The 144,179-nt window shown below is 39.5% G+C and overlaps 2 protein-coding genes across 3 annotated transcripts; both read right to left on the bottom strand.

Annotated features, from left to right (window-relative positions):
- Positions 1-22,436: 22,436 nt before the first annotated feature.
- Positions 22,437-80,641, bottom strand: GFPT1 (glutamine--fructose-6-phosphate transaminase 1). Its single transcript, XM_049856414.1, has 19 exons — positions 80,377-80,641; positions 73,469-73,576; positions 69,483-69,590; positions 60,760-60,885; positions 56,656-56,714; positions 55,598-55,732; positions 54,618-54,679; positions 53,469-53,548; positions 49,713-49,818; positions 45,646-45,809; positions 44,612-44,707; positions 42,495-42,592; positions 39,014-39,134; positions 38,457-38,614; positions 30,337-30,451; positions 29,804-29,931; positions 29,068-29,235; positions 27,933-28,094; positions 22,437-27,270 (listed from the first exon to the last, which is right to left on the bottom strand). Exons 1-19 carry the CDS (start codon positions 80,381-80,383, stop codon positions 27,226-27,228), a joined length of 2,046 nt encoding a protein of 681 aa, XP_049712371.1. The 5' UTR covers positions 80,384-80,641; the 3' UTR covers positions 22,437-27,225.
- Positions 80,642-91,734: 11,093 nt separating this feature from the next.
- On the bottom strand, positions 91,735-136,806 carry NFU1 (NFU1 iron-sulfur cluster scaffold). Of its 2 annotated transcripts, none has more exons than XM_049856423.1 (8): positions 136,726-136,806; positions 134,364-134,467; positions 130,572-130,707; positions 113,386-113,452; positions 108,051-108,165; positions 102,522-102,582; positions 94,214-94,388; positions 91,735-91,990 (listed from the first exon to the last, which is right to left on the bottom strand). In XM_049856423.1, the coding sequence occupies exons 1-8, from the start codon at positions 136,794-136,796 to the stop codon at positions 91,946-91,948; spliced, it is 774 nt and encodes a 257-aa protein (XP_049712380.1). In that variant the 5' UTR covers positions 136,797-136,806; the 3' UTR covers positions 91,735-91,945. The 2 variants fall into 2 exon arrangements, with proteins under 2 accessions (XP_049712380.1, XP_049712381.1); XM_049856424.1 differs by lacking the exon at positions 136,726-136,806 and adding an exon at positions 136,322-136,703.
- Between the last annotated feature and the right edge of the window lie 7,373 nt (positions 136,807-144,179).

The raw sequence follows: 144,179 nt of genomic DNA, 5'->3' as shown, positions 1-144,179 counted from the left end.
CCCCTGGGAATGCCTGAAAGCTCAGAAATGCAGTCTGGGCTCTTCGAGGACATTTGCAGTTGTCTATTGCTCAGGTGACCTCCCATCTGCTCAGTGCTCTGCCCCTCTGGTCTCTCAGTTCTAAGCTCCAACATGGCCCCAGTCAGAAGCCCTCACTCATGAAGCAGAGGACAAAGCCCTGCCACTCTGTGCTCCTTGTGCTCTACAATACTCAAAGTGGCACTTTCCCTCTGACTTCAAGCAAATGTCTCCAGATCAAGTTGGTGCTATTCACAGACTCTCTTCCCTCAGGATAAGTTCCTTCCCAAGAGATTCCTCAGACCCTCGGGCAAATAGTCCCTGTCAGTAGCATTCCACCATCCTCCCCAAGGTTCTCAATTTAACTCTCAAAACTAAAGCATCTGCTGTATTTGCAAGGTGGTTGGTTGGTTGGTTGGTTGGCTGGGTGGGTGGGTGGGTGGGTTGGTTGGTTGGTTGGTTCGTTGGCTGGTTCGTTGGTTGGTTCGTTGGTTGTTTGATTCTTCAGCTACGACAACAGAAGAGTTGATTTAGTGTGCACATGTTACACTCAGCCGCAGCTGAGAACAGAACTAGTCCAGAATGCCATAGATCCAAGGCAAAGGATCAAAGGGACTGGTTTGGTGTGAGCAGAAGTGCTCACAGAGATCAGATGGCAATGGAAGTTCTAGACCCATTCAGAGAGAAGTTCTAGACAGTAGCATGCAGTCAACAGCTTGTACCAGCATCCCTAGACTCCAGCATTCCACGTCCCTGCTCCCGTGGCTTCCGTGGGTACCCACGTAGCAGTTTACTTGGACCCCTGACTCATCCCTCTTCTTTGGTGCTTCAGCCTGCGCGTTCGCTTCTCTCGTGGTTCAGAGGTTTCTAACAGCATGGCGCTAAGGCTGAGAGAGCTGCAAGGTGGTTTGTGTGTGTGTGTGGTTTTTTGTTTAAACACTTTTAGCCAACTAGTTTCTCAGATATTATTATTGACGGGGAAAGCATTGATTGGGTGTAAAGGAAAAAAAAGTGAGGGTATGTGGGTCCCAGCCCTGGTGGTCACCCAGCAGCTCTGTGACCCCGGGGGTCTCTATGCCTCTGTGGTCACCTGTTAAAATAGCAAGTTGTGCAGAAAGAAACCTGGAAGGATAGGAATGTGATGTTCACAGAGGAGGGACCAGGAGGAAGGTCTTTTGGTAAGAAGGAACTTGAGAAGGAAACAGTAGAACAAAGGATGAGAGAGTGGAAATTGTGGCATGTGGCCCCACCCCACCCAGCTCCATGAATTGAGCCCTGCAGTATCGCCCTGTGACTTTGGGGTACACCAGTGATGAGCTCGTGGAGTCAGGTAGCATGAGCCTCAAGGAGAGGGCACAGCAGGTGTGGCAGATGTCCAGCCCAGAATGGCAGAAGACCTGAAAGGACCTGTTCCCAAACATATGGGCAAATTCTGGGGACTTTCAGAAATGTCTGTGCCATTTGGGGTGGTGGAAGAGAAAGACACTTAGTCCTGAAGTTATGATGGTCCCTACAGCTGGGGTAATGAAGTTACCATGACATCATATGGACCCACAAATTGGTGGCTCCTGGAGATAAAAATTGGAAGGAGACATGCGGCCTTCTGGCTACAGCCTGCAGTCACAGAAGGGGCTCTGTCTGGTGCCATGTACATGGACTTCATGCACTATGATATCTTTGGATTAAAAAAAAAAAGTTGCCATCGAGTCAATTCTTGTGTCTTCAGAGTAGAACTGCACTCATAGGATTTTCTTCTGAGGCACCTCTGGGTGGATCCAAATCACCAGCCTTTCAGTTAGTAGCCCAGCACTTAGCCATTTGCACCACCCAAGGATCCTATACTTGGAATAGAACCTGTTTATTCATTTGGGAAGCCCTGGAAGTGGCATCAGTAGAAAAGGCTGGTGCTTTCAGTTGGATTATGCGCTCCCTGCTGGTTTTAGAGACCCCAGGGGGCGGTGATGAGGCAACAACTAAAGAGACTCTCCTGGGGTGCTCTGAGCCTCTGGGCAGTCTAGGGATGATGGCCAAGAGGTTCAGGAGGAAGAAAAATGCAAACAGCTTTAGCCAAATTTGCCGAGATTCCTGATCATTTTGTGTTCCTAGGGAAGGAATGCCTGGAAAGCACTCTTTTTAAGTTCCTTACCTCAGATCCTGAATTTTTAAAAAGATTGGGTCTTCATAGAGACTACGGGGCAGACAGTGTCAGATGTGCCAGAATCTGGGACCCTCTGGAGACATGGACATGCATGCTGGATCCAGCCATTCTTGAGGCCTGATCCACCCCTGCCTTCCTAGTCACATGATCCAGTCAATCCACTTTTGTGCTTCTGTTCAGCAGAATAGTGCTTTTGTTAACTATAACCTAATAAATCCTCTTACAATACAGGAGCTTGTTAAGATTGAACACATGACTGGATGTAGGCTAACAAGAGGGTGATATCTCAGGCAACAGCAGTATGAAACATGGTTGAATGGAAGGACTGCAAAGCTATGAAGAGAGACAGGAAAGTTAGGTAGATGGAGCTCAGGTTTTGTCTGGAATGTGAACTGAATTAAAGTAGAAGTCTGAACTACGGCCCAACACCATCTGAATCAGGGAAAAGCTTGTTGTACCTTTTCACATTGCAGGTTACTCGCTCGTACAATCACTGAAGCAACCATCACCCCTCCACTTCAAGCTGTCAGTACTTACCACTTCATGTTTATGTGTTTTGGGCGCCTGGACTGAAAACAACCACAGACAATCATAAAATTCTACCCAACTCCAAATGGCATGAACCAGCTACACACAAAGAGAAAAAACAGGCCCCTGTGGATTGAGGATTATTAAATATGGAGTATGTTTGTCAGGAAAAAACCTTTATTTATATAAACAGTCGACGCGCCACCATGGTAACCCTGCTTGATTTGCTCTGCAGCTCATAAAGGCCTCACAGCCAAGTCACTGCCTCTTTTTCATTGCTAGCCTACATTCTTTACAACATCTCCAGCCAAAATTCCATGATCTGCTTGCTCGGTTTCCAGGGTCAGAAAATATCATTTAAAAAGTGCTGGAGAGCGGGTGGAAGTCACTGCCAAAGCTTCTAAATGAAAGCTCCTTGCTCACACACATACTCTCACACACAAAGACATATTTTGTTTGCCAAACTACAGTATGCTTTTCCTTTTCTCTGTGACCCAAGTTTCCCTGGGCCCCACAAGCCTGCATGTGACCAGCAGTAACCCAGGTTCCATGCAGCTGGGTTTTTCTCCCACCTGCTCACAAGGCCTTGAAGCTGTTGCCAGTGAGCCAACTGTCACTCGTGTCGATCCCATGTGTATCAGGGTAGAACTAGGCTCCACCGGGTTTTCAAGCCTGTGACCTTTCAGTAGTAGGTTGCCAGGGCCTTTCTTCCAAGGTGCCTCTGTGTGAATTCGAACACTAACCTTTTAGTTAGTAGCTCAGAATTTAACCATTTGAACCACTTGGAGACTCCATCACAAGGCCTTTATTGTTGTTGTTAGATGCTGTCAAGTAATATTTACAGGAGCAGATCTCCAGGGCTTTCTAACATGGAACCACTGGGAGGGTTTGAACCGCCAACCTTTCGGTTAGCAGCCGAGCTCTTAACCATTGTGCCGCCAGGGCTTTTGTCAAGGCCTTTATCCTGCAATAAAGTGATCCTGAGTATTTTGGGGGTGTGCTTAGAGGTGCCCCTGTGTAAATCCATGTCCAGCAGCAGGGCTGCCTATCTCCACAGCATGTCTGCTGGGTCCTGCCACCACCTCTATGCTCTCTGCAGGAGTCGGGGCACTTGGTGGCATGTGGTGTTACACTCAGCCAAACCAGGCTGCTTGTGCCCCACACTCTTGTGGACACGTGTAGTGGAAGATGTTTGAGTTCACTCATATTACCTTATCTCCAAATAAGCCAGCCATGCATCCTGGAGACTGGTCCAGAAGATGACTCCAAGTGGTAATGATGGCTGCTCAGGCTTGCCCTCCGCCAGCAGCTGAAGTCAACGTCATTGAGTCTGGCTCTTCTCATCTTCCGGAGGCTGCACTGACCCTCACTCAAGCAGGCTGAGGGTGAGAGGGCAGCCCACCAGTTCAGATGTGTACAGACATATCTCATCCCACTTTACACCCAAGCAGGGATCCCTGATCTATATCCAAAAAGAGAGACCATTTGGGAATGTAGCAGTGATAGCCACCCTCTCTGTCTGCCCACCTAAGGCAGCCCACAGAGCGATTTGGAGTCTGGTCGGTACAGTTACAGGCAGTGGGGCTGAGGGCTGGGGGAAAGACTTACTCCACTCCAAGAGTAAAGCAAATTGACATCAGATTATTTTCCTACAGTTTTTCCCACTGCTTAATATTTGCCACATTGCCTTCCACATTCCAATTTTCAAAAAGGCGGGAGCATTAATAATAGAAAAGAAAGAAGTGAAATTAACTGGAATAGAGAACTTCATTATTTTCAAGTGTATAAAGCCTGAGATTGTTGCCTGAGGATCAAGTATGGTTTTTTCCTGAAATGTTCTCTTGGTGATATCAGAAGGAAAAAAAAAAAAAGTTGGACATTTAACAGAGCTGCAGAGATACAACAATGTTGTCATCAATCAAGTTTAAGTTATTTATTGTTTGGTCAAATCCTGCCCCCCCCCCCCACCACCCATCGTGTGCGTGTGCATGCACGTGCATGGTAAATATATATGTAACGAAACATTTGCCGTTTGACCAATCTTGATGTAAGCAATTCAGTGACATTAAGTGTGTTCATCATGGTGTTCAGCCATCACTCTCAACCATTCCAAGTTTTTCCATCATGTTTGGTCAGATTTTGAATTCTTCTTTTTCTTCTTACTTGGCTTGCTATAGTTTTGCTTACTTTTTAAAGTGTTTAAAGATCTTAAATTAATAGAGACTAAGTAATAATACCTCTGTCTCAGTGATCTGTTCCCAACCTACCTACCATTCACATTTCTGACAAGTGTTACCTTCCGTACAGGTACTGCATCACGGCATCCAGGACCTCTTATAGACGTTCTCCCAGGTAGCAGTTGTAAGAGCTCCACGGGCCCAATTCATTATCTTTTTTCCAACCTCAACTCAGGCTTCAATTCACACACCTCCAAGGTATGTGGCCACCAAAATGACTTTTAGAGAAGGACAAATTGGTTTGTACTGACATTTTAATCCAAGCATCAGTCCAAGAAAATGGTGCCTCTCTGTGGCTCTAGCACCAGCTGAGGATCAGAGCTGCAGGGAGAGAGACGCTAACCAATTTTTTGCATAATCCAGGGCTTTTACATTCTTTCTTTCTTCAAAGTCTGTAAATATTTGAGCAATTGTACGTTAGATAATTGTGCTCTTATTATTGCCCTCAGATTCGGGTCTGCAGGAACGCACAATGCACTCTTATAGTTTCAAACAATAGACATAAGTAGATCGGTCCATATATATAAAAAAGTACATAGCTGTTAGTGACTGTTTTAATGCATATTTTCTCCTCTAGGAAGACAGAGCTGAGGCTACCACATCTTCTCACTTGAGCTTCTACAATGGACCCGATGAAGCTTTGAGATCTAAAAACAGGGTTTCTCAAAGTGTAACCCTCTGTCCACATGTATCATCTTTGGTCATTGTTAAAACTGCAAATTCCGGAGCCCCGGCTCTACCCACTGACTCATAATCTCCGCTGTTGACTGCAGAATCTGTACTTTTTAATAGGCTCCTGGGGCACATAAAAATTTACTACCCTGAAGCCTAAAACCACCACCCAACTTTTGGTTTCTCGTACTGTCGCTATGATGCTGTTGCTATGATTCTGGAAGCTCTGCCACTGGTATTTCACTTACCAGTAGGGTCATCCATGATGGACAGGTTTTAGTACAGCTGCCAGACTAAGATAGAGTAGGAAGAAAGGCCTACAAATCTACTTCCAAAAATTAGCCAATGAAAACCCTACGGATCACAACAGATTATAGTGCTAGAAGATGAGTCCCTTAGCCTGGAAAGCACTCAAAGTACATAGTGGCCCCGACAACGGACTCAAGCATACCAATGATCGTGGAGGAAGGTGGTGCAGGACCAGACAATGTCTCATTATGACATACACAAGGTTGTCACGAGTTGGAGCTAACTCAAAGGCAAATGACAACAACAACAGGGCCTAAAAGGAAGCTAAGGGAGTCACAGTAGTCTTTGTAAGGATGTCCTCTGCTGGGAAACAAGGATGACCACGATACCAATCAGGTACTTCATGCATTAAAGTGTTCAAGGGGCATCTCAAGCAGTTCACTCCCTCTCTCACTCCTAGCATCCAAGCATCTTGCTAAAGTGTGAATGCCAACTGAAACTCAAGCCCAAATATGGTTCATAGCAAGAACGAGTCTCAAGCAGTGACAGACATTTTCCGCCAGGCTCAGCTCTAAGAAGGCGCATGGATAAAGGGGCTCCCTGCAGAGCTGGTGGCTGCCAGTGCTCCGGAAGGGGACCCAAGGGGTAACCAGGAGGATATCTTCTATTGTCTCTTCTGGCCTCGCTTCGTCTGTACCCAATCCTGTGAGCATATGAAGCTTTCTCATCAGGCCTGTCCTGACCCTCCCTCTTGGATCAAAGCCCACAGCAGGGATGGAAACCAGAGGGAGTGAGGTAGCAAAAGGGAAGACTCCATGCCTTTCTTCAAAGTCCTCCATATTTCCACTTCCTGATCTCAAGACCTGGCTCTCGGTTGCTTCTAAGGATACCTGAGTTTCCTTTTAGTTTTGTTTTCAGGCTTTTGATTTGGGTTTCTCTTTCACACACACTAAAATATTTTGCAGAACTTTATCAAGAGAGAAAAAAAAAAAACAAGCTTTTCATTGCTGTCTCTGGCTAACATCTTTGCTGATGGTGTCACTGCTGTGCACTTCAGCAAAGTGTCTTTCATTTTCCTTCTGTGCCAAGTGTCAGGACTCCATGGCCATCATCCTGGGGGCAGTGGCAGAAAAGAGCTTTATAGGAGAGCCACCATGAGATAGTCGAAGGAGGGGATTCCATAATCATACCTGTTCCTGACTTCTCAACCTAAGGGTCCAGCCCACCTGGACTCATTCAGAGTCTGGCCACCACTCACCACCACCATCTGATGCAAGCCACCTCATCTCTCACCTGCGCAATTGTTCTAGTCGCCTGGCAACTCTCACTGCTTCCACCTTTGCTCCCCTACAGTCTGCTCTCAATATGGTAGAGTGGTTCATTAAAATGCAAATGAGTTGCTGCCACTCCACTGCTCAGACCCTCTGGCGGTTTCCCAAGTCCTTGTGGTGGCCTCCATGACCACTCATCTGCACCTCCTCTCCCCGCGACCACTCTCCCTGTCTTACTCCCACCCTGCCCTCCTTGTTTTTCCTCATTCCAGCACTGTCCCATCCCAGGACCTTTACACTTAACTGTTCCCACTGCCTGAAACGCTCGTCCCCAGAGCCCCACCAGGATCACGGCTCCTTTTCCTCCTTCAGGTTTCTGCTGAAGCCTCATCTCAGTGAGGCCGTCCCTGACCACTATATTTAAAATCACACCACCTCCTATCCCATCCTCCCCATCTCCCTTCCCTGCTTTATTTTCCTTCATAGCTCTCATCACCAGCTGGCACACCATGTACTTTTCTTATTGATCTGACTACTACTATCTGTGTCTTCCCACTAAAATGCAAGTTGCATGTGAGCAAGTATTTTCTTCTCTTCATTCACTGCTGACTCCCCAGTACCTGCAGTTAATAGGTCCTCAATGAATATTGGTTCAGTAAAGGAGTAAATAAATGTGGGGAAGCCTCCCCTCTTATATTTCCCTCATGGTGGTTGTCAAGTCATAATGTTCAAGTGGTCTTCCCATGTCTAACATCACTGGCTTCCCACCAAAGGTTACCGTGCATATTTGTTTGCAGAGCACACAGGCAAGCCTGGGGAAGTCCTGGCTCGAACAGCTGAAGGTTGACCCTGCTGAGGCATGGGGTCTAGCGTTGAGCTTGCTCTCCGTAGGCCTGGTTCTTGGCGGTCTCATAGCCAGGGCCCTCCAGCCCTGAAATATTTTGCAGAAGATTTCTGCCTTCTTGGCACTCTGGGAGCATCTAAATCTTGGCCCTGGAGAGGAATAATGCCCTTCATGGAAATGCCTCCATGAGTCCCAGAGTCCCCATCTCAGTGATTAGCTTTACTGTACTACTGACCGAAGCTGGGTTCTCTCTGTCCTCCCTCCTCACATTCCACATCATCAGCACCTGAGGATCAACTGTGACAAGTGTATAGGAGCATGGTTTGTTACAGGGCCTAGTGCGTATGAAGTGCTCAAAAATGGTAGGTCTCTTCCTATGGGGCAAATGACAGAGCCCTCTGGTAGCAGGTCAGGTGTGGACACTAGGGGCCTACCAAGGAAGGAGACTGTTCCATGGTAATATAGTCACCTAGAACTATAGCTAGATTCTGGATAGCTCGGCATAAAGTGCACCAACTGGGAAGACTTTCCAGAGAGCAGTCTCTCAGAAAAGACTGCTTAAGCAGGTGAATAACAGAGTAAATTCTAAGACTTCTCCTGCGAGGAGGTTGAACCAGCCAGCTTGTGAGGGCTGTAGATAGCAGATGAGACACTCAAAAGAGCTGACTTTACTCAGAAAGGTAGGGTCAGGAAAGTGGGTAGTTCCTGCCTGAGCAAGCCTTCCTAAGTGTCTCTGATTAAGCTTCATGAGGGCAGGAGCCATGGTTTTCTTGTTCACTATTACAATCACTGAATAGGTATCAATAATATTTATTGGACAATTAAATGTAAAGAGGATAGCGTTGCACTTTTCCATAAAGGGATGTGGCCTACTAAAAGGCTTAGGCTGAAATAACATAGCCCATTCAACTTTCCTTAAGCAACCTATGCTTTTCCGTTTCCAGAAGGATTTGAATTTTTCCTGACACAGGACTTAATGTGGATACTAGATGAGTAGAGCACATGACGGAACAGAGGTGCTGAGCCCAGCTTCACACCACCCTCTCTCAGGGACTTATACCAGACAAACATGGCTCTACCAGCACATGGCACTTGGCCATATGCTACTTTCATTGGCACCAAAGATGGGCTGATCCTTCCTCAGCGAAGCCACAAAATAAATAAATAAGATCAGTGGTTCAAGCTTGCCCAACAGATCTGCAGGAAAAAGACCTGGTGATCTACTCCTGTAAAGATTACAGACTAGGAGACCCAATGGGGGCAGTTATACTCTGTCACATGGGGCTTCCATGAGTCAAAACCAACTCAATGGAACCTAATAATAATAGCAAGTCTAGAAAACCCTATCGGGCAGTTCTAGTCCATCGCATGCGGTTGCCATGAGTCAAAATTGACTTGACACCACCTAACAAGAAGTACTTGTCAGATCATGAGGGCCTTAGATGGCCTTAAATGTCAGATCATGAGAGCGTTAATGCTTTCCCATTGCCCATAGGATGGCATTTCACTGTTACCATCTGTCATGGATTGAATTGTGTCCCCCAAAAATATCTGTCAACTTGGCTAGGTCATGATTCCCAGTATTGTATGATTGTCTACCATTTCATCATCTGATATGATTTCCCTATGTGTTGTAAATCCTATCACTATGATGTAATGAGATGGATTAGTGGCAGTTATATTGATGAGATCTACAAGATTAGATAGTGTCTTAAGCCAATCTCTTTTGACATATAAAAGAAAGAAGTGAGCAGAGAGACATACCACCAAGAAAGCAGTGCAGGGAGCAGAGCATGTCTTTTGGACCTGAGGTTCCTGTGCTGAGATGCACAGACCAAGGGAAGACTGATGACAAGGACATTCCTCCAGAGCTGACAGAGACAGAAAGTATTCCCCTGGAGCCAATGCCCTGAATTTGGACTTCTAGCTTACTGGACTGTAAGAGAATAAACTCTTTGTTAAAGCCATCCACTTACAGTATTTCTGTTAAAGCAGCACTAGATGACTAAGACACCAACCTATGGACAATGGGAAGGCATTAAAGATTTTTAAGCCATACAATGACATAATTTGATTTACTTTTTACAGAGACCACTATGGATCCAACGTGCAGGCTGGATGGGGCAGGGTGGGTGTGTGAGAAATTAGAAGAACACTGAGCTTAGAAGTTAGAGACATGGAAATGTGGTGCATACATACAAGGGAATGTTACAGAGAAATGGGAGTTCTGATACATGCTACAACATAGATGAACCTTGAAAACATCACGTTGAGTGAAATAGGTCAGTCACTAAAGGACAAATACTGTATGATCCCACTTATGTGAAATATCTAGAATAGGCAAGTATGTACAGACCTAAGGTTTTTAGTGGTTACCAGGGGTTGGGCAGGATGGAGGGGGAAAGGAAGATTCATTGCTTAGGGGACACTTAGTTTCTGTTATGTGTGACGGAAAACTTTGGAAACAGATAATGGTGATAGTTATACAACATGATAAATATGTCACTGAATTATATGTGTGAAGAATGTTGAAATGACAAGTGCTTTGTTACTTGCATATTTACCACAATAAAAATATAGGGGGGAAATAAGTTAGAGACATTGAGACTTGGGTTCAAATCCCAGCTCTACTATTTACCAGCTCATCTTGGGCTAGTCATTTGGTCATGCTCAGCTATTGTTTCCCCATTAGTAGAATGGGGAGGTATTAGTTTCCTATTGCTACAGTAACCAATTTCCACAAACTTGTTGAGTGTTGGCAAGGGTGCATTCTTGCTGGAGGCTCTAGGGGGGGAATCAATTTCCTTGTCTTTTCCCACTTCTAGAGGCTGACCTCAATCCTTGACTGAGATATTACCAGTCCAGGGGCCTCCTTCCGTCTTCAAAGAAAGTAATGGCCAAATGAGTCTTTCTCATGATGTCATCTCTCTGGTCTGACTCTTCTGCCTCCCTTTTCCTCAGTTAAGAATGCTTGTGATTACACTGACTCCACCCATATAATCCAGAAAAGTCTCCTTATTTTAAGGTCAGATGATTAGCAACCTGACTCTCTCCTGACATGTAACATAACATATTCAAAGGTTCCAGAGATTAAGTTGCAGACATCTTTGGGAGGCCATCATTCTGCCTGTCCCACGGGATAATAATGTTTATCTCCTAATACTGTAAGCGGATTAAATGAACTAGTGCATATGAAGCAGCTAACAATACTTTGCAGAGTAGCTACCTAATGGCTCTTAATTTCCTTCCTTTTCTTCTACCCCTTTTCCAATAGGTCAGGTGAGAGATTAGGGCTGGAAAAAAACCTCCTCAGTGTGGGGGGCGGGGCAGGGGCAGGGGTGTCAGAGGACAAGACAATGCCTGCGGAAGATAGGGAGTATCACTGGAGATGCTCCATATGGACTTACAGTAAGGATTAACCAGAAGTAACCCCCCTCCCCGCCCAACCCATCCACACCCAAAAGATCAAAGGACAGCTAGCTGCATTGGTGCTTAGCACAATAGGGGAAGGGGACCCTAAGGAGTTAAACCATGAACTGGACTTTGTGCAGATTTAAACTCAAAATTTAGATAACCTTTATAAAACCTCAAGCAATGAATTTTATTTAAAGCAATTCTGGATAAAAGCAAGTGCAAATCACCTCTGAAGGAAGGCACATTCAACCCAGCCCTCAAATAATTCCCAAAAATATTTTTGAAAAATGAGCCACTCACAGTCAAAACTAACAAAGCACACAAAGAAACAAAACACCAAGAGAGGGAACATCAGCAGAAACAACAGACAGCCCAGACACTGAAAATGTCGGATACAGATCTGAAAACAACTCTGCATGTTATGTTTGAAGAAGTAAGAAGACAAGCAAAAATGGTTGAAATGACATTTTATTATACGTATTTTACCACAGTAAATTTTAGACAGAAAGAACGTATGAGTAAGGAGGAGATAAATGAAGTTAAACTTCTCTAAGGTCCTCCTATGACTTGGAAGAAGGACAACAACATGGATATACTTCAGACTTTGATATAGTATGTATGAATGTTGTACAGTAAAACCTGTGTAAGATGGAAACCTGTCAAAGGAGGGAAATTCAAATATTTTCCACTAAAAAGAGCAACAGAAAAGTGGTAAGACTGCACTCTGTCAAAGGTGGAAAACTTGCGAGACCAGAAAAGCAATGCAGTCCCATTGAGTCTTGGCTCTCACAGGTTTCACTGTAGTTTCAACCAAAACAAACAAACAAACCTGCTGCCATCAAGTCGATTCTGACTCATAGTGACCATATAGGACAGAGCAGAACTGCCCCCTAGATTTTCCAAGAAGCAGCTGGTGGGTTCAAACTGCCAACGTTTTGGTTAGCAACTGGGTTCTTAACCACTATGCCACCAAGTCTCCATAGTTTCAACAGTAACCGCTAAAAGAAAGGAAATAGGAAAATAGAAGGAAAAGTGGAATGATTAGAAATATTTAATTCAAAAAAAGACAAGAGAAAAGAAACATAGGACTGGCAGTCAAAGAAAAAACACACAATAAAATGATAGACCAAAAGCAAGCATCCAAAATATTTAAAAGACTACAATAATGCAGAGCAAGTTCCTTGACCACTTTAGATATCAGTAACAAAAAAGATAACTAAAACCATATGCCTGGAAATTAAGAAACACTTCTAAGTAACCCATGAGTCAAAGAAGAACTCATAATGGAAATTAGAAAATATTTTGGACTGAATAACCAAAATATTACATATCACAAGCTAAAGCAACTCTTGGAAGGAAATTTACAGTCTAAAAATGGCCAAGTTGAGTTTATCCCAGGAAGGCAAGGTAATCCATTCCATTAACAGATTAAAGGAGGAAAATAATACAATCATCTCAATAGGTGCAGAAAAAGTGTTTGATAAAACTCAACAGCCATGTGTAATTTTAAAAAAAAAAAAAAACTTTTAACAAACCAGGAAGAGAAAAATAACTTCCTTAGCCTGATAAATTGTATCTAAAAAAAACCTATAGCAAATTTCATACTTAATGGTGAAATAATGAAAGTTTCCCTTTGAGATCAGGAACAAAACAAGGAAGTTTACCATTACCATTTCTAGTCAAATTGCATTGATGTACTAGACAGAAAGTAAGGCAATTTTTTAAAAAATGCATGAGGATTAGAATGGAAGGAACAAGCCTCTTATTATTCACAAGTATTATGATCATGTACAGAGAAAAATTCACTAGAATTAAGTGTGATTAGCAAAGCTACAGCAAAAAGAAATCAAAGTACAAAATATAGTTATATTTTCTGTAAAAGCAACAAAGACCTAGAAAATAGTTTTTTTAAAAAAATACTATTTATAAAAAAAAAAACAACATTGCTTTAGAGTTGATTCCAACTCCTATAGACGCTATAGGAGTAGAACAGCCCCATAAGGTTTTCAAGGAGCAGCTGGTGGATTCAAACTGCCAGCCTTTTGGTTAATAGCCAAAGGCTTAACCACTGTATCACCAGTGGTTAACAATAAAAAATACATAGGACTAAATCTAACAAAAGATGTGCAAGGCCTTTGTATTAGTTTCCTGTGGCTGCTGAACCAAATTACCCGAAACCCAGTGGCTTAAAACAAAAGAAATCCCTCCCATTGTTCTGGAGGCCAGAAGTCTGATATCACTGAGCCAAAATCGAGATATCAGCAGTGTCACACTCTGTAGGCTGTAGGGGAGAAGCCATTCCTTGCCTCTTCCAGCTTCTGGTGACTGCCAGCTTTCTTTGGCTTCTGGCCACATCATTCCAATCTCTGCCTTCATGGTCGCAGTTGCTATCACCTCTTCTCCTGTCTCAAATCTGTCTTTCTTTCCCTCTTTTAAGGATACATGTAATTGCATTTAGGGCCCACCCAGATAAGCCAGGATAATCTCATCTTAAAACCCTTAACCACATCTGCAAAGACCCTTTCTCCATATAAGGTAACATTTGCAAACTTCAATGATGAAGACAAGACATCTTTGGGGGCCATTATTCAGCTTACTACAGCCTCTACAGATTAAAATTATAGAAATTTAGAGTCAGTGATGGAGACTTAATTTAAATAAACAGAGAAGTATTTTCTTATACCATGGACATAGACTGGAAGACTCAATATTGTAAAATTGTCAATTCTCCCCATATTTATCTATAAAATCAATTCGATCTCCGTAAGAATCTCAGCAGTTTTGTGTATTGTGTAACTTGACAGGTTGTTTCTAAAATTTCAAAAGAAAAGGAATGTCCAAGACATTCTTGAAGAACAATAAGGAGATTCCAGATAACAAGATTTTTCTATAAAGCTACAAAATACAGACAGTGTTGTACTGGTGCAGAAACAAATAGCCCAAGGAAACAAACACTTGATATATGACAGAGGTGGCATTCCAGAGAAATTAATAAAGGATGAGTTTTTTGACAAATAGTGTTTAGAAATAGGGTATCCATATTAGAAAAAAGAAAGAAAGAAAATTAATCCCTTACCTCACACCAAATTCAAAACTCTATTTCTAGTGGATTAAAAACCCAAGTGTGAAAGGCAAAGCTGTAAGAGTTTTAAAAGATAATATAGGAGAACATGTTTATGACCTAGGAAGAACGATGCTTAAACAATTTACATAAAAACACTGAACCATAAAGGGGAAAAAATGATAAATTTGATGTTAAAATGAAAAACTTCTAAACAGCACCATGGAGACCATAAATGACAAGCCGTAGAGGGACGAAGATATTTGCAATACAGACGAAGAATTGGGATCCAGGATATATACAGAACTTTTACCAAAAAAAAAAAAAAAAAGTTAACAACAGATTATCTAATTCTTAAAAACTGATTTTAAAATACTTAACAGGTTAAAATGGGAGGAAAAAAAGACTCGAACACACACTTCACAAAAAAACAAATAGTCAATAAGCATATGTTAAGATGCTCAATTTTTTCATAATCAAGGAAATACAAGTTAAAATTATAATAAGATACAAATGCATATCCACCATTTGGTAAAAGTTTAAAAGGTTTACAATACCAAGCAGTGGTGAGAATATGGCAACAGCAGCTCTTCTACACTGCTGAGGAAAGTGTAAAATTAGTACAACCGCTTTGGAAAAGAGATTGGTGGCATTTTAAAAAAAAAGAATTTTTTTTTTTTTTTAGTAAAGTTCAAAATGTGCTAACATATGGCCCATCAATTCCACTCTTAAATATATATCCTAGGGTTACTCGCACACATTTTTACCCAGAGATCCAGACAAAAATTTATTAACAGCAGCATTATTATGCTGGTCAGATAATAGACATAACCCAGTGAACACCAAGAGTAGAATGGAAAGGAGTCCTGTTTCTAGTATGGCTGAGAAAGCCCCTAACATACCAATTCTACATTTAACACCTATAAACCTTGAACAAAACACAAGAAATTACCTGAAAGATCTGAAGGGTGAACAAAAGCAGACAGATTCTGGAGGGGAGTTAAAAATTGAAAGAAGGGACTTGCACAGGATGAGTTTCTGGGTTTTACTGCTTTTAGCTTCAGAGTGGGTCATAGTCAGACAGTACAGGGTGACTAAAACTCCAGTAGAAAGCCTTTCTGACCTGAAGATTCAGAGTACAAAGCCTACCACAGCTACAGAAATTAGGGGAAAAACTGCAGAAAAAGAGCCAGAGGGGGAACCTCAAACTCTTATGTTAAACTGTCCCCAAGTCTCTGGCTGACTCTGAATCTCAATGGGCGATGCAAACTGCAAGCATCCCAAAGTAAAGATAAAAGAACCAAATGTAGACTTGAGCTGCTACCCAAGAGAGTTAACAGTTTGAGTTCCATAAAGTTAATTGCCTGCAAAACAAAAATATCAACACTCTTTGGAAAGGTATAATAAAATGCAGAGTCTTCAACATAACATTCATAATTTTCAAGATATGATCCAAAATTACTCAATTGCTCAACATATGAAGAATGAGGACTATGTGGCCTAATCTCAAGATAAAAAACAATCATACGTGACTAACTCTGAGATGACCCAGATATTGCAATTAGCGTGGATGGATTTTGAAGCAGCTGTTGTAACTATGCTCAATGAAGTAAAGAAATATATATGCTCACAATGAAATAAAAGATTTTTTAAAACCTCAGGTGAAAAATAGAAACTATAAAAAATAATTAAATGAAAATTCTAGAGCTGAAATATATAATATCTGAAATTTAAAATTCACTGGGTGTCCTTAACTGAGGGATGGATATGAAAGAAAGAGTCAGTAAACTGAAGATTAATCAATAAAATATCTCTAACATGGAAAACAGAGAAAAAGATTTAAATATAAACAGAAGACATATCAGTGAAAGAGAATTGAGAGTCCATAAAGAATTCCTCACATTTATGTTCAGTCGACGTTTAACAAGGGTGCCAACACCATTCATTTGGGAAAGAATAGTCTTTTCTTTTGGTTTATCATGGGATTTTTAGCTCCTCAGATAAGAAATTATTATTATTGTTTTTAGACAGTTAATTCTTTAGATTTACCCTCCTTTACGATTTTCTTTGCTCATCATTCTTTCTTTTTTCTTTTTTTTTTTTTTTGCTTCTCCAGCCTTCTTTCTGGGATCATCTTCCATTATTTTAGAGTTTATCTTTGGAAGATCCTTTACTAGTCCCAGTTTTTGTTCATCAGATAGTCCATTTTTTCCATCATTCTTGAGTGAGAGTTTCACAATTTATTTTCTCAGCACTTTGAAATTCTTCCATTGTCTTCTGGTTTCCATTGCTGCAACTGGGAAACCAGCAGTCAGTATGATTGTTGATTCTTGGAGGGTAGTCTCCTCTCTCTGGCTGCTTTTAAGATTTTTTTTTTTTCTTTTGTGTTCTGCAGTTTCAAAATAATATGAATAGAATTTCTTTTAATCTGTTTGAAATTTATCAGGCATCCTAAATTCTAATCTGGTATGGAAAATTATCTGAAAAGAAGCGTTGACTTTTACCTTTTCATTAACTTATATCATTATAGCAATCCTACTTCTGGGTTATTTCTTCAGACATATATTTCAGTTCACTAATTCTCTCTCCAGCAGGATCTAATTTGTTTAAATTTCAGTTGTTATATTTCTAGTTATTTCTGCAATCCAACTTTGTTTTTGTTTTGCTTATCTTATTCCTTGGCCATACATTTGATTTCTATTATTGCCTCTGATACTCCCAATTCCTGTTGTCTTTGCAAATTTGATTCTGTAACTTTTTTCTTCTTTCACTCATGGTAGCAATTTTGTGATTTTAGATTTTGAGCTTATGTACTTTGGAATACTGTGGAAACTCTTTGAGGCTTGTGCCTAAAGTACATTGGGCTTGCTTCTGCCAGGTGCCTGAGGGCACCATCAACTCAGGATCATTGTAAAATACTCAGCTTGAGGCTTTTCAGGGCATACAGATAAGCGCAAGCTCCTATACAAAACTTTCATCGGGGCTAACTGTGGTAAGGAAATTTCATGGACTTTTCCCTGAGCCAAAGCTGAGACATGCATTGTTACTTATCATAACCCTCTATGAAATGTCTTATTTCCTATTCTTTTGCCAAGAATGTTACTTCCCACCCTGCTCAGACTTCCCACCATTCTCTGTACATGACTGTCTTCTGTCCCCCGTACACATCCCACTAAAACTGAAAGTTGTAGCCCATAAGAGATTAGCAGATGACCCCCTCTCAGTATAGATATCAGCATCAGTACTTCTTTTCTAACTAGTGCTTTCTTTTGCTTCTGAGAATTACTTTCGTCTTTTTGACAACTCACTTATGCAATAAAGAGGTTTTTGGTTTTGTTTAATTTGCATTGTAAGTTTTCTGTCCTAGGAAGTTCCTTAAGTTATTCTTATCTGTCATATTCCAGAAATCCCTGCTGCAACTTTTTCCACAAATGTGAGCCCCCAGTTTATGTACAGAAGTCAAGGAGGTGGGAGAGGTGTCTCAACCTTGTTAAAAGAGAAAAAAAAGTAGCCTTAACCCAAGACCCCATCATGTGACTAGCACAAGATGAGAGGAAATAAAGGAAAAAGCAGCCAGAAACCCAGTCTACTAAAAAGAAAGAAATGTTTGCCTATGTGTTTTTGTAGGTGGGGGGTCGGCTGGTAAGAAATTCAGGGTGGATCTTCCTGGGTAGAAAGCTGGAACTTCTTAGGGTAATAGTAGTGCCAGACTAGGGTGGTGGGGGTGGGGGGCACTATATAACTATTCTTATTATACCCCTTCCCACCTCCTAAAAAGCAAGCATTTAGGCTAATGAATGGAATGGGCTTCTCCTTGACATATCAGAACAGTAGCTGTTAATGATAGGTAAGCCTACTGTGTGATAAGAAACGATGTTACTAACAAAGCACAAAAACTGTCCGTTTACTTTTTTATAATTTTTTATTGGTTTAAAAAAGCCTCTCAAAATGTAAACATTGAAATACACATAAAAAGAGTAAGGAATGATTTCACCAAAGGAAACAATGGTTCTCCAGAGCTGGAATCTAAGACTACCACATGACTGTTTTGAGCTCCTCAGGCTACTGAATCAATAGGCAAAGAAGAGGTCACTGAACTTTGAGAAGCCCAGCTCCTGGCCAAAAACTTACATGGAATTTTTCAGGCCTGACTACAGGCAATTACAAAGGCTTTATCTGGCAGGCCTCAGGGGGAAAGCTGCCCTCCCCAACCAGACTTGGTGCACAGCCAATACATTGCGGTCTCTGAAGGGAGCCGGCCAAGGACTCAGCCTTCGCTCTCCTCACAGCCAGCCACCTCTTTCACGTGTGTGCATGCGGAGGCCTGTCAGGGGTCTTAGGCTGAAGCCTTCCTCAGGAGCCTCTGCTGAAGCCTCTTTGTAAGGGGGAAAGGAGAGGAAAACTTGAAGATGCCTTTCCCCACGCTGATACACAACCCAGTAATTTTCCACTATCACCCCTTCCCTTTCACCCTCCCCTGGCCTCTGGGTCGATAAAACTGCACTCCTCCAGCAGTGAGGTGGTCCCTACATTTGTGCTGATGGGCCTGGCCTTCACCTGGACATGCAGTTCCTGGGAAAATGTGCAACATGGAGGACCTCGCACACCTTCTCTGAGTATCTCTTGCATATACAATCGACAGTAGTGCCTAAAGTCTTGACAGCTGCTTTCATTTTGACTCATTGTCTTAACTGGCTTCTCAGGTATGTAGCAACTCAGCTCAGCTCCTTGACATACTGAATGGGGTGAATGAATCTGTTACCAAGGGAAAAATATGGCTGCTGCTACATAATGAGGGCAAGAAGTATGTCTGGAGCCTGGAATTCCCATGTATAGTGGTAAACTTAATGTTGGAGTTACATGAATTTCAAAAACACCAAAATTAATCTATGGTGTTAGAAGTCAGGATGGTGGTTAGCTTTGGGGAAGAGGGCTCTCTGGGATTCTGGTAGTTTTCTGTTGAACCCAAGTGCTGATAACATGGATGGGTTCCCTTTGTGAAAATCCAATTTTTAGATTTATGATCTGTGCAACTTTCTGTATGTTTATTATAATTCAATAAAGCCTTTAAAAATCAGAGGCATTAGAGGAAAGCAAGAAAGAAAAAAAAAAGGGATGCAGGGGTTTCCCTTTGCCTACCAAAAACTAAAACTAAGACAGTGACTGTATTACATCAATCCAAACTAGGCAGGATCATTACCACTCAGACCCTTCAGGAACAAAAGTTTGGGTCACTTCACCTGTAAAGAACCTTAACTACCTGGATGCTGGCTGACGGCAAAGGGATCACAAAATGGGTAACAGAAGAGGGAATGTATATATTTGAATGTGTATGTGCACATATACATATACAGACACAAGAGCACACGTGTGTGCCTATTAACTTTGAACTCATGACTAGTTGTACAAGGGCCTTAGTAACAATGCATGCTCTCTTCCTTGCTTTGATATTAATCAACATTTTCCCTTCCCTGTCCAATGACTCCATCTAAGACTATATGTTAGTGGTTAACCTTAAATTCAGTCCAAGTGTATATAAGAGCAGATTGTGATTAAGCAAAAAAAAACACTGAACATCACACAAAAACGGATACAGTAATTTATGAAGTTTCTTGTCTCCTCGTCTTGTCTTCCACAGGGATAGTTGAAGCATATCAGGTAGAACCATGATATTCTTGTCTTTGGAAATTTAAATACAGGTACAAGGCTAAGTATGGACGCTGTGTATTCAAATGGGTGAACCCTGCTGTGCAATGTCTGTTAAATATTCTGGACTATCCCATCCTTTTAAGCACTCCCTTCTACTGGATACTTCTCCATAGAGGTCCAATTAGGTATCATCATTGACAGCTATTTGTATGCACGATTTGGGCAGGGAAGAGCTCTAGCAACCACAAACAGCTAATGGGCATCAGATAGTAATTGTGGGATTCGCCAACAACTTCTGGGCATGTTTCTGAGAATCACGGAGCTGAAATCACCAGTGGCTTCCCTGCAACTTCTACACTTGCAGATTTCACAGTGGCCTCCGATCTGCAGTCCCCTGGGCCTTCTAATGGCTGTGTAAACCCAATTCCTCAGATTAAATCCTTTCCTACTGGAAATGCCAATAGTGACTTCTGATTTCTTGACCAAACCCTGACACAGCAAGTAAAGCCCTGAAAGAAAAAATAGGAGTAAAAAAAAATGCTATTCATAACTATGTTACAACTTATGTTGGCAAGCATTTCATTAAGCAACTATTATGGAGGCATTTTGCTTAGGCACTGAGAAATACCTAGGTTGTTTAAAGCAGAGTCTGTCTGTCTGCAGGTACTTCTCACCTGATCTGTATGCCTAGCGTACCCATTACACTAAAAAAAAAAAATGTAAGAGAGCGGAAAACCAAGAGTTGTTAAATTTTGTGAATGGATTATTCACTTAAATAATGATCTAAGTTTTGAGGCATCCCATTTAGGCCCAAGCCAAGCCATGATTAAAAACCAAAGAACCAAACCCATTGCTGTCAAGTCGATTCCAACTCAAAGCGACCCTATAGAACAGAGTAGAACTGCCCCATAGGGTTTCCCAGGGGCGCCTGGTGGATTCAGACAGCTGACCTTTTGGTTAGCAGCCATAGCTCTTAACCACTACACCACCAGGGTTTCCAAGCCATGGTTGTTGTTGTTGTTGTTGTTAGGTGCTGTCAAGTCAGTTCCGACTCATAGCAACCCCATGCACAACAGAACGAAACACTGCCTGGTTCTGCGCTATCTTTACAATCGGTGTTATGCTTGAGCTCACTGTTACAGCCACTGTGTCAATCCACCTCGTTGAGGGTCGTGCTCTTTTCCGCTGCCCCTGTACTCTGCCAAGCATGATGTCCTTCTCCAGGGACTGATCCCTCCTGACAACCTGTCCAAAGTATGTAAGACGCAGTCTCGCCATCCTTGCCTGTAAGGAGCATTCTGGTCACACTTCTTCCAAGACAGATTTATTCGTTCTTTTGGCAGTCCATAGTATATTCAATATTCTTCAAGCTATGGTTAGGTTCTTTAATTTAAAAATAATATTAAAAATTACCCCATCTTCTCATCTGGTGATTGTCAACATTTTCAAAGCTGCCCTTACTTAGTTTCACCATATTAAACCCAAAGGAGTTGAGAGTCATTAGCTCATGAATCAATCTGTTGGAAAGGTCAACTTGTGAAGACCAATGTGTCTGCAAGTCAACTAGCTGTTCTCTGTCCTAGGGAACCCCAGTATCTCAGTTATCTACTGCTGCTATAACAGAAATACCGTAAGTGGATAGCTTTAACAAATTTATTTTTTCACAGTTTTTGAGCCTGTAAGTCCGAATTCAGGATACCAGCTGTAGGGGAAGGCTTTCTCTCTAGGCTGGCTCTGTAGAAAGGTCTTTGTCTCTTTTGAGCCTCTGCTGCTGGGTGATTTTCATGCAGTTCCGCATCTCTCCCCCATTTCTGTTTACTAGCTTGCTCTTAAACAACAAAAGAGATTGACTCAAAATTTCGCCCTACACTAATTCTGACTCATTAACATAACAAAGACAATCCATTCCCAAATGGGATTATAACCACAGGCATAGAGGTTAAGATTTACAAGACATATTTTTGGGGGACACAATTCAATCCATAACACCCAGTGACTCTCTCCTTCATTTTTGTGTCCTCTGACACAGGAAGAGCCAAAAGTGTACAAATTTGTATAAATCCACTACAGAGACAAAAACTCAAAGCACCTAATTTACTAACGGTGTGTCAATAAAGTCAATTCTGTATTCAGAGGACAGCATACTTTCCTATTTCATTTAAAGCTCCAAAAAGACTGTGTATGAAAAAGTTCCCAAACTAATTTTTTCTTTCAAAAAAAAAATGTTTTAAACTTTAGTAACAACACATTGATCCAAGTTAATAACCAAGAACATAAGATAGAAAATCCTACAAAGACTTCCATAGTTGCTAGGTCTCTACATAGGAATGGTGAAAGTAAATAATAAAGTCAATATTAGGTTTTTATTTTATTCAAAGGAATCACATAAAATTAAAAAAGCAAGGGATAAAGTTCAAAGCAAATATGCTTGAAATTTCAAAACAACTCTACATACAAAGTACAATAGAGAAAAAAACAAAAGCCCCCCCTAAATCAAACTGGCTGGGCACATTCAAGTCTAACACAGAGATACTAGAATTTAATGTAGTTATTTCTTTTGCCTAGAAACTAAGCCCTTTTTTCTCAGATAGTTTCCATTCCATTAAGTACATTATTTCAAGATGATGGATCCAGCTTTCTAATGAGCCCATCTCACACTCAACTTGCCACAGTAAAACATCAATGACTGACGACTGACTTTTCCTAATGAGGACAACGATGTCACCTAAAGGGGGATGTTCACAGAAGCAAACTAGTGATCCTGATACATCTAGGCCTTGGCGGCCTGGATGTTGTATGACAATCTAAATTAGTGAACATCAACCTTTGAGTCTCATACATTAAGAATGTCTTTAGTTAAGTACCAAGGAGTTATACCTGGCTCCCAATACTGTTTCCATCATCTCCCCTTTATGTTAAAAAAAAAAAAAAATAGCTACAATTCTCAATGAGTATTTACTTATATGCTTTGAGAATTCCAGCAATTTTCCTTCCAAGACCTCAGTATATTTATCTCCATTTCAAAACTTACAAGTTGAGTAAGAGGCAGAAATTAACTCCTAAAGATCCCAGGTACACAGGAACCACTAAATTTTTATATATATGTATCTGTGAGTTTTGTGATGTGCCGTTATTTGGTGGCTTAGGTTTTTGGATTGTTGCAGACTTCTAAATCATTCAGTATGCTGCAAAAAATTGAAAGCATATAAAAATATGCTAATTGCTTTCATCCTAACGAACACAAACACTTTTTAATTTTACACACAGAGGAGACTGATATATAAATGGGGAGGAATTGGCTACAATTCTATTCAAAGAACATTTCTCAAATTCTACAAGCTTGATTTTTTACTCTCTATTTTCAACTACACACCTATATTTCATACTCAAAATCTCCTGAAATATAAAAAGGCAAGTGTGGCTGCACAATAGCATTTTTATGAGAAAATACATAAATGAACCTCGGAATCTGAGTCAATGAGTCATGCTAATATAAAGTCCACAAATGTCCCTTTCCAACCTTGGAAATAATTCTGTATACACACTAACCAAAAAGGGAATTGTATCTATATAAACACACACATCTATACTTCCTGGGCAGGGGTCAGCTATACCTGGTAAATTTCCTGTGCATTATTACAAGATTAGTTTATTCCTCCAGATGCCTAATAAGCTAATAAGGCTCCTACATCATCTAAAGAACGAGAGAAAACTTTTCACCTTCAGATTCATCAGGAAAAACTGAATGCTTACTTCTTTCCTTTACCCAAAAAGTTAAAATTTTTCCCAAATCTCACTCCAATGAAAAGTGGCCTCTTAACTTTTAGAGAAATTATTTCTTGGCCATTAGTAAGCACTCAGTAAATACGAAAAGCTGATTTGAGAGAAAACTGTTCGTTAGGAGTAAAGCTGAATTTTATGCCAAAAATGGGGCCTGTGGAAAAAATGACCAGTGCTGGTGTGGCAGCCCTGGGCCTTGCTGCAGAGCAACCAGGAGAGCGGAGACCAGCCTCTGGGGTCCACTCTCCTGGAGAGGCAAACAGCCCATCTATTCATTCACACCACCCTGGCTTAACTGTCTCCTGCAAAATACTGCAAGTGCCATAAGCACTAGGGATAGAGATTCCAGCTTGCTGTTTCTGAAAAGAATCTTTGTTCCATAATTAATATACTGCCAGATGCAGAGAGACTTTAGATTTGAGATGCATGCTGTCTCGCTATTCATCTACCTGGAGTATCCCCCTTTTGCTACAAACATTATTGCAAAAATTTAAACAGACGTGAAAGAGTATCTATGGAGTGTGATACCAAAAAGACTACAGCATTTGTTTTATCTGAGTCTTTCTCAAACACCTGGGAGGTTGGGCTGGAGACATGCAGCTTTTGACAATATTTATACAATCGTTCTTTTTTTAAGCAGAATTAAAGAATAAACTTTTGGCATCAGAAATGTTTACTAACTACTGAACCAAACATGGGCTACATTCTTAACACAATACAATCTTTAACACAGCTGCAAGAGCATATACACCTCAAATGTTGGCAAACTACGCCAAAATGCAACTCTCAGCAAGTTTTTGGTAATTTATTCACAGTTCAGGCTTAAGAGTCACTGCACTTACAAGACATGAGGAAGAAATAACCAACTGGCTCAGTAAATAAACTAAACACTCAAAGAACAGAAAACTGAAACAAAGCAAGGACGATTCTAAAATTTCCAGTTCATAAGAAGTTATTATTTAAACAAATACCAAAAGTTTTATTTAAGCAAAAACACATTCAACCAGAGAACATTTAAAAAGCTAACAGGGTCATTTATATATTCATTCTGAAAACGATATACATAAGAAAGGTAATTCAAAAATTTCCTAAGATGTTCTCAATAGCCATTATTTATGGTATATTCCATAAAATCTTTGATATCAAGCTACTACAGACAAATTAATATGGCATAACTTTACAGTCCCGCTAGTTAAGTGTGATTTTTATTTTAACCCTGGATACTATTGGTATTTGAAGCTAGTGTTATCAGTCTTGCTGGTTGCGACTGTCATAGATGTAAAGATATGATTAAGTTAAGCTAGGGAGATATGGTGGAAAAAAATGATTTGTGCTAAAACGTCTAGAGATTCTAACAGAACCAAGTAAAGTACCCTGAAATCTGTTTCCATGGGTAAAACACTGTGTCTGGTATTCTTGTACACAAAATCTACAAAATACACTGACATCAGAAGACTAAAAGATCTTTCTTTACCATTCCCTTCAATTTCTTTGGCCTTCACAAATTCAGTGTGAGTTATTAATTTTTTAATAAATACTTTTAAATGACGTGTGCTTCTTAGAAAATCACGTAAGTTGCAGCAGACAATAGTTATAATTAACATTAGTCTTTTACTGCTATTAAAAAAAAAAAGAAGACCCTCTAAAAAGTCCTCTTGGATGCACTTCTGCCAGTCAGATCCTCACTGTCTTGAGCCTGGACCATGGCAACAGCCTCCTCCATCTACACCCCACAAATCTAAGCTCCACTTCCAATAGTGCCATACCCACTGCTCCAAGATAAACTGCAGACTCTCTGGGATCTAGGCCCTACCTTTCTCCTCAAGCCTTTCCAAATATAATTGCAGATGAAAACCATAAGGTTAAAGAGACAGATTTGATTACAAAAAAATTAGAAATAATTCCTGCAAAAACCCACCATTAACAAAAGGTAAATGACAAAATAGAAAAAAAAAAAATGTATCTGCAATGTATACGACAAAGGATTAATATGTCAAACACGTAAAGAACTTCTAGTAATCGTTAAGGAAGATGACTGCCCCAATAGCAAAATGGGCAAAGGAACATTCAGAAAAAATTCACTGTAGAAGAAAATAAAAGACTTGAAAGAAAGGGAAGGAGGGAAAGAGGTAAGGACAGAGGAAGGGAAGGGGCAGGATGCAGAAAATACAAAGAGAAAAATATTTAGGAAATACTACTAAATTTGATGCACTCTTTCACCAATATCAACATAAAGCATCTAGTTTTTCTGAGCCTATATTACCATACATTTTTAGAGTCAAATGACTGTTCCAAAGACTTGCAGCTCTTCCAAGCTGACACTAAGGTACTAGTTTTATGCAACAAAACAGTGAAACAAAACAGTGAAGGGAAGGAAAAAGTCACTGCAAGAAATTCTTCCTTGGGACAAAGTTGAAGAGGTATGACATCAATATTATCACTATTGATTTAATGTACACCTTCATAGCAGCTCTCTGTTAGGATTTGAAAGAACAAGTCATTCAGCAGTTACTTAAAAAATAAAAGACTGCAGGTACAAGAAAATAAAAATAACCACTTTTGGGAGATGAAAAAACAAGGAGTAGGATGCCCAACACGGACACATCCCGTCTTCAAATTCAAAATCATATTGTCGGATGTCCTAAGTGGCTCACATTTAAAGTTTGTGCTATAAATTTGTGCAAATACATTTTGTTAAGGTTTGGGGAAAACCAAGGCATTACTGTAATATTTTGCTTCCTAAATTGTCTCAACCTACAGATTCTTACAGGCAACAAGTTTGAGAAATTAAGGTCAACCTAACCTAGATATAAAGTCCCATCAAGAAAAAGTTTCAGTTTTTCAGCTTTATAGGTTGATTTCAAAACCAAGCAGAAACAAGTTTCAAAATCAGTCACAACATCTCTTTATGTATAACTGAAAAAAGCCTTAATTAGATATCCAAGTATTAGGATACATTGCTGCTGGCTTTAGATTTTTCAATTTTACCCATTACTCTTTCAATAGTCCGAATACCATGGTAAACAAATGCCAACGATTTTAAAAACATACGATCCTCTCAGATTGAAGTGGAGGTTCCAGAAATTCAATACCCAACGTTCTTTAAAGAAAATGACAGTTAAAATCTCTTTCTGACATAGATTCCATTATTCAAACTCCCCCACAAATTATTGTAAAAATAGAAGAGGTAATTTTCACAAAAACCACTAACTGAGTGGAATAATTATAACCGATATATAAATAAAGATTTACTAAAAAAGGCTTAAAAGGGTGATATTTCAAATCAAGGTTTTAAATACAAAAGGTGTCTTGTGTTGCTCAATTGCCCAGAGTTTAGGTGCTCTTTATTCCACAGTCACAGATTTGGCAAGATTCCGTGGGAAATCAACCTGCAAAAAAAAACAAGATCTGAGAGATTATATAGGTTGGGGAGGGGGGTTTCCTAAAGCAAAATATTTTTGTTAAAAAGGAATAATATGCTCATTAACCATCTTCATTATAAACCACAAGAAATTAGATCAGAAAATATAATGGTAAAGTATCTTGAGAAAAGCTGAATTCAGTTAGGAATAAGAATTCTAAAGGAGTCAATTCAGCATGCGAAAAGCTACCACAGTCCTCTGTAGAGGTGGGGGCCTCTTGGGGAACACTGGAAATGGGTAAGTGAAGAATGTTGTCACAATGACAGATGAGAACAGGAATAAAAAAAGTCCAGCAATGTGCAGGACAGTCCCAAACAACAAAGCATTGTCCTGCCTCAAAATGCCAATAGCTTCCCTGTTAAGAAATACGTTTTTTTGGGTTATAACAAGAAAATAGGCAAAGACTCCCCAAAGAAAGTCACAATCTTGGAGATGGCCTCCAAGGTTCCTCCAAGTTCTATGGGCAAGAAATGTTATGATGTAACCTAAAAATCAGGCCATGCAAATATATCAGGTGACAGATATTTATCTGATGGATCCCCCACATGCTATTGTTAAAACCTGGGAAAGAAAAGTTGTATCCAGTGTGAAGAGCCATCAGAAGATTCTGGCAATGGTGGACCACTTACATCGTAGCCTCTCAGCACAGCAAGGTGGAAGGCCAGCAACTGTAAGGGGATCACGCTGAGAATGCCCTGCAAGCAGTCCACTGAGTGGGGCACCTTGATTGTTCGTTTTGTGTTCTTAATGGTCTCAGTATCTTCCTTATCACAAATCACCACGGGGCGCCCCTGAGAAAGAAAATCCAAACACACACACGCACACATCAGTGGCAACCAAAGGCAGGGCTGTAGCAAATTTTGCCCTGCACAACCCACATGTGGCCTCACCGACACGGACTTATTTAAACTCGCAGTCCTGTGAAGTCAGTCGGATGATCTCAGAGTTAGGAAATGAAGGCTTAGTGGGGTTCAGAAATTTGTTTAAACTCACAGAACTAAGAAATACCAGGCTCAGTACTTGAATCCAGGCCTGTCTGTCTGCCTTCAAAACTCACGTCTGTAATCACTAGCTTGTGCCTTCCTAATAAAGTCTTGTCCCCAGGGAGTAATATCTTTGGGAATTTATATATAAAGCCAACTGATCTGAAGAAATCTCAGTTAAGCAAAGTATCTGTAATATTAATATAAAGTCTAAATATTAAGTTTCTCCTGAAATATGCATTTAAATTATCAGGAGGGACCAGTCCCTGGAGAAGGACACCAGGCTTAGTAGAGGCCCCAGCAAAAAAAAAAAAAAAGAGGAAGACCTGCAACGAGATGGACTGACACAGTGGCTACAACAATGGGCTCAAAAACAGCAATGACTTTGAGGATGGCACAGTACCAAGCAATATTTCATTCTGTAGTACACAGGTTCACTATGAGTTAGAACAGACTCATCATCAGCCATCTAATAACAATAACAACTTAAAGGCAGCAGCAATCGAGAAAGGACAGGACCTGCAGACCAAGGCCTAAGTTTTGGTCTTGGTTCTGCCTATTATGAGAATTATGAGCTGGGGCACGTCAAAACTGAGTCTTCCCGTAGATTGCTCACATGTAAACCTCAAAGGTTGTATTCGTAAGCAAATGACCTGAGTGTGAATATGTTTTGTAGCCACTTAATGGCGCTGGTCTATCACTTCAAATTTCATAAAATTCCAATAAGCTTTAGGAACCCGCCCCGTAGGTCCCCATGGTGTCCTCAAGCAACCTGGCTCACCTGCCGCGCAACCACCTGCTGAAGAGCATTCTGACACTTGGTATAAGTGTTGTCTCTCATGATGATCATGATGACAGGCATCAGCTTATCCACCAAGGCCAGAGGGCCGTGTTTCAGCTCACCAGCGAGGATGCCTTCTGAATGCATGTAGGTGATTTCTTTGATTTTCTAACAGGAAAGAGTCAGGTTAGTCTTCAGTCTGTTTTTCAAAAACCCATCCTTAAGTACATTTTATACAAAGTTTCTGACGTCTTCAGTCACTGTCTATTTATCCAAAGTATTAAAGGACCACTAAATATTGCTAACAGGTTAAGGGGTCATTATTTCTATAATAAGTTAAATAATTAGAAGTTTTAAAACACCACAAGAACTTTCTGAAGATTTTAGATTATCGTGAACTTACTCATATTTCTTTTTAACTGTTCTCCTACTTACCTCATGCTTGACCTCAATTCAATTTCACATCTTAGAGAGCTTAAACTATCTTTATTCCACATTTGGGCAACAAATTAACCTAAGTTACTTACAAGTTATCATGCTAAAAAATACTCTCCTTGTTTTCACTTTGGAATGGAGTACTCTTTTACAGCACTACCTCAAGGTAAACAAACCAGAGGCATGCACATAAAGGCACTTTTAAAAGTTTTGCTCATTTCCTTCATTCAGTCTAAAAGTATTACTGTGTTTCAGGCCCATAAGTCAACAGATTGCATTAATTGTAAGCGAGAAAACTTACTAGTGCCCCTTCAAGACAAGTAGCATAATGATAGCCACGTCCCATTATCAGGACTGACTTCTGATGATAAAGCTCTGTTGCAAGTTTCTGAATTTCGTCATCCATGCTCAGCACTTCCTTAATCAAATCTGTTAAGAAGTAATATTAGCAAAAGCTATGAAAAAAAGGACAATAAACTGAACAGACCTAATAATAATAATATACTGACTGCTGTTGTCGTTGCTTCGTATGCCGTCAAGTAGATTCCGACTCACAGTGACCCTACAGGACAGAGCAGAGCTGCCCCCCTAGGGTTTCCAAGGAGTGGCTGGTGGATTCAAACTGCCGACCTTTTGGTTAGCAGCCTGAGCTCTTAACCACTGCGCCATCAACAAAATTTCTATTTTTCCATGATATAAGTATGGGATTTTTTTAAGCACGGGAACAAACGTAGGAAGCTCTTACTGACTAAATAGCTTCAAAGGACAGGCAGGTAATTTCATCCGTTACCCGCTCCCTTACACCACAAGAGTAACGTGGGACCATCTTCGTACCAGGCAGCCGTTTCAACCCGAGCATGATCTCTTTGCGTCTTTCTTGCATGGAGATCCTGTCATCACACATCATGAGGGCGAACATCACAAGGGACACGAACTGGCTAGTGTAAGCCTAAGCACCACAAAAAAAGCAGGAGAATGAGTGGCAGCTGCATTTTAAGAACTTGGAATGTTTAATCTGAAGAAAGATGAAAATGAAAAAAACTCCCACTGGTTTTATAGTATACATGACTCATCTTTTAAAAGCAGCATTAGTAACATGAATGGAACCAATCCACCAACAGTCTCCATTTCTGAATCTTGAACAATCGTCTTAATCTTTATTTTACCATTTATAACATAAAAACACCTTATGATACACTGGATGCTTACGAAATGTCTAACACCTCCTGAGAAAGGAAGATAAGCCAAAAGAAGAAGAGTAGAAGAGTATATCTGAACGTGCCTAAGCAAATTAAGTTTCCCACATACGTCAAAAACCAAGGAGCTGAAGGACTCCCTTGGGAGTACTTAAACTAGTTTTGTTGGATTCTTTTAAAATGGTTCTTTGGTGTTTTTCACCTTTGCCCTATTGCCCATTTCTCACTCCTTTGTTTTTTAAAAAAAACTTTGTTTTAAATATAAAAGTTTACCTTAGAAAAGTAAACAGAAATAAGAATAATCCCCAATTAATTAGCAATGTTAAGTGCTCAACTGCTAACTGAAAAGTCAGTGGTTCAAACCCACCAGTCGCTGGGTGGGGGTGGGAGGGCTGGCAATCTGCTCCCGTGAAGATGACAGCCTAGGAAACCCTACAGGGCTATTCTACTCTGTCACATGGGTCGCTATGAGTCGGAAATCAACTTGAAGGCACACAACAACAATAGGATTAATTATATTAACATGCTATCAAGAACATTTGTGAATACTCTCTTCTAGTCTTTATTATGCTTTTCTTTTTTCTGTCTTTATATCGTTAAGAAAATTATTAGCAGGTTCCATTTTATAACTTGCTTTTACCCCTAATTAACATTATAAGTATTTTCCCAAGACAGAGTTCTTTCTCTCTTGCTTACTGGTTTGTCATAACCTTGTGCAATTTTCTTTATCTCTTTAGGCCTTAGATGCTCATCTGTTAAAGGCACATGATATGGACAAGATCGTCTTGAGAATTAAATGAGACAAATGTAAAGCACTCACACTCCCACTCCTAGGAATATATCCTAGAGAATTAAGAGCCGTCACATGAATAGATATATGCACACCCATGTTCACTGCAGCATTATTCACAATAGCAAAAAGAGGGAAACAACCTAAGTGCCCATCGACAGACGAATGGATAAACAAACTGTGGTACATACACACAATGAAGTATTATGCAACAATAAAGAACAAGGATGAATCTGTGAAGCGTCTCGTAACGTGGATGAATCTGGAGGGCATTATGCTAAATGAAATAAATCAATCACAAAAGGACAAATACTGTAGGAGGCCACTACTGTAAAAACTCATTAGAAAAGGTTTATACACAGAAAGAAACAATCCTCGATGGTTACTAGGGAGAGAAGTACAGCCAGAATGCTCCTTTGAAGCAAGGATGGCGAGGCTATGTCTCACATACTTTGGACATGTTATCAGGAGGGATCAGTCTCTTGAGGACATCATGCTTGGTAAAGTAGAGGGTCATCAAAAATGGGGAAGACCCTCAACAAGATGGACTAACAAAGGGGCTGCAACAAAGGGTTCAAGCGTAACAACAATAACGAGAATGGCACAGGACCAGGCAGTGTTTCGCTCTATTGTACACAGGGTAGCTATGAGTTGGAACTGACTTGAAGGCCCCTAACAAACAACGGGGGAGGGGGCAGGGGGAGAGTAGGGGGTTAGCGGGAAAAACACAAACTAGACAACAGATAAGTGGTAACTCTGGTGAAGGTTAAGACAGTACACAATACTGGGGAAGTCAGCACAACTTGACCAGGGCAATATCACGGAAGCTTCAGAGGCACATCCAAACTCCCTGAGGGACTCAATTACTGGGCTGAGGGTTGGAGACCATGGTCTCCAGGAACATCTAGCTCAAATGGCATAACACAGTTTATAAAGAAAATGTTCTACATCCTACTTTGGTGAGTACCATCTGGGGTCTTAAAAGCTTGTCAGCAGCCATCTAAGATACTCCACTGGTCCCACAGTCTGAAGCAAGGGAGAATGAAGACACAAGGGAAAGATTAGTCCAAAAGACTAATGGACCACAACTACCACAGCCTCTACCAGACTAAGTCCAGTACAACTAGATGGTGCCGGGCTACCACCACCAACTGCTCTGGCAGGAATCACAACAGAGGGTCCCAGACAGAGCTGGAGAAAAAAGTAGAACAAAATTCTAACTCACAAAAAAAGACTAGACTTACTGGTCTGACAGAGTCTGGAGAAACTCTGAGAGTATGGTTCCTGGACACCCTTTTAATTCAATACTAAAGTAACTCCTGAGGTTCACCCTTCAGCCAAAGATTAGATAGACCTATAACACAAAACGAGACTAAATGGGCACACAACCTCAGGGTCAAGGACAAGAAGGCAGAAGGGGACAGAAAAGCTGGTAACCGGGAACTCAAGGTCAAGAAGAGGACAGCGTTGACATGTCATGGGGTTGACAACCAATGTCACAAAACAATATGCATATTAATTGTTTTAATGTGTATATTGTTTAACGAGGAACTAATTTGTTCTGTAAACCTTCATCTAAGGTACCAAAAAAAAAAAAAGTAAGGCACTCAGCACAATGCCTGACATGCAGGTTCAATACAGAGTAACTTTTTACTGTTGAAAGCTTCAACCAAAAGCAGCTTACTTCCCTAGGCTATTAAATCATACTGCCAATTGTTTTTCTAAAAGAGTATTTCCATTCCCAATCTGTGCAATATTAAGAATTACTTTTTCAATAAATTTTTACCATTCTGACTGCTGGAAAATGGACCCTTGCTACTACTTTAATATGCATATTCAATAAAATTTTTTTTTTCATGTTTATTGGTCATTTATATTTTCTTTTTTGAGAATTTAACTTCATTGTTCTTCACCTGTTTTTCAACTTGAGTTTTTTTTTTAACTTTGGTTTTAAGAAGGCCTTTACATTTCAAATACTTTCTCCCAGTTTAGATTTACCTTCTATATTAGTATTTATCGGCACAGAAGTCTTATTTTTTAATTTCTATGCAGTACCTTTGAACTTACACAATCCTTCTACATCCTAACATCAGTTATTCTTAAATTTCTTAGTTCTGTTATCGTTATTACTTTTTAATCTGACTTTTTTTCACCTATTTGAAACTAATTTTAGTGCAAGGTGAGAACTTTTTATATGTTTTATACACACACACACACAGAGCCAATTCCCACCATTTTCTCCCCTCCCTTTCTCTGCTGGTCTATAACATCTGCTGTAGTCTAAGTTCTTTGATGCGCTTGAGTTCTGTTGCAGGACTAGGGAAATTATGTTCTACTCCATCTGTCTTTTCTTTACAAAACAAATCCCCCATCCTGAAATATGGCATGTCCATCAATTTGTGCTAGGAATTTAAAAGTCAGCAATGATGTATAGTTTCCATCTTTTCAATCTTTACAGAACATCTTATACATAGCTTGGTAAAGTTACTTTTAGGTATTTTTTATAGTTATTGGAAATAGAATTCACTACCCGCCCCCCCATAGCCACATCTTTTCTACATAGATACTATTGGTTTATAGAGAAGATTTTTGCACATGTTTTGCATAAAGCACCTTACTTAATTCTTACTCATTCTAGGAAGTCTTCTGGTTGATATTCTTAAGCTTTACAGGTAGTCAATCATATCAACTGCAAATAAGGGGAATTTTGCTTCTTCTTTTTCTATTGTTGTAGCTTATTGTTTCTTACTAAACTGGACAGAATTTCTAGGACAGAGATAGCAAATACGTTTCCTATAGTCAGTCCTAACCCACTGGTAGTCACAGCCACACATCATGTTAACAAAGATCCTAAGGCCATCTTTCCTGCCTCTGCATCACAGTCGCACAGATTAAACCCCAGTAAGGTTCCAGAAGAGCAGCTAGGGCCCCCAGAGACAAAGGTCCTGGGACTTTCTGTTTTACAGCTCATTCGCTTGTTTTTCTCTACTGTTTCCCTCCTCCTGCTTTATTGGGTTTTCTAACTTTTTGAGTTAAATAACTAACTCGCTTTATTTTTAAAGGCAAAACATTTAAAGCAATAAATTTGCCTCTATCACTGTGGTCACACACTCTAAATTTTTACCCATATTGTTCATTGTAATTATTTTTTTCTAAATAGCATTTTTAATGGCAGTTTTGCTATTTTTTAACCCAATGGTTATTTAGAGGAACATCTTTATGCTTTGGGCATATGAGGCTTTTATTTACATTTTTATTATTAAATCACTAAGATTATTATAGTATCATCAGTTGCAGTGTTATACACAATTTAAATACATATATATTTTATTGTGTCTTCAGTGAAGGTTTACACAGCAGTTTAGGTTCCCATTCAACAATCTACACCAATCATTCCGTGACACTGGTTACATTCTTCACAATTCTCAATGTTTCTGTTCTAGTTGGTCCGTTTCCATTAATCTAATTCCCCTGCCCCTTATATTCTCATCTTTGTTTTAAAGTAATTGTTGACTGGTCTCATATAGATGATTTTTCAAAGTGGCATGTTATGTACAATTTTAACTTTAAGAAAATTATTTCATGTGTGTGTGAGAGAGAGAGAGTGTGTGTGTGTACGTGTGTCCTACTATACGGTGAATTTCTTTTACTCTTCTCTGGATAAGGGATCACTTCATTTGTGAATATTTCCCTGTTATGATGTGGATAATGAGATTCCTATAAAATAAAATCACCCTGATAATGATTCTTATCTCCTCGATAGGTAAATGAGAGTCCTATTTCCTCTTGCTGGACTCTCTCACCCCCCACTACCAGCTGCTCATACAGTCCCCTACCAACTACCTGTCCCCATAGTCCTATTATGTTTCCACCTGTCTACCGGAATTTTTCCCACGGCAGTGAAGTGGATCTGGAGTCCCTGCCTCCAGCTTACTGAGCACAACTGCATTCTAAATGGCCGTCTCTCCCAGCCTACCTCTCCCTAGTTCAGTTTACCTTTTAATAAGCTGATTCATTGCAAAATATACTATCAGGGCAGAGACCCAACATCTTGGACTTCTGGGATACCTAAATTGTTTCCAACTCAAAGGTTATGAGTATTCTAGCTCCTCCAGCTTATAACTAAAAATATTATTCTACAGATTAGTGTTTCTTTGTTTGGACTTAAAACATCTCATAACTGGTTTTTAAGTACAAATGTTAAACAGAGTAAGTTTAATGTATGCATTTTTTCATTCCATTTTGATTACAACTTAATTTCCAATTTCATATTTTCATTTCATTGATACATACTAGAAAATCAATTATGAGAAAAATCAGCTACACCCCACATTTACAATCTACTGAGGTTTAAAAGAATTTACCATGAAAATGTTGACTCTGAACTTTTAAACTTAGTTTTCTCTTTTTATTCAGCCAAAAATAAAGTTACACTGGTTTATTTTTTAAAAAATCAACAAAAGTCAGCACTGTGGTGAAATTTGAAACACCTGCAATAACATACAAAAATTTCTGAACCTGCATGTTTATATCCAGCAATTCCTGCAGAAATATCAAGTTGTCTATGGTCTGACATTACGAGAAAGTGAGGGATATTCCTCTAACCCTGACAGTTTCTCAGGCCAAGTTGGGAATTTGTAACCAAGGTTACAGAATTCTTCCGTTAGCTCCACCACTGGGCTCAAGGATCAGGATTAATAATCAACTTCCTTCACCCATTAACTTATAAACTACACTTACCATTCAGAAATAGTCTGTGACCAAATGTCCCAAAAGTTTTAAATAACCCCAAGCCCTGAATGTCTAAGGCAGCTGAAGAAAACAAAATTACTTTAAAATGCAAGAAAAATGGAAGTAGCCACACTTTAAAAAATTTTTTAAGAGAGTCATTTGCTTTTTAAGAAATTAAAAGTATGTGCTGTAAAAAGATGCCTATTTTCTTATATAGGAACCGTAAGAATATCTGAAATTGAGATGGTAAGCCACTAGTGAAAATCAACAGCATACAGCATTTTGCATAGTGATAACCTATACTCATTAAATATTTACTGCACAGTTACTACGAGCTAGAGAGTGTGTAACACGCTGGGTACACAAAGACATGGTACTGTCCTCAAGGATATGCAGGGAGTTCAAATACTGTATCAGGAGCATGAAAAAGTGGTGTGAGAACACAAAAACGGAAACAATTTAACTTCAAGCTTGAAAGAATGTTTTGCAGAGCAGGAGACTTGTGAGGTATGTTCCAAAATTATAAAGAATTATGCTTTTGGATAGCAAATTTTAAAAAAATGCAGCATATATTCCCGCATTTTCAAAATACACTTATTTGTCAATAATGCCAGGGGAAATGAAAATTCTTCCTTTATATATTGGTTTCTTCTCTTTCAAATAGTGCTAAACTCTAAATCGGAACTTATATTCAAAGCAGACAATGTATCATTACACCATATTATGAATAAGATGCTCTTCAGGAACGGAAACAAGTCGTGTGTGAGCGGTCAGGTGGGTGTGATTCATCATAGATAACACTCCAGTTTTATCTATCAGACTGCCTCAATAAAGCTATTTCAAAAAGTTAATGGCAGAATACAGGTAATAAGTATATCAGTGTTAACGTAAAATTCTTTTAACTTTCTATACATTTGAAAATCATCATGATAAAATGTTGGGAAAAATTAAAGTTCTCATAAGCAAAAGAATTGGAAATTGGCAGCTCACGGTTCAAGAAGGGCTTTATAAAAAGGTGAGGCAATAGCATGCATTCAGTGGTATGATCCCATATACCACATACACTATGTTGAAGCTCTTGTTTCATGACAAGTTATGAATAAAAGGGGCCCTGGGATTCCAATCCCCCAGTGAAAGCTGTCTGCCTGCACACTGTTCCAAAAATCTGAAAGCTGCTGCTGAGGGCAGCCGGTTATTTACTCAGCCACAGGATGGAAAACCAAGGACAAACATCTTTCATGTTTTAACTACCACGTTCAGGAAATTCAGGTCTTAGCTCTCTGTAAATTACAGTGTTAGCAATATCAAATAGCCAAGAATCAAAACCTCACTCAGACTTTTCACATAAGAATCAATCACAAACTTTCCACACACAAAAACTCTCCATGAGACTTTTCTCAAAAAGAAAAAAAATTCAAATGTGGTTATACACACACGTCAACAACATCTTTCACACGCCTTTAATTAAACTCAAATCCACTGACACTCAGACCTGTTGTCAGACAACTAGCAAGAAATATTTGACTTAAGCAGAAAAACAGAAAATGAGAAACTTAAAATTTGGAAATAGCATATTCTACAATTACACAAATTTCCTATTTTTACGACTAGTACTAAATCCATGTATATTCCAGCTGAGAGTGCAAAGTAGTCTTTTTTACAAAGAGCAAAGTAAGTCTTAAAAAAAAAAAATGAAGATACTGTCAAACCTCCACAGATGTTGTATCTACAGAGAAACATATTATCATACAATACTTACTTTTACTTTTTTTTAAATCACCAAATTTTATACCAAAGGTGATAACACTCCTCCTTACAAACTTTCAAAGGTAGTGTATACCTTCTGACATAATTTTTAAAAACCATGAATATGTAAATAAAAATACATCAACATCATTATTAAACTAGATGTTTCTAATTTGTTACTTGTCTAATTCTCGACTATACGTAATAAAAGAAGGGGACATTACACTCACCATGTATCCCACCACACCTGGCAGAAGGAGTGGAAGTGATGAATGGGGACAGCCAGCAGAAACCTTTTCTTTTAAATGCTAAGATCCAGGGGCTGGGGGACAAATCTTTTATCTATTACTGACTCTCAAGTCTTAAAACGATTAGTAATGAGTTCCGTAACTCAACAACCAATGAGGCAAATGAAGCCTAAGGCACAGATCTGTCTGTTTCATCAACGCTAGGATTTAATAATCACATGAGAAAAAAAGTCAAGAACTTACCTTTGTACTGGCCACACCGATCTCGGGACCAGCGTTAATGTGAACCCCACAATCTGTCTCCCTTGATATGGAGCTGCCAACTGTATTTGTGATCCCCACAGTTAAAGCTCCTCTCTCCTTACAGTACCTAAGAGCCATCAGGGTATCTGCCGTCTCGCCTGTGTAAAAATTAAGATAACCCACTCTAAGACACAGGGAACGGTTTCAACATATGCTGTCTCTTAGATGCAAAAAACAAAAACCAGAAACTGATTACATGTTCAACAGAATCATTTGTTTTAAATATAAAACATGCACGTAAAATAATTAATTAATAAAACTTTTAACAAAAGCTTTTTAACATCTCTTTTCCTTCTCTATCCTGGGAAATTCAGCTCTTTGAAAGTAAGGTGTTAACTTTACTAACTCATGAAGAATTATGTAATACTAAAACAAATCTGTATTTTTCAAGTCATCTGTAATACCAGTGTATCTTTAAATAACTGTTTTTACCATGATATGCCAGAATTAATAGAAAGAATGACTTTTCTTCTCTTTATGTCTTTAAATTAGCATACCAGACTGACTAATGAAAAAGCAAACATCATCTCGGAAAACTGGTGTATTTCGATCCAGGAAGTCACTGGCTAGTTCCACCATCACAGGCAACTCAGTCAGCTCCTCAAGAACTTGCCGTGTCTGTAGAGAAAAGATGGCTGAGTCACGTAACCTTATTTCAAACAGTCCTCTCTTTCACTGTCCTTTGGACTCCATGTATTGTTTGCACTTTTTCTGATTATAAAAATGATACATGTACATTTGTAAGAAGTACACACAGATTAAAGCATAAAAAATAATTAAAAGCCCACCACCACTTTTAACATTCTAGTACAAGTCTCTTTAGACAACTATCCAGGCATATATTCCCATAAGCAAATACACCCACACATGTGAAATGTCTAGAGAAGTTACGTGGGAAAAACACCGTGTGAGTCAGCTTCATGGCATCTCTAACTTTTCAATTCCTGATCTTTGAAATGGAAATCCATGAAACACCTAAATCATTGAGCGCTTGAAAATGAGATAACAAAGATGTACAAACACTCAGTGAAAAACACTTTAAGTAGACAATGTATTCATAAATAGTACTGTTCCTCCCCCTTACCCCTCAAATGTCAATATATTTTGGAACTCTCATTTAAGAAGGCTCACATTTTCAAACTCCATGGTATGGGGCTGGGGTGGGGGCAGTATGCATCTCTTTGAAGACACCTTAACGCTCCATTTTACTAAATTTCCACTCAAACTAAATTCCTTTTACTCTAAACATCAGAAAATTGAAATAATACAAAAACAAACTTTTAAGTGGCAAATAATATATATTTATACAGATGTCTGTATTTAGCACTGTTTTAGTAACTACGGAGATCACCTTGACCCATCTCTCATTCCTCCTTCACGGTAGTGAAGCCTGTAAATGTTCCCCTACTTCACAGCCCTTTAAGGTTTACGTGCCCATGAATTTATACAGAACTGCTTTGTTCTATTTTGCTTCCCAAAGAATATTAAAAAACTTTGGGTCAACACTTTTTAACGATGTTATAACATCATGTACAGAAAAACGTTCCTTTTTTTTTTTATTATACTTTAGATGAAGTTTTACAGAACTAGCTTCTCATTAAACAGTACACATATTGTTTTAGGACATTGGTTAACAACCCCATGACATGTCAACACTCTTCCTTCTTGACCTTGGGTTCCCCATTACCAGCCTTCCTGTCCCCTTCTGCCTCCTAGTCCTTGCCCCTGGGCTGTGGTGCCCATTCGGTCTCATTTTTGTTTTGCGGGCCCGTCTAATCTTTGGCTGAAGGGCAGACCTCAGGAACGACTTCATTACTGAGCTAAAAGGGTGTCCAGGGCCATACTTTCAGGGTTTCTCCAGTCTCTGTCAGGCCAGTAAGTCTGGTCTTTTTTTCTGAGTTAGAATTTTGTTCTACATTTTTCTCCAGCTCTGTCTGGGACGCTCTATTGTGATCCCTGTCAGAGCAGTCAATGGTGGTAGCTGGGCACCGTCTAGTTGTACTGGACTCAGTCTGGTGGAGGCTATGGTAGCTGTGGTCCTTTAGTCCTTTGGACTAATCTTTTCCTTGTATCTTTAGTTTTCTTCATTCTCCCTTGCTCCTGAAGGGAAATGTTCCTATTTTTAACCTTTTACACTGACATATTATACTTACTAGTTATATGTAAATAACTTACTGACATTAAAACGCTCAGTGCTTTCCCTCAAACAAATGTAAATCAAACTTTTCCCCCCAGTTGAGGGTATAAATGTTACACTGGAATTACAGTCTTCAAAATAAAAAAGGATACAAACCTGGCAAAACTTACTAGATATTTAAAATATACCCCCCAAAAAGTAATCTCAAGATATATCTGTGCTAATGGTTTGTTTTTTCAGCAAAAGCAACTCTTTACAAATATGCAGAATGACATATTTTCATTAGAGACTAATGTTATACATGCCTTTGCATGCTGCTGGGAAAACTCAGAGACAATTAACACCTTAGAAAGCGTGCTATACTTAGAATGGTTTGGGTGTTGTCGGCTGTCAATATTGAGGATACAGAGAGAATAGTCTAAAAAAGCAGTTCTGCAAATGTGTCATTCACATGTGATGCCATCAAAACACCAAAAACAAAACCCAGACTAGAATTAATGGAACGAATGGCACTATTGTGTATGATAAACCACGAGGGAATTTATTAACTATAGTATTTGCAAAAAAAATATATGTCCTTACACCTTATAAAGTCTCAGAAATGGAGAATTCTAGCACAGCATACATATAATTCCCACCCAGAAATTCAGGCTTTGCATTAGATGAAGCATTTAATCAAAAAGCACCATCAACTACTTTTTGTTTCTGCATCAGGGGTTCATTCTGAACTAGACTGAAGCCACCACTGAATTAGCGAGTCCCTTCTGTAATTTACTCTAATGTCTTTAACTCATTCTTCTTTTTCATGCTCAGAACCATCACCTAGACCTCTTCCCTATAATACTGCACAGACTTTCTCTTCAAAACCTTTTTCACCAAAGTTAAAAAAAAGGCTTCAGGGAAGAATAAAGCTTTGTTGAGATGCAAGGGCTGGGTGACCAGCTAGTTTCACTTACTGGTTAAATGACTGCCTCCTGCAAGTGTTAAGAGAATAAATATTTATGCCCCCGCAAAAGAAAAATTACTATGTCATGAATTTTGGGAATCCATTCCGTGAGAAAAAGATGTGGCAGTCTCCTTCATAAAGATTACAGCCTTGGAAACTCTGTGGGGCATTTCTACTCTGTCCTACAGGGCTGCTATGAGTCAGAATCAACCTGATGGCTGTGGGTTATTTTTAGTTTATCCTAAGTAGTATAAACTCTGTGAGGGTCTTCTGTACCTATGAGAGTTGACATCACAGCACATAAACTGTCTCTTCATAAGGAAATGACGTGTGGATCTGATTTATTGGACTAAAAGACCCTTGTGTTTCTATACTTCTGTACTGACAATCAATAAATGTCCTTGATTCAGAATTTCAGCTTCCAAACTAACAGTGGAAAGAGTCTGACAAACAGCAGGCTTCATCTCTTTGCAGATAGGCACCTACCAAGTAAACTCCTGTGGAGGTTCACGTAAGTCATTGCCATCTGTCTGGGGCAAGTGAACAATGGTACAGAAAACCCAATGACTACAGAAGCAGGAACTCTCCCTAGACCAAGGTCTAGGATCCTCCAAAAACTCTACCACACTTTACTTTTCATGAAGTCAGCTTCAGGTGTTCTATCTGATAATCTAAGGACCTTTCTAAAGCAGATCTTCCACACTGGTAAATAATCCCAAGCAGCCCTTAAAATTTCTCCCTCCACTCTCTTGATTTTTATTACCACAAAAATGAAAGAGCAGGATATTTTAATAGAAAACACTTTTATATGGTATACACTAGAAGGACTATTTGTTTGCAGATATCTCCTAATACCCAACGTACCACTTAATTAAAATTTTAGGAAGCCACTTACTGCTACACCAGCATGATAACTTGTTCCACATGCAATAAGAATCAAACGCCGACACCTCTGGATCTCCTTAATGTGATCCTTCAAACCACCCAAATTCACTGAAATAAAATTTTGTGTATAAAATTAGAAAAGAATCATATGAAACAGGAATCACTTTTCATGAGCGCTCATTGCCAACCTGGGAAACACTACCACTAGTATAAAGAATGTACATTCTTCCTAAGACTAGTTCTCCACAATAGGAACTCTAAAGCACAGATGAGACATTTAGGGAGCAGAGAGTCAAAGTTAATGGGGGTGAAATAATTTGAATTGAGACAGAGAAAATGCTGACACAGCCTGAAAAATGTATGAACTGTACAAGCTGTTGAATGGTGTATGTTTTGCTGTGTATATATTTTCACCACACACACACAAAAAGGAATAATCCTCTATAGTTTTGAGAAATAAACAAGTCACAAATAACTGTCCCCCATACCTGTAATTAACCTTACTCACCCCTCTACATGCCTCCACAATATTTATCGCATTCTACCTTGTTTAGTGTTTTTACATAGTTTGTTTCGTCATTTTACATGGCTGAGGTTGGGAGACAGTTGACTACAAAGGGGCACAAGGAAATTTTTGGAATGATGGAACTGTTCTACGTCTTAACTGTTATGGAAGTTAGGATTATGATTACGTTGTGGAGGTTTGACTTTGAACTATACACTAAGGATGTATTTTATTATACCTCAATAAATTATATATATACATAATAATATATTATTATATATATCTAAATTATATCTCAATAAACCTGCCTGGGAAAAAAACTATCTCAGTTATCTTCATTTCCTGTATGATGTCAAGAACAGTGCTCTGTACACAATACAGACTCACTCCCCTGTCCTTCTCTTTATGGTAAATGCCATCACCATTTACCCAGCTGCTCTAGTTAAACACCTAAGAGTCATTCTCAATTGCTCTATCACTCCTCCGTACCCACTCCACGAGCGAGCCATTCAATTATTCCACTGACATTCACTGTGCACCCACACCCCAAGTGAATATATTGTTCAAGGCACTGAGTGGTTCCCACAGTTCTATACTCAGAAAGTCCCAAATCTGGCTGGAGAGAACGACCTGTGTAGGATTTGAGAATTTAACTTTAACCACAGTAATCTGGTCTTTGTCCTCAGTTCCTAAGAGATGATGCCTATAACCTTGGACTTTTGATAAGGACTCCAGACCTCACAGGTTAAGCATGTTCAGGATGGTGCTCTGCACAGAGCAGTTGTTCAATTCATAATTCAGCCTTCAACAAATCTCTCCTACTGAGCATCTGATGCTCCTCAAAAAAAAAAAAAAAGATATAAAGCCTTCATTTATTCAGAGAAATAACTGTTTATCAATTAGCAGGATGTGATACAAAGGAGAAGATGCTTAATAGTGGACATATGACAACAGATTTAGGAACTAAGGATTTTTGCACACCAGTATTGTTTCTCAAAAATTAATTCCTAACTGAGAAGCTTAGTCCAAAGCTTGTTTCTTAAACTGTTCACTAAACTGGTCATGATGAAAGAGCTGCTCACCAAAAAAAAAAAAAAAAAAAAGCAATAAATAGTTTATAGATATATTAAACTCATCTCAACAAGGTGTGCAGACTACCATGACACAAGGTCTAGACAGAATTTCCAGAAACAAGAGTAGTACTGCACCCTCACCTCTGCCTTTAAAATGTAGGTGGGGACAGAGGTTATCCACAAGGCATCAGGCAAATACCTAAAGATCTCTGGGGAAGTTCACACCTTTACTCATTTCTAAACTGAGAGAGCCTAGGCTGAACAGATATGTGTAAGCTTCCCAACTGGGGACAAAATCTCATTCTTGTTAGAATTCATAGTACCCAACATGGTCCCTGGTACACAGATGCCAAATAAATGGCTGCTGAACTGCAAAGACATTAATGCTTTTAACGATACACTGAAGGACTTTTAAAAAATGACTGGGCTCCACTGATGGTAGACAGCCATACTTGTTCCACAAGGCTATAAAAGATAAGAAACTTTCAGGTTCTCAATGGTAACCCCACAGGAGACTCTGTAATGATAAAATAATTCACATGTAATTACCAGTATAGTCATCAAAGTTGACTCTTCCTCTCATTGTGTTCACAACTGATTCTGGCTGCTCAAAAATTTCCTTCTGCATAAATGAACTGAAGTTGCCTAAAATAACATAAATTATATCATTAAAAGAAAAATGAACCAAAGAATAAGAAATTTGTACATAACTAAAACTCCACCTCTTTTAATTAATTTTAGTAATTTAATTAATCTTAGTAAATAAAGTGGGAAAAAGAGGATCATGTGACAAAGAATGGCATTTATACATGACCACTTAAAGGATTTGATAAATACATTTTACCCAACGTGAAGAGAAAATACGCAGTTACAGCAAAATGGGAGAGTAGGAAAAGCTTACGTTTTGTAGTCAATCTAGGCTCAAATCATGGTTCTATCCTTTACTAGCTAAGTGGTTGCGGGGAAACTACTTAATCTGTAAAACAAGAATAGCAGCTAGTTCACAGGACTGTAGTGTGGATTAAGATAGTAAAGAACTTGACATATAATAGGTATGCAATACATGTTAGCTTTTATTCCTACTACAACTCCATCAGAAAGGAGGAAAATAATAATCACAATAGTTAACAGCAACAAACACTGTGTAGGGCTCACTAAGTGTGTCAGACACTGCTCTAAGTGCTTTACATATATTAGCTCCTCATCCCCAAAACAGCCTTAATGAGGTAGGTCCTATTATCCCTGTTTTACACATGAGAAAACTGAAGCCCAGAAAGGTTAAGAGAGGAATAAGGAACAGAATGAAAATTATATTTTTATTTGTAAAGTATCTTAAAACTGTCAAGGACTACTTAATCAGTCTCTTTTTAAAAAATGTTAAAAACAATAAACCATGAATTAGTTTGAAGGAGTCCTACTGATGTAAAACCATCAGATACGTTCTGTGAAGGCTCACAGCTCCTCCTGAGGTTATTCCTTCACCAAACACATGGAAGATTTCGCTCAGCACGTGTTATCAGATTCATACGGTATGACGGGAGGTGGACACCAAGGACACCAAGCTACAAGACAAAAATGCTCACCCTTCATGATCTGCTGCAGTTCCATCTGGAGGGTTTGCACAGCTCGTCCGGGGTGATCCCCTGCAGTTCGTTTAATTCGATGGATAGAAAGACGGCCATCCACCACCGCTGCGACGTCATCGTCTTCGAGAAAGATGACACGATTGGTGTGCTCTATGACAGCACTGTAGATCGTTTAAGAAAATATTGTAATCAATAGTCAAAGACAATTATTACGGATCAACCTTTAACTAGGACACAAGGACCAAAGCGAAATGCAAACTCTATAGCGAAATGCAAACTCTATCATCCTGTACTCTCTCTGAAGGTATAGATTCATTCATTCGTTCGTCTCCCAAATATAATGTATTAAACATTGTAATCAACTGACAGCATCTTTTCAGAGTCTAATGCTACATTTATTTTCGATTAAATTTCACTTAATTTTTTAAAGAAGTTTTTCTGCCAAACTTGTTGGGACACAATCATGAAGTGTCTGTGCCACATGGAGAGAGAACACTGCAGGGAGCATACAGGACAGAAACATCAATACCTACCATATGTGGGGAAATAAGAGATGAAATGATTGTGCAGGCTCAGAAAAGGAAAAAGTCATGTTGTGGAATAAAGACAGGCTTCCTGACAGACAGGATGCTTCAAACAACCCCGAGGGGAAAGTGGCTGCAGTTTAGAAGAATAAGGAGATTATCTTGGTCAGAAGCAGCTGTACTTTTGTAATTGGGAGGACGAGCTCTTAGTGAAATATTACACGTTTAACTTACATGAGCTGAGTTTTAGGTGTCTACAGGAAATCCAGATGTGGCTCCCAAGGAAATGACAACATAGGAAGAGAGCTCACGATAAAGGGATAAATCTGGGAATCAACATAGAGGGCTTAAGAAAAAAAGTAGAAAAGAAGAAGAGAGGAGGGAGAGAGAAAAGAGAGTCAAGCTACATATATATGGATGAGAGAAATAAATAGAAACTCAATAAAAAGCAAAAAGAAAAAATCAGAGATAGGAGACCATTCGAAAAAGTAGAGAAATCTGCTAAAAATCAGGGAAAATGATGGATAGCCAAGAGTGACAACAATTGTCAAGGTTTCAAGAAAAATGGGGTCACTGATTTAAAGGTCACTTACAGAGTCACTGGAAACCCTGGTGGCATAGTGGTTAAGTGCTACTGCTGCTATCCAAAAGGTCGGCAGTTCAAATCCACCAGGCGCTCCTTGGAAACTCTATGGGGCAGTTCTACCTCTGTCCTATAGGGTCGCTACGAGTCGGAATCAACTCAACAACAACGGGGTTGGTTTGGGTTTTTTTGGTGACCTCTGAGGAGCCTGGGTGGTGCAAGCAGTTTGTGACCGATCAGCTGCTAACCTAAAGGTTGTGGTTCACACCCACCCAGCAGCTCTGTGGAAGAAAGACCTGCTGATCCGCTTCCTTAAAGATTACAACCAAAAAACCCTATGGAGAAGTTCTACTCTGCAACACATGGGGTCACTATGAATCAGAATCGACTCAATAGCAATGGGTTTGGTTTGGTTGGCTTGGTGATCTCAACGAGGTGAGAAATTGGGAGGTAAATATAAGAAACACAGGAAAAGAATCTATTCTTCAAAAAAATTAATAAAAGGAAAAAATGAGAAGTGTCTAGAACAGGTAATATAGAGAAGACTTTGGGTTTTGGTTCTTAAAATAGAGGAGAAATGAGTTTGCTTAGAAACAAAAAGATAAAAAGAGAGAGCTAGGACGACTGACCAAGCACAGAGGAAGGATTAGCTTCAACTGTGAGAAGAAATATCTCTTTCTCTGAAAGAACAGTAAAGACAGAAAGGGTGCACGTACAGGAGGATTTCTGAGGTGGGAAGCAGAGCTAAATGTCACCTGCTGTATGAGATAGTCTTGATGAAAGAGCAGTTTTCTAAAAACTGGTTTAGCCATAAATAGCTTATAGACATTTATGACCACAGATCGTGATTCTCAAAATCATCTTGGCAAAGCGCACAAATTTCCATGACACAGGGCTTGACAGAACTTCCAGAAACAAGACTAGTACTGCACCTATCTTTTATCCCACAAGGTATCAGGCAAAACCTGAAAGACCTCTAGGGAAGGTCACACCTTCCCTCATTTATAAACTGAGAGAGAAAACCTATATAAAAAGCAGATATATATAGCTTCCCAACATGAGGACCATGTCTCATTCTTCTTAGAACTGACAGTACCCAGCATGGTCACTGGTACATACCAGATGCCCAATAAAGTTCTACTGAACTAAAAAGAAGTTAATGTTTTTGGTGGTAGAGTCAAGGACTTTAAAAGATGACTGGGCTCCACTCATGGCTGACAGCCACATTTGTTCTACAAGGCTATAAAGGACAATAAATTTCCAGGTTATCAATAGGAACCCCCACAGGAGGATTTGGGAGGTAGAGAGAGCGAGGGCAGTCACTGTGAACAATGAATAAAAGAACCTCTGCACAGTTACCGCAACCTAATTAAATTAGATCATATCAAAAACGTTGCTATTTCCACCTAATACAATTACTAAGTCTTTCAATTTTAACTTCTAAATATGTCTCAAAGCTTCCCTCTATGTCCACCACCACTAACCAGTTCAAGGTACCATTGGCTTTCGGCTGAACTACTGCAGCAACCTCCTAACTTGTCCAGTCTCCTAACTTGTTCCCTCAAACTCCCTCCATCCATTCTCCATTACTGTCAAATGGATCTTATCAGAAAAGCAACTCCAGCCAACATTTCTTCCTCATGCAATAAACTATTTGATAGCTTCCTTTTGGCTCTCAGGAAAACAACAAAATGTCTTAATGTGACCCTTATCCCTTCTCCAGCCTCATCTCCTACCAAAATCTCTCTTGCTCTCTCTATTCCAGCCACGCTCACACCCATCCCAAGATCTCAGAAACTAATGAACTAATCCATCTTAATAGAATGAATGCTGTCCCTCCTCTTCTTCACTTAATTAGCTCCTAATATCTCTTCATGTAGGTATCATTCCCTTAAAGAAGTTTACCCACAGGAGGATAAATCATCCAGCTATAGGCATTCTGTAGCTTGTCACAGTCGGAGGTCTACACAAGTTTGTGTGATTACTTATTAAAATTTACCTCCCCCATTAGACTCTGAGCTCCTTAAAGGCAAATAATATTTGTGTTTTTACTCACCATTGTCTCCTGGGCCTAGCACGTGGTTTGGCTTATAGTGTTGAAAACAAATGTATGAGTGACTGACAGAAGACTGATATACTTATGTTTCTGCAATTTCTAGTTTATTTAAACCCATAACTGTCAATTCAGTAACAAACCTACATAATGACACCAATGACACGTCTTAGCACTGACTACAACATAGCTTTACACACCTGCAAAAATTAGAAAATGGTGAAGCTTGTTTCGTCACCAAGACAATACATTTCCCAAAGCCCTGAAGTGCATCATTTTTTCATTTTTAATTCCCCATATTTTCAGACACAATGAATAACTCAAATACTTGTTGGCAATTTGAATGATTCCATCTTAACCCCATTTTTATTGTTATTTCATTTACAGAGGAATCTAAACATCCTACCACGTTTTCCCTCAAAATGTCTCAGCCCAGTACTATTCCCTCTATAATGACGGTGCTTCAAATTGCTTCTGAATTAAAAATGAGTCTCCACATTAAATTAAAACCTCAGTGGTTTAGCAACTATGCTATAACTGGTGGAATGCTAAGCCAGAAGACTTTTGTACCCTCCAAGATAAAATCTCTCCTGCCCACAAAATTTGGGTAAGCCCTTAAAAGAAGGGAACAGCAACAACAAAAGCCAAGAGCTCTCAGGTACATACACAGGAGCAAGTCTCAATGACCACATCTGTACCTGGTAAACAGCCCTATGTGCTTTAACCAATACAAAAGGTGTTCTTAGAATTCTACCTCCAAAATGGCCACCTACAACTCTTTAATTGAAAAAAAATTCCATTTTCCTATACAACAGAACTAAATTCATACAAAATAACTTCTTGGTTTCCTGTAGCATGAGAAGTTGGACAAAACATTCTCTTTGAATCAACGAAGGAAGCTCACCTTGCATCAGAAGCAAAGTAATACTCAACTGCTTTTTCTTCAACAGGGAAAAGGCAAGTAGTGCTGTCCACACGTGAGAGATTACAACTTCCTTTCTTGTCTTTGCCTAAAGCATAAAATTTACATGAGTCAGCAAACATGTAGAAAATCATGGTCAATATAAAAATATACATAATTAGCTACCAAATCAACAACAACCAAAAAAAAAAAAAGTAGCAAAACAAAATAATTTCAGCAATTTTAAAATGCTAGGTAGGTAACTTACTTTCCATGCAATGAGCCAATAAGAACAACAGACAAAATGTGTACAGTGACAGAGCAACTATCAGAGTGCATGGCCAATAACAGTGTTACATTAAAATTTTTAATAAAATATTTCTTTTCCAGGTTAAAGTTAAATAATTCATTATTATCACTAAATTTTCTTAATCAAAAGCATGTATCTTTTCTTAATGTAGCTTTATATTAAAACTTGATCGCATTAATTCATATGTTTGTGTAGCTACACTTATAATAAAAATAACATTAAAAATATCAAAACTATGCAACGAAAAATAAAATGAAAACTCATGGCACATTTTTTTTTTAATCTCATAGCACAAACTGGGTTTCAACAGCACATCGCCATAAGAAGTCAAATTGTAGACTGTATTAATTCTGATTTAAAAACAAAACAAAAACACATTATCATTCTCTAACCATGATATATGGCAACTATTGCTAGACACCAGAAACATTGTTACAAACCCAGAGGTGATCCTTTCTAAACTGGATTTTCTTATGCTTCTTTTAAGTCAGGATAAAGCATGGTCCTTTTGCAATGAAGGGGCCCTGGTGATGCAGGGGTGACGTGCTTGGCTGCTAACCCAAAGGTCAGCAGTCCAAACCCACCAGCTACTCTGCTGGAGAAAGATGTGGCAGTCTGCTTCCATAAAGATTTACAGCTTTGGGAACCCTATGGGGCAGTTCTACTCTGTTTTATAGGGTCACTATGAGTCAGAATCAACTCGAATGCGGTGGGTTTGGTTTTGTGGGTTTTTGCATGACAATATCCTTTTAATTCTGGCACTTTAGAATTCAAGCATCTCTACTTAGTTTGTCACATCACTGATCAAGAGTATTTCTTTCCTTTCTGCTCACTCACGATGAAAGTCAAAGCAGAGGAAAAAGTGAAGGGCATACTGAAGTTTGACAAATTAGCCAAGTACAGAAAAAACTCAGAAGGTGATGACTATATAAATGTCTTAGAAACAAAGAGGCACCTTCATTCAAAGTAAGAATACTGTCAACCTTATAATCCATGGGTACAGTGGCCAGAAAACTACCAGAAATATACTTGTAAAAACCCATACTGTACTTATCCTCTAAAACACACGTTTATAAAGGCTTCGTAATAATTAGTCTTAGATGTATACTCAAAGTTAACCATCTGCAATTATTTGATGTGCTCTGGGCATAAAAACAAAATAACTCTTCCCATCGAAACTCAACCGCAAAGAAGACACCACGCTTTCAATATGATGACATCCTAGAAAAGGCAACACTGAAGAAAGAAAAAACAGATCAGTGTTTGCCAGGGGCTGGGAATGGGGGCAAGAGTTGACTACAAAGGGGTGGCTTGAGGGAGTTTTTTAAGGAGATGGAATCATTCTGTATCTTGACTGTGATGGCAGTTATATAACTGCCTGCTTTTGACAAAACTTGTAAAAATTGTACATCAAAAAGGGTGAATTTTACTGTAGGTGGAAAAAAAGTGAGTTAAAAAATAGGTAAAAGGATAGGCCAGTGCTTAGAAAAACAACTAGCTTTTTGTTATAAAATGCCCTCATGGGGCTGAGTTTCATTATGCTCTTTCTCCAAATATCGGACACGTCATTCTTCAAGCAACATTTAATTATAAAGGATATTAAAATAATTTGAGGTATCATTGCCATTTAAATAAAACAAACATTACAATTTGACATCAATGGCTCTTATGATCTACAAAATGTCTTCCTGTATTGATAATCTCATCTGAGCTAATTTCAATGGAACACTACTATTATCACCCCTGTCTTACAGAAAGATGGCTAAACTTGGTCAATGGTCACTCCTGGAGAAAACAGCAAAAGCCTGAACCCCAGACCAGCGCTCTCCCCTTTACACACCCTCTTCAATAAGTATGTTAATCTATTTGTTTTTGACTAACCTTTACCAAGCTACATATTATCTACCTACTAACCCAGTTCACCCAGTGCCATCGAGTCGATTCCGACTCATAGCCACCCTATAGGACAGAGCAGAACTGCCCCATAGAGTTTCCAAATCTACCTACTAGGAGATAAGAAATAAAGAGTAACGAAAACGTAATCCCTCATCTCAAACAGTTCTCTTGCGACAAATTTTTCTTCTAAAGATCTTAGCCATGTTTTTTTTTCTTCCATTATTTCTAAAAGCAGCCCAAGAAAATGTAGAAGGTGACATATACATAATATATACACGAGCAGAATTATTAACAGATTCTGGTAGTCTGAATTCAAATTCGGTACTCTCACTGGTGAACTAGTTTTCCTGCTGAAAAAAGAGGGAAAAAGGTAAGAAATTCTAGTATCTCAGGATTGAAGATTCTTTAAGTAAATAACTCTGCTCTAAATGTAATCATGAAAGCAGCCACCATCTAAAGACAAATAGGTTGAAAGTACCTTGCTAAATTTTTGTCAAGAAAATCAGAATTATACATTTAATAATATGGATTTCAATTTCTCTTATTTACCACTCCCCGTCTTTTCCACGGAAAGTTTTTAGTAATAAGTGAACATAACCAGCATGCTGGTTTTGTTTTGTTTTGCTTTTATCTAATTATGCCAATAAAGTGATCCAAAGTTTATACGGATAAAATTCCTACAGAAAAATAAACTTTGAACATAAACACTGAAAAAAAGGAAGAATGACTTCAAATTCAAACAAAGCCAATCAAGATACTGGATGTAAATCTAAAAGAAGAATGTCATGCAGAAAGTAAAGACCACTCTAATTTGCTCTATAAACTTTCACTTAAAGCACAACAAAAAAAAGAAAATAAAGAGCACTTCAATATATTTCAGTTAAAAGCTAGGCTACAATCTAAAAAAAGCTAGGCTACATTTTTTTAAATAAATACCACTTAGTTCAATCTATAATAATCTAGCACACGATGCTCTTTTTTAAATCTAAGCCATTGCTTTTTAATAATTTATCTACATGGTTTTAACACAAAGGAAAAAGCCTTTATAATTTCAACCACTGTCTCAAATCTCAGAGATTTTAAAGAAACACATTGTTCAAAGCAGTGTTCTAAATGCCAAAAGCAGACAGACAAAATATACTCTGCGAATTAGCAAAATAACATCAAACTACGTTTCCCCATAAAATAAGCACGTTTTTAGAGGCCCAGCACATTCATCCACTCCAAGAACAAGGAATTAGTAAAGACTGAACAAAAGAGGATAAGATTCCTCCCCATCCATGCAGAGTGCATTTCCCACCTCTTTCTCCCTGTGATCCCCACCGTGTGAATTTTGATCCAATCTGAGTCCTAGCTAAGGATATACAACAGAAAAAAAGTCTACTGGTCAGAGAAGTCACAGAAGCACATCCTTTTCACGTCTAGACACAGAACGACATAAATGTGGCTCCGACCCGGGGGCATTTATTCCAGCTTAGGGAGCACAGTTCTCTCTAGCCGCTGCACTTAATTTATAAACCCTCCCCACGGCAGGACGGAGGAAGGGTTCTTACCTGTTCTGTAAAGTATTGGAATGTGATCAGTAGACAGTTTGTGTTCACTCCGAACGCCAATCAACAGAGGGCTACCCCGCCTATAAGAAAAAATTAGTCAGAATTAAACCATTTTCATAAAGAAAGCACTAATGATATAAAATTTAAACTTAATGAGCCAATACTTTTCAAATAATGTTAAAAACCTCCCTCCAGCTGGACTCCAGAAATAATAAAGGAAGCATATAAACAGAATTAAAAAAAAAAAAAATCTGTAACAGAGGTCTGCAAACTATGGCCCAAGGGCTAGTTCTGCCTGTTTTTGTAAATAAAGTTTTACTGGCATACAGCCACGCCCATTCATTGACATACTGCCTGTGGCTGTTTTCACAGGACAAAGGCAAAATCAAGTCATTGCTACATGGACCTATGGCCCACAAAGCCTAAAATATTTACTACCTGACCCTTTTCAGAAAAAGTTTGCCAGTTGCTGTTTTACAACAATGTATTTGAAATTTTTCTCCTTTTTAATGTTAAATGGAACCTTTGATTGTACAAAGAACCCCACTGCTTAGCTCCTTCTTCTTAGTCACCCTGCTAGTAAACTAAAGATACCTTTCTCTCACTGAATCTTAGGCTTTGTCACCATTCTAAAAAGGACTTCATGATCAGGCTTAAGTATTCTAGTAAACGTAGTGATGGTACAATTATCTAGGAACCTAACGGCTGATCAGTTCAATTGACTACTCCCCCTCCTGTGGAAAAACTAGATCTGTCTCCCATTTACAATTCAGCTCAACATTATTTTACTCCACATAAATTTGGGCCTTTCCATAGAGCGGATTATAACATCTGCCCAGTTCTTTCGTAAGAGTATTAGACAAGGACCAAATACGTTTCTAAAAAATCTGGAGAAAGATAATGTTTTGGGTCAAAAATTACAAAGAATATACACATTCACACAGTAACCACGATATCCCACTATGGACAAAAGACCAATTATGAATACCAAAATATATTTGTTTTATTAAGAGGTTCTGTTAAATGGTAAAACAGGGAAGAAAAAGTATATAAAATATCTATGGTCATCTATAATGAATAAAGAATAAACTTGAAACCAAATGTTTCAAAATACACAGAATTATTAGTGACTATTAAATTTATATGTACCTTGTGCCCACTGCTTGCCCAGGAAAATGAACACTTTTAAATACAAGTGCAAAAGCACCTTCCTACAGAGGAAAAAAAGATGCATTAGCAGTATTTATTATAATCAATTATCAAATGTGAAAGGTCTCAAACATGCTGACTTCGGCACAGAAATTTTGTATTGACACAACTGCTATTTTGTATTAGTTTATTAACAAATCTAAATTTTAGGTTTGGTTCGTTCATTCTTTTAACCAAATCCACTCTGTCTTGGAAGTACGGCCAGAATGCTCCTTAGAAGCAAGGACAGCAAGACTTTGTCTCACATACCTTGGACATGTTATCAGGAGGGACCAGTCCCTGGAGAAAGACATCATGCTTGGTAAAGTACAGGGTCAGCGAAAAAGAGGAAGACCCTCAACGAGATGGACTGACACAGTGGCTACAACAATGGGCTTAAACATGGCAATGATTGTGAGGACAGCACAGGACCAGACAAGTGTTTCATTCTGTTGTACACAGGGTTGCTATGAGTCAGAACCAACTTGACTTAACAATCTAACCACCACCACCCTTGTGCCTTGGAAAGGACAGTTGGGTAAGCAGGAAGCAAGACAGTGATAAATCCCTGACTTGTGTATTGTGTACATGTTTGTGTGTATTGTGTACATGCTTGTGTGGATGCACAGTTTTTAGACAAACTTTGATTGAATTACTTTTAAATCTCATGACAATAAACTACAGGGAAATAAGTAGAATGGGGGGGAAGCGCAGTAAGTCAAATAGTCTCTCAGGCCAAACTAAATTTTATATATGTATGTCTGTGTATATACATATATATACACATACAGACATACATATTTTTTTAACTTCATATATATATGAAATAAAAGTCAAAAATACTCAAGAAATTAGCATAGTTCTTGCTTATCAAATTTAATTTAAGAAAGTTTATCGTAATTAATATTGGCAATAATTTCCTTAAAAATGTTGTTTAATACCAATTGTTGGATGACTCTTTCCACCAATGTAGTAAAACTGGTATCCTGACTTTCCCGATTGTCATACATATACTTAACGAGCTTGGCAATTGTCTCTGTGTCTGTTTCAGATTCAAAGTCATAGCCTTTGCTTTCCTGTAATTAGAAAAGAAAAAAAATTCACACATTTAAGGAAATAATCACAACATCCAAACTTTTCTCCAGAATTTTTTCCTCAAAAATCTCCAATTTCTGACATTTTTCTCAGCACCATACCCTATTACTCATTGTTCAAAACTAACGTCACTATCCTAGTACAGGAAACCCAAAATAGTGAAGGATTCTATGTAATTTAATACGCACTTATATAAAAATTTATATATGTCACATATGAACTAAATATACTTTAGACAATTCAAATGTAACAAAATATAGAACATTCACAAAACACTGGTTCCATAAAGAATATAATGTATTCTTTCTTTGAGGATGATGATACTTGCTGTCTGGTACAATAGTCACTAGTGACATGTTTCTGTTTAAATTTTACTTAAGTAAAATTTAGAATTCAATTCCTCAGTCACACTAACTGAATATCATGCAGATAATGGCTACTATATTGGACAGCACAGATAGAGAACACTTCCATTGCTACAAAAATTCCTCTTGACAGCCCTGAGAAGACACTCATGAGGGTCACTATTATGGCTATTATTATACAGTATATAGCCATATAGGGCATTTAATCTGTCCTGATTCTTGTGACATAACCTAAAAACTCTTTTTGAAACGACAAAAAAAGGTCTTTAACAATGCAAAAGACATCCCCCAAAATTTCCAGTTTCATTTGAGTTTTTAATTATAATAAAGTCAAATGATTATTTCCTTCACATACAAGAAACACAGAATTGCTCCACAGTCAACAAAGAAAAGCCCGGTAAACCACCAGAGCCATGTTAACTGTCTTAGGAACTGCCCGATCATACCTAAATGCTGTTGTACATCCCAACAAACAACCTCCCTGCTCTCTTCAGAAGTATTCTCAAAAGACTGGAGCCTTTTTAGGTCACTTTGCTTACCAAAAACTTTTTCAAATCTTTGTAGTTGGTGATGATTCCATTGTGAATAACAACAAATTCTGAAAGATAAAAGTATTAGTGACAAGAAATTTTAAGTTTGATAAGCATTCTAAATAGCTATTACTGTGAGCAGATATTCCTCAAGTCAAAAACTGTCATCTTGCACCATGTTTTCAGATACAGACAAGTGCCACCTGCTTTTCACTATCCCATTATTCTAATTATTCTCACATCAGCAAGGCTGTTTACATGGCTTAGCCGAAGCACAGGGAATTACAGTAACATCACTTTCAACCGTGGCTACACTACTAACCCAATGTTCCCATGAGAAAGTAGTGCATTGGGCCTGTTTCCTCATTTGCAAAATGAGAGGACTGAACGATTATTCTCACTTCTCTGTTCATTCATTCCTATGCACAAAACACTGCTGAGTATAACTTTAAAGAGGAGGCTTTTCAAATGAAAATAATTATCTGATTTACATTAAATGAGTTTAGGAAAGAACGTTAAGTAACTTAATGAGAAAAAATAGGCAGTTATTCAGTTCTATAGTTCAATTTACTTGTCGAAGGTCCACACAATTTCTAGAATGTCAGGTAAGTGAACATTAAATATCATTCCAATATCAAATACACATGATCTTGGAATAATTTTTGTCATTTTTGATTGATAATTTTGTAAAATGTAAAAATGGATAATCAAGCATTGACAATATTATTATTTGCAGCCATTGACAATGTACACAAAAAATACCAAAGTAGATTTTTCATTTAGAGTTCTTATTAACAGGTGAGAAATTACTAAATCAATTTTTTATTAAATTATGGAAATACTCCTAATATACTATTTGGCATCTTGAGTTGATATCAAATGAGATTAAACTGAACTGCATTACAAATCAAATAACAAATATTTTAAGTAGGTTTTTAAGTGAGAGAAGACACTAACTATGAACATAAATCTAAGAAAAAAATGCTAATTTGAGAACACAGAGAATGATAAATAGCTGATATAAAGCCTTAAACTGAAGCCAAATCCTCAAAACACAAGCTAGATATATTTTCAGGAGTCTTTTATGAAGGCCTTGTCCGAGTTAAAAGTTTGACAGATTGCTAGCATTCTAATCCAATTCAATATTATGTGAAGCACAAGAAACCAAAAAGGCAGCATCTGAATTAAAGCATAAAATCTTGCCTCAAAAGGGCGATTTATGCGTATATATGTATATACACACACACATATTTATCCAGGCACCTAAGCATATATGTATTTGCTTATTTTAAAAAATGAAAAGATACCCTAAAAATCTGTTAAATGGTTTTCTATAGGGAGAGATGGAATAAGGTAGAGAAACAGGATAGAAACTAGGCTTCTTTTAATATATCTTGTTTTACATTTATAGGGTGACTTCAGAACTACACGAATATTTGAAATAATTATAAGAAAAATTAGTTTTTAACAAAAAGAAATATGTAAAAACCAAATAAAATGAAAACATATTAATATAATGCTGTATCCAGCTGGTAGCACAACCATATAGAGAAGTACTATTCCAAGAAACTCTAAAATGTAGTAATTTAAGTATATACACCTACCCTAAGGTCAAAACAAAAAATATGTAAATAAAATTAAAAAATCTTAGATTGTTTTCAGTAAATATACCCTAAGTATTTGTATAACTATTCTATGTACACCACAGGATAAAGCAAATGAGTCACTGATGTTAAGAACTGAGTTTTGGGTGTGGTTGAGAGGAGATACAGATTTAATTAAGATCAATGAACACTAAATATGAATCAGAAGTATTAGTATAAAATCATGTGCTTGATCTTTAAATTTAAAACAGAGAGAATGAACAAATCTGTCTTGGCAGCAGTACAGCCAGAATGCTTCTTAGAAGCGAGGATGGCAAGACTTGTCTCACATACTTTGGACATATTATCAGGAGGGATCAGTCCCTGGAGAAGGACATCATTCTTGGTAAAATGGACGGTCAATGAAAAAGAGGAAGACCCTCAACCAGATGGATTGACACAGTGGCTACAACAATGGGCTCAAGCATAACAACAATTGTAAAGATGGTGCAGGATCAGGCAGTGTTTTGTTCTGTTGTATGTAGGGTCACTATGACTCGGAACCAACTCGGCAGCAGCTAACGACAACACACACAGAGACATGTCTATTTCCTAGCTCAGCCCACTGAAAAGGCCTAGGTGCAACAAGCATGTCCAGCATTCAGTTTGTGGTCATTAAATGCCATTTCCACTAAAAAGAACTAGGGTTCCTTAGAGAAATGGCTGAATCCAGGTTTGAGGCAGGATTAGATGAACCTGGAAAATCTTGGTTGACAAGAAAATAACAAAGGCTACTGAGCCTATTGGGGTCATATCAAAAGGACTCAGAAGCCAACGTGAATAAGCACCCAATGCCAGAGATGGGAAAATTTGTGCATCAGTACAATTACGTCAATATTTTGAAACAAACCAAATATATTTAATTTCGTGAGTTTATAATACTACTCAAAAACAAAAAACTCACTGCTCACCTCAGAGAACGTTAGAGAACAAGTTTATTTTTGAAAAATGGTGAATAAAGGGAAAGAATCAAACACTTACCCTGCCCTTTCTATATACACTCTGTACTCAGGGTAACCCAACAATTGATATGGAAAAGTTTCTCTTTATGGAAGTATTCCAGATAATAAACAAAAAGGAATAATAGTTTGTGGTATTACTGATTACTTTTGTGTGTGGCCTTTCTAGCCATGGTCTTATAACTCCCACCCAAGTGACTGTGTGATAGGGTAACTGTGGCCTACCGAGAGAACTGGTCAGTTTTGCCTTAAAAGAGAATCAATTCCAGAGCAGAGAGGGAAGCCCACCACCAAGGAAGGAGAAACCAGCAGGAGAGACCCAGCAGCAGAGACCAGGCAGCAGGAGACAGTGCAGTGAACTTCCCTGACCATAGAGAGAGAAAAGTGAGTGCCTTTGGACAGAGAATGATGGCCAGGGAGAGGTATGCCTGTGACCACAGCTGGGGAGAGGCTACCCTGATGGAAGAACTGTATCCTGAGTATTCTTGAGCCTGAATTGTAACTGTTACTTCCCTAATAAGCCTCATTAATTGTGAGTACAGTCTGTGCGTTCTATGTGGCCACTGCAATGAATTATTGAACCCAGGAGATAGTGCTGTGGGAGGGACAGTTGGTGTAAGAATTAGTAAAGATGGCAGAGAGAAGCGGCTTGTCTGGTCTCCACTTCATGGGAATCAACCTTGTGCTGTTGATCTTGGTTCTCCTTCCCCCATGTGGGGTTGCAGAAGGTCAGACACCTCCCCCGTCCCGTTTTTACAATAGTATTAGACTATCACTAAAGAATTAAGAAAAACATTTAGACATTCTGTACTTCCTGATGTAGATAAAAATAAACATCATACCATTTATAAGATACAAGGGACAGTGGAACATGTTAAATGGCACCACACAGACGTAGGAAACTCTACAGGACAAACAACTCAGTAAACTGCAAGGAAAAAAAGAGAGGAAGAGGGAGAACCTATAGATTAAGAGACATACCAGTCTACTAAGTCCTTGTCTTTTAAAGATACACACTCAAATATTTATAACTGAAATATTTAGGTATCTGTGATATCTTTCTATATGACATCTATTGGCTTCCCAAATAACCTGGGCAGGAGTGGTATAAACAAAACGAAACACTGTCGTCGAGTTGATTCTGACTCACAGCAACCCTACAGGACAAAGCAGAAGTGGCCTATAGGGTTTCCAAGGCTATAATCTTTATGGAAACAGACTGCCACATCTTCTTTCCGCAGAGCAGCTGGTGGATTTGAACTGCCGACCTTTTGGTTAGCAGCCAAGTGCTTAACCACTGTGCCATGAGGGCTCCTAGGAGGGGTATAGATAAACTTAACTGATCACGTATTGATAAATGCCAAAGCTGAGTGATGCATACTCTCTACCTCTGAAAATGTTTAAAGTTTGCAGATTAAAAAAATTAAAAGAACAAAAACATAAGAGACTTCATGCTTCTGCCATTATTAGGCCTTTACAATCATCCTAAAGCACGTAGCATCTGTCCATACCATTATTTTTATCAGAGCGCTGGGGATGGCTATTGACTGGACTGGGTTCTCCATGTGTTGCCCAGCGGGTATGAGCTATTCCCAGGTGGACATCAAATTCTATGTCCAAGTCCATATCCTGTTGTTCTGAGGAAGATAAGATGCAAAATTCCCATGTTAAATCATGCTGTAGAGATAACGATACAAGCTATATTTAAAAATAATTATTACAATACTATACACCTGGAATATACAATTACTGGAACTGAAAATCTGGCTTATTCAAAATAGTAATTAGAAGAATTAAAAGTTAACACAGCTGAAATATTCAGGGAAAAATAGTTCTAATAACAACAACAAAAAAAGTACAGAGAGAGAAAGCAAATGTGATAAAATGTTAACAATTAGTAAAGCCAAGTGAAGTGCAAATGGGTGATTAATGTACTTATTGTTTCAATTCTCCTGGAGGTTTGAAAATTTTCAGAGTTAAGAATAAAGTGTCAATGTAATAATAAAAAAAAACACTATATTTAATCCTTGCCTTAAAAAAATGACTATCATTTTAACTAGGTATGTAAAAAATTCACCTTCTCAGTGGCATGCAACCTTCTGACTGCCATTTCTTTGGTCCCCAATCAATATAAAGAAATCTCACAACATAAACTAGAATTATGGAGCAGTTCCAAAACCAAAGAATGAGCTTGAGACCAGAGCAATGCTCTGAAGTATGGAGTTACTGTGGGCTCATCAAGGCTGGTGCTCATTTATCTTGAAAAGAAGAATAATTGAAAGCAGCTATTCTAATCTTTTTTTTTTCCCTATAAGTTAACTCTTCTTGATTCTTCCAAAAAACAAAAAAATGGACAGCTCTAGTTATTAACTGGCAATGCTGCCTCCCAATTTCCTAAATACAGAATTCATTTGGCTAGGAAACCAGATCACAAAGCTTACCAGAATTGTGGACATACATCAAGAGCAAACTGCTCAGGAGTCTGAATAGGAAAGTCCATTAACTTTAGCCCACAGTCTTTGTAGTTTGTATACTGGCTAATCAGAGGGCATTCTAAAACACAAATCCAACCCAGGATTTAAAATCCTTGAACAGATTTTCCATTGCTTCCAAAAGTGATTTGCAACCCTCCCTGCATATTTGAAAGATCCTAAGCCTGAACACAGGGATCTGTAAAGGGATTCTCACAATTTTAATGTAAAGCCAGAGAGCCATTTTCTAACCCAGTATTTTTCATGCCATACAAGGCCCTTCATTATCTGGCCCCACCTAGCTTTCAATCCTTATCTCCCATGCCTCTTCCAATTACTCCTCAAAGCTCTCAATGCATCTTTTACAAGTAGCAGCTAACATGTCCTAAGAACTTACTTGGTGCCAGGTACTAAGGACTTCTCACCACTCTGTCCCTATTGCTGCAGCCCAAGTTACCATCATCTCTCCCCGGACTACTTCGACGGCATCCTAACTGGTCTCCCTGTGTCCAATCTTTCTTCCCAACAACGTAGTCTTGGCATACCAGCCAGCGTGAGCCTTTCAAAACAGAGGTTAGATCACATCGCTCCCCTACTTAAAATCTCCCAATGGCTTCCCATCACACAAGGTAAAACCCATTGTCCTTAAGACCCTCCATGATCTAGCCCCCAGCCACCTTCTCTAGCCTCATCTCCTGCCACTCTCCCCCTCACTTACTGTGCTCCAGCCCCACTGACTTTCAGCCATAGGCATGCCCAGGGCACTCAGGGTCTCTGCACTTGGTGTTCCCTCTCCATAGAATCCTCTCCTGGAGACAATCACATGGTCTCTGCTAAACTGTCACCACTACCACACTATTTCTTCACAGCACTATGGTTACCTAAGATTATGTATTTGTTTGTTAATTGTCTGCCACCTCACCACTACACAGTAAACTCCATCAGGGCAAGGAATCTATCTTGCTCTCTGTTGTGTTCCCAAGGCCCAGAACAGTACCTAGTATAAAATAAGTACTCAACGAATATTCATTTTATTATTGAATCCTCACAATACTCTGTCTGCTACATGGGTACTACTGTCCCCATTGTACAAATAAAGAAGAAACTGAGACTAAAAGAGGTCACAGAACCTGCCCAAGGTCACAGCTAGCAAGAAGTAGAGACAGGACTTGAATGTAAGTCTAGTTGACCCCAAAGCCTGAGATTAAAACTACAATGGTATATATTTTGCCACACTATTATAGCACTTACGACAGAGGTTGTTATCAATCTGGCTTCCACCAGAACGAGTTCCATGAAAGCAAAAGCTTGTCTTATTATCTTTGAATTCTAAGCACTAATAGCTATACAGGGCAGATACTCAAGCTTTTGTTGGAGGGCTTGATCAATCAATAGATAAAATCATGTTATGTATTCTTTCCTAGCTTACCTGTGTTCTAAATAACTAAAGTCATCTGATAACTGGCCTCCAGCTCCAGAAAAGTACAAAATTACGGTTTACCACCACTTAACAGGCTAATACAAGCAATGAAAACATTTCTTTGACGAGTTTTTTAAGCTAAGTATAATTAAAGTGCTGTACTCCCCCACAAGCTGTCAAGCAACTTAGAGAATGTCACAAAACTCTAAACTGAGTCCACTGCCAAGTTCATGATAAGTACTATACCCATTTCACTGCTGCCAAAGGAACACTACCTAATAAGAGCCATTGCTATGATAATAAACACATTCCTCACAACAAATATTTCATGTGTTATGTAAGTATATCATGATTTCCAATCCTTAACTCTTTCTTATTCACTCTGTTACCCAGTTCTATTGCCCTTTTCTGAGCCCTAAATATAGATAACCCCCACATTTCTCTTCTTATAAACTGTCAAGCAACACTGGAGACAATCACAGAATTCTATAAATTGAGTCCATTTCAAATTCATACTAGGGTCGCTGAGTCAGAATCAACTCCACGGCAATGGGTTTGATTTTTGGTTTTATTTCTCTGTTGCCAAAGGAACACTTATCCATGTTCCTTATTCATTAAGCTGATAGCTTATCTAATTCCCCAACAGTTTACCTCTTTTCTATTCTCCTTGAGTGCCAATCCTACCTATATATTCCTTCAATTATTACCTTACTCAGCCTTTCTCCCCATCACCTCATGCTGAAGTCCTAACTCCTATACCTGTCAATGGGATCCAGTTTGGAAATAGGGGTTTCTTTTGTTATGTTAATGAGAACATAACCAGAGTAGGGTGGTTCCTAAACCTAAGTCCTTCCAGTGGTATCTTATAAAAACAGCAGAACACAGAGACACATATGGAAGAAGACAGACAGACAGATGCCAGGTGAAGATTTATCTACAAGCAGTCAAAAATGCCAAAAAACACCCAGAGCTACAGAAGCTAAAAGAGACAAGGATCTTCCTCTAAGCCCACAGAGAAAGTCCTAGCTCTGCAGACACCAGGAATTTAGACTCCTAACCTCCAAAACTGTGAGACAATACATTCTTTAAAACCATCTGTCTGTAGTGCTTTTTTGTTACAGCAGCATTAAGTAACTAAGACACCTCATATTCCTGTTTCACTTTTCGTCTTTTACCTTTCACTCCCAGAGTATATTCTTCTACGTAAAGATCAATACTCTCTTCTGCCTTGACCTGAGCTATACGCCTTTACTAATTACTTCATCTGCATCTTTTATCTCCACATTTGCCCAGGGCATTCCCCACCTGTGGTTCCTTGCCCCTCTGCATGCAAATATGGTAAGGTTAGGCCTTTTCTCAGAAGTCATCTTTTTTTTTTTTTTAACAGTTCAAACATATTGAAATTTTCTGGAAATATAAACTAAGCACCTGAATACCTATACTCAAAGTTAACAAATGTTACCATTTAGCCACTTGTGCTTTACATCTTTTTTTAAAGGTATAAAATATTTAAAAGCTTAAGTTTTTTTTTTTTTTGTACTTTAGATGAAGGTTTACAACAAAATTTTTAATTTTTGTCACTCGCTAAAACAGCAGCCCTTTTCCCATCTTTCCTTTTCTTTACCCCCAAACTTTACTGCCTCTCCTGTTGACACCATTTGTGACAATTTCTATGCCTCTGTGTCTCAATTTCCTCATTTGCAAAATGGAACTATAATTTCATGGGCTTTAATGAGGAATAAACGAGTTTAGACATGCAAAGCAGTCGGAACAGGGTCTGGAACACAGAAAGCAATCAATAAGTATTACCTTATTATTATTATAATTATACCCAAATCAGAAATTAATAATAACCTCTAATCCACCAATTCAATGGCCTTTTCCCAAATGTCATGCTTCCTTTTTTTTTTTTTTAATAGGTCAAACATATCAAAACATGTTAGGACCAACAAAACAAACACCACAAGCATCCAGACACCCACACCCAGAATTAACAAACATTAGCATTTAGCGACTTGTGCTTTAAGATCTTTAAGATCAAAAACATAAAAACGCAGTCCATGCTTCCTTTATACCTTGCCCCATCCCATTTCCTTCTCTTCTTTCCCAGAGGAGTGACAAGTTGATGTAGAGCCTTCCTACCCATACCTTTAAACTCCTATTAAGCTAATGTGTGCCCACATTGATAGAATTGTTTTGTTTTTTAGTATTTTACATAAACAGTTCTATACAGTTTTTAACACTTTAAAGAGGTCTTCTGCAGCAGATTTGCTCAATGCAATACACTGTTTGATTTCTTGAAAGCTGCTTTCATGGGTGTTGATTGTGGATCCAAGTAAAATGAAATCCTTGACAACTTCAATCTTTTCTCCGTTTATCATGATGTTGTTTACCGGTCCAGTTGGGAGGATTTTTGTTCTCTTCATGTTGAAGTATACTCCACACTGAAGGAAGCAGTCTTTGATCTTTGTCAGTTAATGCTTCAAGTCCTCAGATTTCAGCAAGCAAGCATATCGCAAGCTTTAATGAGTCTTCCTCCAAACCTGATGCCACATTCTTCTTCATATAGCCAGCTTCTCAGATTACCTGCTCAGCACAGACTGCATAAGATCTCTTTGAAGTGTCGAGAAGCAAAGATGTGACTTTGAGAACTAAGGTACGTCTGACTCAAGCCATGACATTTTCAATCGCCTCATATGCATGTGAAAGCTAGATAACAAATAAGGAAGGCCAAAGAAGAACTGATACCTTTGAATTATGCTGTCGGTGAAAAATACTGAATATACCACGAACTGCCAAAAGGGTGAACAAGTCTGTCTTGGATGAAATACAGTCCGAGTGCACCTTGGAAGTGAGATGGTAAGACTTCGCCTCACTTTGGACGTGTTATCAGGAGGACCCAGTCCCTGGAGAAGGACATCATGCTTGGTAAGGTAGAGGGTCAGCGAAAAAGAAGAAGACCCTCGGTGATTTGGACCGACACACTGGCTGCAACAATGGGATCAAACAGCAACAACTGTGAGGATGGAGCACGTCTTACTTATCTTGTGCTGCTATAACAGAAATATCACAAATTGGTGGCTTTAACAAAGAGAAGTATATTCTCTCACAGTCTAGAGTCTAGAAGTTCAAGTTCAAGGTGCCAGCTCCAAGGGAAGGATTCTCTCTCTGTCTCTCTGTTGGCTCTGGCAGAAGGTCTTGGCATCAATCTTGCCCTGAGTCTAACAGCTTCTCAGCACAGGGACCCCAAGTCCAAAGGATACACTCCAATCCAGGCTCTTCTTGCTTGGTGGTATTGAGGTCCCTCTCCTCTCTACTCCATTCTCTCTTTTATATCTCAAAAGAGATTGACTCATCATACAACCTAATCCTATAGACTGAGTCCTACCTCATTAACATAACTATCTCTAATCCTGCCTCATTAACATCACAGAGGTTAGGATTTACAATCCCTTAGGATAATTACATCAGATCACAAAATGGAGGACAACCACACAATACAGGGAATCATGGCCTAGCCAAGTTGACACACATTTTGGGGGGACACAATTCAACCCATAGCAGCGCAGGACAAGAAAGTGTTTCATTCTGTTGTACACTGGGTTGTTATGAGTCATATCTGACTCAACGGTACCTAACCATAACAGTAGTTTACATATCCTCCTGCAGCTTGCTTTTTTCACTCAACATTAAAACAAACAAACAAAAAAAAGCCATTGCCATCGAGTTGATTCCAACTCATAGCGACCCTATGGGACAGAGTAGAACTGCCTCATAGTTTCCAAGGAGCACTTGGTGGATTTGAACCTCTGACCCTCTTGGTTAGCAGCCGTAGCACTTAACCACTACACCACCAGAGTTTCCCACTCAACACATTAGGTTTACAGAAATTATCTGTGTTCCTACATGTGGAATCAGATCCAGTGTGCTCCTTTCAAGGGCTATATATTGTCACTTACTATCATATAAAAGGAGCCCCGGTGGTGTGGTGGTTAAGCGCTCGACTGCTAACTGAAAGGTCAGCAATTTGACCTCACCAGCCATTCCACCTGAGAAAGATGTGACAGTCTGCTTCCATAAAGATTACAGCCTTGGAAACTCTATGGGCCAGTTCTACTTTATCCTGTAGGGTCGCTATGAGTTGGAATCTGCTTGACGGGAACAGGTGTTTGGTTTCACTATCACATACAACTTATTCTCCCGTTCCCTTACAGGTAGACATTTAGGTTGTTTCTAAGTTTTGCTACAATGAACCTTTTTGTCATGTCTTCTTGTCCACAGTGTTTCTTTGAAGTATGTGCCCAAGAGGGAAGTGCTTGGTCAGAGTATAGGCATCTCCCACTTTGACACTGTCAGGTTGCTCTTCAAAGTGACTTACCACCTACAATTTCACAGCAATGTCTGCAAGTTGCCATTTCTCCACTCCTCCCTGACTTTCCTGCAGCAGGAGGCATGTTTCAATACGGTGACATTCACAGATTGTGTCTCTAGTTACAACCTACCTTTCTAGCTTCCCGCTAGTCTCCTTCCGGTAATGGAGATAAACAGATCTCCCATTCCATCAACAAATTTGCCTTCCCTATTTTATCTTTGGAGCCCTGGTAGCACAGTGTCTAAGAACTCAGTTGTTAACCAAAAAGTCAGCAGTTCAAACCCACCAGCCACTCGTGGAAACTGTATGGGACAGTTCTACTGTCTTATAAGGTCACTATGAGTCAGAATCAACTAGACAACAATGGGTTTGGTTTTTGGTTTTTATTCTTATCTTTATCCTAGCTCTTCTGCTCATAAAGCCCTGCCTTCTCACCTTCTCCACCCAAATATTATCGGCCACCATTCTCTATGTATCCTCAGCCTCTCCAACCTGTGGGAACTCTTCTTGACTCACAGCGATTAGTTTATTGTCTCCTACAGAACTTGCTATATTTGTTCTGCTATAAAGAACGCAGTATCTGCTGTATACTGAATATTTATACTATAGTTTTAAAGTATAGTTATTTGGGTGTCTGCTTTATCCCTCGCTAATCTTACCCACAATACATGAAATATAAGCATTAATTTTATTTATTATACAAGTACTACACAGCTAAATATGTGGCTTATGTGAAAACAAATTACTAAACCCATCTTTTCCCTCTTATACCTATCCTCCTTTATAATGATTACGATAGCACTCATTTTGAGTAGGTACATAAGACACCTGCCATTTCCTGGTTTTCAAAAAGGATTTTTTAATTCTTTTTTTTTTTTCGATCAACCTACTTCCATCCAAGTTTTTGTTTTGTGTTCAAATTTCCTATGAAAAAATAAAATGTATAAGCATAACGTTATGAACTAAATACTGAGAAGTATATCCTCTTTTATGGTGTGTGTACCTCTTGGCAACTACCATGTGCCAGGGAATTAAGAAAATAGTCAAGTAGGAATGGGATACTTACCTGACTTCATCAGACCTGCTAAAAGGTACAACATCTAGATTGACTACACATTCAAACTAGGCATTTAGTCCAAACTGAAGACAACCACCAATGAAGAAACATGAATAAGGGTACTACTAAAAATATCCTTTGTCCTATAAGAGATCTTCCTCAGGGGTTCAACCTTCAGTCAAAGATTGAACAGGCCCAAGGAACAAAACAAGACTAAAGGGGCACACCAGCCCTGGGGCAGAGACTGGATAGCAGGACAGAACAGGAAAGCTGGTAATAGGGAACCCAGGGTTGAAAAGGGAGAGTGTTCACATGTCGTGGGGTTGTTAACCAACGTCATAGAACAATGTGTGTAATAACTGATGAGAAATTAGTTTGTTTTGTAAACTTTCATGTAAAGTACAAAAAAAAAAAAAAAAGATCCTACCTCAAGAACAGTGGTTCTGAAGCTACTTCAATTTAGAATAACTGAGCTTACTCTAACCACAAAGTACCTAATTTCTTTCTCTAGTTATTACGATCATTTTTGAAGCCACAGATAAGTTTTAAACTAGTCCAGACAGTAACAAAACACCCTTTTCTTCCCTCTCCTCAACTTTAAGAATCATTATTCTCAAAATAGGAACCTTGGCGGCACAGTGGTTAAGTGCTCAACTGCTGAGAGGTCAGCAGTTCAAACCCACCAGCCACTCTGCAGGAGAGAGAGGTGGCAATCTCCTTCCGTAAAGATTTACAGCCTTGGAAACCCTATACAACAGTTCTACTCTGTCATATAGGGTCACTATGAGTTGGAATAGACTTGATGCCAATGGGTATTCTAAAAATAGGCCACAAAATTTGGGGGGAAAGTTAATTTGCTGGGGAGAGAAGGAAAAGAAGGGGAGGGGTGACAAAGATCAAACTAAGTACATTACTGTGAACTTCTTCATCCAGAGCCTTAACTTTCCCTTTCTTCTTAATGAGCTGGATTTTGCAGGCATTGGCTTCCCAATCTTTGTCATTGCCTCCATCAACTCCCACACCTAAATCATCAAGAGGTGAAAAAAGCAAGACAGAAACTGGTTATTACTTAGACTATCATTGTGAGGCAAAATCTTTAATTAAAAAAAATTACATTTTCATCTAATTCATTCATTTAGTACTGCAACATTTACCGTAACCCCTATTTCCTGCCAAGAACCATGATAGCTGCAAGAAATAAAAGTGAAAATAACTCAGTTCCTATCCTCAAATTTCTAACAGTCTCTTGGGAAGACACACAAGGAAAAAGTCACTACCAGACAGTGTGACTATTGTTGTTGTTGTTAGGTGCCATCGAGTCGGTTCCAACTCATAGCGACCCTATGCACAACAAAACGAAACACTGCCCAGTCCTGAGCCATCCTTACAATAATTGTTATGCTTGAGCTCCTTGTTACAGCCACTGTGTCAATCCACCTCGTTGAGGGTCTTCCTCTTTTCCGCTGACCCTGTACTCTGCCAAGCATGATGTCCTTCTTCAGGGACTGATCCCTCCTGACAACATGTCCAAAGTATGTAAGATGTAGTCTTGCCATTCTTGCTTCTAAGGAGCATTCTGGTTGTACTTCTTCCAAGACAGATTTGTTTGTTCTTTTGGCAGTCCATGGTATATTCAATATTCTTCTCCAACACCACAATTCAAAGGCGTCAATTCTTCTTCGGTCTCCATTATTCATCGTCCAGCTTCCATATGATGCAATTGAAAATACCATGGCTTGGGTCAGGCGCGCCTCAGTCTCCAAGGTGACATCTTTGCTCTTCAACACTCTAAAGAGGTCCTTTGCAGCAGATTTGCCCAACGCAATGCTTCTTTTGATTTCTTGACTGTTGCTTCCATGGTTGTTGATTGTGGATCCAAGTAAAATGAAATCCTTGACAACTTCAATCTTTTCTCCGTTTATCATGATGTTGCTCATTGGTCCAGTTGTGAGGATTTTTGTTTTCTTTATGTTGAGGTGTAATCCATACTGAAGGCTGTGGTCTTTGATCTTCATTAGTAAGGGCTTCAAGTCCTCTTCACTTTCAGCAAGCAAGGTGGTACCATCTGTATAACCCAGGTTGTTAATGAGTCTTCCTCCGATCTTGATGCCCCGTTCTTGTTCATATAGTCCAGCTTCTTGGATTATTTGCTCAGCATACAGATTGAATGGGTATGGTGAAAGAATACAACCCTGACACACACCTTTCCTGACTTTCAACCAATCAGTATCCCCTTGTTCTGTCCAAACAACTGCCTCTTGATCTATGTAAAGGTTTCTCATGGGCACAATTAAGTGTTCTGGAATTCCCATTCTTTGCAGTGTTATCCATAGTTTGTTATGATCTACACAGTCAAATGCCTTTGCGTAGTCAATAAAACACAGGTAAACATCCTTCTGGTATTCTCTGCTTTCAGCCAGGATCCATCTGACATCAGCCATGATATATATCCCTGGTTCCACATCCTCTTCAGAAACCGGGCTGAATTTCTGGCAGTTCCCTGTCGATATATTGCTGCAGCTGTTTTTGAATGATCTTCAGCAAAATTTTGCTTGCATGTGATATTAATGATATTGTTCTATAATTTCCACATTCGGTTGGATCACCTTTCTTGGGAATAGGCATAAATATGGCTCTCTTGTAGTCAGTTGGCCAGGAAGCTGTCTTCCATATTTCTTGGCATAGACGAGTGAGCACCTCCAGTGCTGCATCTGTTTGTTGAAACATCTCATTTGATATTCCATCAATTCCTAGAGCCTTGTTTTTCACTAATGCCTTCAGAGCAGCTTGGACTTCTTTCTTCAGTACCATCGGTTCCTGATCATATGCCACCTCTTGAAATGGTTGAACATCAACTAATCCTAGTCTGTTTTAGTGTGGAAGCTCAGCTGAAACCTGTCCTCCATGGGTGACCCTACTGGTATCTGAATACTGGTGGCACGGCTTCCAGCATCACAGCAACACGTAAGCCCCCACAGTACGACAAACTGACAGACACGTGGGGTTTTTTTTTTTTTTTTTGAGTGTGACTTTAGGTATAATAAAAGTACTACAGGTTACAACTAGAGTACGATAGAGAAACAAAGAAGATGGGCATCCACCTCAGAAGGAAGACAAGAAGGAAATGCCAAGAAACACATATCTGGAAAGTGTATTTAAGTTCCTAAGGAATTTGAAAAAGTTGCCCTGAAGGTACTGGAAAAGCACTGAAGAGCTCCAAGCAGAGAAGTGATATGACGAAATATTTTCTCAGAAAACTCTCTTTGGAAACAATGGAGAAAATGGACTGGAGGGGGAGACACAGGAGGAAAGCAGCTGTCAGAGGTTACAGCCATAGGAAAGCAAAAAAGGAAGAGGGCTTGAACTAAACTGTGGTAATGAGGATTCAGAAGGTGGGTCAAGTCTGGGATATCGCCTTGGGAGTGGGGTGAGAACTCAAGTATATTCAGTTCAATCCTGAGCAAAAAGTTGAAGATATCATGGTCTATGTATAAAGGAATTTCTAGGAGGCAGATGGAAATACAGATCTACCTACAGCTTGGGAAATACATTTGGTTTAGAGGTAGAGGTTGCAAGTTACCAACATATAGGAAGCTAATGAAGTCAGAGCTCACCCACGAAAATACAAAAAAAAAAAGAAATTCTAAAAGAAAATTCAGGGCTAGGAAAGAATTTCGAAGAACATTAATGTTTAAGCAATATGAGGAAGAACAGGAGCTCCCAAAGCAGAGACAAAAGAATTAATCAGCATCTTAGAAGAGGATATGTGTTGTCAGAGAAATTAAGTAAGAGAGAATTTTAATAACAAAGGGACGGTTAACAGCACCCATTACCGAGGAAAGTCAAAAAAGATAGATGCCCTTTACATCTGGCAATGTTAAGGGTGCAGAGAAGAGTGTACATAGCACGCCTGTGACAGCGACCCTTAGTACGGCCTGCTTGCAAGGTTAGCCTGCTTGCAAGGTTAGCCCCCGGCTGGTGTCCGGGACTTGGATTTCAGCTAGGGGTTTACTGCACCCGAACTGTTTGTGCAAACACTGCGATTTATGCTGCGCATCTGCTTTCCTGCTGGAACTTGGGAATTCTGGTACATGCTAGACAGAGGTGTCTATGTGACTAGGCCCAATAAAAACCTTGGATACTGAATCAATAACGAGCTTCCATGTAGACGATACTTCACGTAAGTTATTACAACTCGTTGCTCAGTGAATTAAGCACATTCTGTGTGACTCCACTGGGAGAAGATTCTTGGAAGCTTGTTTGTGGTTTCTTCCAGCCTTTGTCCCACAAGCCTTTTCCCTTAGCTGATTCTGCTCTGCATTCTTCTGCTGTAAAAACTCAAAGTTGGGAGCACAACTATATACAGAGTCTTGTGAGTCCTCCTACCAAATTACCAAACCTGGGAGCAGTCTTGGGAACCCCCAACACAGTTAAGGCAAGGAGCTAGAGTAGAACACAAAGTTGGCAAAAACTTATTTCTTATTTGTTTGTCATTTATTTAAGACAGAAGAGTTTTAGTTAAGTTTATATGCCAAAATCATGGAATCTGTGAAGAAAAAGTAAAGATACAGGAAAGAAAAAAGATAATTCATAGAGTAAAGACCTTGAGAGCTTTCTTTTGCCATGAAAATGCCCAGATGATTTATGTTTTTATAGTAATATTTTTAATAAAGGAAGAATAAAATCTCCATAAGAAGCAACACTCTATGTGAACAATAACACTGTTGAAATTATGTAAACAAACCCTTTTAACATGCTAAAACACAACAACTCTTCAGATTTTACAATTATCAGAAACAAAACAGGAATTACTCAAGAATCTAAACTGTCTCCTAAAAAAATAAATAAATTTACATTTAAAAACCATGCAAAACTCCTAATATTTTTTGAAAGGAAATACCAGCAGAATCATATCCTCTGTACTCCAGTCTCTGCAGGCCTTTGATCAGGGTCTCCAGGATTTCTCGTCTTGTCCGGGGAACATGGTAGTTTAAGTAAGCAAATATACCTGCAAATAAACAAATACTTAATGGGAAATTCTGATTCAACTATGAAAATACAAATCCTCACCGACAGAACTGTGTCCAGGGTACAAAAAAATGTGAGGCGGAGTTACGTCCTTAAGAAAGACAGAAATCCTCACTTCAAACCGTTTAAAGGCAGGGAGCTTTCTTTCAAAGCAACAGAAGGCTGACCACTAATCTTCCTTCACTGCCATTTACACAAGTCAAATTCAATACAGAGTTAACCAATCAACAAACTTCTGGATTGTATCCTAGCAACTCAGCAGTATGTTTTAAAGGAAAGTGTTTTCCGAAATAAAGAAGCCTAGGTGGCACAAGTGGTTTGTGGCTGGCTGCTAACTGAAAGGTTGGCTCCATGAAAAGAAAGGCCTGGTGAACTGTTTCCATAAAGATCACAGCCAAGAAAACCTGATGGAGCAGTTCTACTCTGTAACACAGGGGGTCATCAGGAGTCAGGGGTTGGTTCGAAGGCAACTAACAACAACATTTTCTGAAATAGATATTTTAAGTAACATAAGGGCCCTATAAAATTATATAAATGGAATAAAAAATGACCATACTATCAATAATCTTTAGGAATAAATAACTTCTAAATATCAGTGATGTGAAGAATACTCAAAAGCTAAAGACTTTAAAAAAATAAATGACTAAAAAGATCTATCATCATCCTAAAAGAAAATGCCTTGAACCATCTGTTCATCAGATACTAGCAAAAGAGTCAGATTATTTCCTCCCTCTGACGTTTGAGGACGTCTACAGTTACCTCCAGCTTCATGTTCTACGATGTCTGGGGATTCTTCTCTGATCGCTTTAGAACCACTGCTGATGAATCTGATACCGTTACTTTTTAATACCACTGTTACTGACTGTACCTCCCTTTTGGGCCTCGTTTCTTTGTTACAATGTTCTGCCACGATTTTGTTATACATGCAATTTTATCTAAAACCCCAAACCAAACCTACTGCCATGGAGTCCATTCCCACCGGCTCATTTGCATCCACCAAATTAAAACTGCAAACCTAGTGAATGGGTCCTATTATTTTCAGAGTATATTTTTAAGAATCAATAAAGGCATTGATCAGGGCCACATTAGATAGATCCTTACAGAATGGGAGAAAATGTGGATCAGAACTCAAACTCTTAAGAAAGTCTAGATGTACTGGACCAATTGAGACTAGACAACCCCCTGAGATACACTTTAAACCTTCCAAAAAACCCTTTGCCATCAAGTCAGAACTGCCCCTTAAGGTTTCCAAGGCTATAATCTTTACAGAAGTAGACTGCCACATCTTTCTCCCGTGGTGCAGCTAGTGGATTTGAACCGCCGCCTTTTGGTTAGCAGTGGAGTGCAGGGCTCCTTACTTTAAACCTTTAACCAAAATTATCCCTTGAAGTCATCTTTTAGCTAAATAATAGACTGGATCATAAAATAAGGAATATCACCCACGAGTGATAAGCTTCTTACAAAAAATCAACTAGAAGACCAAATGGTCAAAAATTACTCTACAGCAAAGAAGAGGGCAGGTAAACTAGAGTACTGGAAATGGTACGACCAAAACAGAATGAATGAGAATAATGAAAAATGTAACTGATATCAGTGAAAAAACTGTGCAGAAATTGTTAAATGGGAACTTAATTTGTTGTGTAAACTCTTAAACAAAATAAAATCTTTTTTAAAAAAATCAATAGAAGCAAAATAATATATAAAATATAAGGACACTTGTCTATAAAATCGGTAATAGTATTAGGCACATGTATACAGACCAAAGTTTATTAACCTTATTAGGGCCGGTAGGGAAGGAAAAGGGGGGAGGGGGAGTTACTGCTTATGGAGTACTGAGTTTTGGTTTACAGTAACAGAAAAACCACATTAATTAAGGGTAGGGTTGCACAGCCAATTAATGTAATTGCTGTCAATAAGTTGTACACCTATAAAAAAAACTTAATTGGCAAAAGTTATGTGATAGATTTATTTACCACAATGACAAAAAAAAAAAAAAAGAGGGAGAGAGAGAAACTAACTCCTGAGGCTGCTTATAGACAACCAAACATCTCATGGAATTTGGTTCCCTGGTTTGGTAAAAGGTCACGGTTTCATGGGACAATCTCAGTTAATTGGCCTAACATCCTGTTTAGTGCTTTTGTTCGACCTCCTAGTTTGATTGCGTAGTGCCTGATGTCTCAAAAGCTTGCGAGTGACCATTCAAGGTACAAAAATTAGTCTCTCTTCCCCTGGAGCAAGAGAGGAAGAAGGCGATCAGTAACAGGAGGAAGAAATGTAATGTGTAGGTAACCCCTCCGTGAACAACTGCCCTCTTTGGAATGAGACCAGAAGAACTGGATTCCATTACTGAATGTTTTGATCAAAGATCCTATATAAGAATCCTGATCAAAAGGGGTAAGTTGCAGAACAGAATTTCAAATTCTCATAGATTCCAGACTTTCTGGAGCCATGGACACTAGATGAACCCCTCAAACTACTGCCCTGAGAAAATATTTAAACCTTAAACCAAAAATATCCCCTGAAGTCTTCTTTGGAGCCCTGGTGGCACAGTGGCTAAGAGCTTGGCTACTAACCAAAAGGTCAGCAATTCAAATCCACCAGCCGCTCCTTGGAAACCCCATGGGGCAGCTCTACTCTGTTCTATAGGGTCACTATGTGTCAGGCAACAGGTTTAGTTTTGGTTTTGAAGTCTTCTTTAAACCAAATAGTTTAGTTTAACGAGTAAGAAATGTCTGCTTCGAGCGTTGAGCTCTTTTAAGATCTACCTATATGGGATCAAACTGACAAAAGCAACTTGAAAGACTTGATGAGAAACTTCGGCAGCAGTGAGTTTATGTTAATGGTGGAAGGACAACTCAAAAAATGTGGGTGAGAATGGTTGCACAACTCAAAGCACTTATGATCACCTTGCTTAACAAAATATAAGAAAAGACCAGAATGATAGACTTGACTCAGTTACAATCAACCTAGTTTCAAGTAAGTGGCTGTAAATTGGGCTCAAGCATAACAACCATTATGAGGATGGCACAGGACCGACCAGACAGTATTTTGTTTTACTGTACACAGGGCCGCTAGGAGTTGGAACCAATCTGACAGCACCTAACAACAACAGTTTCCAGTAAAGACTGTTAAACCTTATTGAAATCAAAACTGAATATAACTCAACTCAGTAATTACATTATTGAAGTTCCTATGCTTGGTTGAATTTATGGCCTTATGAATAAATAACTTCTTACATATTTTTTCATGTACATGTAAAAATTGTTGAATTGGTGTATTTCTCCTGTGCATGTTCTCAATAACAAAAAATAATTTTTTAAATCACAATAGTATTTTTGCACCTAAAAAGATAATAATGTCCTAATATCATCTAGTACAATATTCACATTCAAATTTTCCCTATCATCCCTCCAAAATGCCTTCTACAGCTAGTTTGTTCATTTATGATCTAATCAAGATCACTGCCATACCTTGAAGTCTCTTTGAATTCAGAACGGTCTCCCTCACTGCCCCTTCTCCAAGATTCTTACCTTCTGGCTAAGTCTTAATTGCTTCCACTTGGTGTGGTTTAGTCAGTTCCCCTACTCCTTGTATCTCCCATAAACTGGAAGACAGATCTAAAGGCTTGATTAAGTTAAGGTTAAAATTTTGGGGCAAGACACCCTTTCACAAGCATGTATTTTATGTATACATGTATTTCATTTTATGTATACATGTATTTCATATTGTCCGGTAATTTCCTATTAGTGATTCATTACCAGTTTAAGGTACAAACAGATCACTGAGCCTATGATATTCTGAAGACATCTTCAGAATACTTTCTAAAGCTTTGGAAATTGATGGCATTGATTCTAAGATATTCATGTTTTCTTTTTTTGTGGCCCAAATAAAAAATGTGCATTTCCCAATCATGGCACCTTAGATTCAATGAAATACCATTATATCTAATTCCAATTCAAAACTTACCTTTTCTTTGGAAAAAAAAGCAGTCTATTATACACATCAGTAATTATTAGTGTCACTTTTTGGTTCTCTACTGGAACAAAGAAAAGAAGCAGAGGAATTGAGGAAGCATAAGAAGTAGTGACACTTCTCCTGAAACAACCAGGCAGGAAATGACAAGGATGAAGGACACACGTAGAACAAGTTCCTAAGATGAACAAAATAGAGCTAGTAGAAGGAAGAAACAGGATCAGCCTAAGTCATCCCTGGCTGGGAAAAGAAAAAACCCGTTGCCATCAAGTCGATTCCAACTCACAGCGACCCTATAGGACAGAGTAGAACTGCCCCATAGAGTTTCTAAGGAGCACCTGGTGGATTCTAACTGCCAACCTTTTGGTTAGCAGCCATAGCACTTAACCACTATGCCAACAGGGAAGATAAAAAGAGAATCAATTTGTAAATTTTACAGACCAACCCCGACAGCACTATTGGCCCAAGACAGTGCACCGGCTGGGACAGAACTGGGACTAGAGGGTTACCCATAACCTTGGGGTGGCTGGGAACATACAACTGCAGCAAATAACCAGGCAATCAGCCAGGCAGGGCATGTTCCCAAGTTAGGCATTCAAAACTCAAAATGGTACTGATCAGAGATGAAATCACTACTACCAACCCCTATTTTCAGGTCTTCAACTTGACTTATCATCTTATTGTGCCTCCATTCATCAATCTGTAACATATGCTATCATAAGATCTCTCTCAAGCTGCAGTAATTCTCTACCGGTGGGCATTACTTCCTCAGCATAAAAGTCCTGCCCCATCATCTGGAGCACTGCTGGTCTAACTCAGATACTAGAGCTCAGAGCTCTCTAGTGTCTGAATCCTGCCTCATTCCACCTGTGGTGTATAACATGGCAATGCACAAAGACTGTGCTATCAGCTACTCCGTGTACACTTATCTTGTTCCCTCCAATCAGACAGCAAATTCCTGGTAGGCAATTCCCTTGTTTTAGCCATCTCTCCAAAGGGCAGAGTGCCAAGTACAGCGAAACCTGTAAGAACCAGAACTCGACGGGACTGCCTTCCTTTTCCGGGTCTCACAGTTTTCTGCCTTTGACAGGCTCCAGTCTTACCACTTCTCTGTTGCTCTGTATTAGTGGAAAATATTTGAGTTTTCCTTCTCTGTCAGGTTTCCGCCTTACACAGTTTCCAGGTTTCCCATGTTTTACTGTACTAGTTCCTTATTTATTCTTTACAGCCTGTTTCTTCAGCAGTAAAACTGGGTCTAGCACAATTCACACACTGTGGAATGGGGATGTTGGCTGTGTGAAAACTCTCACTTAGTCTCCACCCTAAAAGTCTCACTCTTATCTGAACCTTTTCTAAACTAGAGCTGATCTTTTCTTTTCTAATACTTTTGATCCTCTTTTTTTCTGGAACAAGATGATGAAATAACCTGTGACCAGAATGCCAGGTGCTTGGCTCGGCACACACACCTTATCATTCAGTACAAGTTAAACACAAAATGAAGCATCCTGGGGATTAACCAGCTTGAAAATTCACTACTTCGTAGGAGCAAACTAAATAATGTGTTTTGTGAAACAACTCTAGCAACTAGACAAAACCAAAGTATAACTGCTTTAAAAGTCAGCTCTATGACAATAATTTCATCAGGTTATTTACAGGTGTTTCTGCTTTTGTGCAGGGTTTTCTTTTAATCTAAATTTAAACATGCTGCTCGTTTTCAGAAGCTTGAATTAGCATAAATTTAAATACAAGAAAAATATACACTAATGACTATACCTCTGCTCAGTTCCGCATTGCAAAAGGCTACAAAGATTGTTCCCCAGATAACTTTAATTCTATCACAATCATACTACCTTTAAAAAAAAGTTCCTTCTTCCAGAGGGTAAGGTCAGTCGTAAATTTCAATTACAACCTAAGAATGCAATTCTTTTACCGACAATGGCAAATTAATACCACTTTCAGAGCATATCAGTTATGTAAGATATTATTCTGACAGTCCCTTTCCTTAACACTTTCAGGAAATAATAAAACGACTAAGTCCCAAAACATGGAGTAAAAGGGCCTAACTTTATTTTTTAACTATTCTAAAAAAGGAATTGATTAAATGGAGGCCAATATTTTTCATACCTATTACTTCAAATGGGTGCACATGCAAGTAATAAACGATGTATAATCTATGTCACGGTCATTTCCGGGCCTCCTCCAACGGGAAAATCAGGTCTTAGAACCAAGCCCATTCACCAAGTTATTGATTAGCACTGGTTTCTGTAGAGACGGGATGGCAGGAAGTAAGACAACGTATAATGCCATTGTCTTAGCTCTAGCTATGACTCTATTTGCTATTGAACCAGTGGGAAAGAAATTAAAAATAAATTTTCAAGTTGTAAGGTAAATTCTAAAAGAACATAACGTAAATTCCAGAGACCTCGCCCGCTGTTCCACAGGCGCCTCACTTACCTGGTGGTCCCTCTTAAGGCTCCCCGCTTCACACCCCAGTTACCTCAGCCCTCTCCGCTTTTCCAATACAGATGTCGTCTCCCTTCTTGGTTCCCTTCGCGCAAAGCCGTCCCCGTCGAGCCCCCAGATCTCCTCTAGGGCCCCCTCTCAAGTGTCCTCCTCGGGGCCCCCACCGCCTTCCTCCCGCACGCAGAGGCCGACCACCACCCCGATACCTGCAGCCACCGGGGGATGCCCCGGCCCATCACCCGGACTTGGTCCCTCAACACCCCCGCTACCGCCCTCTCCTCGGGCCTCGGCGGCACCCACACCGATTCCCGCACCGCTCCGCAACACGCCCCCCGGTCCCCTTACCGCACATGATGCAGGAGGCACGGTCCGCAGAGCGAGAGGCGGGCGGCTGCAGAGGCCGGAAGCGCACACAGGAAGCTCTGCGGCGATCTGTGGGATTGGAAGCCCGGGTGGCGCCGACAAGACTCCCTCCGGGGATGCGACGGCGCAGGCAGCGACAGACCCCTCGGGCTCCCGGGTTTGACCAGCAACCGCCGCCGTGCCCCGCCCCTCGGCTCGCACCGCGCCGCCGCAGCCGCTGCCGCCGGCACGGCCCATTGGGCCACGTTCACGCCGCTCACCTGCAGGCCCCGCCTCCCCGCGACGCCCCTCCCCGCCCCGCCCCCGAGACCCACGCTGCTGCTGGCTTGCTGGCGGCGGCGACGTGGCACCGGCTAGTGGCTGCCTCCGCCTGAGGTTCCTGGAGCCGCCCGATCCCGGGGCGAATAGCGGGAGGGAACCGAGCAGTCCGGAAGGAAGAAGCCAGGCCCCGCAGGGAGTGACGAAAAGCCAAGGAAGGAGGAGGTTGTAATAGTTTACAAAGCAAACAGCCTCGGGGCGCGCACCTCGCACTAAGGCCCCGAGCTCCTGGCACCCCACGAAGCGGGGGAAAGAGGAAGAAGAAAGCAAGATGCCTGAAAAAGGGTCTTGGGAGGCAGACAGATCAGAATTGAAAAGGGACATACGGCCGCTTAAGGAAAATTGTAAGGAAGTGGATGAGGTGCGGGGAGAGAGGTATCAAAATTCTCGGCTGCAAAGCACCTTTCAGGTTCCGCAGTCTTTCTGTTGACAGACAATTCAAGTCCTAACTAAAGCTTTATGTAATAATCTCGGCCCCTAAAAGCCCTCAGCACCCATATCCACCCTCATCCATTGCCCTCCTAACCCCAAGTTTGTTGTTAGAAAAGGAAGATACAAGGCTCAACCATACAACAGTATGCCCCTGGGCTTAAGAAACTCTGCTGGCCCAGACCTGATGGCCACCTGAGAGAACTGTAGCAACTTCTTTGAGTTGACAGCCTCGCCTTTGACTCCTGATGGGTTAATTATATGAATTAATGCATCATTCCTGCCAAGAGACACTGAATCAGAGAGGGATGACATTTCTGAGAATCTATTACCCAGGCATCTGCTTTAATAAGATTTAAATGGTATCTTCTATCAAATGGTTATTATAAATCCATTTTGACAGTAGACTAAGATGAAAACTTTAGTCAAGTGGTTATCATAAATCCACTAATGACTGCACTGCCAACCTTTTGGTTAGCAGCCTTAGCTCTTAACCACTGTGCCACCAGGGTTTCCATTAATGACTGCAGACTATGATAAAAACTTGGAGGGCATACAGAACTGCTGGAGACACCTGTTGAGGTGTCTGGCCTTACTTCCCACTGCTGCTCTCCTCCTGTCCCACCCTCAATCCCTTTACACTGAACAGATAGTTCCCCAGTTGAACCAACATTCTCAAATCTTTTGCACACCTAGGTTATTTTGTGTGGAATCCCTACCCCCATCTCTGTTTAAATGCTGCCTTTTCAGGAAAGCTCTTTCTGTCTCCCCAAAACCGATTTAGGGACACAGGTTAACCTCTCATCATTCTTTTAACTGCCCCATTTAAAGCAACATGCTTTGATATTTTATGGTTTTTCATGTCTCCCAGCAGAGTATATGTTTCTTGAGTCTAGAATAAGTCTTCGCATATCCAGCACCTGGCATAAACACTCGCACAAAGGGATCAAAGATGTTCGTTCAATGAAATAAGCCATATGTTCTTGGCAGAAGTGACCTTCTATGGCTAGTTAGATGATCAAGTGGGCAAAGGAATTCCAATTTTTCTTAAAGGAAAACAAGTGCCTTTTTATCACTGGCCTCAGAGAGAGGCTGGAAAATGTCACATTTAACCAATCAAAGTATTTCCTTTGTCTGAAAGTCCTTTAATATTTCAGGCCCCTAAGCAGGTCCCTAGATCACCAAAGTTAAAAACCAGTGAGCTGTTTGTTAATAGGCAACACATTTCTTAATTCAAGAAACAAATGGCTCTGTGGATAAACATACTAGCCTCAGAACCCTCCTGTAATAAATTCTGGTAAGAGCTCAGTGATACTGCCAAGGAGTCAAGTTATAACTCCAATGCTTAAGAATGCCCCACACACCCTTTTAACTCAGTACTAAAATCACTCCTGAGGTTCACCCTCCAGCCAAAGATTAGACAAACCCGTAAAACAATAATACACATAGCTCAACCATGTATACGAGACTAAACGGGCACACCAGCCCAGGGCAAAGACGAGAAGGCAGGAGGGGACAGAAAAGCTAGTCAAATGGAAATTGCAAAACCTAAGGTCTGGAAGGAAACCCTAGTGGCATTGTGGTTAAGAACTACGGCTAACTAAAAGGTCAGCAGTTCAAGTCCCCTAGGTGCTCCTTGGAAACCCTGTGGGGCAGTTCTACTCTGTCCTGGAAGGTCGCTATGAGTCAGAATTGACTTGACAGCAATGGGTTTTTTGGTTTTCTAAGGTCAAGGGGAAAGTGTTGACACGTTGCGGGGTTGGCAACCAATGTCACAAAACAATACGTGTATTGTTTAATAAGAAACTAATTTGCTCTGTAAGCCTTCACCTAAAGCAAAATTTGAAAAAACTCCTTCATACACTGGGAGCAAACACAAAGAATATACCAGCAGTACCACCAGAGTTCTCATGTTCAAACTATAATAATCTATTGAACTCCTTGCTTTCCTCTTCTGCTTGTTACTCCATCACAGTGACTGTCAATGTCTTGTCCGTCTCCGCTCTACAGCTATTTGGAATGTCTGTGTGCACTAGGCGAGAGGAAGAAAGTTTGAAGACAAATATTTTCCCAACCCAGCCTTGAACAATCTCACTAACCTACCACAACAAAGAGCCCTTTGTCACCATGTACCAGTCAAGATACTGATATGGAAGAACCTTGGTTAACTGACCCTATCTGTAGGAGCTTTGCCCTAGCTGAGCCTTTTGAGACTAAGGGCTGGAAGGGAAGACCATAAATGATCTATGAAGGAAAATGGATGTCTGGGTCTAGTTCGAACATGTGACAAAATAGAAAGGATTTTCTTTCCCAATCAAAAGTTCTGAACTAATTGAACAAGAGTAATGGTAGTATGTAGGTGTCATCTGTCATCTCTTTATGTAAGTCCATTTTGTTGTTCACACGTTTAGCTCCATCAGATCTGAAGGCTCTCTGAGTCCTCCCTGCCATGTAGCCTGGAAGGCCATCAGGGCTTTCAACTGCCATTTCAAAAGGATTGAAGAACCATAACTGAAATCACTGTATAAGATTTTAAACATCCCTATGTTTGTTATTTTTATTATCCTTTATCTGAATTCCAATAATTAGCAATAAAATTATTAAAATCAAAAAAGTCCTGTGCATAACACAAATATGGGGAGCTGGGGCACATACGTCCCACTTCCAGAGGGAGTATGGTGGAGAAACGTATCCCAAGAGACAGAGGAGATGGTGGCAAATACTGAAGGAAAAACTAGCAGGCTGGGCCCCTGAGAGAAGGAAGAAATGAAGGCAAGAACAAAAAGGACCAGTCAAGGCCTCAGAAAAATCCCTCGAGTGAACTCCTTTGATTCCACCCCCTCATTAGTCCTACACAGCTTTATATCAAGGTGATGGTTCTAAAATCTTGTTCCCCCGGGTTCCAGTGTGGTGGGCACCCTTCACCTGCAGAACCAATCTAGATTCCTGTGCACACACATGGTTATTCAGGATCTTACTCTTGCCAGTTTTTATCATCTCTCAACAATCTAATTTTGGGGTTCATCTATACTAAAACACTGGCAGGTCCCTGAAAAAGACATATATATCCTTTCAACTTTTGTACCTTTGCAGTTGCCTTTTTTTTTTTTTTAAAAGAAGCATTTGAAGAAAAATTAGGTATTAAATGGTTGGGGCTGAGCTGTAGACAAATAGATAGCCACCCACAAAAAAGGATTATAAGGGGATCAAAAAATTCCCTTGTCCAAAATTATTTCTACTCCTTCCTGTACTTACATATTTAATGCAGGTCCCCCCAGGAGATCTATATTAAGTCATTATCAGCTATTAATACTTCAGAGTGAAACTGTTTATAGAATTTTTAGTTTGATACCAGCTATGAAAAAGCCACTGAAGAAATGGGAGTTTTGATGAGCTGAAGAGAAAGACATTCTGAAGTCAGGAGGAAAGTTGACCTGGACAGATTGCCTTGGTTGGATGGCACTGGGCAAGATAAGGGCCTGTGGATGGTGATATGGTGATGAAGAGAGAAGGTGCCAAGACATGGAAGAAGGAATCAGAGATAAAATGGTGATGAAAACTAACCTAGCCCACCCAGTGCTGGTCTTACTGACCTTCCCAATGTTGTATGTATCTATCTGTTTTAAATTTTTAGAGAACAGATCAAGCCTGAGACCAGAAGAAATAGATGGTGCCCAGCTACAACCGATGACTGCCCTCATAGGGAACACAACAGAGAACCCCTGAGGGAGCAGGAGAGCAGTGGGATGCAGACCTCAGATTCTCGTAAAAAGACTAGACTTAACGGTCTGACTGAGACTAGAAGGACCCCGGCCCCGAGACCTTCTGTTAGCCCAAGACAGGAACCATTCCCAAAGCCAACTCTCCAGACAGGGATTGGACTGGACAATGGGATAGAAAAAGATGCTGGTGAAGAATGACCTTCTTGGATCAAGTAGACACTTGAGACTATGTTGGCATCTCCTATCTGAAGGGGAGATGAGAGGGCACAGGGGGTCAGAAGCTGGCGGAATGGATACGAAAAGAGAGTGAAGGGAAGGAATGGGCTGTCTCATTAGGGGGAGAGCAATTAGTATATAGCAAGGTATATGTAAATTTTTGTATGAGAGACTGACTTGATTTGTAAACTTTCACTTAAAGCACAAAAAAAATTAAAAAAAAAATTTAGAGAACAGAGCTTTCAGTGACAAATAACAGAAACTCAAACTAGCTTAAGACAGGAATTTATTGGCTAATGTAATTAGAAGGACGGGGATACAAACAGCTTCAGGCACGTCTGTATCCAGGGACACAAACAATGTAGTCAGAACTCTGACTCTCCACCTCTCTAACCATCCTCAGGGACAGGGAAATGACCCTCAAGCAGCTCTGGAATCACATCTTTATAGCTCATAGTTCAAGAGGAAAGTGTTATTCCTCTATCCTCTTTTTTCCACATTCTAGACAGGGACTCTCATTGGCCCCGCATGGGTCATATACCCTATTCCTGTGGCAAAGAGGGCAGGATGCTGTGACTGCCAGATTCACCAAAGCCATGTGGAATGGGGAAGAGGGAGCAACTCTTCAAAAAACAGGGGAAGGCGTTGCCAATAAAATGAAGAAGGGACACCCAAAAAGACACAAACAATGCCCACTATATCAGGTGAACATGGCCTTGACTCCTCTACCAGGAAATCTCAGGTCTGAGAACAAAGAATGCTGAGTCCAGTTAGAAGTAGTACCCTCTTCAATACTCTATCTGAGGTGGCTCTGAATTTTCCCAGTAGGCAGAACCTGGGGCAGAGTTTTCCAGCCATGAAACTCATTCCACTGCCAAGAAAGAATTAACAAATTGAAAACCATGAGATTATCTTTAACCTACTACTTCTGTCTTACAGGGCACGGTGAGAGTCAGAATAAAGGGTGGACCACTCAGGGGGCTTCCTAGAGCTGAAAGAACAGAATAAGCACTATTTTCCAGAGTTTCTTTCAGGGGAAACAAAAGTCACTTCTGGTTAAACAGCAAGCCCCTTGTGGGGTTATAATAGACTAAACACCCTCTGATGTGGATGGATAAAATGCGAGTCTGGGGTTTCCCAAAAAGGATGCAGATTCCCATTTGGACTGAAGAGCAGCTAGCTGCATATTCCTGGATAACAAATGGACACATATACAGGTGCACACACCACTGCTTTTGCTCAGTCTGGAATAAGGAAGAGATGGAAAATACTCTTGCCTGTTACAAAGTAGCACCTATGAAGACAAGGAAAGCTTCTCTCCTTCCTCAGGTAGGGATACTCAGGAAGGATTTATGGACCCAACTCCCTTAAGGCAGAATATTATATAATAGCAATGTTCATAGGCTCTACAGCCAAAATGTTTGAGTTCACATTCCTAGCTTTTCCACTCATGGAAAACATACTCCTCTGTGTGCCTCAAATCTCCCCACTTATAAAATGGGGACAATAATAGTTACCCTATCTCATAGTATTAAATGAGTTTATAAATGCGAGGTACTTAGAAAAGTGTTCATTACATACTGAATGCTCAGTTAAAAGTTTGCTATGTTTGTATGTTTTGCTCCCACTTGATCATATTCTGTATAGGGCTTCATCCTAAGTTTACTAAGCCTTGCTTACTTTTGACCAATACTGTTAGTTTTAAAGACCTGTTAAAATGTGCCATATTTATAAAGTGTTTTCAGGAGTACTTTATGCAACAATATTTTGTACATTTTGGGGGGTTTTAATCTTAATTTTTGTTTTAGCTAAATACGACTAATATTGAATGATTATTTTGTTTCTTTGGGACTATATGGGGGAAATTAAGTATAATTTAAACATTAAAAACTAAAAAGTATTACCTGATTAAACTACACCTTCTAAATCAGCATCTGACTGAAAACATAGTTCAATTAATTAAAAATACTTATTTTCATTTTAAGGTTGACATTTGGCACTGTATGCTACAAATAAAAATGCTATCAAATTATTTACTAAGTCCTCCATGATTTACCAGGCCCTTTGTTAGAATACAATCAGCCTTAAGTACAGAATGTCTGACAATAAAACAAGACAAACATTTATCTCACTTGATAAAAACTCAGTGGTTGGTTTCCGAGCTGGCTCAAAGGTCAACAATGTCCTCTAGGATCCAGGTGCTTTCTTTCTTTCCTCCTTGTCATTCTTAGTGGACTGGCTTTCCGTCATGATTGAAAAAAGACTGTAGTAGCCTCAGGAGCGCTGGTAGCACAGTGGTTAAGCACTCAGCTGCTAACAGAAAGGTCGGGGGTTTGGACCCACCAGCCTCTCTGTGAGAGAAAGACATGGCAGTCTGTTTCTGTAAAGATTACAGCCTTGCAACCCCGACGGGACAGTTCTACTCTGTCCTACAGGGTCGCTGTGAGTCAGAATCAACTTGACGGCAATGGGTTTGCTTTTTGGTCTGGGGTAATAGCCTCCAACATTAAGCCTTACATTACAGTATACCAAGCAGGAAGGAAAGGAATGGGTGGGAAAACAGCCTTCTTGCCAACAATTAACTCTCTCTCACTTGTCTCAATCAGGGAAGAAAATCTTTCCAGAACTCTCCAACAGACTTTCTGTTACAGCTCATTGGCCAGAGCTGGGTCATATGTCCCCCTCTAGACTAATGACTAAAGGAGTCACTGGGTGGAGCAAACAATTAATCACTAACTACTAAATGAAAGATTAGTGGTTAGAACCCACCCAGAGGCTTCTCGGAAGACAGGCCTGACAATCTGCTTCCAAAAGGTCACAGCCTTCAAGACCCCGTGGAGCAGTTCTACTCTGCACACACAGGGTCACCAAGAGTTGGAATTGATTTGGCAGCAGTTAACAACAGAATACTATGACTCAGGCTTCCCTGGGTGACACAAATAGTTGCGCTTGGCTACTAACTAGAAAATTGGCAGTTTGAGTTCACTCAAAGTGCCTTGAAAGAAATATCTGGCAAACTACTTCTGAAATATCAGTCATTGAAAACCCTATGGAGCACAGTTCTCTTCTGACACATGTGAGGTTGCCATGAATAGGGATTACCAGGAGTTAAAATTGACTCAATGCAACTAGTTAGTTGGTTTTAGACTCATGGCTGGCAAAGTGAAACGGAGTTAAGATGACCGTAGTATGGATTGATCTGTGCTCCCAAAAAAGTTATGCTGAAGTCCTAAACCCTGTATCTGTAAATATCATCATGTTTGGAAATAGGAGTTCTCTCTTGTTATGCTAAAGAGGTCATACCAGAGTAGGGTAGATCATAAACCTAATCAGTTCTGAGTGGTGTCTTACAAAGAGAGAACAGACACGAACACACATGGTGAGAGGGGGAAGAGACTATGTAAGAAACTGTAAGCTAGTAGCATCAGAATTCACCTAACTTCAGAGGAGAGAGGAGAATCAACACCATCATCAGCCCAATGCTGCTGCCTATGAGGCAGCGGTCAGACATGCCTCCGCTCTGCAATCCTTTTTACCAACAGCATCAGCTATCCCTTCCACAGCACTCTCTACTTCTCTGCTGGGTTCAGTCATTCATTACAATGGCCACACAAACCATACTCACGGTTATGGGGTTTATCAGGGAAGTAATGGGTTACGATTCAGGATCAGGATCAATCTGGAAGAAATAGGTACAGTTCATCAATCAGAACAGATTCCAACCAGGTCAGCTCCCAGCTCCTTCTCTGCCATTCTAGCGGGCAGGCCGTGCTTGGGCCTCCACCACCAGCCTTCCTTGAGCTGGGCCTACTGCCGTCAGGCCCCGCTTGGGCAAGTGTTACAGCTCTTTTGGCTTCACCATCAAGTGCCTGGAGGCACCGCACTCCATCAGCAAGTCTCCTGCCTGAAGGCACTAAGCTCTCGTTCAGTGGGACAGGGAACCCACTGCAGCCACCTCACTCTGTGGGCCAGGGAGCCCACCATAGCCATCTCACACCAGTCTCCTGGTTCTCGCCGCTTGTGTCATCTTGTGCTGTCTCATGCTATCTCCAGTGTTACAGCTCTGTCTCCTGAGTCTAAGAGATTCCCAGGGCAGGCACCCCGGGTCCAAGGGACGTGCTCCACTCCCAGCTCTTCTTCTTGATGGTAGTGAAGACCACTCCAATCTCTGCAGGATGCGTCCTTATGAAACTAGCAAGATGGCAAAACTGACCAATCTATCAGGTAGGCCATAGTCACCTATTCTGCATAGTAATCAACCAAATCCGGCAACATTTTTATATACCTTATTTGCAAACTACCCAACCCCTCTGCAAGATTTGGCCTAGCAAATAATCTCGACAGAACTAGAAACCCAGGCCCAGAAAGAGAAATCCGTTGGCCCGCAGGAGCCTCTACAAGCCAAGAAATGCCATGGAATGCCCAGCGACCCTCCCCCAGAGCCAATGCCCTAATTTGGACTTCTAGCCTCCAAAACTGTAAGACAATGTATTTCTATTCTTTAAAGTCATCCATTTGTATCATTTTTGTTACGGCAGCATAAAGAAACTAAGACAGACTGGTTTAGACTAAACTGCCCCTGGGACTGGGGTGGGACCTACCTTCCTTCAGCACACTGCTACCGACTGATAACTGAGAGGGTCTTTCTTAGAATAAAGAAAGGGGAGGCTGTATGTTGAATAAGCAACCAAGAGTATCTAGAACACTTTCCGTATTTCTCAGTGCCTATCTCTGCATCATTTCCAGCTAAGCCCTTCCACTTTACACTCAAGTCACACTTAGCTTCTTGCAGTTCCCAAATACACTTTGCACCTTCCAAATTCTGATTATACTACTTCTGATGCCTAGAATGTTCTTCCCCATTTTTCCCCTTTGTTTGTCATGGTTGCTCCCTTTTGTAGAACATCTTCCCAATACCCTCACCACTGAGTTTCAAGATTTCCTCCCCTCTAATAATCTAATCTTCACCCACCTCACGCACCTATTTCATGACCAAATCCAAAAGTTGTCATAACTACATCTCCTCCACAATCTCTATTTCCTATAGCTTCAACTAAAAAGCAGGTTAATGTGTCTAGCTTGCAAAGCAATTCTCAGTGTATAGCCTGAATTATTCTACAGTAGCTCAGGGAACAAATTCTCCTATTCCACCGTCTGGGTCTGTGAACCAGTACACAAAAATAAAAACGTCAATTCCCAGCATTCACAACTGCTAGAGTTCTTCCTGTCTCCATCCATGTCTTAATCACTCTACTTTTAGGGGCCAGAACTCCAGAGATGCAATGTACCACTGCCAGGTACCATCTTTCCTTTCTCAGTATTTTTTGTGGACTGCTGTCTCTGAATTACTATAGAAAAATGAGAGAGAAGGATAATTCACTATTTTGGCTGTCTGAAAAAGCTGCATCCCAACGGTAGAAAGACAACTACCCACACTTGTGGCACAGCACAGATTATGAATCTCTGAGTCAAGACAAATCAGTGGAAGAAGGACCAAAGCATCCTCTCATCTTTCTTCAGAGAGGGGTAAAGCTTCGGCATGCTTGGGCAGTTTTTCTCAATTCAGCTCTCTCTTATTATCAATAGAAATTTTCTCCAATTTTGGAAACTTTTTTTTTTTAAATCAGCATTATGATTTGTTGTTGTTGTTGTCTTTTAGTAAGAAATTAGGAGCCCAGAGCATCCACCAGACTAAGCCCAGAACTAGTGGTGCCTGGCTACCACCACCAATCGCTCTGAAAGAGATCATAACAGAGAGTCCAAGACAGACCAGGAGAAAAATACAGAACAAAATTCAAATTCATATAAAAAGACCAGCCTCCCTGGTCTGACAGAGACTGGAGAAACCCAAGATTATGGCCCCCAGACACTCTGCTAACCCACAACTGAAACCACTCCAGAAGCCCACTTTTCAGATAAAGATTAGCCAGGCCTATAAAACAGAACAGAACAAAACCCTGGTGGTGTAGTGGTTAAGTGCTACAGCTGCTAACCAAGAGATCAGGAGTTCAAATCCACCAGGCACTCCTTGGACACTCTGTGGAGCAGTTCTACTCTGTCTTATAGAGTCGCTATGAGTCGGGCTCAACAGCAATGGGTTTTTTTTATAGAACAGTAACACACGTGAGTAACGTGCTTCTTAGTTCAATCAAACATACAAGATCAAATGGGCAGCTCCAGCCCAAAAGCAAGAAGAGGAGACAGGAAGGGATAGGAACTGGACAAATGGACACAAGGAACCTGGGATGGAAAAGGGGAGTGTGCTGTCACATTGTGGGCATTACAACCAATGTCACAAAACAATATGTGTATAAATTTTTGAATGAGAAATTAATTTGAGCTGTAAACTTTCACCTAAAACACAATTAAAAAAAAAAAAAAAAGAAGTTAGGAGCCACTACACTGGGGGCTACCAGCCAAATACCTTTTTTAACCAAGAATTCTGTTTAGTTCATATTTTAAACTAACTTAAAACTTCAGTAAAAATAGTTTCAAACATCTCACAAAAAGCTAAGCCATTTTAGAATATTTTAAAAAGCATTCTCCCTGTCTACTTCCATAAAAAAAGGTAAATAGATGGGGAAATGTATCTTAAACTGTTTCACACATTACACAAAGGAGAAGCTATGAGAAAGAAAGAATAAAAATAAAAATATCCCTGGATAAAATCCACGTGTACAGAAGATGATTCAGGATGTTATAAATAACTCATACGAGGTAAAGCAAACATGCAATATTTATATCATTCTCTGAAGAAAGGACATATTGTATTAATCCTCAAGTTCTTGAGCAGATTAATAATAAAAGCTTAGAGCATATATTATCAAGATACACGTCTCTGTGGGCTCAAAGAAGTCCAGATGATTTTAAGGTGAGTTTGCTTCTTTTTCTTCTGAGTCATCATCCATAACCTGAAACCAAAAAAACAAAGAGATATTTAAAAATTAAGAAAAAGATTAGAAATTGCTATTTTCTTGATTTTAATCTTACAGGCTTTATACTGAATATGCTACATACTAACAGTGCATGGCGATCTAGCAAGAATAAACCTATGATAGCCCCCAAAACACACATTTTGCATCATAACCTGATATCCTAACAACTTAAAAGAAAATTAACTCCTAGCCAATTAATTAAGTCATCAGTTATTTTTCCTTGTTGCAAAAGAGGTTTCCTAGTAGCAGAGTCTCACCTGGCATTCCCTAGCCATAAGACTATATAATTGACTTTTCTCATTTTTTTCAAAAGCATCTTATTTATTTAGATATATTCTAAGGAGCTACAGCAAACCGCTATTATAAAAAATATATATTAGAAAAATGAATCCCTAGAAAAAGAAATAAAATACAATACTAGCAACAAATTATTTTGTTCTTGTTCAGCGAAAAAATCACCTAAAACCTTAAGAAAATGTGAAGACTTTCATTTCTAATGAGTGAAGAAAAATACTAATGAATATATGAAGGAAAAAACAAGAAAAATAGCTCTCTCTGAGTTCATATATTACTCAGATAAAAAAGACAAACTCATTTGGAGAGAAAAGGAGTTAAACAAACTTTTAAGAATTTTTTTTTACCAATTTGGATGCCCTTTATTTCTTTTTCTAGCCTAATTGCTCTGGCTAGGACCTCCAGCACAACGGTGAATAAGAGTGTTGATGAAGGGCATCCTTGTCTGGTTCCTGTTCTAAAGGAGAATGAATGCTTTCAGACTCTCTCCATTTAGGATGATGTTGGCTTAAGAGTTTTTTTTTCTCTTCACCACACCTACTACAACAGAAAGGCCAATTCAAGTTTATTAAACTTAAGAACTTGTTTTCTCTTCACACCTACTACAATTAAAACGTCAATTCAAATTTATAACTGCTGATGATTCATCACCCAACCCTGATCAAGTGAATAAAAATGTTCCTTCTCACCAAAGTGTCAACTAAGGTAATTGAAAAAAAAAAAACTAAGGGATAATGGAACAAAAATAATACTTCTAAAAACTCCAAACGAAATCTGGTTCTGATCTGATACAATCAATGAAAGAACAATTCTCTCATAGTTTCTCTTCTAGGTTGAGTAAAAATGAATATTTATTTCCAAGGAATTGTTATTTTTATCTACTCTCAGCAACATCCAATCCAAAGAATTCTGTCAATTGACTTCTATTTTAGGCAGAATTATTGCTAAATTTAGAATAATATTCCCCAATACTTGTTTAATACAAACTATATACAGGATGTGTTTAAGACACAGAGCTAGGTATTGTAAAGAACAAAAAGACTTAGATATGATTTCAAGTCTCTCGAGGGGCTTATGCATACACATAAAGCTGAAACACGCCCAGAGAAAGAGGCTTTGGATCAAAGTACAGCTTTATCCTAAGTGTGGGACTGATGAGGACTTCAAAGATGAGATAGCATCTGTTGGACCAAAAGGATGGATTTTAACCCTCAGGGAAAAGTGATTCTCAAAGGAGCTGAGAAGAGATATCCTCTCCTTTAAGGGAGCTTTTTCCAATTTCTAATTTCCACACAATTTTTACCTTCTTGGTAATTTCTCCCCATAAGGCTATGACTCTTGGTTGAGAATCACTGCCATCAGTCACTATCACTGCTGAGAAGGTGCTGTGCTGTATTCTTAGGTTTCTCGGGGCAGAAAAAAATGCCATCATGATATAAAGCTCTATAACCCTACACAGTACTCTGCTTTACTGTATAACAAAGTATGATTTCTGGGTGAGCTTCTTGCCTCCATGTTTAAGAAGAAGTACACCAATGTGGTGTTCCCGTACAACTCTATCTATAAATCTGCAGGGTGGTATGAATCCCATTTTCCAAAATTTTTCTGCAACCCAAGCACCAGTATACCCTCTGAGTCTCAGTTTCCTCACGTACAAAACAAGAATAACTTTACTTTCTACACTATCTTCTTAGAACATTAAATGAGGTAGTATTTGTAAAAATGCCTCGTATGCCACATAGTAGTAGGTACTCATAATACTAAGGTTACTTCTAAGCTAAAGAGCCTTCAAGCCTGATAAAAACTGCAACACAAAAATCTACCCCTTGAAGAAAAGTCAAATGATGAATTTTTCTTTTCGAATCTTTAATAATAAATCTAGCCCATCATACAATATTGGCATACCTGTTCCACGCCTTCTACTTCTGGAATATAAAACTGTAGCATGTTCTGAATTCCATTCTTCAGAGTAATGATTGAACTGGGGCAGCTGGTACAGGAACCTTGGAGCTTCAGCTGTACAATGCCATCTTCAAAGCCTTTAAAGATGACATCTCCTCCGTCTTCCTGCACAGTCGGCCTGTGGGCACATGATATTTGTTATATCAAAGAATAGAAATTTTCATTAAAAAATTTTAATAAGGCTCAGAAGTTAGATTTTACATTGACAAAATTCACAAAGTTAGAGCTAGTTTTATAATAGAGTATGGTTCTGACTCATAACGACCCTACGTACAACAGAAGACTGTCCAGTACTGTACCGTCCTCACAATTGTTGCTGTATTTGAGCCCATTGGTGCAGCCACTGTGTCAATCTATCTTGTTGAGGGTCTTCCTCTTTTTCACTGACCCCCTACTTTACCAACATGATGTCCTTCTCCAGAGACTGGTCCTTTCTGGTAACATATCCAAAATAAGTGAGATGAAGTCTCGTTATCCTCGCTTCTAAGGAGCATTCTGTCTGTGCTTCTTCCAAGACACATTTGTTTGTTCTTCAGTCTTCCTGATTCATTGTCCAGCTTTCACATGCATATGGGACAAATGAAAATACCACAGCTTGGGTCAGGCTCACCTTAGTCCTCAAAGTAATATCTTTGCTTTTTAACACCTGAAAAAGGTCTTTTGAAGATATGCCCTATGTGATAAGTCTTTTGATTTCTTGACGGTTGCTTCCATGGGTGGTGACTGTGGATCCAAGTAAAATAAAATCTTTGACAACTTCAATATTTTTTGCTGTTTATCATATTATTGGTCTAGTTCTGAGGATTTTTGTTTTATGTTGAGGTGTAATCCATGCTGAAGACAATATCTTTGATTTTCATCAGTATATGCTTCAAGTTCTCTTCACTTTTGGCAAGCATGGTTGCGTTACCTGCATATTGCAGGTTATTAACAAGTCTCCCTCCAATCCTGATGCCACATTCTTCTTCACATAGTCCAGCGTCTTGGATTATTTGCTCAGCATACAGACTGAATATGGTGAAGGGATACAACCCCGACGCACACCTTTCCTGGTTTTAAACCATGCAGTATCTCCCTGTTCTGTTCAAACGGCTGCCTCTTGGTCTATATAAGATTCCGCATGAGCACAATTAAGAGTTCTGGAATTCCCATTCTTTGCAATATCATCCGTAATTTGTTATGATTCACACAGCCGAGTGTCAATTAAACATAGGTAAACCTCTTTCTGGTATTCTCGGCTTTCAAACAAGATCCATCTAACATCAGCAATGGTATCTCTCATTCCACGTCCTCTCCTGAATCCGGCTTGAATGTCTGGCAGTTTCCTATTGACGTACTGTTGCAAGCATTTTTTAATTATCTTCAGAAAAATTTTACTTGCATGTGATATTAATGATATCATTCAACAATCTCCACATTCTGTTGGATCACCTTTCTTTGGAATGGGCACAAATACGGATCTCTTCCAGTCAATTGGCCAGGTAGCTGTCTTCCAAATTTTTTGGCTACAGACGAGTGAGCGCCTCCAGCACTGCTTCCACCGTTAAAATATCTCAATTGGTATTCCGTCAATTCCTGGAGCCTTGTTTTTCACCAGTGTTTTCAGTGCAGCTTCGACTTCTTCCTTCAATACAATTGGTTCTTGATCATATGCTACCTCCTGAAATGGTTGAACATCGACCAATTCTTTTTGGTACAGTGACTGTGTATACTCCTTCCATCCTCTTTTGATGCTTTCTGTATCAGTAATAACTGTCTTATTTGTGACTGGTTTTTTTTTTTTTTTCACTGTGATTTAGGTGAAAGTTCACATAGCAAATTAGTTTCTCATTAACATTAATATACAAATTGTTTTGTAACATTGGTAGCCAACCCCATGATATGTCAACTTTCTCCTTCTCCACCCCAGGTTCCCTGTTTCCATTTGTCTAGTTTTCCTTTCCCTTCCTGCCTTCTCATCTTTGTTTCTGGGTTTGGGAGTGGCCATTAGTCTCATACGTCTGATTGAACTATGAGGCACAACCCTCATATGTGTTACTGTTGCCCTACAAATCTGTCTGATCTCTGGCTGAAGGGTGAACCTCAGGACTGACTTCAGTGGTGAGTTAAAAGGGTAGCCAGGGGCCATACTCTCAGTGTTCCTACAGTCTCTGTCAGACCAGCAAGCCTGGTCTTTGTGTGTGTGGGTGGGTGGGTTGTGGGTGTGGGTATGGGTGGGTTGTGGGTGTGGGTGTGGGTATGGGTGGGTGGGTGTGTGGGTGTGGGTAGGGGAGTGTGGTGTGTGTGTGTGTGTGTGTGTGTATTTGAATTCTGTTCCACACGTAATTTTAATTTTTTTGACTTTCACATAACATTTCAAAATTCATTTATACTAAAACTTATACTAATTATTAAATTTTATCTTACTAATTAATCTCTTTAAGCATTTATAACTTCAAATTTTCTAATAATTATAGTGATTACCTAAGATACACTCACTCACTGCTTTTGGGTAAAGGGGGAGGGGCTGACATGTCAGCTTATATTTTCAGGTAATGTTTTATTTCAATGAAAAATTTAATACAGAAGTCATATATGCTGTCAGTGAATTTTCACAAAGTGAACACACATTTGTAACTGCCACCTTGACCAACAACATCGGCACTCCAGAAGTCCCCCTTGTGCTTCCTCCTAATGATACTCCCAACTAAAGGCAGCCATTATCCCGATTTCTACTATCATTGATTAGTTCTGCTTGTTTTTGAACTTTATAATTTATAAATATGAATTCCATTTAGGAACAAAATAGCATTTACTCTTTTGTATCTGGCTTTGTTTGTCCAAAATCTCCCAAATATTTGGAAATTCAGAAAGAATCATGGGTCAAAAAAGAAATTACAAAGGAAATCTAAAATAAGACAGTATTTGTAGTTACCCTTTACTAACTGAAATCTAGCTTAACCCCATTATAATCAGAGAACATAGCTCTCAATGGTTTCAATCCTTGAAATGTGTTGAGAATTGCCCTGTGATTCTATATATAGTCTACTTTGATAAATATCCCCTGTATATTTGAAAAGAATAACTATTTTGTTCTTATTGGGTACAGTATCCTATATGTGTCAGTTTAGCCAAGTTTGTTAAACATGTTGTTCAAATTTCTCATGTCTTTACTAATTATTTTATCTGCTTGTTCTATTTGTTACTTAGAGAGATGGGTTAGTCTCCCATTATTACTGTAGATTTTCATTTCTTCTTTCAGTTCTGTCAAATTTTGCTTCATTTACTTTGAAGTTATATTATTAAGTACGAACCAGTTTAAAATTTGTGTATGTCTCTAGTAGCATTGCTATATGTCGGAATCAACTCAATGGCAATGGGTTTTTTTTGGTCTAGTAAAAATTACTCTCTTATTATTATGAAAGATCTCTCTTTATTGCTACTCATGCCTTTAGCTATAAAGTATATTTTGTCTAATATCTGCAGAACCACATCAACCTTCTGGTACTCAGCTTTTGCATGCTATATATGTCTCCATCTTTTTACTTTGAACATTTTTGTGTCCTTATATTTAAGGTGTATATCTCCTATAAGCAGCATAGAGTTGGGTATTTTTTTTTTAATCCAGTCTGACAATCTTATCTTTTATTAATTATTTATATTTAAATGTAATTACCAATACATTTGGGTTTATATTGCCACCTTAACATTGATTTCCTATTTTGCATTCTTTTGTATTAACCCAGTATAATTTATTATTTCATTTGTCTCCTCTCTAGACTTGTTGGTTAAACATTCTTTTACTACTCATTTAGTGCTTACCCTATAACACACCAACTTGATTTATTAAGCACTAATATCAATTTCCAATTTTCCTAGATTCATACTTCGTACATTCCACGTTCCAATTATTAATGGATGTTTGCAGCTGTTTCTTCTCATTTTGTGTTGTGCCACATCAGCAAATGAAGGTCCCGAAAGCTTTACTCCATCCACGTCATTAAGGTCGACTCTACTTTGAGGAGGCAGCTCTTCCCCAGTCATCTTTTGAGTGCCTTCCAACCTGGGGGGCTCATCTTCCAGCACTGTATCAGACAATGTTCCGCTGCTATTCATAAGGTTTTCACTGGCTAATGCTTTTCAGAAGTAGACTGCTGGGTCCTTCTTCCTAGTCTGTCTTAGTCTGGAAGCTCAGCTGAAACCTGTCCTCCATGGGTGACCCTGCTGATATCTGAATACCGTTGGCATAGCTTCCAGCATCACAGCAACACGCATGCCCCCACAGTACGACAAACTGACAGACACGTGGGGAACACTCACCAGATGGATCACACAGAAATCAAATTGACTACATCTGTGGAAAGAGACGATGGAAAAGCTCAATATCATCAGTCAGAACAAGGCCAAGGGCCGACTGTGGAACAGACCATCAATTGCTTCTATGCAAGTTCAAGGTGAAACTGAAGAAAATCAGAGCAAGCCCACAAGAGCCAAAATATCACCTTGAGTATATCACACCTGAATTTAGAGACCATCTGAAGAATAGATTTGACACACTGAACACTAGTGACCAAAGACCAGACGAGTTGTGGAATGACATCAAGGACATCGTACATGAAGAAAGCAAGAGGTCACTGAAAAGACAGGAAAGAAAAGACCAAGATGGACGTCAGAGGAGACTCTGAAACTTGCTCTTGAGCGTTGAGCAGCTAAAGCAAAAGGAAGAATTCATGAAGTAAAAGAAGTGAACAGACGATTTCAAAGGGCCTCTCGAGAAGACAAAGTAAAGTATTATAATGACATGTGCAAAGAGCTGCAGATGGAAAGCCAAAAGGGAAGAACACACTCGGCGTTTCTCAAGCTGAAAGAACTGAAGAAAAAATTCAAGCCTCGAGTTGCAACAGTGAAGGATTCCATGGGGAAAATATTAAACGACACAGGAAGCATCAAAAGAAGATGGAAAGAATACAAGGAGTCATTATACCAAAAAGAATTAGTCGATATCCAACCATTTTAAGAGGTGGCATATGATCAGGAACCGATGGTACTGAAGAAAGAAGTCCAAGCTGCTCTGAAGGCATTAGTGAAAAACAAGGCTCCAGGAATTGATGGAATATCAATTGAGATGTTTCAACAAACAGATGCAGCACTGGAGGTGCTCACTCGTCTATGCCAAGAAATATGGAAGACAGCTTCCTGGCCAACTGACTACAAGAGAACCATATTTATCCCTATTCCCAAGAAAGGTGATCCAACTGAATGTGGAAATTATAAAACAATATCATTAATATCACATGCAAGCAAAATTTTGCTGAAGATCATTCAAAAACAGCTGCAGCAATATATCGACAGGGAACTGCCAGAAATTCAGCCCGGTTTCTGAAGAGGACGTGGAACCAGGGATATATATCATGGCTGATGTCAGATGGATCCTGGCTGAAAGCAGAGAATACCAGAAGGATGTTTACCTGTGTTTTATTGACTATGCAAAGGCATTTGACTGTGTAGATCATAACAAACTATGGATAACACTGCGAAGAATGGGAATTCCAGAACACTTAATTGTGCCCATGAGAAACCTTTATATAGATCAAGAGGCAGTTGTTTGGACAGAACAAGGGGATACTGATGGGTTGAAAGTCAGGAAAGGTGTGCATTAGGGTTGTATTCTCTCACCATACCTATTTAATCTGTATGCTGAACAAATAATCTGAGAAGCTGGACTATATGAAGAAGAATGGTGCATCAGGACTGGAGAAGACTCATTAACAACCTGCGTTATACAGATGACACAACCCTGCTTGCTCAAAGTGAAAAGGACTTGAAGCACTTGCTAATGAAGATCAAACACCGCAGCCTTCAGTATGGATTAAACCTCAACATAAAGAAAACAAAAATCCTCACAACTGGACCAATGAGCAACATCATGATAAATGGAGAAAAGACTGAAGTTGTCAAGAATTTCATTTTACTTGGATCCACAATCAACAGCCATGGAAGCAGCAGTCAAGAAATCAAAAGACGCGTTGCATTGGGCAAATCTGCTGCAAAGGACCTCTTCAAAGTGTTGAAGAGCAAAGATGTCACCCTGAAGACTAAGGTGCGCCTGACCCAAGTCATGGTATTTTCAATCACATCATATGCATGTGAAAGCTGGACAATGAATATGGAAGACCAAAGAGCTGACGCCTTTGAATTGTGGTGTTGGAGAAGAATATTGAATATACCATGGACTGCCAAAAGAATGAACAAATTTATCTTGGAAAAAGTGCGGCCAGAATGCTCCTTAGAGGCAAGGATGGTGAGACTGCGTCTTACATACTTTGGACATGTTGTCAGGAGGGATCAGTCCCTGGAAAAGGACATCACGCTTGACGGAGTACAGGGTCAGTGGAAAAGAGGAAGACCCTCAACGAGGTGGATTGACACAGTGGCTGCAACAATGAGCTCAAGCGTAACGACAATTGTAAGGATGGCACAGGACCGGGCAGTGTTTCGTTCTGTTGTGCAAAGGGTCACTATGAGTCGGAACCGACTCGACGGCACCTAACAACAACAATATCAATTAGTCCTTTTACCACTTCCCAGATAGTGCCAAGACCTTGGAATATTTCCTTTTATACCCACTGCCTTTTGTATTTTGTCATGCATTTTAATTCAACACATACTTAAAACTCTACAGGACATCGTAAAACCTTTCTTGCCATGCACCATGTCTCTCATGCTTTTTGTCTGTATTTTCCATCATGTTTTTTCTCATGCTTCAATCTGACTATATTCTACTGATCTATATTCTAGCTCACTAATCTCTTCAACTGTGTCCAATTTGATGTTAAACTGATCTAAAAAGTTCTTAAGTAATTATGTTTTAGTTCCAGGATTACTATTTCTTTTATATATACATAGATTTCAGCTTTCTAATGAATTCTTCATCAAATCATCTATCTTCTTGAACACCTGAATTACAGTTATTTTTTATAAAGACAGATTTGTCTTTATAAAGACAGGCCGTGTCTTTGTAAAGATAACTCTAATATCTGGGCTACCTGTGGATCTGTTTTGCCTCCTCTTGGTCCAGTTTCTATGTATGCCGATATATTTTTGACTGAATCATGGACACTGCATAAAAAACTGAAGTGACTCGGGATCATATTACAGCAGAAAGGATTCATCTTATCTTCTCAAATGAATTCATTCAATCCAAACTAGAATGAACCTGACTCGATACTGGACTTCAGTCTTTGTAAGGCTCAGTCTACCTCTGGTTTGCCTCCATTTTCAAGGTATGGTCCTTCAGGGAGCCCAAATGGGAGTCTAGATGTTTCCTGAGGTCCCTCCCTTCTTAACAGATCTGAAACTCCTATTTTTGTTCCCCTAGCACCATAAGACTGCCAAAACTCTGCTCTGCTTTTTGTTTGACTTCTTACCCTTTTCTTCCATACAGCTAAGAATAAGCAAGGGCCTTGTGAGGAAAACCTCTAAGCGTCAGTCTCACTTTTCTTAACTTTCCTTCTCTCTGGGATCATGGCCCTTGAAATCAAGACTTCATTGGCAAACCAGAATTTCAATTTTTGTGTTGCCATCTCAGCGTATTTGCTGAAAGCTCAAATGGTTTCTCTGATTCTTAGACACTGCCCTCTCCCCAGCTTCTCACACTCTAGCCTCACATCAAAAATCAGCGAATGATCCATGGGGAAAGAGTGTGCAGGACGTTGGGCTCATCTCAGGGAGCTTCCCTTCTCTCCAGGACCTTGGCATTTCAAATCTTGGTTGCTTTGGCAGCTTTTTAATACCTTCAAACAATTATTTTTAAATTGTATTTTATCTAGCTTTCTTGGTAGTTCTCAACAGGACCACTGCTGTGCTACAAGAAGCAAAAGCTTGCTGCCCTCCACTCATTTAAATTTTTTCTTCATGGTCAATAGCCTCAAAGTAGGTGTTCTTTCCCTCTTCACAATCCTCCCAAACACTGTTAAATCTTTTTTTCTTTCTAGGTAGTTTGTTATTATAACAATATCAAACATAAATAGTGACTGTGAATGATAAATTCCTTCACTGACTATGTTTAAATGAATCAGGTATTTTTAAATTTTGAGTGAATACAGGAAGTGTACTGGCTTTGAATTCAAGTGCCATGGTTAACTATTGGGGTTTACATTATCTTGTCCTTACTTTGGAACTCTACTTTAATCTCATAGACAAACCAAAAGTATATTGCTATCATGAAATTTGCCTCTGCAGCATTTGATTTCACGCAGGGATGAGCACATACCGTATCCTGGTATCTAATAATTCCTTAATCATTGCCACAACTTCATCATCTTCTTCAGATCCTAGAAACAATCATAAATAAAAAAAATCAACAGTAGAAATCTTATATTCATACAAGTATTAGAACAGCAAGATTTTAATTCCATGGCTTATTAAAAACATAAAAGCATAGACATGTAACTTGGTAAGGTAATATAACCAGTTTTGGGGGCTTTGGGGAAATGGGAAGATCATCCACTTGATTCTTTGAAGAAAAATTAAGACAGCAATGATCAACTCAACATTTGGTGATAAAGCTGAGTATACTGAAACACCTTCATCTACTAATCATGTTAGAGTTTGAAATTTTTGGCCAGTAAATTTGTAAACTGTCATCATTCTCAAGGATTAAAAAGTAGCAGAGAAAACAGGCTGTCTGGATTTTGCAGAAAACTTTTGAGATAAAAAGGCACACCTAGCTTGTAAATTAAGTTACATCTTCAATTTCTCAATTCAGCAGTTTTCAAAGAGGCAATCACACTACATGTCATAGATGTAAGCCTTCTGGAAATATCCAAAATGTTCTATAAATCTTCTGGGCACAAAATTGGCTTTTTGGTTTTTTTCATTTTTGTTTTTGCTTTACTTTGTAAAGTTATTTACTCATCTCCGTCGATGCCTCTCTATAGGTTTTGGTTGTTGTTGAGAAATTTATTTACCTTTGGAAACAAACTAAAAATACAGAGAATCCAAATTACACTATAACAAACACTGGCATTCTGGCAACCTCCTAACAAATATTAGTATTAAATTATATTTTTTTTTATAAAACCTTAATAAATAAAGCTAAAATTCTCTTAGATCAACAAACCTAAGTTCCAGTCCCCACCATTTCCTTTAGAAGGCAATCGCTATCATGAGTTTAGTGTACATCCTTACAGTACATGCTTACATTTACATGTATAAATTTAAACACGAGATCGTACAGCATACACTGCTCTTGTCTATTTAATATATCTTGGACTTTCCAAATCAGCACACACAGATATATTGCAATTTGTGAAATAGGTGCCCAGTAAGCTTTGCATGATTGCCTTATTTAGCCAGTCTCTTGGACTATTTCAGTTGTTTCAGGTTTGTCACTATTTTTAACAATCTTTCAGCATATCTACATGTATAAATAGATATCAGTGTACTTTTACAAATACATCTATGAGGTAAATTCTTAGCAGTAAGATTTTGAGTAAATCCAAAAACCAAACCCATTGTCATCTAGTCAACTGGGTCAATAGGCTTGTGTTATTTTTAATTTTGATAAGATGTAGCCAGTTACTCTCTTGAAAAGTTTCATCAGTTTTATTTACGTATCCATCAAGGTGAGCCCTGGTGGCACAGTGGTTAAGAGCTTGGCTGCTAACCAAAAGGTGTGCAGTTCAAATCCACCAGCTGCTCCTTGGAAGCCCTATGGGGCAGTTCTACTCTATCCTATAGGGTCGCTATGAGTTGGAATCCTCAACAGGAACAGGTTTTGGTGTCCACCAAGAATACATATAACTGCTTCATGTGTTATTAAAAATTTACATAAATGGTATCATAATGGTACATACCCTTCTGCAGTTTTCCTTTTCACTTAATATTTTCTGTCTTTAATGTTGGTATCTCTAGCATGTTCCTTTTAACTGCTGTTATAGTTAAAAAATATTTTAGTGAATTTGCTTCTACATGTTGCCTTGTCCACATTTGCAAAACTCTTTTAAAGTATGTATTTAGAAGCGAAACTACATCATCCAAAGGTGGTTATACACGTGTGTGTATGTACATATATAAACATTAGTTTTTACAGTCAATGCTTATTTGAATTCGTCAACTATTAGAACAAATGAAAGAGTTCAACAAAGTTGGTGAATATGGAATCAATATGCAAAAATCAACAGCATTACTATCACCCCTTTCTCCCCAGTTAGAAAATACATTTTTGAAACTGATACAGGCAGCAAGGTGTAGTGGTTAACAACATGAACTTTGGAGCCAAACTGCCCAGGGTTGATATCCTACTCTGCCACTAACTAGCTGTGTGACCTTGAGCAAGTTACCACCTTCTCGTTGCCTAGGTTTTCCCATGTGTGAAATGAAATGATAACAGTACCTAGCTCATAGGGTTATTTTAAGAATTAACTGAATTTATATTTGTAAAGTGCTTAGAACCATGGCTGGAAAAAGGAAGGCCATTTATAAGTGCTTATTAAAGAAAATAAATACCATTTATCATAACAACAAATCCTATATGGTACTTAGAATTAGAAATAACAAATATAAGTGGGATATTACCAAGAAAAGAATGTGTGAGGTCCCAAATAAATGGGAGCATTTTTTCAGATGAAAAGAATCAATGAAGAAATCTCAACTGTCCCAAATTTAATCTATAAATGCAATGCAATTTCATTCAAAATCTCAACAGGGTTCTTTACAGAACTTTAGAGGCTGATCATAAAACTCACATGGAAGAATAAAGGGACTAGTGCCACCAAAATTTTTTTGAAAAAAAATAATGAGGAACTTACCCTGCCAGATATTGCTATTATATACTAGTTATTAGCCACCCCGTACATTCAGTTACCACCAAGTCAGCCACAACTTATGACAACCCTGACTCATGGTAGCGCTGTGTTATGTCAGAGAAGAACTGGTTTTTAATGGATGTTTTTTCAGAAGCAGATTGCCAGGCCTTCCTTCTAAGATGCCTCCGGGCATACTTGAATCTCCAACCTTCTGGTTATCAGTAAAGCATGTTAACCATTCATACCACCCAGGGACTCCAAGCCATGGTTAGGGAGAAGTTATTTGCAATACATTGACCTAACGAAGGATTAATACCCAAAATACATATTTTTTAATATTGCTAAAATCAATACAAAAAAGACATACAACTCAATTTTTAAAAAACAGGCAAAGGATATGAACAGGCAATTTATTGACAAGGATGCTAAATGGCCAGTGAAGATACAAAAAACCTTCAGGCTCAGTATTAATCAGCTAAATGCAATTAAAACGAGATACTATTTCACACCTAACACATTGGCAAAGAAAAGAAAGAAAAAAGGAAAAAAAGTAAAAGACAACACTAAGTGATGACAGATATAAAAAATGTGAAATTCTTAGATACTGCTAATGTGCAAGTAATTAGATCATTTTTGGAGGGCATTTACACATTATCTAATGTATAGACCCTTAAAAATAAAAATTTTTTTTTGTATTTTTTATAGACCCTTATGACACGATTTCACATCTAAAAATATATTCTAGAGAAACTCTCCACATATGCACTTGAAGACTTGCACAAGGATGTCCATTGCAACAATATTTATAATAGAAATTAGTACAAACAACTCGATTGGATATAAACAAATTAATTAGCTGTAGCTTATTCGTATAATGGAATATTACCCAGCATTTAAAATGAATAAATTAGATCTACATTTTTCAAAATGGATGTATTTTGAAAATATTACATTCAGTGAAAAAGGTAAACTGTACTATAACCCAAGTTATTTAAAGCTTAAGAACAAAAAACAATACTAAATATCCCCTGAGAAGACTTATAAGTGTAGTAAAAGTATATTTAAAAAAAAAAAATTAAGCTTATATACATCTCTGGAAGTAGAAGCAAAAAGGGATGGGGGCTGTGGAGCTTTAGCTGTATCTTTAATATTTTATTTAAAAATAGGCCCAGAGCAACTAATACAAAAGTTAACCTTTGCTAAATCTGAGAAGAGGGCTAACTGGTAAGTATTATAATTTTCTGTATGCTAAAAAATTTTTTTTTAATTTTTATTTTTATATACACTTTTTTTTTTATTGTGCTTTAAGTGAAAGTTTATAAATCAAGTCGGACTCTCATACAAAAATTTATAAACACCTTTCTATGTACTCCTAATTGCTCTCCCCCTAACGAGACAGCATACTCCCTCCCACCTCTATTTCTTTTAGAGTCCATTTGGCCAGCTTCTGACCCTCTCATCTCTCCTTCAGACAGGAGAAGCCAATATAGTCTCATGTATCTACTTGATCCAAAAAGCTCATTCTTCACCAATATCAGTCTATCCCATAGTCTAGTTCAATCCCTGTCTGAAGAGTTAACTTTAGGAATGGTTCCTGTCTTGGGCTAACAGAAGGTCTGGGGACCATGACCTCCGAAGTCATTCTAGTCTCAGTCAGACCATTAAGTCTGGTCTTTTTATGAGAATCTGAGGTCTGCATCCCACTGCTCTCCTGCCCCCTCGGGGGTTCTTGGTTGTATTCCCTGTCAGGGCAGTCATCAGTTATAGCCTGGCACCATCTAGTTCTTCTGGTCTCAGGCTGATGTAGTCTCTGGTTTATGTGGCCCTTTCTGTCTCTTGGGTTCATAATTACCTTGTATCTTTATGTTCTTCATTCTCCTTTGCTCCAGATGAGTTGAGACCAGTTGATGCATCTTAGATGGCTGCTTGCTAGCATTTAAGACCCCAGACACCACTCTCCAAAGTGGGATGCAGAATGTTTTCTTAATAGATTTTATTATGTCAATTGACTTAGATGTCCCCTGAAACCATGGTCCCCAAACCCCCACCCCTGCTACGCTGGCCTTCAAAGCATTCAGTTTATTCAGGAAACTTTGTTTTTGGTTTAGTCCAGTTATCCTGACCTCCCCTGTATTGTGTGTTGTCTTTCCCTTCGCCTAAAATAGTTCTTATCTATTATCTGATTAGTGAAAACCCATCTGCCTCCCTCCCTCCCTCCCTCCCCCTTCTCATAACCATCAAAGAATATTTTCTTCTCTGTTTAAACTATTCCTCGAGTTCTTATAAGAGTGGTCTTATACAATATTTGTCTTTTTGCAGCTGACTAATTTCACTCAGCATAATTCCTTCCAGATTCCTCCATGTTATGAAATGTTTCACAGATTCATCATTGTTCTTTATCAATGGGTAATAGTCCATTGTGTGAATATACCATAATTTATTTATCCATTCATCCGCTGATGGGCACCTTGGTTGCTTCCATTTTTTGCTATTGTAAACAATGCTACAATGAACACGGGTATGCATATACCTGTTCATGTAAAGACTCTTATTTCTCTAGGATATATTCCAAGAAGTAGGACTGCTGGATCGTATGGTAGTTCTATTTCTAGTTTTTTAAGGAGTGCCAAATCAATTTCCAAAGTGGTTGTACCATTTTACATTCCCACCAGCAGTATAGTGTTCTAGTCTCTCCACAACCTCTCCAACATTTCTTATTTTGGGTTTTTTGAATTAATGCTAGCCTTGTGTATGCTAAAAACTTTTGAAAATTTAGTTTTGTATAATAGGTTCCACTTACATACAAGTTTTCAAAAACGATGGATAAAACTAGTACATATGAAGTTTGTTCCCTCTGGAACTGATTCCAGAGCTAACTGAATTAAATTATAATAGTCTGTATTCCCATCACTTCTGAAATCAGAGCAAATGTGACTAAAGTAAAAAGTCTAAAAAAAAATGCTAACTATTAATTAGCCCACAGGACATGTTACCTGCTTCTCCTGAAGATGTTTCCTCTGTAACTAAGGGTAAGCCAGATGCAAAGAAGTCCATGATTGTTGCGTAAATATCTGGTCTCAATAAATTCCAGTCTAACTCTTCACTTTCCTGTGAACATTTGAAGAAAAACACTGTTTACTATTTCCACTCAAGGGCAAAAATAAATACAGAACAGTACCCAGTATCTTTAAAGAATCTTTCTTTCCACCTTCATCCTACTATGCAAGAACAGTCATTTCTGGAGAACGCATTTCAGCTCTGAGTTCAGCTCTTACAGGGTCTGACTCAATCTCAGAACACCCCCTACTCATTCATTCAGTCATCAAACTTTTAAGTGCACTATATATGTGCCATACACTCTGCAAGGATACCAAAATGATTAGAAGATATTTTTTCATGATGTGAAGAGAACTAAAATATTGAATGGATTCTCTGTCTTTAAAGAGGATGATAAAAAGATTTCCATTCTCTTGAAGGAAATAAGTACAAAGTGTAAGATCAAATATATAGCATATCCTAGAACTATTCAAAAAATTCAACTTACAGGTGTTACTTCAGAGTTCTGAAGAAACTCAATGATGCAACTGTCGAATGAAAACATTAACATCCTCTACCAAGGGCTACACTGCTGGAGGACTTGTAGATTGTCAACATGACCGGAATCCATGAGAAAAGATTTAATAACTATTTCACTTCTATACCTGACCAATTAGTTGATTCCATAATAACAGACACCAAAAATCAAATCCATTATTATCAAGTCAATTCCAACGCATAGTGACACTATAGGACAGAGGAGAACTACCCATAGGGTTTCCAAGGCTGTAAATCTTTACATGGGCAGACTGCCACACCTTTTTCCCGCTGAGTGGCTGGTGGGTTTGAACTGCCGAACTTTCAGTTAGCAGCCAAGTGCTTTAACCACTGTACCACCAGAGCTCATATAATAATAGGATTTCTTTTTAAATAATTTTTATTGTCCTTTAAGTGAAAGTTTACAAATCAAGTCAGTCTGTCACATATAAACTTATATACACCTTACTACATACTCCCACTTACTTGCCCCCTAATGAGTCAGCCCGCTCCCTCCTTCCAGTCTCTCCTTTCATGACCATTTTGCCAGTTTCTAACCCCCTCTACCTTCCCATCTCCCCTCCAGACAGGAGATGCCAACATAGTCCCAAGTGTCCACATGATGCAAGTAGCTCACTCCTCATTAGCATCTCTCTCTGACCCACTGTCCAGTCCAATCCATGTCTGATGAGTTGGCTTCAGGAATGGTTCCTGTCCTGGGCCAACAGAAAGTTTGGGGACCATGACCGCCAGGATTCTTCTAGTCTTAGTCAGACCATTAAGTCTGGTCTTTTTATGAGAATTTGGGGGTCTGCATCCCACTGTTCTCCTGCTCCCTCAGGGGTCCTCTGTTGTGTACCCTGTCAGGGCAGTCATTGGTTGTGGCCGAGCACCATCTAGTTCTTCTGGTCTCAGGATGATGTAGTCTCTAGCTCATGTAGCCCCTTCTGTCTCTTGGGCTCCTAATTACCTTGTGACCTTGGTGTTTTTCATTCTCCTTTGATCCAGGTGGGCGGAGACTCATTGATACATCTTAGATGGCCGTTTGCTAGCGTTTAAGACCCCAGACGCCACACTTCAAAGTGAGATGCAGAATGTTTTCTTATTAGAATTTATTTTCCCAATTGATTTAGATGTCCCCTGAAAACATAGTCCCCAAGCCCCGGCCCCTGTTCCACTGACCTTCAAAGCATTCAGTTTATTCAGGAAACTTCTTTGCTTTTGGCCCAGTCCAGTTATGCTGACCTCCCCTATATTGAGTGTTGTCTTTCCCTTCACCTAAAGTAGATCCTATCTACTATCTAATCAGTAAATAACACTTTCCCACCCTTCCTCCCTCCCTCCTCTTGAAACCACAAAAGGATGTGTTCTTCTCAGTTTAAACTATTTCTCAAGATCTTATAATAGCAGTCTTATACAATATTTGTCCTTTTGCATCTGACTAATTTCACGCGGCACAATGCCTTCCAGTTCCTCCATGTTATGAAATGTTTCACAGAATAATAGGATTTTGAAATACTTAAATAGTACTACCAACTAGTTAAGAGAAAGGCAACAAGTTTTGTTTTTATTTTTTTAAAGGAGAGCTCTTTTGGAGGAAAAACTTACATGCAGTCTATTTAGACTCTTAGGATGTCACTGGCTATAGGCTATGCTTAAACAGTATTAAAAAAATGAGTCAACATGGACAAAAGGAATTATTTTTGTCATGGACTAGAATCAATCTGGAGACAGTACAGAAAGGCAAGATAAGCAGGCATTGCTATGGATACAAAAATAAAACCAGAGAGATGCACTGGCAATTGGGAATGGGAACTAGAAGATGAATCAGAGTGCCCCCTTCAGATCCTAAGTAAATAATGGACTCTGCTGAGTAGGGGAATACTGGAAATAAAAAGAAGGATATTTTGAAGTTGTCTAAATGGGGGGAAAATGCAGTAGATAAGCTGCAAGTACACATATACATTTAGAAAAAAAATAACATAAGTGATGCACAATGAAGCTTCTGAGTCATCCATTACAAATCTAAAAAGCAAATAGGCTACCACCAAATCATCAGATAAATGGAACAGTCCCTGATGAGCAAGGTTACTGAAAAAAAAAACAAATCAAACACACTATTCTACTGATTAAATATCAATGCACACTGCTGATGGGAAGATAAAATGGTACAGCCACTTTGGAAAATGATTTGGCGTTTCCTTAAAAAGGTAGAAATAGAACTACCATACAATCCAGCAACCTCACTCCTTGGAATATATCCTAGAGAAATAAGAGCCTTTACACAAACAGATACATGCACACCCATGTTCACTGCCACACTGTTTACAATAACAAAAAGATGGAAGCAACCAAGGAGCCCATCAACGGATGAATGGATAAATACATTGTGGTATATTTACACAATGGAACACTACACATGGATAAAGAACAATGATGAATCCGTGAAACATTTCATAACATGGAGGAATCTGGAAGGCATTATGCTGAGTGAAATTAGTCAGCAGCAAAACGACAAATATCGTATGAGACCACTATCGTAAGAACTTAAGAAATAGTTTAAACAGAGAAGAAAATATTCTTTGATGGTTATGAGAGTGGAGAGAGAGGGGTATTCACTAATTAGACAATAGACAAGAACTATTTTACGTGAAGGGAAAGACAACACACAATACAGGAGAGGTCAGGACAACTGGACTAAACCAAAAGCAAAGAAATTTCCTGAATAAACCAAATGCTTCGAAGGCTACTGTAGCAGGAGCAGGGTTCTGGGGACCATGATTTCAGGGGACATATAGCTCAACTGGCATAATAAAATCTATTAAGAAAACATTCTGCATCCCATTTTGAAGAGTGGCGTCTGGGACCTTAGCTAGCAAGCAGCCATCTAAGATGCATCAGTTGGTCTCAATCCACCGGGAGCAAAGGAGAATGAAAAACACCAAAGACACAAGGTAATTATAAGCCCAAGAAACAGAAAGGGCCATACAGAGACTACATCAGCCTGAGACCAGAAGAATTAGATAGTGCCCAGCTACTGTCGATGACTGCCCTGATGGAGCAGGAGAACAGTTGGATGCAGACCCCAAATTCTCATAAAAAGACCAGACTCAATGGTCTGACTGAGACTAGAAGGACCCCAGAGGTCATGGTCCCCAGACCTTCTGTTCAATCCCAAAGCCAACTCTTCAGACAGGGATTGGACAGGACTATAAAATAGACAATGATACTGGTGAGGAGTGAGCTTCTTGGATCAAGTAGACACATGAGACTATGTGGGCGCTCCTGTCTGGAGGGCAGATGAGAAGGCAGAGTGGGACAGAAGCTGGCTGAATGGACATGGGAAACAGGGTGGAGAAAGGAGTGTGCTGTCTCATCACAGGGAGAGCAACTAGGAGTACATTAAAAAAAAAAAAAAATAGCAAGGTGTATATTAATTTTTGTATGAGAGACTGGCTTGATTTGTAAACTTTCACTTAAAGCTCAATTAAAAAAAAAAAGATACAGTTAGAGGAAAAAAAATATGTATTGATGCGTGCCCTAACTTGGAGTGTTATCTCTTGTTTAGGTTATTTCACTTAAGAAGAAATAGTGGAGGTGAAGAAATTTCAAAAAGGGTAACTAAATAATGAAGAGAAAGGGAAATAAAACATGACTCACCAAATCAAATCAAAGAAAAGGGAAAAAATATAAGAAAATCTTTTAGAGTTTTCATGTATAAAAACTTCTATACAGTATGGGCCATATATAAAAGAACTAACCAAAAGTTTTAAGTAAATATGTAATTTGTCATTATAAAAAGAAGACAAGAATACCTAACCAAAAAAACCAAACTCAGTGCTGACGAGTGGATTCTGACTCACAGTGACCCTACAGGCCAGGGCAGAACTGCCCCGTAGGGTTTCCAAGGCTATATATCTTTAAGGAAGCAGACTGCCACATCTTTCTCCTATGGAGCGGCTGGTGCATTCCAACCACCAAACCTTCAGTTAGCAGCCAAACACTTTAACCACTCCGCCACCAGGGCTCCTCCAAAAATACGTAGTTGTAATTAAATTAGACAGTATACGTAAAGCACTTAGCAGCGTATCTGACATGTCAAGAGATATTAACAAAGGCTTGTCTCCTTGATCCCCTTAAAAATTATAAAAGAAAGAATAATCCTTTAAACTGTTTAATGGGAGTTTAATGACCACTTTCGAGTTTGACACAGTATTAGACAAGTGTAAGGAGCCCTGGTGGCACAGTGGTTCAATAACAGCAAGTGTTACTGCTGTCGCTGTTGTTACTGAAGCGTTACTGAGAGGTGGTGGGAATGTGTCCGATGTCATTACATAAGTGCCCAATTTGAAAGATGACACATATTCAGTCTGTTGGTGGAATACTTGCTTCCCTTTTACATTATCAATTTAGATTAAGAATTAGTAAAAATAATACTTGGAAGCCTAAATTCTAGTCTTGCTAAGGTTGGGTCATGGCCCTGTTGTAGATCAGCTATATATAATATTAGGCACTGCATTTAACCCTCTGAAGCTCAAGTTTTTTTTTTTTTTGAAAAATGAGGTTCTGGACTACAATTAATTTCAACTTGAAAATCCTATTAAATAATTGAGAAATGTGAGAAATGAACTTCACTTGAGATTTGTAATAACAGTATGTGTAAAATATATTAAGAACACAAATTCTGGAGATGAGCACTGGACTCAAAAAAACTGAAAGTCCTTCAAGTCGTATCTTATACAATCCTACATTTACCTTTGTGACAGTGATGAAATCTGGTCCAAAGAAGACACTTTTTACTCCTTCAATCCTGAATAACTGCCTGTAAATAAAGAAATAATGTGTTTCATTACAGAAAAGTTTAAACGTAGGGAAAAGTAAAAGAATCTCCATTAACCACAGTGATACCACGTATCACCAGCTTCAACAATTACCATCTCATGGCCAATCTTGTTTCCTTTTCTTATCCTACGGTCCAGCAATGCCATTCCTAAGTATTTACCCAAGATAAAGGAAATCAAATGCTCCACAAAGACTTGCACATAAATCTTTTATAGCAGCTTTATTCGTAACTACAAAAAACAAAACAACAACAACAAAAAAAATCCTGAAAAAGTTCATCAACTGGTGAATGAATAAACAGACTGTGGTATTTTCATACAACGCAGTACTTCTCAGCAATGAAAAGGAATGATACACGCAAAAACAAGGATGACCGTCAAAGGCATTATGCTAAGTGAAAGAAGCCAGACACAAAAGACCACGTGGTTCCATTTATAGGAAATTCTAGAGAAGGCAAAACTACAGTGACGGAAAGCAGATCAGCAGTTACCAGGACGTGGGAGTGGAACAGGAGGACTGAATACAAAGCAGCATAAAGGGTATTTTACAGTGATAAAAATGTACTACTTTTTTTTTTATGGTGGTGCTTATACAGCTGTAAATATTTGTCATAACGCATCGAATCGTACACTTACAATTGGTGGATCTCACTGCATGTAAATTATACATCAATACAGCTAACTTACAAAAATCCTATAGGGCGTGGAGAGGAAGACTGTAATTGGAAAAGCCCCTACAAGTGTTCTGAAATGCACCTTCCTTCCCTACTGGCTCACATATTTACCACACCTAGTACAGTATACACTCTACCGCAGTTTCCTGTCTTCTAACCTTAGGTGACATATTCTAAAGAAGGTTACAGTTTTCCTTTTCTTTGTCTATTATCATAAGAGCACTATTAGGATTTTACTGGTTTGAATTATTTGGGAATTTGTCTAATGCAATGTTATCTGGGTCCTTTCCACAGCCATTCACTATTAAATTCACGAGTATTCACAAGATCCTTGGCTGCATTTTTTGATCCAAAAACTCAGGTAGAGGCCTTTAAGTAAGTCCCTTGACTGGCTCAGCAGATTAGCCTTCTGTACATCTGCAGTTAGCAAACCATCTGTCTCCAAATGAAAGCGCCACGTCAAAGAATCAACTCAATCTACAGCAATGTCATGAAGACTGCTTTAAGCAAAGAGTTCACAGGCTCTGTCCCTAAAAGAAAGAAAAGGTGAAACACGTTATACACGCTTGCCATTTAGGTTACCCCCCTTAGGACTAACTAACTTCACTTTGTGAATGTGCAAAAGAAAATATGATACCCAGAACTGAACACAATCCCTCAAATGTAGTTGGACTTATTCAGAGCACAGACTATTACCTCCCCCGATCTGGACAACTCCCATGTGTCTGTCAGTTTGTCGTACTGTGGGGGCTTCCATGTTGCTGTGATGCTGGAAGCTATGCCACCAGTGCTCAGATACCAGCAGGGTTACCGATGGCAGACAGGTTATGGCTGAGCTTCTAGACTAAGACTGACTAGGAAGAAGGACCCAGCAGTCTACTTCTGAAAAGAATTAGCCAGTGAAAACCTTATGAATAGCAGTGGAACACTGTCTGATATAGTGCCAGAAGATGAGCCCCTCGGATTGGAAGACAACTGGGGAAGAGCTGCCTCCTCAAATCAGAGTCCACCTTAATGACATGGATGGGGTCAAGCTTTCGAGACCTCTGTTTGCTGATGTGGCACGACTCAAAATGACAAGAAACAGTTGCAAACATCCATTAATAACTGGAACGTGGAATGTACAAACTATGAATCTAGGAAAACTGGAAATCATCAAGAAGAAATGGAGGGAGGCGGGGCCAAGATGGCGGACTAGGTAGACGCTACCTCGGATCCCTCTTGCAACAAAGACTCGGAAAAACAAGTGAATCGATCACGTACATAACAATCTACGAACCCTGAACAACAAAAACAGATTTAGAGACAGAAAATGAACAAATACGGGGAAGCAGCGATTGTTTTCAGAGCCTGGAGCCAGCGTCCCAGTCAGGTAACCTTTGGCGCCCGATCTAGGGCAGAGCCCAGGGGAGCGGACGGCGCAAACAAGGGGCCCAGCCCTACCCCCCTGAACTCACCCCGGGAGGGGGCCCAGCCGGTTCGCGCGGGCAGCGTGGCGACGCAGCCAGTGGGAGAAGTCCCCGGGAGGCAGTGACAGGTCTTGGAGCTGGGAGAGCAGCGTCCCAGCCAGGGAATCGTGCCGCCGGGCATTTGACTGGGTGCTGTCACGGCAAAAGCACGGGACCTGCTCCACTCCCCTGAACCAACCCCGAGAGGGGGCCCAGCCGGTTATCGGAGGCGGCGCGGCAACGCAGCTGGCGGGACGAGAAGTCCCCGGGAGGCAGTGACTGATTTCGGAGCCAGGAGTAAAGCGTCCCAGCTGAGGAACCTTGACGTTAGGATTTGGACTGGCAGCGTAGGATCTGACCGTGACTTCAGTGGGCCAGACCCCCGGGGGCGATCTCCACACAGCCAGCACACATAGGCGACACGCCCCACGGGAATCTCAGATATAATAGTCATTCCAAGCAACACAAGCAACTCTGGCTATATTCTGAGGTGCTACTCTCGTATCTCTCTGATCCCTCCCCCACCCTCCCCAGGCGGCTTCATTAACATTGGAATTGCCTGAGCCAGAGGGAGAACGGCTCCAGCTCCGCGGCGGCTTTGCTTCCCCCCCGCCCTTTTTTTTCTTCTTTTGGTCTTTTCCTAACCCACTCTTTCAGCCTGAGAGAAGGAACAAAAAAACAAAAAAAAAACACAGGGACCAAAAATCCACCCCTAATTGGACTAAAAACACAGAACCAGCTACAGCCAAGCATATATGATCCAAATCTCAGACTTTCATCCTTACAGGGAACAAGATGGGGGTTATAATCCAAAGGCAATTCTGATAGGGATCTGACTGCATTTTTCTTTAGGGGATTTTCTGGAAAAACTAGTTTCCCAGTGATGGCTTGGAGACAGCAGTCGATATCAAACTACATAAAGAAACAGACCATGACAGCTTCTACAACCCCCCCAAACAAAAGAATCAAAATCTTTCCCAAATGAAGATACAATCCTGGAATTATCAGATACAGAATATAAAAAACTAATTTACAGAATGCTTCAAGACATCAGAAACGAAATAAGGCAAACTGCAGAAAAAGCCAAGGAACAGACTGATAAAACTGTTGAAGAACTCAAAAAGATTATTCAAGAACATAGTGGAAAAATTAATAAGTTGCAAGAATCCATAGAGAGACAGCATGTAGAAATCCAAAAGATTAACAATAAAATTACAGAATTAGACAACGCAATAGGAAGTCAGAGGAGCAGACTCGAGCAATTAGAATGCAGACTGGGACATCTGGAGGACCAGGGAATTAACACCAACATAGCTGAAAAAAAATCAGATAAAAGAATTTAAAAAAATGAAGAAACCCTAAGAATCATGTGGGACTCTATCAAGAAGGATAACTTGCGTGTGATTGGAGTCCCAGAACAGGGAGGGAGGACAGAAAACACAGAGAAAATAGTTGAAGAACTCCTGACAGAAAACTTCCCTGACATCATGAAAGACGAAAGGATATCTATCCAAGATGCTCATCGAACCCCATTTAAGATTGATCCAAAAAGAAAAACACCAAGACATATTATCATCAAACTCACCAAAACCAAAGATAAACAGAAAATTTTAAAAGCAGCCAGGGAGAAAAGAAAGGTTTCCTTCAAGGGAGAATCAATAAGTTCAGACTACTCAGCAGAAACCATGCAGGCAAGAAGGGAATGGGATGACGTATACAGAGCACTGAAGGAGAACAACTGCCAGCCAAGGATCATATATCCAGCAAAACTCTCTCTGAAATATGAAGGCAAAATTAAGATATTTACAGATAAACACAAGTTTAGAGAATTTGCAAAAACCAAAACAAAGCTACAAGAAATACTAAAGGATATTGTTTGGTCAGAAAACCAATAATATCAGATACCAGCACAACCCAAGGTCACAAAACAGAACATCCTGATATCAACTCAAATAGGGAAACCACAAAAACAAATTAAGATTAATTTTAAAAAATTTAAAAAAAAATACTCATAACAGGGAATCACGGAAGTCAATACGTAAAAGATCACAATAATCCAAAAGAGGGACTAAATACAGGAGGCATAGAACTGCCATATGGAGAGTGATACAAGGTGATATAGAACAACACAAGTAAGGTTTTTACTTAGAAAAATAGGGGTACATAATAAGGTAACCACAAAGAGGTATAACAACTCCATAACTCAAGATAAAAGCCAAGAAAAACGTTAACAACTCAACAAACATAAAGTCAAACACTACGAAAATGAGGATCTCACAATTTAATAAGAAAAACGTCTCAGCACAAAAAAGTATGTGGAAAAATGAAATTGTCAACGACACACATAAAAAGGCATCAAAATGACAACACTAAACACTTATTTATCTATAATTACGCTGAATGTAAATGGACTAAATGCACCAATAAAGAGACAGAGAGTCTCGGACTGGATAAAGAAACACGATCCGTCCATATGCTGCCTACAAGAGACACACCTTAGACTTAGAGACACAAACAAACTAAAACTCAAAGGATGGAAAAAAATGTATCAAGCAAACAATAAGCAAAAAAGGAGTACCAATATTAATTTCTGACAAAATAGACTTTAGACTGAAATCCACCACAAAGGATAAAAAAGGACACTACGTAATGATAAAAGGGACAATTGATCAGGAAGACATAACCATATTAAATATTTATGCACCCAATGACAGGGCTGCTAGATTCATAAATCAAATTTTAACAGAATTGAAAAGTGAGATAGACACCTCCACAATTATAGTAGGAGACTTCAACACACCACTTTCGGAGAAGGACAGGACATCCAGTAAGAAGCTCAACAGAGACACGGAAGACCTAATTACAACAATCAACCAACTTGACCTCATTGACTTATACAGAACTCTCCACCCAACTGCTGCAAAGTATACTTTTTTTTCTAGCGCACATGGAACATTCTCTGGAATAGACCACATATTAGGTCATAAAACAAACCTTTGCAGAGTCCAAAACATCGAAATATTACAAAGCATCTTCTCAGACCACAAGGCAATAAAACTAGAAATCAGTAACAGAAAAACTAGGGAAAAGAAATCAAATACTTGGAAACTGAACAATACCCTCCTGACAAAAGACTGGGTTATAGAAGACATCAAGGAGGGAATAAGGAAATTCATAGAGTGCAACGAGAATGAAAATACTTCCTATCAAAACCTCTGGGACGCAGCAAAAGCAGTGCTCAGAGGCCAATTTATATCGATAAATGCACACATACAAAAAGAAGAAAGAGCCAAAATCAGAGAACTGTCCCTACAACTTGAACAAATAGAAAGTGAGCAACAAAGGAATCCATCAGGCACCAGAAGAAAACAAATAATAAAAATTAGAGCTGAACTAAATGAATTAGAGAACAGAAAAACAATTGAAAGAATTAACAAAGCCAAAAGCTGGTTCTTTGAAAAAACTAACAAAATTGATAAACCATTGGCTAGACTGACTAAAGAAATACAGCAAAGGAAACAAATAACCCAAATAAGAAACGAGAAGGACCACATCACAACAGAACCAACTGAAATTAAAAGAATCATATCAGATTATTACGAAAAATTGTACTCTAATTTGCAAACCTAGAAGAAATGGATGAACTCCTGGAAAAACACTACCTACCTAAACTAACACATTCAGAAGTAGAACAACTAAATAGACCCATAACAAAAAAAGAGATTGAAACGGTAATCAAAAAACTCCCAACAAAAAAAAAGCCCTGGCCCGGATGGCTTCACTGCAGAGTTCTACCAAACTTTCAGAGGAGAGTTAACACCACTACTACTGAAGGTACTTCAAAGCATAGAAGATGACGGAATACTACCCAACTCATTCTATGAAGCCACCATCTCCCTGATACCAAAACCAGGTAAAGACATTACAAAAAAAGAAAATTACACACCTATATCCCTCATGAACATAGATGCAAAAATCCTCAACAAAATTCTGGCCAATAGAATTCAACAACATATCAAAAAAATAATTCACCACGATCAAGTGGGATTTATACCAGGTACGCAAGGCTGGTTTAATATCAAAAAAACCATAAATGTAATCCACCACATAAATAAAACAAAACACAAAAACCACACGATCTTATCAATTGATGCAGAAAAGGCATTTGACAAAGTCCAACACCCATTTATGATAAAAACTCTCACCAAAATAGGAATTGAAGGAAAATTCCTCAACATAATAAACGGCATCTATGCAAAGCCAACAGCCAACATCACTCTAAATGGAGAGAACCTGAAGGCATTTCCCTTGAGAACGGGAACCAGACAAGGATGCCCTTTATCACCGCTCTTATTCAACATCGTGCTAGAACTCCTAGCCAGGGCAATTAGGCTAGACAAAGAAATAAAAGGCATCCGGACTGGCAAGGAGGAAGTAAAATTATCTCTATCTGCAGATGACATGATCTTATACACAGAAAACCCTAAGGAATCCTCCAGAAAACTACTGAAACTAATAGAAGAGTTTGGCAGAGTCTCAGGTCATAAGATAAACATACAAAAATCATTTGGATTCCTCTACATCAACAAAAAGAACACCGAAGAGGAAATAACCAAATCAATACCATTCACGGTAGCCCCCAAGAAGATAAGATACTTAGGAATAAATCTTACCAAGGATGTAAAAGACCTATACAAAGAAAACTACAAAGCTCTACTACAAGAAATTCAAAAGGACATACTTAAGTGGAAAAACATACCCTGCTCATGGATAGGAAGACTTAACATAGTAAAAATGTCTATTCTACCAAAAGCCATCTATACATTTAACGCACTTCCGATCCAAATTCCAATGTCATATTTTAAGGGGATAGAGAAACAAATCACCAATTTCTTATGGAAGGGAAAGAAGCCCCGGATAAGCAAAGCACTACTGAAAAAGAAGAAGAAAGTGGGAGGCCTCACCTTACCTGACTTCAGAACCTATTATACAGCCACAGTAGTCAAAACAGCCTGGTATTGGTACAACAACAGACACATAGACCAATGGAACAGCATTGAGAACCCAGACATAGATCCCTCCACGTATGAGCAGCTGATATTTGACAAAGGACCAGTGTCAGCTAATTGGGGAAAAGATAGTCTTTTTAACAAATGGTGCTGGCATAACTGGATATCCATTTGCAAAAAAATGAAACAGGACCCATACCTCACACCATGCACAAAAACTAACTCCAACTGGATCAAAGACCTAAACATAAAGACTAAAACGATAAAGATCACGGAAGAAAAAATTGGGACAACCCTAGGAGCCCTAATACAAGGTATAAACAGAATACAAAACATTACCAAAAATGACGAAGAGAAACCCGATAACTGGGAGCTCCTAAAAATCAAACACCTATGCTCATCTAGAGATTTCTCCAAAAGAGTAAAAAGACCACTTACAGACTGGGAAAGAATTTTCAGCTATGACATCTCCGACCAGTGCCTGATCTCTAAAATCTACATGATTCTGTCAAAACTCAACCACAAAAAGACAAACAACCCAATCAAGAAGTGGGCAAAGGATATGAACACACATTTCACTAAAGAAGATATTCAGGCAGCCAACAGATACATGAGAAAATGCTCTCGATCATTAGCCATTAGAGAAATGCAAATTAAAACTACGATGAGATTCCATCTCACACCAGCAAGGCTGGCATTAATCCAAAAAACACAAAATAATAAATGTTGGAGAGGCTGCGGAGAGATTGGAACTCTTATACACTGCTGGTGGGAATGTAAAATGGTACAACCACTTTGGAAATCTATCTGGCGTTATCTTAAACAGTTAGAAATAGAACTACCATACAACCCAGAAATCCCACTCCTCGGAATATACCCTAGAGATACAAGAGCCTTCATACAAACAGATAAATGCACACCCATGTTTATTGCAGCTCTGTTTACAATAGCAAAAAGCTGGAAGCAACCAAGGTGTCCATCAACGGATGAATGGGTAAATAAATTGTGGTATATTCACACAATGGAATACTACGCATCGATAAAGAACAGTGACGAATCTCTGAAACATTTCATAACATGGAGGAACCTGGAAGGCATTATGCTGAGCGAAATTAGTCAGAGGCAAAAGGACAAATATTGTATAAGACCACTATTATAAGATCTTGAGAAATAGTATAAACTGAGAAGAACACATACTTTTGTGGTTACGAGGGGGGGGAGGGAGGGAGGGTGGGAGAGGGTTTTTTATTGATTAATCAGTAGATAAGAACTGCTTTAGGTGAAGGGAAAGACAACACTCAATACATGGAAGGTCAGCTCAATTGGACTGGACCAAAAGCAAAGAAGTTTCTGGGATAAAATGAATGCTTCAAAGGTCAGGGGAGCAAGTGCGGGGGTCTGGGGAACATGGTTTGCGGGGACTTCTAAGTCAATTGGCAAAATAATTCTATTATGAAATCATTCTGCATCCCACTTTGAAATGTGGCGTCCGGGGTCTTAAATGCTAACAAGTGGCCATCTAAGATGCAGCAATTGGTCTCAACCCACCTGGAGCAAAGGAAAATGAAGAACACCAAGGCCACACGACAACTAAGAGCCCAAGAGACAGAAAGGGCCACATGAACCAGAGACCTACATCATCCTGAGACCAGAAGAACTAGTTGGTGCCCGGCCACAATCAATGACTGCTCTGACAGGGAGCACAACAGAGGACCCCTGAGGGAGCAGGAGATCAGTGGGATGCAGACCCCAAATTCTCATAAAAAGACCAAACTTAATGGTCTGACTGAGACTGGAGGAATCCCGGCGGCCATGCTCCCCAGACCTTCAGTTGACACAGGACAGGAACCATCCCCGAAGACAACTCATCAGAAATGAAAGGGACTGGTCAGCGGGTGGGAGAGAGACGCTGATGAAGAGTGAGCTAATTATAATAGGTGGACACTTGAGATTGTGTTGGCAACTCTTGTCTGGAGGGGGGATGGGAGGATAGAGAGAGAGGGAAGCCGGCAAAATTGTCAAGAAAGGAGAGACTGAAAGGGCTGACTCAAGAGGGGGAGAGCAAGTGGGAGTAGGGAGTGAGACGTATGTAAACTTATATGTGACAAACCGATTGGATTTGTAAACGTTCACTTGAAGCTTAATAAAAGTTATTAAAAAAAAAAAAGTAAATGATAAAAAAAAAAAAAGAACATCGAAGAGGAAATAACCAAATCAATACCATTCACAGTAGCCCCCAGGATGATAAAATACTTAGGAATAAATCTTACCAAGGATGTAAAAGACCTATACAAAGAAAACTACAAAGCTCTACTACAAGAAATTAAAAAGGACATACTTAAGTAGAAAAACATACCCTGCTCATGGATAGGAAGACTTAACATAGTAAAAATGTCTATTCCACCAAAAGCCATCTATACATATAACGCACTTCTGATCCAAATTCCAATGTCATTTTTTAAGGTGATAGAGAAACAAATCACCAATTTCATATGGAAGGGAAAGAAGCCTCGGATAAGCAAAGCATTACTGAAAAAGAAGAAGAAAGTGGGAGGCCTCACTCTACCTGATTTCAGAACCTATTATACAGCCACAGTAGTCAAAACAGCCTGGTACTGGTACAACAACAGGCACATAGACCAATGGAACAGAATTGAGAACCCAGATATAAATCCATCCATGTATGAGCAGCTGATATTTGACAAAGGCCCAGTATCAGTTAATTGGGGAAAAGATAGTCTTTTTAACAAATGGTGCTGGCATAACTGGATATCCATTTGCAAAAAAATGAAACAGGACCCATACCTCACACCAAGCACAAAAACTAACTCCAAGTGGATCAAAGACCTAAACGTAAAGACTAAAACGATAAAGATGATCAAAGAAAAAATAGGGACAACCTTAGGAGCCCTAATACAAGGCATAAACAGAATACAAAACATTACCAAAAATGACGAAGAGAAACCCGATAACTGGGAGCTCCTAAAAATCAAACACCTATGCTCATCTAAAGACTTCACCAAAAGAGTAAAAAGACCACCTACAGACTGGGAAAGAATTTTCAGCTATGACATCTCCGACCAGTGCCTGATCTCTAAAATCTACATGATTCTGTCAAAACTCAACCACAAAAAGACAAACAACCCAATCAAGAAGTGGGCAAAGGATATGAACACACACTTCACTAAAGAAGATATTCAGGCAGCTAACAGATACATGAGAAAATGCTCTCGATCATTAGCCATTAGAGAAATGCAAATTAAAACTACGATGAGATTCCATCTCACTCCAACAAGGCTGGCATTAATCCAAAAAACACAAAATAATAAATGTTGGAGAGGCTGCGGAGAGATTGGAACTCTTATACACTGCTGGTGGGAATGTAAAATGGTACAACCACTTTGGAAATCTATCTGGCGTTATCTTAAACAGTTAGAAATAGAACTACCATACAACCCAGAAATCCCACTCCTCGGAATATACCCTAGAGAAACAAGAGCCTTCATACAAACAGATATATGCACACCCATGTTTACCGCAGCTCTGTTTACAATAGCAAAAAGCTGGAAGCAACCAAGGTGTCCGTCAACGGATGAATGGGTAAATAAATTGTGGTATATTCACACAATGGAATACTACGCATCGATAAAGAACAGTGACGAATCCGTGAAACATTTTATAACATGGAAAAACCTGGAAGGCATTATGCTGAGCGAAATTAGTCAGAGGCAAAAGGACAAATATTGTATAAGACCACTATTATAAGATCTTGAGAAATAGTATAAACTGAGAAGAACACATACTTTTGTGGTTACGAGGAGGGGAGGGAGGGAGGGAGGGAGAGGGTTTTTTATTGATTAATTAGTAGATAAGAACTGCTTTAGGTGAAGGGAAGGACAACACTCAATACATGGAAGGTCAGCTCAATTGGACTGGACCAAAAGCAAAGAAGTTTCCGGAATAAAATGAATGCTTCAAAGGTCAGCAGAGCAAGGGCGGGGATTTGGGGACCATGGTTTAAGGGGACTTCTAAGTCAATTGGCAAAATAATTCTATTATGAAAACATGCTGCATCCCACTTTGAAATGTGGCGTCTGGAGTCTTAAATGCTAACAAGCGGCCATCTAAGATGCATCAATTGGTCTCAACCCACCTGGAGCAAAAGAGAATGAAGAACACCAAGGTCACACGACAACTAAGAGCCCAAGAGACAGAAAGGGCCACATGAACCAGAGACCTACATCATCCTGAGACCAGAAGAACTAGTTGGTGCCCGGCCACAATCGATGACTGCCCTGACAGGGAGCACAACAGAGAACCCCTGAGGGAGCAGGAGATCAGTGGGATGCAGACCCCAAATTCTCATAAAAAGACCATACTTAATGGTCTGACTGAGACTAGAGGAATCCCGGCGGTCATGGTCCCCAAACCTTCTGTTGGCACAGGACAGGAACCATTCCCGAAGACAGCTCATCAGACATAAAAGGGACTGGACAGAGGGTGGGAAAGAGATGCTGATGAAGAGTGAGCTAATTATATCAGGTGGACACTTGAGACTGTGTTGGCATCTCCTGTCTGGAGTGGGCATGGGAGGATAGAGAGAGTAGGAAGCTGGCAAAATTGTCACGAAAGGGGAGACTGGAAGGGCTGACTCATTAGGGGGAGAACGGGTGGGAGTATGGAGTGGGATGTATGTAAGCTTATATGTGACAGACTGACTTGATTTGTAAACGTTCACTTGAAGCTCAATAAAAGTTAATAAAAAAAAAAATGAAATGGAATGCGTAAACATCCATATCCTAGGCATTAGTGAGCTAAAATGGACTGGTATTGGCCACTCTGAATTGGACAATCATATGGTCTACTATGCCTGGAACGACAACTTGAAGAGGAATGGCATTGCATTCATTGTCCAGAAGAACATTTCAAGATCTGTCCTGAGTACAATGTCGTCAGTGATAGGATGGTATCCATACACCTACAGGGAAGACCAGTTAATACAACTACTATTCAAATTTACGCACCAACCCTAAGGCCAAAGATGAAGAAAGTCAAGATTTTTACCAGCTTCTGCAGTGTGAAATTGATCGAACATGCAATCAGGATGTATTGATAATTACCAGTGATTGGAATGCAAAAGTCAGAAACAAAGAAGGATCGCTAGTTGGGAAATATGGTTTTGGTGACAGAACAATGCTGGAGATAGCATGATAGAATTTTGCAAGACCAACAACTTCTTCGTTGCAAATACCCTTTTCATCAATATAAACGGTGGCTATACACACAGAACTCACCAGGTGGAATACACAGGAATCAAATTGACTACATCTGTGGAAAAAGATGATGGAAAAGCTCAATATCATCAGTCAGAACAAGGCCAGGAGCTGACTGTGGAACAGACCATCAACTGCTCATATACAAGGTGAAACTGAAGGAAATTTGAACAAGTCCACAAAAGCCGAAGTACTACCCTGAGTGCATCCCACCTGAAATTAGAGACCATCGCAAGAATAGATTTGACACGTTTGACACTAATGACCCAAGACCAGACGAGTTGCAGAATGACATCAAGGACATCATACATGAAGAAAATAAGAGGTCATTAAAAAGACAGGAAAGACGAAAATGGATGTCAAAAGAGGCTCTGAAGCTTCCTCTTGAACGTCAGGCAGCTAAAGCAAAAGGAAGAAATGACAAAGTAAAAGAACAGAAGATTTCAAATGGCGGCTCGAGAAAACAAAGTATTATAATGACATGTGCAAAGAGCTGGACATAGAAAACCAAAAAGGAAGAACACACTTGGCATTTCTCAAGCTGAAAGAACTGAAGAAAAAATTCAAGCCTCGAGTTGCAACAGTGAAGGATTCTATGGGGAAAATATTAAATGACTCAGGAAGCATCAAAACAAGATGGAAGGAATACACAGAGTCATTATACCAAAAAGAATTAGTCGACGTTCAACCATTTCGAGAGGTGGCATATCATCAGGAACCGATGGTACTGAAGGAAGAAGTCCAAGCTGCTCTGAAGGCATTGGTGAAAAACAAGGCTCCAGGAACTGATGGAGTATCAATTGAGATGTTTCAACAGAGGGATGCACTGCTGGAAGTGATCACTCATCTATGCCAAGAAATTTGGAAGATGGCTACCTGGCCAATCGACTGAAAGAGATCCATATTTATGCCTATTTCCAAGAAAGGTGAGCCAACCGAATGTGGAAATTATAGAACAATATCATTAATATCACACACAAGCAAAATTTTGCTAAGTGTCAAAAGTGTCTGCAACGGTGTATCGACAGGGAACTGCTAGAAATTCAGGCCGGATTCAGAAGAGGACGTGGAACCAGGGATATCATTGCTGATGTGAGTGGATCCTGGCTGAAAGCCGAGAATACCAGACAGATGATTATCTGTGTTTTATTGACTATGCAAAGGCATCCAACTGTGTGGATCATAACAATTTATGGATAATGTTGCAAAGATTGGGAATTCCAGAACACTTAATTGTGCTCATGAGGAAACTGTACATAGATCAAGAGGCAGTTGTTCAGAAAGAACAAGGGGATACTGCGTGGTTTAAAGTCAGGAAAGGTGTGCGTCAGGGTTGTATCCTTTCACCGTACCTATTTGATCTGTATGCTGAGCAAATAATCTGAGAAGCTAGACTATATGAAGAATGGGGCATCAGGATTGCAGGAAGGCTCATTAACAACCTACATTATGCAGATGATACAACTTTGCTTGCTCAAAGTGAAGAGGACTTGAAGCACTGACTGATGAAGATCAAAGACCACAGCCTTCAGTATGGATTACATCTCAACATAAAACAAAACAAAAATCCTCACAACTGGACCAATAAGCAACATCATGATAAATGGAGAAAAGACTGAAGTTGTCAAGGATTTCATTTTATTTGGATCCACAATCAACGCCCATGGAAGCAGCAGTCAAGAAATCAAAAGACACATTGCATTGGGCAAATCTGCTGCAAAAGATCTCTTTAAAGTGTTGAAAAGCAAAGACATCACCTTGAAGACTAAGATGCGCCTGATACAAGTCATGGTATTTTCAATTGCATTATATGCATGGGAAAGCTGAACAATGAATAAGGAAGACCAAAAAAGAACTGACACCTTTGAATTGTGGTGTTGGCAAAGAATACTGAATGTACCGGGGACTGCCAAAGGAACAAACAAATCTGTCTTGGAAGAAGTATAGCCAGAATGCTCCTAAGAAGCAAGGATAGCGGTGAGAGTGCATCTGACATACTTGGGACACGTCAGGAGGAATCAGTCCCTAGAGAAGGACACCATGCTTGGTAAAGTACAGGGTCAGCGGAAAAGAGGATGATCCTCAACCAGATGAATTAGCACGGTGGCTGCAACAATGGGCTCAAGCAATACAACGATTGTGAGCATGGCACAGAACCGAGCAGTGTTGCATTCTGTGGTACATAGGGTCGCTATGAGTCAGATACAACTCAACAGCATCTAACAACAACGATCTGGACAGTGCAAATCTTATTACAGTTTGAATGACTTTTTTGAGAGTCGTACCATATCCCACATTAACATCTGGAAGGGCAGATTCTTCCATCCTTTAATTGTGCTACTCATTTTAAAAATTTAAATAGAAGGCTTTATATTGGTTCCTAGTCAACTTTATCTTATTTGCTTTAACCTATCATTGCAGCCTAATGAAAACTTTTTTTATTTCTCTGAATTTTGCCATCCAACATAGAAACAAGTTCTCCCATCTGAAAGTGGCTGTCTTTACTTATGTTGCAGACTTAAAAAAAAAAAAAAAAAAATGTTGAATTAACATGCCAGCTACAGAGATACAGAACCCTTTTATATACCACAAGAGACTGGTTCACCCTCTGTTTACATTCCATTTCTTGGTCTTGTCCATAAAAATAGTGGGTAAGAAGTTGAATGCTTCTTTGAAGTAAGGTAAATTAATGCTTATTTAGTCATAGCTACTCATTCATTCAACAAGTATATGAATACCTACTGAGTGCCAGGCACTGTACTAAGTACTAGGGATACAATGATGAGCAAGACAGACTAGTATCTGTTCTTATGAAGCTTACATTCTAGCTAATGGCAAAAACATTCCCAACTAAAACAATAAAGAAAGTGAGATTAGTTTTGCTTGACTAAAAATAATAAACTCTGTTATCCCAGGAAATAGGCTACTTTCAAAAGACTAATTTAAAAAAGGCTTTTGCCAGCAAAGCACCTACAGAAATAATCTCCAACTAATCTGTAACTGAATTAGGGATTTTTTACCTTTACACTTTTTAATACAAACTAATATGTAAACTCATCCTTGACGTAAACATTTTAAATAATACAAATAAAGTGAAAATCCCCCTTGACCACCGCTCCCAAATCCACTATTATCAGTGTGGTGTGCATACTTCCAGGCATTTTTGTCAGTGCATTTGCTTTGTGTTTTTTGTTTTTATATGCATTATATTATACTGTACTGTTTTGCAACTTGCTTTCTTCACTTAAAAGTACATTTTAGAGATCTTGCCATGACAGTAAGTATGGGTCTTCCTCATCCTTTTTTAATACTTGCAGACTCTGGATAGACAAAGTTTATCTAACTCTTCCTACTGATGAATAAGTACAGACTTTCCAACTTATCACCATTACCAAAGAGGCTACAATGAACATCCTTGAACACACCCGGTGTACATGTGCAAGTGTTCTCTAAAATAGTGTTTTTCAAACCCACTAGTGAATTGTGAAATCAACTGTGTAGTAACCAGAAATTTTATTTAATGAAATAAAACAGAATAGAATAAAGAGATGAATAAAGGAGATACCAAAATGCATACCATAGAGGTGAAAATTATTTCATAAAATATTTGTTTCATACACACATTTGTGTGTGTGCATATATATAACATTGCAATGTAAATGTAAAACATTTCTTACAGTGGGTTATACCAAAAACTTGGAAAAACACTGCTCTAAGGCATATTCTATGAGGTAGTATATTCAGGTCAAAAGAAATGTGCATTTTTACTAATTAGAAATTTTAAAAACTATTCCTGAGCATATTTCTGGTTCTCATAAATGAGATACATAAAATAGTGATATTATTAGATAAATATTAAAAATATTTACCTAAGCTGTATTTTCCAAATATTCTTGGCAATCAGGACTAGGTTTAGGTTATCAAAAATCTCAAATTGATACTGACTCTAATATTTATTATAAATAATTTCTCTAGTTATCAGTTAAAAAGAGGTTCAATCCAACAATTTTATCTTTTATGCTTTATGTTCTCTGACATATATTTAACATTTTTTTTTTTTATCCAGTAACTTAAAAAAGGTCTTCACTGACTAGCTTTTAAAAAATCATGCCATATCTGATAACTATTAGCATTTAATTCTTAGTGGAAAATTTAGAAACTATGTCTTGAAATACTTAAAAATTCAGCTATTCTTAAGAATAAAATGGACAAGTTTTCATTGCTCTTAATAAAAACAAAGACTTATAAAGTTTATATTTGGAGCCCTGGTGGCACAGTGGGTAAGAAATCAGCTGTTAACCAAAGCACTGGCAGTTCAAATCCACCAGCCACTCCCTGGAAACCCTATGGGGCAGTTCTACTGTGTCCTATAGGGTTGCTATAAGTTGGAATTGACTTGACGGCACCAGGCTTTTTTTTTTTGGTTTATAAAAATTTGGAATGAAAATTCACCATGATTATCATTTTGATGGATATTTTTCTTAAGTAAAAATAGAAATTTTTATTTATTCATACTATAAACCTCTCAAATGCATCACTTTTCAGGAGACAGATTTCCTAGTATCAACTCTTGTTTTTCTGTATCTCTTACCTGGAAAGAAAACAAAGTATTCTCTACACTGAAAATAGAAAAAATGCAGTGCATTTAAAATATCCAGTTATTTATGTTCTTACAAAAGTAAATAAGGTAACATACCTAGCCAGAGGGGAGCGAAACGCTGAAGCTGGTGTGGGAAAATCCATGGTCCTTGTCTCAAGAACTGGCTTTCCTGGAATAAACTTTAAACTGTTGGGATTTGGGGTATCTTGTGTTTGAATAAACATGTTTCTCACTAAAAAAGAGAATAATATTATTCTTAAAAGAAAAAAGTCGACATTTTCAGAAGTGCTCACATTTTCAAAGAACCAGAAGTAAGAAAAATTTTTAAAAAGACAATAAGGTTTTATCGCCCAAGTCAACAAAATAAGAATTTATAAAGACAAGGAAGAAAAATATCAATATATTTAGGAAAACTGAATAGAATTTTTATTAATGTTCTAATCATTTAGATGGTTTTGTTATACAACAGATTCTAGCACTATCCTACACTTAAGTAGGAAAGTAGATCATGACTCGAGTATTACATACATTCTCTTTGGTGTCTTGGTACCGATGACTACTATAATCATAACCATAAATCATCACTGTAATATTAACACAGTAAAATGTTACATTCTCTTCTTCCAAAGTCCTACCAGTCTTTTAAAGACAACACAATTAGTAATTCATAACAACAATAGCTAATATTTATTGTTTATTACATGCCAGATACAGGGTCAAGTGCTTTAAATTTACTTATGCATTATAATAACCATATGAAAAAGATACTATCATTAGCCTCATCTTACAAATGAAGAATCTGAAGCTTAGAGATGTTCAGTAACTTGTCCAAGGGTACATAGTAACATTATAAAATATATGCAAATTGGAACCTATATAATTACTTTCTGGAGTATTTAAAAACTATCTTAATAGGTTCTGTTCTTCCAGGGCCATGATTAGATTAAGAGTGAATTTATCAAATCAATAAAGAGGTAACTAAATCTTTTAATTTCCTGTCTTGCTATTATGAAAACAAGTTTTAGCACAATAGGATAGAACTGGGGTTTGAATAGTTTTAAACTATAAAACAGACCCTGATTATTTATTATGAAAATAAACATGTTTCTCATTAAAAAAATTACCACCTTAGAGCAGTTTATTTAAATAGGTTGACAACAGTATATAATAACAACTGAGATTTACTGAGCACATACCATGTCCTGGGCATGATGCTAAGCACTTTATATGCATTACATCATTTAATCCTTATATCCTCCAGGGAGGTACTGTTTTTATCACATTTTATGAGTATGCAGGCTAAAGCTCACGACCACTCAGCTAGTAAGTAATGCAGCCAGGATTCGAGCCTGACCGGTGTCCAAGCTCTGACTCTCTTAACCACTGTGCGTACAGCCACTCCTCACCTATTAGTACCAAGCATACTAGGGAAATATATTTAGGATCAGTCTTCTTATCCTATCCAGTCATAACCCTCATACCACTTATCTTAGTAGAGATAGTAAAATATCAAAAAGTATCAGTTTTATTTTAAATTTGAAAGAAACCAGATTTGACAAAACATGGTTGGCATGAAAGTGCTTTTCTTAACCATTATGGAGAAGAATCTAATTTGACAGCTGAGAGTTATTTTTGCACCTCTCCATGCAGTTCCAGCTAACTAATGGTGAACCATTTCCTTGATGAAATAGAAATTGAAACTAAACTCCCATACATTTTGCTTATGTCACTGTCTTATAAAGATATCAGTTGGTGACTTAGTGACCAGGAAAATCCTAAAAAAGGAAAAAATTAAAAGTGATAACCTTAACGTCCAAGCACTCGATTTAAAATATTTATACAGTAAAACCTGCCAAAGCCAGAACCTGTATAAGGAGAAAACCTACCAGAGAAGGAAAACTCAAATATTTTCCACTCCTACCTCCATCCAACAAATTCCTCTGAAAACCTACATATTAAGGGGAAAACATTAAAGAAACAATTGCCACCACTTTCTGTAAAATATGAAGACATCAGGGCTCTTTTAACCCTAGTTCTGAGCCAGTAATTTCTTGCAGCCTTTCTTAATAATTTGCTGGTAAATTAGGCATTCTGCCAACATCTGAAGAAATAAATCTGGTTTTATTTCTACACCTACTCCCCACTTATTAACTATCTCATTATCCAATATTTCGAATCTACAACAATAGTAAAAATTCCACTATCCAGCTATTTTGCAAATTAATAACGTATGTCTGGCGGTAACGAACGCTGAGGTGCAAGGTGAGAGTAACACTGGCTGTGATGGTTAAGGTTGCCTGTCAGTTTAGTTGGGCCATGAATCTTGGGGTTTTGGCAATTACGTAATGATGTAATTTGGCAGTTATGTAATGACGAACTCATCCTCTATTTTTTTGATCTGATGTGGTCATCCTCCATTTTCACATAACACTGATTTCCACAAACAACCTGGTCTTTGGAGCCTAACCATGCCCAATAAGTAAAGAGTGGGTGTATTCAGTCCATTTAAGTAAAACCACATTCGTAGAAAGACCTTCTGAAATACTTGAAGGTAAAAACTGTATGTAAAACATATACATAACCCAGTGCTGTCGAGTCGATTCCAACTCATAGCGACCCCATAGGACAGAGTAGAAGTGCCTCGCAGAGTTATATGATAGTAAAATCTATATAATTCTCTCCGAAGTAGAAAATTATGAAAATATGATAGTAATAATCACCACATAAATTTCCTCTTTTGACAATAAAAACTATTTTAAAAGAATAATTTGAATAGGTATTTAACAGAATCACTCCCATTACAGTCTAGGTTGGGTTTAATTAGATATTCCAAAAATGACTCCCAGCTCCATCATCTTTCTGAGGCTCCTGAATGTATCATGAGGGTAACAACAGGATAGAGACCAATCTATTTTTTTTCTATTATGCTTGGCACTAATAAGTACCTAATAAAAAAAAAAAATAGGTATGCATAAAAAAAAATGCATAAAAAAAATAAAATAGGTATGCATAAAAAAAAAAAATGCATAAGCTCCCCCAAAATATTAATGGTGCTTAATGTCAATATTGAAGACTAAAATCAGTGGGCTTCTAATTTGAAAAGTGTAGATGACCTTAATTCAGTACTACAAAATTTAAAAGCCAATTAAAGTGGTTTAATCTTCTGAGCTACTCTATATTTATGCCTAAACTAGTCTGTGATTCATGGAGACAAGCAAACCCTCCTCTTCTTGGCATAGCCTACAGGACAAGTAAGGTCTTTATCCTGGGCCAGCTCATGCCTTTAATCAGACTCGGTAACCTTTCAGAGTACGGCCACAGAGAGGTGTTCAAGGCAGTGATGGAAATGGGGTGGGCCAAGAGAATCCCTACTCTCACAGCTCCATAAGCACATACAGGTATGCAGTCACACACACACACCCTCCCCCAAGCTTCCCTAACTACAGGACAGTAGCGACATTTGAAATATTTTTCAAATCCTGTCTGCATACTTATTTCCAATTTTAAAGAAAATTTTGTTTACCAAAGCATGTAATGTCAACAATATTGTCAATATCATCAGTGATTAATTCTGACAAGATTAAAACTACATTCAAAATGCTATGTTGCTTTTACAGGCTTCTAAACAGAAAAAGAGGAGCCCTGGCGGTGTAGCAGTTAAGAGCTTGGGTGCTAACCATTGGCAGTTCAAATCCACCAGCCACTTCTACTCTGTCCTATAGGGTTGCTATGAGTTGGAATCGACTCGACAACAACATGTTTGGGTTTTTTGGTCCGTTCGTTTAAACAGAAAATTTACAAATTCTCATCTTTTATGCCCCCAAAAATCCTAGCATAGTTGCATTAGCATCCGAAACATAATTTATTCTAAAAGAGGTTAAATTTTACCTGTGGAACATAAGGTTGCAGGTAATGAGAAAAGCGGTCTTTGTACAAAGTGATGCAGAGCCTGTTTCTTAATGGTGTGTGGACTCATCATTACGTGACGGAATCTACATTTTAAAAACAATAATAAATGACATTGTAAGAGATTTAATCTTTGAAACTCAAGTTTCTACTTCTCACAAATAAAAGACGTAAGTAAAACTGAAACATAACCAGCAATGAAATCATTACAGAGGTGACTTTATTTTCCATCCACATTATTTTCACTTCCTTAGGCAAGCCATATCTACAAATAATTCACAAACAGATCTGAAATGGAAACTTACAGCCTTGATAATTAGGTATACAAAGGATAGTGTAACATCTGGGTATAAGAAACAGAAATGTATCTACGTTAGCGATTCACAACTTAAGAGTTCCAGACTCTTTGCTATGCATGAAGGAGGTAAAGAAGTGCAAGTTTCTTTTTTTTTTTTTTTCTTCATCTTATTTTAAAACTAAGTAACAGATTCATATGGTTAAAAATTCAAAACAAAGGAAAGTACATACAGTGAAAATTTTTCCTTCTTTTCTGCCTCCTACCACCATACCTCCCTCTCTAGAGATAACCTATATAGCCTGTTTTGAAAAGTCTTTCAATAATTCAAAAAGTTTAACAGAAAGTTTAAAACTTTCCTCCAAACTGCTAAAGAAGCTAACAACCTATATATATATGCTTTTTGACTGGAAAGCTATTAACTTTGTACATCGTAACTTTGATTTCTTTATGCTGACAGGGAAATGCTGATTGGCTATTTTTCATGGCTTTCCTAAATTGAAAACAAAGAAAGAAGGGAAAAACAATTACTGGATAAGGAAATAAAAGGAGATTTTAGTTCTGCAAAATTTTAGAACTGATGCAATTAACTTTAAAATCCAGCTTACTTTAAAATACTATTGCTATCCATTATAACTGTCATTTCACAGAAGTCAATGAAGAATTTTAAACAGGAGTCACTTTTGTGATCATATAAATGATCACTTTTTTTTTTTTTTTAAACGTTTCTCTCATTATTTTCCACCAAAATATGCAGGAGGCTAAGGACAGGGGCTGCATCACCACCATACTTTTCTAATAAAGATTCTGCTCTCACAAAGCAAGACTGAGCACCGATTCACTGGTATACACATTACCTAACAACTTTGCCTTCATTCAAAATACTTCTTCAAATAGGGCATTATGGGACATTAAAGTACTGCTAAAGATTTCTTTTTTCTTAAAGATTTAGGGAAACCCTGGTGGCGTAGTGGTTAAGTGCTATGGCTGCTAACCAAGGGGTCCGCAGTTCAAATCCACCAGGCGCTCCTTGGAAACTCTATGGGGCAGTTAGTTCTACTCTGTCCTATAGGGTCACTATGAGTCGGAATCGACTGGATGGCACTGGGTTTGGCTTGGTTTAAGGATTTAGGAGAACAAGAAGGTAAACATTAGCGACGAGGTGGAAACAACACTGAAGAGGGAATCAAGTAATCTGCAAAGCCCCGACCACCACTCCTGACACCTGCTCCAAACAGAACTGATCGTGTAAGGTCTGCCAACACTTTAAATTATACGACTATTACAGGAATGGAATCACTGGGTGGTGCATTTACTCAAAAGACAAGACGGAGACAGGAAGTGACTAACAACAACAACAAAATCCTGCTGTAACCTTAATTTTTGAAGGAAATGCATTTGAACTTCAAAAGCATCACGAGAGCACTAATACTCAAGAGGTCAACCCTTCCCTTTGTTCCAGAAGCAAAATCAGAGTCCTACACCTGAATAAATCCTCAGCCTGCCTTTCACCACACCAGTGCTGATGGACATCCTTTAGGAAGCAAACTCAAAGGGAGGGCACAAAGAAGGGGGAACGGAGTGGGCTTAGGTGGTGGAGAGGAAATCTAGGGGTCTGCATTCTCACGAGACTTCCTTCGCTTACCAGCTGTGTGACCTTAAGTCGCGTAACCTTTCTGCGCCTCACTGGGAGAATGAGGGGATGGGACAAGGTGTTGTCTTCCATGCTGTATGATATTCTGAATTTGTTTACAAGAGGAGGGAATGCACGTCGTGGAAGGGCTGGGGGGCCTCCAGCCAGCCTCTGAGAGCTTCCCCACCGCGGGGGCTGAGGTCCCGCCCCACAGGCTGGGACAAGGCTCGAACCGGAGGGGCGGAGCTGCCTCACCGACAGCCGCCCACCTCAGGGCTAAACCCACGAGTGCGAAGAGGGGGCTCGCCCCAAGAGCTCGGTCAGGAGAACCCGTTCCCCTTGAGGCAAGGCGGCAACTACTCCGCTGGCTAAGCCCGGTAGCACCCCTATGCGGAGACTCCGGGCTCGTCACCTACCGCCTACGAAGCCTAGCGGCAGCGGCCGCACGTCCCCAGCCCAGCCGGGCCGCCGCTGCCGCCGCCGCCATCTTAGTCCGAGAGTGCGCAGGCGTGAACCCGGTCTCGTCCCTTAGTTGACCCCTAAAGCTCCGCGCAGGCGCAGTTCGTCCGAGAACGGAGTGCGCACCCTGCCGGGAGCGAGTGGCGCTGCTGCGGAGGAGCGGGGAAGGCTTGTGGGGCGCCGTTTGCATCCTAGCCTACCTACTGTGTCATTTTGAGAACCCAATCTGAGATGCTTGCTCATGCGCCCTCGCTAAGGCACGCCGGACTCCCCACGCATTAGCGGAGCTGTACATTCTTTTACTGCTACCTGGGTACTGCGTTTGCGCTGATCCTGCAGTTGGAATGCTGTATCCCACCCGTAAATCCTCCCCATTCCGTCTGTGGAATCCGCCTTGCCCTACGGGTGACCCCCCCCACCCCCCAAATTTTCCCCGATCATGCTTTCCGAAGGGTTCTCACCTTCTTCCAGCGAGCTGTCTGGCTACCCCCATGGGGCTGATGAGACCTGTGTCTCTTATTCCTTCCGTTTTTAGATTTTGCTTATGGGCCAACCCGCACAGAAGACACACTAAGTGCCACGCTAACCCTGTCTGTGATACTTGTCTTTCTCTAGGACAGCAGCACTCAAAGTATGGACTGGAGCAGCAACAGCATCGTCTGGGGAACGTGGTTGTTGTTCGGTGCCAGTGGAGTTGGCTCCAACTTATCGCGCCCCTATTTTTTTTTATGTACAGCAGAACAAAATACTGCCGGGTCTTGGGCCATCCTCACAATCGTTGCTATGTTTTGAGCCCATTGCCGCAGCCGCTGGTTCAGTCCATATTGAGAGTCTTACTCTTTTTCATTTACCCTCTACGGAGCATGCCGTCCTTCTCTGGGGATTGGCTCTTCCTGATAACACGTCCAGAGTTGTTGTGTGTATTTGAGTGGATTCCAACTAATAGCCACCTTGTAGGAGAGGGTAGAACTGCCCCATGGGGTTCCAAACCCATCAGCCACTGTGGCAGTCTGCTCCCATAAAGATTTACAGCTTTGGAAACCTTAGGGTCGGTTTGACTGTGTCCTGTGGGGTCACTCTGAGTCAGAATAGACTTTATGGCCATGGGTTTTTTTGTTTGTTTTAATCTTTACGGAAGCAAAGCAGCTGGTGGGTTCAAACTGCCCACCTTTCAGTTAGCTGAGTGCTTAACTACTGTGCCACCAGGGCTTCATGTCCAAAGTAAGCAAGAGGAAGTCTTATCATCCTCCCTTCTAATGAGCGTTCTGACTGTACTTCTTCTGTCCTCAAGTAAAATCACCACAAAGTTATAGTAAAGCAAGAGGAAAGATTTTATTCAGCATGTGTTCAAAGAGGCAAAAGTGAGAAAGGAACCCAGGTGTAAATCCAGCCACCTACTGGTCACGTGATCTTTGACAAAGGCCCAAAGTCCTTTAAGTGGAGGGAAAAGACAGTCTTTTTAACAAATGATGTTGGCAAAACTGGATGTCCATGTGTAAAAAAAAGAAACAGGACCCATACCTCATGCCATACAAAAAAACTAATCAAAATGGATCGAAGACCTAAATATAAAACCAAAAATTATAAAGGTCATGGGAGAAAAAATAGGGTCAACGGTAGGGGCCCTAATGTATGGCATAAATAGGATACAAATGGTAACTAACAATATTCAAACACCAGAAGACAAGCTAGAAAACTGGGATCTTCTAAAAATTAAACACTTATGCTCATCAAAAGATTTCGTCAAGAGAGTAAAAAGAGAACCTACAGACTGGGAAAAATTTTTTGGCTATGACCTATCAAATAGCTGTTATCTATCGAATGTCAGATAACTACTTTCGTTTTGGCCATCAGCTTTTGGCTTGTTTCTGGGCCTTAGTAGAGACTGAATGCTTAACCATGAGACTCTAAGTCACCAGGCGCCCTGAGCTGCCCGTCATGAACTGGGTGTTGTCTGACCCACAGAGTCATAAAGTTGGACGTGCAAAGCAGCAGCCCATCATTAAATGGAAGTGGTATATCCAAGACTGGGCATGAGCAGGATCTGAAGGGACAAGTAAGTTTTTGAGGAAGTGGACCAAATGCCCATGGTCTCTACTCCAGTCACATTACTTTCTATCTCTCTTTCTAAACCTGTGGACCTCATGGGCACTTCTTTATGATCAGTTGACTGAGAAAGAGAAAATGCGTGCCTGGTTTACAGATAGTACCGCATCATATGCGTAACCTATTGCTGTAGAGTCAATTCCGACTCATAGTGACCCTATAGGACAGAATAGAACTGCCCCATTGAGTTTCCAAGGAGCGCCTGGTGGATTTGAGCTGCCGACCTTTTGGTTGGCAGCAGTAGCTCTTAACCACTATGCCACCAGGGTTTCTGCACAATGGCACCACTCAAAAGTGGACAGTGGCAGTACTACAGACCCTTTCTGGGACTTCCCTAAAGGAGAGTGGTAAAAGGGAAACCCTCCCAATGAGCAGAACTTCCAGCAGTGCATCTGGTTGTTCACTTTCCTTGGAAGGAGAAATGGCCAGATGTGCAACTGTATACTGACTCATGGGCTGTGGCCAATGGCTTGGCCAGATGGTCAGGGACTTGGAAGGAACTCAGTTGGAAAGTAGGAGAAAAGGACTTATGAGGAAGAAGTATGTGGATCGACCTCTCTGAATGGGCCAAAGAAGTGAAGATATTTGTGTCTTATGTGAATGCTCACCAAAGGGTGACCTCAGCAGAAGAAGATTTTAACAATGAAGTAGGTAGGATGACACGTTCTGTGGAAACCAATCATCCTCTTTCCCCAGCTACTCCCATCATTGTTCAATGAACAAAGTGGTCATGGTAGCAGGGATGGAGGTTTTTCATGGGTTAGGCGACATGGACCTCTACTCACAAAGGCTGATTTAGCTAAGCCACAGCTGAGTGCCCAATCTGCCAGCAGCAAAGACCTACACTGAGTCCCAGATATGGCACCATCCCTCAAGGTGATCAGCCAGCAACCTGGTGGCAAGTTGATTACATTGGACCACTTCCATCATGGAAAGGGCAGCGCTTTGTTCTTACTGGAATAGCCACTTACTCTGGATATGGATTTGCCTTCCATGCATGCTATGCTTCTGCCAAAACTACCATCCATGGACTTACAGAATGCCTTATCCACCATCATGGTATCCCACACGGCATCACCTTGGATCAAGGGACTCACTTCACAGCAAATGAATTGTGGCAATGGGCCCATGCTCACAGAAGTCACTGGTCTTACCATGTTCCCCATTATCCTGGAGCAGCTGGCTTGATAGAATGATGCAGTGGCCTTCTAAAGACACAATTATAGCACGAGCTAGGTGGCAATACCTTGCAGGGTTGGGACAATGTTCTCCAGGAGGCTGTATATGCTCTAAACCAGTGTTCAACATATGGTGCTATATCTCCCATAGCCAGGATTCGTGGGTCCAGGAATCAAGAGGTGGAAATGGGAGTGGCTTCAGTCACTATTACCCCTAGTGACCCACTTGCAAGATTTTTTTTTTTTTATCCCTCTAAGTCTAGAGGTCTTAGTTCCAAAGGGAGGAATGCTCCCACCTGGGAACACAGCACTGATTCTATTGAACTGGAAGCTAAAAATACCACCTGGCCACTTGGGATCCTTTTGGATCAACAGGCAAAGGAGTTACTATACTGATCCTGATTACTAAGAAGAAATCAGATTGATATGACATAATGGAGGTAAAGAAGAGTGTGTCTGGAATGCAGGAAATTCCTCAGGGCGTCTCAATACTACCATGCCCTGTGATTAAAATCAGTGGAAAACTACGGCAACTTAATTCCAACATGACTACTAACAGCCCAGACCCTTCGGGAATGAAGGTTTGGGTCACCCCACCAGGCACAGAACCTCGACCAGCTGAGGTGCTTGCTGAGGGCAAAGGGAATATGGAATGGGTAGTGGAAGAAGGTAGTTGTAAATACCAGTTACAGCCACATGATCAGTTGCAGAAATGAGGACTGTAATTGTTATGCGTATTTTTGTTTTGTAAATGTGCATCAAATATTTTTGTTTTCTTCACTTATAAAATATAAGATGTAAACAGGGCTAGTGCATTTTTGGTTGTGTGTTGTATCATGTATGTGCAAGTATGACTTTATAATTGTCTTTATTCAGAAATTATATATGATTTAAGGAGATGTGTTCAGGTGCCAAGTTGACAAGGGGTAGACTGTGATGGTTAAGATTGTATGTCAACTTGGCTGGACCATAATTCTCAGTGTTTTGGCAGTCGTATAACGTGATCGGTTCCCTGTTGAGATTTGATATATGATCACCCCCATGAAGATCTGCTATGAGTAGCCAATCAGTTGAAAGGGAGTTTCCTTGGGTGTGTGGACTGCATCAAATGTAAGCGGACATTCTGGCGAGGCTGGGGGGCTTTTTGCTCACACTGGATCCTGCAGCTGGCTCCTGTTCATCTGACCTCTGGTTCTTGGGACTTGAGCTAGCAGTTTACCTGCGGTCTTGCCTGCTGATCTTGGGATTCATTGATCTTCGCAGCAAGAGTCCTTCTCTCTGACCTGCCTGTCTTGGGCTTGCCAGCCCCTGTGGCTACGTGAATCAGGAGAAGCCTCTATCCCAACCCATGCGCTTAGGACATTTCAGCCTCTACAGCCCCATGAGCCATTTCCTTGATATAAATCTCTGTCTATATATATATATATATATTTATTCACTTTACTGATTTTGCTTCCCTAGAGAGCCTAGCCTAAGACATTATCCGACAGAGGTCAAAGCGTCTCTGAAATCTGTAGGAAAATCCAACTCCTCTACAACAAAAAGACAAATAATCCAATTAAAAAATAGGCAAAGGATACGAACAGACACTTCACCAAAGAAGACATTCAGGTGGCTAACAGACGCGTGAGAAAATGCTTGAGATCACTAGCCATTAAAGAGAAATGCAAATCAAAACTACGATGAGATACCATCTCACTCCGACATTACTGGCACTAATCAAAAAAAATAAATAAATAACAAATGTTGGAGGCTTTGGGGAGATTGGAACTCTTATGCACTGCTAGTGGGAATGCAAAGCAGTGCAACCATTTTGGAAAATGATATGGTGGTTCCTTGAAAAGCTAGAAATAGAAATATCATAGGATCCAGCAATCCCACTCCTAGGAATATATGCTAGAGAAATAAGAGCCGCCACGTGAAAAGGCATATGCACGTTCACGTTCACTGCAGCATTATTCACAGTAGCAAAAACAACCTAAGTGCCCATCAACAGATGAATGGACAAGCTATGGTGCATACACACAATGGAATTCTATGCAACGATAAAGAACAATGATGAATCTGTGAAACATCTCGCAAACATGGCTGAATCTGGAGGGCATTATGCTGAGTGAAACAAGTCAATCATAAAAGGACAAACACTGCATGAGACCACTATTATAAAAACTCATGAAAAGGTTTACACACAGAAAGAAACAATTTTTGATGGTTACAAGGGAGGGGTATGGTGGGGAGGGAAAAACACTAACTAGACAATAAATAAGTGGTAATGCGCTGAACAGTATGACAGCATGCAACACTGGGGAAGTCATCACAGCTTGACCAAGACAAAGTCACAGAAGTTTCATAAATCAAAAAAACAAAACCTGTTGCCGTCGAGTCGATTCCGAAGCATAGCGACCCTGTAGGACAGAGTAGAACAACTCTATAGTGTTTCCGAGGAGTGGCTGGTGGATTCAAACTGCCAACTTTTTGGTTAGCAGCCGACCTCTCAACCACTGCACCACCATAGACACATCCAAACTCCCTGAGGGACCAAGTTACTGGGCCGAGGGCTAGGGACAATGGTCTCGGGAAACATCTAGCTCAATTGGCATAACACAGTTTATAAAGACAAGGTTCTACATACTACTTTGATAAGTAGCATCAGGGGTCTTGAAAGCTTATGAGCGGCCATCTAAGGCACTCCACTGGTCTCACTCCATCTGGAGCAAGGGAGAATGAAGAAAACCAGCAGTACAAGGGAAAGATTATTCCAAAGGACTAACGGATCACAACTACCACAGCTTCCACCAGACTGAGTCCATCACAACTAGACGGTGCCCGCTACCACCACCGACTGCTCTGACAGGGATCACATAGAGGGTCCTGGACAGAGCTGGAGAAAAAGAAAAATGTATAACAGATTTCAAACTCACACACACACACACAAAAAAGACCAGACTCACTGGTCTGACAGAGACTGGAGAAACCCCAAGAGTATGGCCCATGATACACTTTTTACTCAGTACCAAAGTCACTTCTGAGGTTTCACCCTTTACCCAAAGATTAGACAGGCCTGCTCTGTCCTGTATGGTCACTATGAGTCAGAATTGATACAATGGCAGTGGGTTTGGTTTTATAATTATTAAGGAGCCCTGGTGGCGTAGTGGTTAGACAAGTCAAATATGTTCCAAAGAAGAAAGGGAAGAGGCCCAGAAAAGTAAAGCATTTCCGAAGAAGAAGAACAAAGTGGGAGGCCTCACACTACCTGATTTTAGAACCTATTATACTGCCACGGTAGTCAAAACAGTCTGGTACTGGTACAACAACAAATACATAGACCAATGGAACAGAATTGAGAATCCAGACATAAATTCATCCATTTGTGAGCAGCCTATATTTGACAAAGGCTCAAACTCTGTTAATTCAGGAAAAGACAGTCTCTTTAACAAATGGTGCTGGCATAACTGGATATCCATCTGCAAAAAAATGAAACAAGACCCATACCTCACACCATGCACAAAAATTAACTTGAAATGGATCAAAGACCTAAATATAAAATCTAAAACAATAAAGATCATGGAAGAAAAAAAAGGGACAATTCTAGTGTTAAGGGACCATAGAGATTGAGATACCTAATTAATTAGTACCCCATCAGACTATCAGGCCCCAGCCCAGTCACCTCCCTTGCTACATCACTCACTTCCTTAAAGTTGTTTTTCAGGCCCTCTGGAAGGTCCCAGCCAAAACCAGTTCAAACTGGCCCAAAGTGGTAAAGCATGCACAGAACTGGTAAAAGTGACTGGCAAGTGACCCAGGGGAATCCCCAGACACTGTGCATGCCCAGTGACAGAAATCCAGTGGAGCCATCAAACTAAACTCCCATACAGATCTTGCGGTTTCACGGACCTTTATTCCTCAAGCACTTCCGTTATGCTGGTCTGGTATAATAAAAATTGCGAATACCTTTAATTCGAGGCCTGCGACCATTAGCTAATCAGCAACAAATAACCCACCTCTTAACCACCTTTATATGAATATGTATAACTCCCCAATATTAAAAAACCTATCAAATGTGCGTGTTCTTTTAAATCAAGGAACTCAATCTGAGGTTGATACCTCTGAGTTCCCGCTTGCTAGCC

This window comes from Elephas maximus, chromosome 17 (assembly GCF_024166365.1).
Source record: "Elephas maximus indicus isolate mEleMax1 chromosome 17, mEleMax1 primary haplotype, whole genome shotgun sequence".
Taxonomy (NCBI): Eukaryota; Metazoa; Chordata; class Mammalia; order Proboscidea; family Elephantidae; genus Elephas; species Elephas maximus.
Note: the sequence above shows the minus strand (reverse complement) of the source record. Positions and strands in the feature narration are given on the sequence as shown.

Bases quoted from the DNA above. Each gene is read 5' to 3' on its own strand.
- GFPT1 (XM_049856414.1), bottom strand. The intron at 55,733-56,655 runs GTAAGCAAAGTG...TTCTAATTACAG, and splicing joins AAGATTTGAAAAAGTTTTTG to GAAAGCAAAGGCTATGACTT. The intron at 39,135-42,494 runs GTAAGTGGCTTC...TTTTCTCTACAG, and splicing joins GTTATCATGCTGGTGTAGCA to ACACGGCAAGTTCTTGAGGA.
- NFU1 (XM_049856423.1), bottom strand. From the start codon at position 136,796: ATGGCGGCGGCGGCAGCGGCGGCCCGGCTGGGCTGGGGACGTGCGGCC. The intron at 102,583-108,050 runs GTAACATGTCCT...GATTGTTTCTAG, and splicing joins AACATCTTCAGGAGAAGCAG to GATCTGAAGAAGATGATGAA. The intron at 91,991-94,213 runs GTATGCCAATAT...TTTTGGTTTCAG, and splicing joins AAGTAGAAGGCGTGGAACAG to GTTATGGATGATGACTCAGA.